Source organism: Pelecanus crispus, chromosome Z (assembly GCF_030463565.1).
Source record: "Pelecanus crispus isolate bPelCri1 chromosome Z, bPelCri1.pri, whole genome shotgun sequence".
Classification (NCBI taxonomy): Eukaryota; Metazoa; Chordata; class Aves; order Pelecaniformes; family Pelecanidae; genus Pelecanus; species Pelecanus crispus.
In genome coordinates this window covers 16,531,638-16,675,468 of record NC_134676.1, presented here as the reverse complement: position 1 = coordinate 16,675,468, position 143,831 = coordinate 16,531,638, and the positions used below count along the sequence as shown (strand labels likewise).

The window sequence follows — 143,831 nt, the reverse complement described above, 5'->3', positions numbered from 1 at the left end:
TACCCGTTTTTTGAACACTTCCAGGGATGGTGACTCCACCGCCTCTCTGGGCAGCCTGTTCCAATGCTTGACTACCCTTTCCGTGAAGAAATTTTTCCTAATACCCGATCTAAACCTCCCCTGACGCACCTTGAGCCCATTTCCTCTCGTCCTATCGCTTGTTCCTTGGAGGAAGAGACCAACACCCACCTCACTACAACCTCCTTTCAGGCAGCTGGAGAGAGCAACAAGGTGTCCCCCCAGCCTCCTCTTCTCCAGGCTAAACACAACCCCAGTTCCCTCAGCCGCTCCTCCTAAGACTTGTGCTCCACACCCTTCACCACCTTCCGTTGCCCTTCTCCGGACACGCTCCAGCAACTCAATGTCCTTCTTGTACTGAGGCGCCCAAAACTGGACACAGTTTTGACAAGGTGCGGCCTCACCAGTGCCAAGTACAGGGGGACAATCACCTCCCTGCTCCTGCTGGCCACACTGTTCCTCATACAAGCCAGGATGCTCTTGGCCGCCTTGGCCACCTGGGCACACTGCTGGCTCACGTTCAGCTGGCTGTCAAACAACACCCCCAGGTCCTTTTCGGCCAGGCAGCTTCCCAGCCACTCTTCCACAAGCCCGTAGCGTTGCACGGGGCTGTTGTGACCCAAGCGCAACACCCGGCGCCTGGCCTTGCTGAACCTCCTACAGCTGCCCTCAGCCCATCGATCCAGCCTGTCCAGATCCCCCTGCAGGGCCATCGTTGATAAAGCTATTAAACAAGACTGGCCCCAAAACAGAGCCCTGGGGAACATCGCTTGTGACTGGTTGCCACTGGATTTAACTCCATTCACCACAACTCTGTGGGCTTGGCCACCCAGCCAGTTTTTTATCCGGCGAAGAGCACGCCCGTCCAAGCCATGAGCCGCCAGCTCATGGCGCCAGGAGACGCCCTGAGTCCGCAGGGCGATGGGGGGACACAGAGCCAAACAGCCCCAGCACCTCTGCCTGCCACGAGCCATCAGAGCAGGCTTTGGGAAGAAGGTGGAGCTTTTTCCCTGTCAAACTTCAGCTTCGTCTGGCGGCTCATGGGCGGGAACCGCTGGCAGTGCCATTTCAGGACAGCAAAGAAGATGGCCGCCTTGCCCAGTTCCTCAGGCTGGGCCCACCAGCCCCCAGGCGTGCAGCCCCCAGGACGGCTGGCTGGCGCAGCCACGACGGCAGCCGTGCCAGCACCGTCCCGCCTCCCCACCCGCCGCCGCTGCACCTGGGGCCTGGCCAGGCCTTTCCCTGGGGGCTCTCGGGGATGGCACAAGCCCCCCGCCACGGCTGCCCCCGTTCGGCACGGCTCCAAGGCGGTCTCCCTGCCCGCGACCACCAGTGGCACCCAGAAATTTCGTGTGTCTTGAGTCCCTGCCATGCGCGGCCAGGACCCAGCCGGGGCAGTGCCCTGAGAGGGACTCGCCTGTTCCCCCCAGAGGCCGCATCCTGCTCTCTCCGGAGCAGCGTGGCCCAGCGGGACGTGGTGGGGGATGTGGCCATGCCATCCTCCTGAACACTTCTTTGGTGCACTTGGGGAGAGCACTTGATCAAATGCAGGGGCTCGGTGTCCCCATGGCCCGCGCCAGGTGCCACTCGAGCCTCAGGAGGCCATGGGCCTCCAGCGACAGACGGCATTGGCAGGCCCTTGGCGCTCGTCTCTTTTTTTTATCGCTAGCCCTTCTTGCCGCTCTCCGCTGCTCTGCCACAGCCAGTCTGGGATGGAGGTCTCTTCCTGGGAGAGCGGAGGAAAGCGCGCAGCCACGGATGGCCTGGCTCCGTTGTCTCTGTCCACTCCCACGCAGAAGCGACAGAGAGCCACAAGCTGCTGCCGCCCCAGAGACAAAGCCGGGTCCTTCTGACTCTCGTTGGGTGCTGTGTGCCCCAGGCGCCTCCAGGTCTTGAGGTCACCCATGGGAAGGAGCATCCCAAAGACACGGGCAGGACGTGACCTGCCTATGGCACCAGTGAATGCAGCTGGAGAGGCATTTACGTGGTGAGGACTGAGCTCTGGAGACTCTTGGAGGCCGGCAGCTGACCTGGCAGTGCTCTTTTTGGTGCCTGCCCCCCGCCCCGCCCCGCTCTCCAGTGCTCTGCCCACGGATGGAGATCTTTTCGTTCGGGGAGGGTGGGGGAAGGCAAACAGCCTTGGAGGACTGTGCTTGTCGCTCGGGGAGAAACCAAACCAAGGCCAAAGCCCTGAGCAAGCAGAAAGTCACATCACTGCAGGAGCTTCTGGGCCCGTGCTGCCTCCGCACAGCCTGCTTTCGTCTCCCCAGCTGTGCAGTCAGCGCCTTGTAGGCAAAGGAGGGGTTGATAGTCATCAGCCAGCACTGGGGCCCTTCTCTCCTGGAGCTGTGTGCGAGGCGGGCTGGAGAAGTGGATGCCGTCGTGCCTGGAGACGGTGCACTGCAAGCCCCGAGGAGCATGAACCACAACGTTCGCTCTCTGTGTGCTGCAAAGGGCATCCGTGCTGGGGCTCCACACAGACCTCCCTGAAGCACTTCTAACACCCTCCCGATCACACCGGGGTGGGGGTCTTTCCACAGAACAAGAGCGCTGCTTCAACCAGAGCACCTCTGAGGAAACGGCTGGTGCAAGGCATTGCCACCTTTCACCAGGGGAACTGAAGCAGAGAGGACCTGAGCCTCGTCCCATCTCCCGCCCCTGTTCTTCTGCCCCGCAGAGCAACAGGACCCACAGTGGGGGCACCCCGTCCCTCCAGTCCCACGGCCCAGCAACATGGCACTGCCGTTGCTAGTACCAGACCACAGGCTCTCTACCAAATTGCAAGGCTTCTGGGTGGAGGAGGTAGTAGAGCCCAGTGGACACGGTGGAAACAGAGGAAACGGTGCGCCTAGTACCAGGAAAAGGGGGAGAAAGCAGCACAGGTGGGGACAGCAATGCCACCGAGACTGTTAGTAATACTGAGACTTTGTCTGCAGTTTTCATGCCTTTATTTTATTTTATTTTGTTTTATTTTGTTTTGTTTTATTTTGTTTTGTTTTATTTTATTTCGTAATAATTAGATGTAGGGGTCCAGGATCTCTGGGGGACTGGTCTGAGCCCCAGCTGCTGGCCTGGCCGTGGTTTGGCCAGCCCCTGAGGCACCCTCCCACTGTCACCGACGGCGGGGTGGCTTCTTGCGGGGCTGGGAGTGGTCCCCAGGGCTGCTGGCCCTCCTCTTCGGGGCTTGCTGGGGCCGCCCAGCGGAGCGTTGGCTGCCTCGGTTGGGAGTGGAGGGCCCGGGCACAGCCTCCTCTCGGTCCCCCTGCAGCTCTTCTTGTTCCCCGGGGGTACGAACAGGGGCGCTGGGGGGGCCGCTGGGACCCCCGCGAAGGGCTGGGCCGGGGGCAGGAGACCTCCCTCGGGAGGCAGCAGGGCTGGGAGCAGCCTCGGGGCTGCCATCCTGCCCTCCAGCAGCACGGGCATCCTCGAGGCCCAGCCGATGTCGGACCTCCCTGCTGCACCGACGCACGACGGTGTCAACAAGCCGCCGGACAAAGCTCCTCGTGTGCCTGCCCAGGGAGGCCTGCAGCAGCTGGATCAGAGCCTCCTCATCCAGGCCAAAGTAGTGCAGGCTGGATACAACGAGTCTCTGAGCTGCTGCTGCTTCTTGGGCACCCTCGAAGAGCTGCCCCAGCTCCTGATGCAGCCAGGGCAGCAGGGGATGGAGGACAGTGGGGTAGACGCGGAAGATGGATGCCCAGACGTGGGCATAGAAGCCGCCCACTGGAGCCATGGGCAGCGGCCCCGCGGCTGGAGGCCGGGGTGCTGCAGCCTGATGGGGGCTGTGGGCAGCTGGGTGTCCAGGAGCTCCTCCTGTCAGGCGGATGACTGATGGTGCTGCAGGTGGTGGGATGACATGCTCCTCAAAGTCGTCATCCGCCCGCACCGAGTGCAAAATGGAGGTCACCCTCCTCTTGCAGAGGGGGCACTCGGGCTTGCTCTCAGCCCACCGCACGATGCACACGTAGCAGAATCGGTGGAGGCATGGCAGTATGTAGCTGGCTTCCTCCCAGCTGTCCAGGCATATTGGACAGTGGTTCTCCAGCTCCATGGCCATGCTCTCCACGCCCTGTGGCGGGCTGGGGGAAGCACAGGCACTGCAGCAGCGGGTGTCACGCTAGGAAATGAAGAGAGGCCATGGTCATTTGCTGGTCCACGCAGGGATGGAAGAAAGGCCCCTCAAGTCCAGGCCCCTCAAGAAGGAAACCCTCCCAGCTCCCCAGGGTGAGGTTTCCCTCCACGGCTCACCTGTGCTGCTGCAAGCATGCCTCCTGGGTGCCCTGGCTGCCTGAAACAGTCAGGGCCAGGGAACACCCTTCAATGGCTCTGCGGTCGGGCACTGAGAGTTGCAGTGAAGAACTCCCCGAGCACGACCTCAGCACTAGCAACAGCCTCGCTCCACACTCCGACCTCACGTACTCGCTCAGCTGGAGTGCGGGCACGAGCCAGCTGGGTGAGACTCAGCACCCCGATCTAAGCAGCAAGGGACGTGTGGTCACAATCCATTGCCTGGGGACATCATAGTCTGTCGCTTGGAGATGTCACCATCCGTCGCTCGGGGACATCACAACGGGCCGTCCTCACCCGCGGTGCTCGCCCTTGTGTCTGGTGGTACTGCAACGCCACTGTCCACTCCGTCCCCCCCATCGCTTGTCTTGCGCTCGGCATTGGTGTTTCACGCCGGTCACCGAGGCCTCGGGCATGTCTTCCCAGGGCCCCATCAAGTCACTCTGGCCGTGGCTGACGTCTCCAGGCACATGCGGCAAGGGAACACCTCGTGCCTCCCTTGGAGGCTGCAGGACAAAGTCCCACAGGCTCTCCCCACACACACCCCAGCACTGCTGGCCGGCCCTCAGGGCTCCCCCGCTTCCTCCCACAGGGAGTCACAGCCAGCACTTGGCTCGCTCTCAGGGACCTTGTCCCACCCAGACGGGAATAAAATCATATGGCCGCCTCCAGTCCCAAGCCCTGGGTGTCCATTTGACGAAGGTGGCTGCACCACACACACCCTGTGGAGACACCGCCAGGGCGCGGTCACTTTTCCAGGAGGGTTTCTGTGTTCAGTTCCTGGTGTCCCCTGGGCTCCGCTGGGGCTGGATGGGGCCCAGACTCCCCCGGTTGGAGTCACAGAATCATAGAATCATAGACTCGTTTAGGTTGGAAAAGACCTTTAAGATCATCCAGTCCAACCATTAACCTAACGCTACCAAGTCCACCACTAAACCAGTTAAGGGTAGAGCGGTAATTTCATGTTCCCTGGCTTGGTGGCTGGATTATTTATAGTGCAAGTAAAAGCTAGGAATCATTAAGGTTGGAAAGCTTCTCTAAGATCATCAGTGCAACCATCGACCCAGCACCACCACGCCCACTAAACCATGTCCCAAAAAGTGCCACGTCTACCCGTTTTTTGAACACTTCCAGGGATGGTGACTCCACCGCCTCTCTGGGCAGCCTGTTCCAATGCTTGACTACCCTTTCCGTGAAGAAATTTTTCCTAATACCCGATCTAAACCTCCCCTGACGCACCTTGAGCCCATTTCCTCTCGTCCTATCGCTTGTTCCTTGGAGGAAGAGACCAACACCCACCTCACTACAACCTCCTTTCAGGCAGCTGGAGAGAGCAACAAGGTGTCCCCCCAGCCTCCTCTTCTCCAGGCTAAACACAACCCCAGTTCCCTCAGCCGCTCCTCCTAAGACTTGTGCTCCACACCCTTCACCACCTTCCGTTGCCCTTCTCCGGACACGCTCCAGCAACTCAATGTCCTTCTTGTACTGAGGCGCCCAAAACTGGACACAGTTTTGACAAGGTGCGGCCTCACCAGTGCCAAGTACAGGGGGACAATCACCTCCCTGCTCCTGCTGGCCACACTGTTCCTCATACAAGCCAGGATGCTCTTGGCTGCCTTGGCCACCTGGGCACACTGCTGGCTCACGTTCAGCTGGCTGTCAAACAACACCCCCAGGTCCTTTTCGGCCAGGCAGCTTCCCAGCCACTCTTCCACAAGCCCGTAGCGTTGCACGGGGCTGTTGTGACCCAAGCGCAACACCCGGCGCCTGGCCTTGCTGAACCTCCTACAGCTGCCCTCAGCCCATCGATCCAGCCTGTCCAGATCCCCCTGCAGGGCCATCGTTGATAAAGCTATTAAACAAGACTGGCCCCAAAACAGAGCCCTGGGGAACATCGCTTGTGACTGGTTGCCACTGGATTTAACTCCATTCACCACAACTCTGTGGGCTTGGCCACCCAGCCAGTTTTTTATCCGGCAAAGAGCACGCCCGTCCAAGCCATGAGCCGCCAGCTCATGGCGCCAGGAGACGCCCTGAGTCCGCAGGGCGATGGGGGGACACAGAGCCAAACAGCCCCAGCACCTCTGCCTGCCACGAGCCATCAGAGCAGGCTTTGGGAAGAAGGTGGAGCTTTTTCCCTGTCAAACTTCAGCTTCGTCTGGCGGCTCATGGGCGGGAACCGCTGGCAGTGCCATTTCAGGACAGCAAAGAAGATGGCCGCCTTGCCCAGTTCCTCAGGCTGGGCCCACCAGCCCCCAGGCGTGCAGCCCCCAGGACGGCTGGCTGGCGCAGCCACGACGGCAGCCGTGCCAGCACCGTCCCGCCTCCCCACCCGCCGCCGCTGCACCTGGGGCCTGGCCAGGCCTTTCCCTGGGGGCTCTCGGGGATGGCACAAGCCCCCCGCCACGGCTGCCCCCGTTCGGCACGGCTCCAAGGCGGTCTCCCTGCCCGCGACCATCAGTGGCACCCAGAAATTTCGTGTGTCTTGAGTCCCTGCCATGCACGGCCAGGACCCAGCCGGGGCAGTGCCCTGAGAGGGACTCGCCTGTTCCCCCCAGAGGCCGCATCCTGCTCTCTCCGGAGCAGCGTGGCCCAGCGGGACGTGGTGGGGGATGTGGCCATGCCATCCTCCTGAACACTTCTTTGGTGCACTTGGGGAGAGCACTTGATCAAATGCCCGCGCCAGGTGCCACTCGAGCCTCAGGAGGCCATGGGCCTCCAGCGACAGACGGCATTGGCAGGCCCTTGGCGCTCGTCTCTTTTTTTTATCGCTAGCCCTTCTTGCCGCTCTCCGCTGCTCTGCCACAGCCAGTCTGGGATGGAGGTCTCTTCCTGGGAGAGCGGAGGAAAGCGCGCAGCCACGGATGGCCTGGCTCCGTTGTCTCTGTCCACTCCCACACAGAAGCGACAGAGAGCCACAAGCTGCTGCCGCCCCAGAGACAAAGCCGGGTCCTTCTGACTCTCGTTGGGTGCTGTGTGCCCCAGGCGCCTCCAGGTCTTGAGGTCACCCATGGGAAGGAGCATCCCAAAGACACGGGCAGGACGTGACCTGCCTATGGCACCAGTGAATGCAGCTGGAGAGGCATTTACGTGGTGAGGACTGAGCTCTGGAGACTCTTGGAGGCTGGCAGCTGACCTGGCAGTGCTCTTTTTGGTGCCTGCCCCCCGCCCCGCCCCGCTCTCCAGTGCTCTGCCCACGGATGGAGATCTTTTCATTCGGGGAGGGTGGGGGAAGGCAAACAGCCTTGGAGGACTGTGCTTGTCGCTCGGGGAGAAACCAAACCAAGGCCAAAGCCCTGAGCAAGCAGAAAGTCACATCACTGCAGGAGCTTCTGGGCCCGTGCTGCCTCCGCACAGCCTGCTTTCGTCTCCCCAGCTGTGCAGTCAGCGCCTTGTAGGCAAAGGAGGGGTTGATAGTCATCAGCCAGCACTGGGGCCCTTCTCTCCTGGAGCTGTGTGCGAGGCGGGCTGGAGAAGTGGATGCCGTCGTGCCTGGAGACGGTGCACTGCAAGCCCCGAGGAGCATGAACCACAACGTTCGCTCTCTGTGTGCTGCAAAGGGCATCCGTGCTGGGGCTCCACACAGACCTCCCTGAAGCACTTCTAACACCCTCCCGATCACACCGGGGTGGGGGTCTTTCCACAGAACAAGAGCGCTGCTTCAACCAGAGCACCTCTGAGGAAACGGCTGGTGCAAGGCATTGCCACCTTTCACCAGGGGAACTGAAGCAGAGAGGACCTGAGCCTCGTCCCATCTCCCGCCCCTGTTCTTCTGCCCCGCAGAGCAACAGGACCCACAGTGGGGGCACCCCGTCCCTCCAGTCCCACGGCCCAGCAACATGGCACTGCCGTTGCTAGTACCAGACCACAGGCTCTCTACCAAATTGCAAGGCTTCTGGGTGGAGGAGGTAGTAGAGCCCAGTGGACACGGTGGAAACAGAGGAAACGGTGCGCCTAGTACCAGGAAAAGGGGGAGAAAGCAGCACAGGTGGGGACAGCAATGCCACCGAGACTGTTAGTAATACTGAGACTTTGTCTGCAGTTTTCATGCCTTTATTTTATTTTATTTTGTTTTATTTTGTTTTGTTTTATTTTGTTTTGTTTTATTTTATTTCGTAATAATTAGATGTAGGGGTCCAGGATCTCTGGGGGACTGGTCTGAGCCCCAGCTGCTGGCCTGGCCGTGGTTTGGCCAGCCCCTGAGGCACCCTCCCACTGTCACCGACGGCGGGGTGGCTTCTTGCGGGGCTGGGAGTGGTCCCCAGGGCTGCTGGCCCTCCTCTTCGGGGCTTGCTGGGGCTGCCCAGCGGAGCGTTGGCTGCCTCGGTTGGGAGTGGAGGGCCCGGGCACAGCCTCCTCTCGGTCCCCCTGCAGCTCTTCTTGTTCCCCGGGGGTACGAACAGGGGCGCTGGGGGGGCCGCTGGGACCCCCGCGAAGGGCTGGGCCGGGGGCAGGAGACCTCCCTCGGGAGGCAGCAGGGCTGGGAGCAGCCTCGGGGCTGCCATCCTGCCCTCCAGCAGCACGGGCATCCTCGAGGCCCAGCCGATGTCGGACCTCCCTGCTGCACCGACGCACGACGGTGTCAACAAGCCGCCGGACAAAGCTCCTCGTGTGCCTGCCCAGGGAGGCCTGCAGCAGCCGGATCAGAGCCTCCTCATCCAGGCCAAAGTAGTGCAGGCTGGATACAACGAGTCTCTGAGCTGCTGCTGCTTCTTGGGCACCCTCGAAGAGCTGCCCCAGCTCCTGATGCAGCCAGGGCAGCAGGGGATGGAGGACAGTGGGGTAGACGCGGAAGATGGATGCCCAGACGTGGGCATAGAAGCCGCCCACTGGAGCCATGGGCAGCGGCCCCGCGGCTGGAGGCCGGGGTGCTGCAGCCTGATGGGGGCTGTGGGCAGCTGGGTGTCCAGGAGCTCCTCCTGTCAGGCGGATGACTGATGGTGCTGCAGGTGGTGGGATGACATGCTCCTCAAAGTCGTCATCCGCCCGCACCGAGTGCAAAATGGAGGTCACCCTCCTCTTGCAGAGGGGGCACTCGGGCTTGCTCTCAGCCCACCGCACGATGCACACGTAGCAGAATCGGTGGAGGCATGGCAGTATGTAGCTGGCTTCCTCCCAGCTGTCCAGGCATATTGGACAGTGGTTCTCCAGCTCCATGGCCATGCTCTCCACGCCCTGTGGCGGGCTGGGGGAAGCACAGGCACTGCAGCAGCGGGTGTCACGCTAGGAAATGAAGAGAGGCCATGGTCATTTGCTGGTCCACGCAGGGATGGAAGAAAGGCCCCTCAAGTCCAGGCCCCTCAAGAAGGAAACCCTCCCAGCTCCCCAGGGTGAGGTTTCCCTCCACGGCTCACCTGTGCTGCTGCAAGCATGCCTCCTGGGTGCCCTGGCTGCCTGAAACAGTCAGGGCCAGGGAACACCCTTCAATGGCTCTGCGGTCGGGCACTGAGAGTTGCAGTGAAGAACTCCCCGAGCACGACCTCAGCACTAGCAACAGCCTCGCTCCACACTCCGACCTCACGTACTCGCTCAGCTGGAGTGCGGGCACGAGCCAGCTGGGTGAGACTCAGCACCCCGATCTAAGCAGCAAGGGACGTGTGGTCACAATCCATTGCCTGGGGACATCATAGTCTGTCGCTTGGAGATGTCACCATCCGTCGCTCGGGGACATCACAACGGGCCGTCCTCACCCGCGGTGCTCGCCCTTGTGTCTGGTGGTACTGCAACGCCACTGTCCACTCCGTCCCCCCCATCGCTTGTCTTGCGCTCGGCATTGGTGTTTCACGCCGGTCACCGAGGCCTCGGGCATGTCTTCCCAGGGCCCCATCAAGTCACTCTGGCCGTGGCTGACGTCTCCAGGCACATGCGGCAAGGGAACACCTCGTGCCTCCCTTGGAGGCTGCAGGACAAAGTCCCACAGGCTCTCCCCACACACACCCCAGCACTGCTGGCCGGCCCTCAGGGCTCCCCCGCTTCCTCCCACAGGGAGTCACAGCCAGCACTTGGCTCGCTCTCAGGGACCTTGTCCCACCCAGACGGGAATAAAATCATATGGCCGCCTCCAGTCCCAAGCCCTGGGTGTCCATTTGACGAAGGTGGCTGCACCACACACACCCTGTGGAGACACCGCCAGGGCGCGGTCACTTTTCCAGGAGGGTTTCTGTGTTCAGTTCCTGGTGTCCCCTGGGCTCCGCTGGGGCTGGATGGGGCCCAGACTCCCCCGGTTGGAGTCACAGAATCATAGAATCATAGACTCGTTTAGGTTGGAAAAGACCTTTAAGATCATCCAGTCCAACCATTAACCTAACGCTACCAAGTCCACCACTAAACCAGTTAAGGGTAGAGCGGTAATTTCATGTTCCCTGGCTTGGTGGCTGGATTATTTATAGTGCAAGTAAAAGCTAGGAATCATTAAGGTTGGAAAGCTTCTCTAAGATCATCAGTGCAACCATCGACCCAGCACCACCACGCCCACTAAACCATGTCCCAAAAAGTGCCACGTCTACCCGTTTTTTGAACACTTCCAGGGATGGTGACTCCACCGCCTCTCTGGGCAGCCTGTTCCAATGCTTGACTACCCTTTCCGTGAAGAAATTTTTCCTAATACCCGATCTAAACCTCCCCTGACGCACCTTGAGCCCATTTCCTCTCGTCCTATCGCTTGTTCCTTGGAGGAAGAGACCAACACCCACCTCACTACAACCTCCTTTCAGGCAGCTGGAGAGAGCAACAAGGTGTCCCCCCAGCCTCCTCTTCTCCAGGCTAAACACAACCCCAGTTCCCTCAGCCGCTCCTCCTAAGACTTGTGCTCCACACCCTTCACCACCTTCCGTTGCCCTTCTCCGGACACGCTCCAGCAACTCAATGTCCTTCTTGTACTGAGGCGCCCAAAACTGGACACAGTTTTGACAAGGTGCGGCCTCACCAGTGCCAAGTACAGGGGGACAATCACCTCCCTGCTCCTGCTGGCCACACTGTTCCTCATACAAGCCAGGATGCTCTTGGCTGCCTTGGCCACCTGGGCACACTGCTGGCTCACGTTCAGCTGGCTGTCAAACAACACCCCCAGGTCCTTTTCGGCCAGGCAGCTTCCCAGCCACTCTTCCACAAGCCCGTAGCGTTGCACGGGGCTGTTGTGACCCAAGCGCAACACCCGGCGCCTGGCCTTGCTGAACCTCCTACAGCTGCCCTCAGCCCATCGATCCAGCCTGTCCAGATCCCCCTGCAGGGCCATCGTTGATAAAGCTATTAAACAAGACTGGCCCCAAAACAGAGCCCTGGGGAACATCGCTTGTGACTGGTTGCCACTGGATTTAACTCCATTCACCACAACTCTGTGGGCTTGGCCACCCAGCCAGTTTTTTATCCGGCAAAGAGCACGCCCGTCCAAGCCATGAGCCGCCAGCTCATGGCGCCAGGAGACGCCCTGAGTCCGCAGGGCGATGGGGGGACACAGAGCCAAACAGCCCCAGCACCTCTGCCTGCCACGAGCCATCAGAGCAGGCTTTGGGAAGAAGGTGGAGCTTTTTCCCTGTCAAACTTCAGCTTCGTCTGGCGGCTCATGGGCGGGAACCGCTGGCAGTGCCATTTCAGGACAGCAAAGAAGATGGCCGCCTTGCCCAGTTCCTCAGGCTGGGCCCACCAGCCCCCAGGCGTGCAGCCCCCAGGACGGCTGGCTGGCGCAGCCACGACGGCAGCCGTGCCAGCACCGTCCCGCCTCCCCACCCGCCGCCGCTGCACCTGGGGCCTGGCCAGGCCTTTCCCTGGGGGCTCTCGGGGATGGCACAAGCCCCCCGCCACGGCTGCCCCCGTTCGGCACGGCTCCAAGGCGGTCTCCCTGCCCGCGACCATCAGTGGCACCCAGAAATTTCGTGTGTCTTGAGTCCCTGCCATGCGCGGCCAGGACCCAGCCGGGGCAGTGCCCTGAGAGGGACTCGCCTGTTCCCCCCAGAGGCCACATCCTGCTCTCTCCGGAGCAGCGTGGCCCAGCGGGACGTGGTGGGGGATGTGGCCATGCCATCCTCCTGAACACTTCTTTGGTGCACTTGGGGAGAGCACTTGATCAAATGCCCGCGCCAGGTGCCACTCGAGCCTCAGGAGGCCATGGGCCTCCAGCGACAGACGGCATTGGCAGGCCCTTGGCGCTCGTCTCTTTTTTTTATCGCTAGCCCTTCTTGCCGCTCTCCGCTGCTCTGCCACAGCCAGTCTGGGATGGAGGTCTCTTCCTGGGAGAGCGGAGGAAAGCGCGCAGCCACGGATGGCCTGGCTCCGTTGTCTCTGTCCACTCCCACACAGAAGCGACAGAGAGCCACAAGCTGCTGCCGCCCCAGAGACAAAGCCGGGTCCTTCTGACTCTCGTTGGGTGCTGTGTGCCCCAGGCGCCTCCAGGTCTTGAGGTCACCCATGGGAAGGAGCATCCCAAAGACACGGGCAGGACGTGACCTGCCTATGGCACCAGTGAATGCAGCTGGAGAGGCATTTACGTGGTGAGGACTGAGCTCTGGAGACTCTTGGAGGCTGGCAGCTGACCTGGCAGTGCTCTTTTTGGTGCCTGCCCCCCGCCCCGCCCCGCTCTCCAGTGCTCTGCCCACGGATGGAGATCTTTTCATTCGGGGAGGGTGGGGGAAGGCAAACAGCCTTGGAGGACTGTGCTTGTCGCTCGGGGAGAAACCAAACCAAGGCCAAAGCCCTGAGCAAGCAGAAAGTCACATCACTGCAGGAGCTTCTGGGCCCGTGCTGCCTCCGCACAGCCTGCTTTCGTCTCCCCAGCTGTGCAGTCAGCGCCTTGTAGGCAAAGGAGGGGTTGATAGTCATCAGCCAGCACTGGGGCCCTTCTCTCCTGGAGCTGTGTGCGAGGCGGGCTGGAGAAGTGGATGCCGTCGTGCCTGGAGACGGTGCACTGCAAGCCCCGAGGAGCATGAACCACAACGTTCGCTCTCTGTGTGCTGCAAAGGGCATCCGTGCTGGGGCTCCACACAGACCTCCCTGAAGCACTTCTAACACCCTCCCGATCACACCGGGGTGGGGGTCTTTCCACAGAACAAGAGCGCTGCTTCAACCAGAGCACCTCTGAGGAAACGGCTGGTGCAAGGCATTGCCACCTTTCACCAGGGGAACTGAAGCAGAGAGGACCTGAGCCTCGTCCCATCTCCCGCCCCTGTTCTTCTGCCCCGCAGAGCAACAGGACCCACAGTGGGGGCACCCCGTCCCTCCAGTCCCACGGCCCAGCAACATGGCACTGCCGTTGCTAGTACCAGACCACAGGCTCTCTACCAAATTGCAAGGCTTCTGGGTGGAGGAGGTAGTAGAGCCCAGTGGACACGGTGGAAACAGAGGAAACGGTGCGCCTAGTACCAGGAAAAGGGGGAGAAAGCAGCACAGGTGGGGACAGCAATGCCACCGAGACTGTTAGTAATACTGAGACTTTGTCTGCAGTTTTCATGCCTTTATTTTATTTTATTTTGTTTTATTTTGTTTTGTTTTATTTTGTTTTGTTTTATTTTATTTCGTAATAATTAGATGTAGGGGTCCAGGATCTCTGGGGGACTGGTCTGAGCCCCAGCTGCTGGCCTGGCCGTGGTTTGGCCAGCCCCTGAGGCACCCTCCCACTGTCACCGACGGCGGGGTGGCTTCTTGCGGGGCTGGGAGTGGTCCCCAGGGCTGCTGGCCCTCCTCTTCGGGGCTTGCTGGGGCCGCCCAGCGGAGCGTTGGCTGCCTCGGTTGGGAGTGGAGGGCCCGGGCACAGCCTCCTCTCGGTCCCCCTGCAGCTCTTCTTGTTCCCCGGGGGTACGAACAGGGGCGCTGGGGGGGCCGCTGGGACCCCCGCGAAGGGCTGGGCCGGGGGCAGGAGACCTCCCTCGGGAGGCAGCAGGGCTGGGAGCAGCCTCGGGGCTGCCATCCTGCCCTCCAGCAGCACGGGCATCCTCGAGGCCCAGCCGATGTCGGACCTCCCTGCTGCACCGACGCACGACGGTGTCAACAAGCCGCCGGACAAAGCTCCTCGTGTGCCTGCCCAGGGAGGCCTGCAGCAGCCGGATCAGAGCCTCCTCATCCAGGCCAAAGTAGTGCAGGCTGGATACAACGAGTCTCTGAGCTGCTGCTGCTTCTTGGGCACCCTCGAAGAGCTGCCCCAGCTCCTGATGCAGCCAGGGCAGCAGGGGATGGAGGACAGTGGGGTAGACGCGGAAGATGGATGCCCAGACGTGGGCATAGAAGCCGCCCACTGGAGCCATGGGCAGCGGCCCCGCGGCTGGAGGCCGGGGTGCTGCAGCCTGATGGGGGCTGTGGGCAGCTGGGTGTCCAGGAGCTCCTCCTGTCAGGCGGATGACTGATGGTGCTGCAGGTGGTGGGATGACATGCTCCTCAAAGTCGTCATCCGCCCGCACCGAGTGCAAAATGGAGGTCACCCTCCTCTTGCAGAGGGGGCACTCGGGCTTGCTCTCAGCCCACCGCACGATGCACACGTAGCAGAATCGGTGGAGGCATGGCAGTATGTAGCTGGCTTCCTCCCAGCTGTCCAGGCATATTGGACAGCGGTTCTCCAGCTCCATGGCCATGCTCTCCACGCCCTGTGGCGGGCTGGGGGAAGCACAGGCACTGCAGCAGCGGGTGTCACGCTAGGAAATGAAGAGAGGCCATGGTCATTTGCTGGTCCACGCAGGGATGGAAGAAAGGCCCCTCAAGTCCAGGCCCCTCAAGAAGGAAACCCTCCCAGCTCCCCAGGGTGAGGTTTCCCTCCACGGCTCACCTGTGCTGCTGCAAGCATGCCTCCTGGGTGCCCTGGCTGCCTGAAACAGTCAGGGCCAGGGAACACCCTTCAATGGCTCTGCGGTCGGGCACTGAGAGTTGCAGTGAAGAACTCCCCGAGCACGACCTCAGCACTAGCAACAGCCTCGCTCCACACTCCGACCTCACGTACTCGCTCAGCTGGAGTGCGGGCACGAGCCAGCTGGGTGAGACTCAGCACCCCGATCTAAGCAGCAAGGGACGTGTGGTCACAATCCATTGCCTGGGGACATCATAGTCTGTCGCTTGGAGATGTCACCATCCGTCGCTCGGGGACATCACAACGGGCCGTCCTCACCCGCGGTGCTCGCCCTTGTGTCTGGTGGTACTGCAACGCCACTGTCCACTCCGTCCCCCCCATCGCTTGTCTTGCGCTCGGCATTGGTGTTTCACGCCGGTCACCGAGGCCTCGGGCATGTCTTCCCAGGGCCCCATCAAGTCACTCTGGCCGTGGCTGACGTCTCCAGGCACATGCGGCAAGGGAACACCTCGTGCCTCCCTTGGAGGCTGCAGGACAAAGTCCCACAGGCTCTCCCCACACACACCCCAGCACTGCTGGCCGGCCCTCAGGGCTCCCCCGCTTCCTCCCACAGGGAGTCACAGCCAGCACTTGGCTCGCTCTCAGGGACCTTGTCCCACCCAGACGGGAATAAAATCATATGGCCGCCTCCAGTCCCAAGCCCTGGGTGTCCATTTGACGAAGGTGGCTGCACCACACACACCCTGTGGAGACACCGCCAGGGCGCGGTCACTTTTCCAGGAGGGTTTCTGTGTTCAGTTCCTGGTGTCCCCTGGGCTCCGCTGGGGCTGGATGGGGCCCAGACTCCCCCGGTTGGAGTCACAGAATCATAGAATCATAGACTCGTTTAGGTTGGAAAAGACCTTTAAGATCATCCAGTCCAACCATTAACCTAACGCTACCAAGTCCACCACTAAACCAGTTAAGGGTAGAGCGGTAATTTCATGTTCCCTGGCTTGGTGGCTGGATTATTTATAGTGCAAGTAAAAGCTAGGAATCATTAAGGTTGGAAAGCTTCTCTAAGATCATCAGTGCAACCATCGACCCAGCACCACCACGCCCACTAAACCATGTCCCAAAAAGTGCCACGTCTACCCATTTTTTGAACACTTCCAGGGATGGTGACTCCACCGCCTCTCTGGGCAGCCTGTTCCAATGCTTGACTACCCTTTCCGTGAAGAAATTTTTCCTAATACCCGATCTAAACCTCCCCTGACGCACCTTGAGCCCATTTCCTCTCGTCCTATCGCTTGTTCCTTGGAGGAAGAGACCAACACCCACCTCACTACAACCTCCTTTCAGGCAGCTGGAGAGAGCAACAAGGTGTCCCCCCAGCCTCCTCTTCTCCAGGCTAAACACAACCCCAGTTCCCTCAGCCGCTCCTCCTAAGACTTGTGCTCCACACCCTTCACCACCTTCCGTTGCCCTTCTCCGGACACGCTCCAGCAACTCAATGTCCTTCTTGTACTGAGGCGCCCAAAACTGGACACAGTTTTGACAAGGTGCGGCCTCACCAGTGCCAAGTACAGGGGGACAATCACCTCCCTGCTCCTGCTGGCCACACTGTTCCTCATACAAGCCAGGATGCTCTTGGCTGCCTTGGCCACCTGGGCACACTGCTGGCTCACGTTCAGCTGGCTGTCAAACAACACCCCCAGGTCCTTTTCGGCCAGGCAGCTTCCCAGCCACTCTTCCACAAGCCCGTAGCGTTGCACGGGGCTGTTGTGACCCAAGCGCAACACCCGGCGCCTGGCCTTGCTGAACCTCCTACAGCTGCCCTCAGCCCATCGATCCAGCCTGTCCAGATCCCCCTGCAGGGCCATCGTTGATAAAGCTATTAAACAAGACTGGCCCCAAAACAGAGCCCTGGGGAACATCGCTTGTGACTGGTTGCCACTGGATTTAACTCCATTCACCACAACTCTGTGGGCTTGGCCACCCAGCCAGTTTTTTATCCGGCAAAGAGCACGCCCGTCCAAGCCATGAGCCGCCAGCTCATGGCGCCAGGAGACGCCCTGAGTCCGCAGGGCGATGGGGGGACACAGAGCCAAACAGCCCCAGCACCTCTGCCTGCCACGAGCCATCAGAGCAGGCTTTGGGAAGAAGGTGGAGCTTTTTCCCTGTCAAACTTCAGCTTCGTCTGGCGGCTCATGGGCGGGAACCGCTGGCAGTGCCATTTCAGGACAGCAAAGAAGATGGCCGCCTTGCCCAGTTCCTCAGGCTGGGCCCACCAGCCCCCAGGCGTGCAGCCCCCAGGACGGCTGGCTGGCGCAGCCACGACGGCAGCCGTGCCAGCACCGTCCCGCCTCCCCACCCGCCGCCGCTGCACCTGGGGCCTGGCCAGGCCTTTCCCTGGGGGCTCTCGGGGATGGCACAAGCCCCCCGCCACGGCTGCCCCCGTTCGGCACGGCTCCAAGGCGGTCTCCCTGCCCGCGACCATCAGTGGCACCCAGAAATTTCGTGTGTCTTGAGTCCCTGCCATGCACGGCCAGGACCCAGCCGGGGCAGTGCCCTGAGAGGGACTCGCCTGTTCCCCCCAGAGGCCGCATCCTGCTCTCTCCGGAGCAGCGTGGCCCAGCGGGACGTGGTGGGGGATGTGGCCATGCCATCCTCCTGAACACTTCTTTGGTGCACTTGGGGAGAGCACTTGATCAAATGCCCGCGCCAGGTGCCACTCGAGCCTCAGGAGGCCATGGGCCTCCAGCGACAGACGGCATTGGCAGGCCCTTGGCGCTCGTCTCTTTTTTTTATCGCTAGCCCTTCTTGCCGCTCTCCGCTGCTCTGCCACAGCCAGTCTGGGATGGAGGTCTCTTCCTGGGAGAGCGGAGGAAAGCGCGCAGCCACGGATGGCCTGGCTCCGTTGTCTCTGTCCACTCCCACGCAGAAGCGACAGAGAGCCACAAGCTGCTGCCGCCCCAGAGACAAAGCCGGGTCCTTCTGACTCTCGTTGGGTGCTGTGTGCCCCAGGCGCCTCCAGGTCTTGAGGTCACCCATGGGAAGGAGCATCCCAAAGACACGGGCAGGACGTGACCTGCCTATGGCACCAGTGAATGCAGCTGGAGAGGCATTTACGTGGTGAGGACTGAGCTCTGGAGACTCTTGGAGGCTGGCAGCTGACCTGGCAGTGCTCTTTTTGGTGCCTGCCCCCCGCCCCGCCCCGCTCTCCAGTGCTCTGCCCACGGATGGAGATCTTTTCGTTCGGGGAGGGTGGGGGAAGGCAAACAGCCTTGGAGGACTGTGCTTGTCGCTCGGGGAGAAACCAAACCAAGGCCAAAGCCCTGAGCAAGCAGAAAGTCACATCACTGCAGGAGCTTCTGGGCCCGTGCTGCCTCCGCACAGCCTGCTTTCGTCTCCCCAGCTGTGCAGTCAGCGCCTTGTAGGCAAAGGAGGGGTTGATAGTCATCAGCCAGCACTGGGGCCCTTCTCTCCTGGAGCTGTGTGCGAGGCGGGCTGGAGAAGTGGATGCCGTCGTGCCTGGAGACGGTGCACTGCAAGCCCCGAGGAGCATGAACCACAACGTTCGCTCTCTGTGTGCTGCAAAGGGCATCCGTGCTGGGGCTCCACACAGACCTCCCTGAAGCACTTCTAACACCCTCCCGATCACACCGGGGTGGGGGTCTTTCCACAGAACAAGAGCGCTGCTTCAACCAGAGCACCTCTGAGGAAACGGCTGGTGCAAGGCATTGCCACCTTTCACCAGGGGAACTGAAGCAGAGAGGACCTGAGCCTCGTCCCATCTCCCGCCCCTGTTCTTCTGCCCCGCAGAGCAACAGGACCCACAGTGGGGGCACCCCGTCCCTCCAGTCCCACGGCCCAGCAACATGGCACTGCCGTTGCTAGTACCAGACCACAGGCTCTCTACCAAATTGCAAGGCTTCTGGGTGGAGGAGGTAGTAGAGCCCAGTGGACACGGTGGAAACAGAGGAAACGGTGCGCCTAGTACCAGGAAAAGGGGGAGAAAGCAGCACAGGTGGGGACAGCAATGCCACCGAGACTGTTAGTAATACTGAGACTTTGTCTGCAGTTTTCATGCCTTTATTTTATTTTATTTTGTTTTATTTTGTTTTGTTTTATTTTGTTTTGTTTTATTTTATTTCGTAATAATTAGATGTAGGGGTCCAGGATCTCTGGGGGACTGGTCTGAGCCCCAGCTGCTGGCCTGGCCGTGGTTTGGCCAGCCCCTGAGGCACCCTCCCACTGTCACCGACGGCGGGGTGGCTTCTTGCGGGGCTGGGAGTGGTCCCCAGGGCTGCTGGCCCTCCTCTTCGGGGCTTGCTGGGGCCGCCCAGCGGAGCGTTGGCTGCCTCGGTTGGGAGTGGAGGGCCCGGGCACAGCCTCCTCTCGGTCCCCCTGCAGCTCTTCTTGTTCCCCGGGGGTACGAACAGGGGCGCTGGGGGGGCCGCTGGGACCCCCGCGAAGGGCTGGGCCGGGGGCAGGAGACCTCCCTCGGGAGGCAGCAGGGCTGGGAGCAGCCTCGGGGCTGCCATCCTGCCCTCCAGCAGCACGGGCATCCTCGAGGCCCAGCCGATGTCGGACCTCCCTGCTGCACCGACGCACGACGGTGTCAACAAGCCGCCGGACAAAGCTCCTCGTGTGCCTGCCCAGGGAGGCCTGCAGCAGCCGGATCAGAGCCTCCTCATCCAGGCCAAAGTAGTGCAGGCTGGATACAACGAGTCTCTGAGCTGCTGCTGCTTCTTGGGCACCCTCGAAGAGCTGCCCCAGCTCCTGATGCAGCCAGGGCAGCAGGGGATGGAGGACAGTGGGGTAGACGCGGAAGATGGATGCCCAGACGTGGGCATAGAAGCCGCCCACTGGAGCCATGGGCAGCGGCCCCGCGGCTGGAGGCCGGGGTGCTGCAGCCTGATGGGGGCTGTGGGCAGCTGGGTGTCCAGGAGCTCCTCCTGTCAGGCGGATGACTGATGGTGCTGCAGGTGGTGGGATGACATGCTCCTCAAAGTCGTCATCCGCCCGCACCGAGTGCAAAATGGAGGTCACCCTCCTCTTGCAGAGGGGGCACTCGGGCTTGCTCTCAGCCCACCGCACGATGCACACGTAGCAGAATCGGTGGAGGCATGGCAGTATGTAGCTGGCTTCCTCCCAGCTGTCCAGGCATATTGGACAGCGGTTCTCCAGCTCCATGGCCATGCTCTCCACGCCCTGTGGCGGGCTGGGGGAAGCACAGGCACTGCAGCAGCGGGTGTCACGCTAGGAAATGAAGAGAGGCCATGGTCATTTGCTGGTCCACGCAGGGATGGAAGAAAGGCCCCTCAAGTCCAGGCCCCTCAAGAAGGAAACCCTCCCAGCTCCCCAGGGTGAGGTTTCCCTCCACGGCTCACCTGTGCTGCTGCAAGCATGCCTCCTGGGTGCCCTGGCTGCCTGAAACAGTCAGGGCCAGGGAACACCCTTCAATGGCTCTGCGGTCGGGCACTGAGAGTTGCAGTGAAGAACTCCCCGAGCACGACCTCAGCACTAGCAACAGCCTCGCTCCACACTCCGACCTCACGTACTCGCTCAGCTGGAGTGCGGGCACGAGCCAGCTGGGTGAGACTCAGCACCCCGATCTAAGCAGCAAGGGACGTGTGGTCACAATCCATTGCCTGGGGACATCATAGTCTGTCGCTTGGAGATGTCACCATCCGTCGCTCGGGGACATCACAACGGGCCGTCCTCACCCGCGGTGCTCGCCCTTGTGTCTGGTGGTACTGCAACGCCACTGTCCACTCCGTCCCCCCCATCGCTTGTCTTGCGCTCGGCATTGGTGTTTCACGCCGGTCACCGAGGCCTCGGGCATGTCTTCCCAGGGCCCCATCAAGTCACTCTGGCCGTGGCTGACGTCTCCAGGCACATGCGGCAAGGGAACACCTCGTGCCTCCCTTGGAGGCTGCAGGACAAAGTCCCACAGGCTCTCCCCACACACACCCCAGCACTGCTGGCCGGCCCTCAGGGCTCCCCCGCTTCCTCCCACAGGGAGTCACAGCCAGCACTTGGCTCGCTCTCAGGGACCTTGTCCCACCCAGACGGGAATAAAATCATATGGCCGCCTCCAGTCCCAAGCCCTGGGTGTCCATTTGACGAAGGTGGCTGCACCACACACACCCTGTGGAGACACCGCCAGGGCGCGGTCACTTTTCCAGGAGGGTTTCTGTGTTCAGTTCCTGGTGTCCCCTGGGCTCCGCTGGGGCTGGATGGGGCCCAGACTCCCCCGGTTGGAGTCACAGAATCATAGAATCATAGACTCGTTTAGGTTGGAAAAGACCTTTAAGATCATCCAGTCCAACCATTAACCTAACGCTACCAAGTCCACCACTAAACCAGTTAAGGGTAGAGCGGTAATTTCATGTTCCCTGGCTTGGTGGCTGGATTATTTATAGTGCAAGTAAAAGCTAGGAATCATTAAGGTTGGAAAGCTTCTCTAAGATCATCAGTGCAACCATCGACCCAGCACCACCACGCCCACTAAACCATGTCCCAAAAAGTGCCACGTCTACCCGTTTTTTGAACACTTCCAGGGATGGTGACTCCACCGCCTCTCTGGGCAGCCTGTTCCAATGCTTGACTACCCTTTCCGTGAAGAAATTTTTCCTAATACCCGATCTAAACCTCCCCTGACGCACCTTGAGCCCATTTCCTCTCGTCCTATCGCTTGTTCCTTGGAGGAAGAGACCAACACCCACCTCACTACAACCTCCTTTCAGGCAGCTGGAGAGAGCAACAAGGTGTCCCCCCAGCCTCCTCTTCTCCAGGCTAAACACAACCCCAGTTCCCTCAGCCGCTCCTCCTAAGACTTGTGCTCCACACCCTTCACCACCTTCCGTTGCCCTTCTCCGGACACGCTCCAGCAACTCAATGTCCTTCTTGTACTGAGGCGCCCAAAACTGGACACAGTTTTGACAAGGTGCGGCCTCACCAGTGCCAAGTACAGGGGGACAATCACCTCCCTGCTCCTGCTGGCCACACTGTTCCTCATACAAGCCAGGATGCTCTTGGCCGCCTTGGCCACCTGGGCACACTGCTGGCTCACGTTCAGCTGGCTGTCAAACAACACCCCCAGGTCCTTTTCGGCCAGGCAGCTTCCCAGCCACTCTTCCACAAGCCCGTAGCGTTGCACGGGGCTGTTGTGACCCAAGCGCAACACCCGGCGCCTGGCCTTGCTGAACCTCCTACAGCTGCCCTCAGCCCATCGATCCAGCCTGTCCAGATCCCCCTGCAGGGCCATCGTTGATAAAGCTATTAAACAAGACTGGCCCCAAAACAGAGCCCTGGGGAACATCGCTTGTGACTGGTTGCCACTGGATTTAACTCCATTCACCACAACTCTGTGGGCTTGGCCACCCAGCCAGTTTTTTATCCGGCAAAGAGCACGCCCGTCCAAGCCATGAGCCGCCAGCTCATGGCGCCAGGAGACGCCCTGAGTCCGCAGGGCGATGGGGGGACACAGAGCCAAACAGCCCCAGCACCTCTGCCTGCCACGAGCCATCAGAGCAGGCTTTGGGAAGAAGGTGGAGCTTTTTCCCTGTCAAACTTCAGCTTCGTCTGGCGGCTCATGGGCGGGAACCGCTGGCAGTGCCATTTCAGGACAGCAAAGAAGATGGCCGCCTTGCCCAGTTCCTCAGGCTGGGCCCACCAGCCCCCAGGCGTGCAGCCCCCAGGACGGCTGGCTGGCGCAGCCACGACGGCAGCCGTGCCAGCACCGTCCCGCCTCCCCACCCGCCGCCGCTGCACCTGGGGCCTGGCCAGGCCTTTCCCTGGGGGCTCTCGGGGATGGCACAAGCCCCCCGCCACGGCTGCCCCCGTTCGGCACGGCTCCAAGGCGGTCTCCCTGCCCGCGACCATCAGTGGCACCCAGAAATTTCGTGTGTCTTGAGTCCCTGCCATGCGCGGCCAGGACCCAGCCGGGGCAGTGCCCTGAGAGGGACTCGCCTGTTCCCCCCAGAGGCCGCATCCTGCTCTCTCCGGAGCAGCGTGGCCCAGCGGGACGTGGTGGGGGATGTGGCCATGCCATCCTCCTGAACACTTCTTTGGTGCACTTGGGGAGAGCACTTGATCAAATGCCCGCGCCAGGTGCCACTCGAGCCTCAGGAGGCCATGGGCCTCCAGCGACAGACGGCATTGGCAGGCCCTTGGCGCTCGTCTCTTTTTTTTATCGCTAGCCCTTCTTGCCGCTCTCCGCTGCTCTGCCACAGCCAGTCTGGGATGGAGGTCTCTTCCTGGGAGAGCGGAGGAAAGCGCGCAGCCACGGATGGCCTGGCTCCGTTGTCTCTGTCCACTCCCACGCAGAAGCGACAGAGAGCCACAAGCTGCTGCCGCCCCAGAGACAAAGCCGGGTCCTTCTGACTCTCGTTGGGTGCTGTGTGCCCCAGGCGCCTCCAGGTCTTGAGGTCACCCATGGGAAGGAGCATCCCAAAGACACGGGCAGGACGTGACCTGCCTATGGCACCAGTGAATGCAGCTGGAGAGGCATTTACGTGGTGAGGACTGAGCTCTGGAGACTCTTGGAGGCTGGCAGCTGACCTGGCAGTGCTCTTTTTGGTGCCTGCCCCCCGCCCCGCCCCGCTCTCCAGTGCTCTGCCCACGGATGGAGATCTTTTCGTTCGGGGAGGGTGGGGGAAGGCAAACAGCCTTGGAGGACTGTGCTTGTCGCTCGGGGAGAAACCAAACCAAGGCCAAAGCCCTGAGCAAGCAGAAAGTCACATCACTGCAGGAGCTTCTGGGCCCGTGCTGCCTCCGCACAGCCTGCTTTCGTCTCCCCAGCTGTGCAGTCAGCGCCTTGTAGGCAAAGGAGGGGTTGATAGTCATCAGCCAGCACTGGGGCCCTTCTCTCCTGGAGCTGTGTGCGAGGCGGGCTGGAGAAGTGGATGCCGTCGTGCCTGGAGACGGTGCACTGCAAGCCCCGAGGAGCATGAACCACAACGTTCGCTCTCTGTGTGCTGCAAAGGGCATCCGTGCTGGGGCTCCACACAGACCTCCCTGAAGCACTTCTAACACCCTCCCGATCACACCGGGGTGGGGGTCTTTCCACAGAACAAGAGCGCTGCTTCAACCAGAGCACCTCTGAGGAAACGGCTGGTGCAAGGCATTGCCACCTTTCACCAGGGGAACTGAAGCAGAGAGGACCTGAGCCTCGTCCCATCTCCCGCCCCTGTTCTTCTGCCCCGCAGAGCAACAGGACCCACAGTGGGGGCACCCCGTCCCTCCAGTCCCACGGCCCAGCAACATGGCACTGCCGTTGCTAGTACCAGACCACAGGCTCTCTACCAAATTGCAAGGCTTCTGGGTGGAGGAGGTAGTAGAGCCCAGTGGACACGGTGGAAACAGAGGAAACGGTGCGCCTAGTACCAGGAAAAGGGGGAGAAAGCAGCACAGGTGGGGACAGCAATGCCACCGAGACTGTTAGTAATACTGAGACTTTGTCTGCAGTTTTCATGCCTTTATTTTATTTTATTTTGTTTTATTTTGTTTTGTTTTATTTTGTTTTGTTTTATTTTATTTCGTAATAATTAGATGTAGGGGTCCAGGATCTCTGGGGGACTGGTCTGAGCCCCAGCTGCTGGCCTGGCCGTGGTTTGGCCAGCCCCTGAGGCACCCTCCCACTGTCACCGACGGCGGGGTGGCTTCTTGCGGGGCTGGGAGTGGTCCCCAGGGCTGCTGGCCCTCCTCTTCGGGGCTTGCTGGGGCCGCCCAGCGGAGCGTTGGCTGCCTCGGTTGGGAGTGGAGGGCCCGGGCACAGCCTCCTCTCGGTCCCCCTGCAGCTCTTCTTGTTCCCCGGGGGTACGAACAGGGGCGCTGGGGGGGCCGCTGGGACCCCCGCGAAGGGCTGGGCCGGGGGCAGGAGACCTCCCTCGGGAGGCAGCAGGGCTGGGAGCAGCCTCGGGGCTGCCATCCTGCCCTCCAGCAGCACGGGCATCCTCGAGGCCCAGCCGATGTCGGACCTCCCTGCTGCACCGACGCACGACGGTGTCAACAAGCCGCCGGACAAAGCTCCTCGTGTGCCTGCCCAGGGAGGCCTGCAGCAGCCGGATCAGAGCCTCCTCATCCAGGCCAAAGTAGTGCAGGCTGGATACAACGAGTCTCTGAGCTGCTGCTGCTTCTTGGGCACCCTCGAAGAGCTGCCCCAGCTCCTGATGCAGCCAGGGCAGCAGGGGATGGAGGACAGTGGGGTAGACGCGGAAGATGGATGCCCAGACGTGGGCATAGAAGCCGCCCACTGGAGCCATGGGCAGCGGCCCCGCGGCTGGAGGCCGGGGTGCTGCAGCCTGATGGGGGCTGTGGGCAGCTGGGTGTCCAGGAGCTCCTCCTGTCAGGCGGATGACTGATGGTGCTGCAGGTGGTGGGATGACATGCTCCTCAAAGTCGTCATCCGCCCGCACCGAGTGCAAAATGGAGGTCACCCTCCTCTTGCAGAGGGGGCACTCGGGCTTGCTCTCAGCCCACCGCACGATGCACACGTAGCAGAATCGGTGGAGGCATGGCAGTATGTAGCTGGCTTCCTCCCAGCTGTCCAGGCATATTGGACAGCGGTTCTCCAGCTCCATGGCCATGCTCTCCACGCCCTGTGGCGGGCTGGGGGAAGCACAGGCACTGCAGCAGCGGGTGTCACGCTAGGAAATGAAGAGAGGCCATGGTCATTTGCTGGTCCACGCAGGGATGGAAGAAAGGCCCCTCAAGTCCAGGCCCCTCAAGAAGGAAACCCTCCCAGCTCCCCAGGGTGAGGTTTCCCTCCACGGCTCACCTGTGCTGCTGCAAGCATGCCTCCTGGGTGCCCTGGCTGCCTGAAACAGTCAGGGCCAGGGAACACCCTTCAATGGCTCTGCGGTCGGGCACTGAGAGTTGCAGTGAAGAACTCCCCGAGCACGACCTCAGCACTAGCAACAGCCTCGCTCCACACTCCGACCTCACGTACTCGCTCAGCTGGAGTGCGGGCACGAGCCAGCTGGGTGAGACTCAGCACCCCGATCTAAGCAGCAAGGGACGTGTGGTCACAATCCATTGCCTGGGGACATCATAGTCTGTCGCTTGGAGATGTCACCATCCGTCGCTCGGGGACATCACAACGGGCCGTCCTCACCCGCGGTGCTCGCCCTTGTGTCTGGTGGTACTGCAACGCCACTGTCCACTCCGTCCCCCCCATCGCTTGTCTTGCGCTCGGCATTGGTGTTTCACGCCGGTCACCGAGGCCTCGGGCATGTCTTCCCAGGGCCCCATCAAGTCACTCTGGCCGTGGCTGACGTCTCCAGGCACATGCGGCAAGGGAACACCTCGTGCCTCCCTTGGAGGCTGCAGGACAAAGTCCCACAGGCTCTCCCCACACACACCCCAGCACTGCTGGCCGGCCCTCAGGGCTCCCCCGCTTCCTCCCACAGGGAGTCACAGCCAGCACTTGGCTCGCTCTCAGGGACCTTGTCCCACCCAGACGGGAATAAAATCATATGGCCGCCTCCAGTCCCAAGCCCTGGGTGTCCATTTGACGAAGGTGGCTGCACCACACACACCCTGTGGAGACACCGCCAGGGCGCGGTCACTTTTCCAGGAGGGTTTCTGTGTTCAGTTCCTGGTGTCCCCTGGGCTCCGCTGGGGCTGGATGGGGCCCAGACTCCCCCGGTTGGAGTCACAGAATCATAGAATCATAGACTCGTTTAGGTTGGAAAAGACCTTTAAGATCATCCAGTCCAACCATTAACCTAACGCTACCAAGTCCACCACTAAACCAGTTAAGGGTAGAGCGGTAATTTCATGTTCCCTGGCTTGGTGGCTGGATTATTTATAGTGCAAGTAAAAGCTAGGAATCATTAAGGTTGGAAAGCTTCTCTAAGATCATCAGTGCAACCATCGACCCAGCACCACCACGCCCACTAAACCATGTCCCAAAAAGTGCCACGTCTACCCGTTTTTTGAACACTTCCAGGGATGGTGACTCCACCGCCTCTCTGGGCAGCCTGTTCCAATGCTTGACTACCCTTTCCGTGAAGAAATTTTTCCTAATACCCGATCTAAACCTCCCCTGATGCACCTTGAGCCCATTTCCTCTCGTCCTATCGCTTGTTCCTTGGAGGAAGAGACCAACACCCACCTCACTACAACCTCCTTTCAGGCAGCTGGAGAGAGCAACAAGGTGTCCCCCCAGCCTCCTCTTCTCCAGGCTAAACACAACCCCAGTTCCCTCAGCCGCTCCTCCTAAGACTTGTGCTCCACACCCTTCACCACCTTCCGTTGCCCTTCTCCGGACACGCTCCAGCAACTCAATGTCCTTCTTGTACTGAGGCGCCCAAAACTGGACACAGTTTTGACAAGGTGCGGCCTCACCAGTGCCAAGTACAGGGGGACAATCACCTCCCTGCTCCTGCTGGCCACACTGTTCCTCATACAAGCCAGGATGCTCTTGGCCGCCTTGGCCACCTGGGCACACTGCTGGCTCACGTTCAGCTGGCTGTCAAACAACACCCCCAGGTCCTTTTCGGCCAGGCAGCTTCCCAGCCACTCTTCCACAAGCCCGTAGCGTTGCACGGGGCTGTTGTGACCCAAGCGCAACACCCAGCACTAGGCCGAACCTCCTACAGCTGATAGTCTCAGCCCATCAATCCAGCCTGTCCAGATCCCCCTGCAGGGCCATCGTTGATAAAGCTATTAAACAAGACTGGCCCCAAAACAGAGCCCTGGGGAACATCGCTTGTGACTGGTTGCCACTGGATTTAACTCCTGTCTTGTTTTAGCCCCAGCCAGCAACTAAGCACCACGCAGCCCCTCACTCCATTCTCCTCCCCCTATGGGATGGGGGAGAGTATCAGAGGAGTAAGAGTGAGAAACCCTCCTGGGTTGAGATAAGAACAGTTTAATATTGAAATAAAGTAAAATAGTAATGATAATAATAACAATACAATAATGATAATAATAATAGTAATAATATACAAAGGAAGTGATGTACAATGCAATTGCTCACCACCTGCCGACGGATACCCACCTAGTTTCCGAGCAGCAATCACTGCTCCCCGGCCAACCCCCCCAGTTTATATACTGAGCATGATGTCATATGGTATCGAATAGCTCTTTGGTCAGTTTGGATCAACTATTCTGGCTGTGCCCCCTCCCAGCTTCTTGTGCACCTGGCAGAGCATGGGAAGCTGAAAAATCCTTGACTAGCATAAGCAGTACTTCGCAACAACTAAAACATCAGTGTGTTATCAGCATTCTTCTCATAGTAAATCCAAAACACAGCACTATGCCTGCTACTAGGAAGAAAATTAACTCTATCCCAGCCAAAACCAGGACAACTCCATTCACCACAGTTCTCTGGGTTTGGCCACCCAGACAGTTTTTATCCAGCGAAGAGTACATCCGTCCAAGCCATGAGCCACCAGCTCATGGTGTCATGAGATGCCATGAATCCACCATGTTTCTTGTAGTTCTTAGTCATGCTAATCCAAGAAAAAGGATATCGGTTGCAGGAACTGATCTGCATTAAGCTAAGTGAAGAACAGAGAAATGAGCAATAAAGTGTCACTCACACATGTACACCGTCTTATTACAGAAGTGTTGGGCAACTAGCATAACTGAGGTGTAATTGGACAGTGTTTTAGTAGTGTCTCTATCTTGGTCCCTTTTGCAGGCTGTCTTGATCCCACTCCTCAGGAAAAAAGGCTGCAAATGACTCTTTGGCAGGGTGTCGTCGGAAGCTGTGAAGAACACGGGACCCTTGCTTTCATGCCAGGTGAGCACTGAATGCACTGTGAGTTCTTATTTACTGTTTTACTTTAAAGGTGGTCTTTCTGAGCTGTTCTCTTATGTATTTTTAAGTGCCTGCATTGCTATTTGTGTAATGATTTGTGTGGCACTGCTATTAAATACCTCGCAGAGCTAATCAGTCATTAACTCAATGAATGAATGAGTGAATGAATTCACTAAATGGTAACTGTAGCTGACAGAGTGGATATTAGGTCTTCTGTATGAAAGTGTGTTTTCTGCAGAAAACTTGAGCAGCAAAGTCAGGTATAAAACTGTACATGTCAAAACAATTCTACAACACCTCAGTGGGACAAAATGATATGTTGGTCTAGTTACGTTGCTCTACAGGGTCAGTAAACTCTGTGGTAGAGCTCTTGATATGCAACCCTGCGTGAACATCTGCATCACTTTCGCATCACAGCTACAGCATGTCCACTTAACAGCTGCATCATAGATGCATCACCTGGCAGTGTGTATCATGAAGTATGGGGACCCCTATTCCTTGTAAAAGATGGGAAGATTGCATAAAAAGGGAGCTGTAGGCTAAGCATGGCAAATAGAGGCTGCTGGGGTACTCAGGGCATCAAATAATGCAATGCCCGCGCAAAAAGTAATCTCTTAAAATAAATAAAACACTGAGTAATTTTGCTCCTTGGGCTGAAAATGTTGTTCTCTGCTTCAGAGGACAATATATCACATTTTACAAGGAAGCTTTTGCTTCATGATTAGCATTCACACATATGCATCTAACATAAGAAATCTGTCTTTCTGAAGGGTTCAACTAGACTAAGGTGCAAACTGCTGGCAGTTCAACAGCCTGAAAGGTCTAGAGATCTCAGTCGAGTGCAGAGAAACTATATCGCAGTTTCACATCAGCTTTCTTTCAAAAGAGATTTGTTTCCAATATCTGCCTGAAGCCCAACAATGTTTCCTGAGGGAAGCAGTGAGCGAAAATGTACTTCCACATGCATTGCCAGTAGGCTGCGCTTCAGCTACACTGATGTGTCAGACCTTCCTGAAGGACCAGGGCTTAGCTGAGCATTAGAAAAGTAGACTTCTAGTCCTGCTAGACCATGTTTCTTGTTCTTTGCTCCTCTCTAGGGCCTCTCTGGTCTTTTATGAGTGACCAAGGTGTGACATCTTGGCAGAACTGATTTCTAGCACCTGCAGACTTGAATATTTTCAAAGCTGAAGCTATGAAAGAAGCTGGCATAACCTTAAATGCCAGCAGGATTGAGACTTACCTCCACCAATAGACTGAATGGCAGGTTCTTGTACACATTTTCTTTTAAATATTTATTACTTCTCCTTCAACCATTGGTTTTGTTCAGTTTAAATCCTAAACTCTGGATATGGACTCCCTATGCTGCTCAGGGCTGGAGACAGCTTGCACAGGACTGTCTTCACTGGAGCATCCAGGGACTTATTTCTATTTCCTCAGGCTCATGTGTGGAGACTGCAGTGGAGATATCTCAGTGGGGATCCACTACTGCCACAGCATGAGTCATAGAATCATAGAATCATAGAATGCTTTGGGTTGGAAGGGACCTTGAGAGATCATCTAGCCCAACCCCCCTGCAGTGAGCAGGGATTAAACCCGTGACCTTGGCATTATTAGCACCATGCTCTAACCAACTGAGGAGTCCTGCTCACAGGTCCAAAGCTTCTCCAGAGCCAGGGCAGATTCTTCTAACCTGGGCAGGGAGAGCGAAGAGGTGACTGCTGATCTCAATAATCAGATTCTAACACTGCAGAGAGGGAAGAATTAGAGAGGAGGTCTGATTTAACTAACAAAACTTCCTGCTTTTTCCTCTGCTATTGGCAAGTGGTGGCAGATGTGACACTCACTGTCTTCCGGGGCCATACAACAGTCAGAAACTGTAGCTTGAAAACAGCTCTTCTAACAAGAGTGCTTATCTATGGCAGGGACTCAAAACAGGGAAGAGAAGAGCAGAAGTGGTGAAGTCCATTATTAAATTTATCATGTTAATCCTATTCCTGCTGGTGACATATGTATGATCAGTTAGGTTAATTATTTTGCTGCTGCCAATTTGATGAACTCCATGTAGGAGAACAGACATGCAGCTGGATTGTTTGTTTGCTTTATTTTATTTTTCCTTTCATCTCTTCTTAATGACAACATGCATTGGATTTCCAAACCCTCAGCACTGGAGTAACTGCAATCTCTGACAGCTGCAGTCAAATTCCTATTTGTCTAACTGCTAACACTTCTACCAGTGAAATGCCAACTGACTGCAGCAGGAGCAGAACTGAAGTAGTTCAGGCTCCCCTAAAAATACCACTCTAAGAGATTACTGTAGGAAAATACCACGAGTCTTGGTCTGAAAGAGCCAATAAAGGTGACTTATTAGGGACAATATCAACAGATGAGGAACCTGAGGCAGGGAAGGAAACAACTTTTTTGGGTATGTGGCAACAACAGGGGAGGAACTAGGACCTAGTTTTCCTGAGCCCAAGCAGGTTGGTTGAACCTAAGCCTCATTGTTTAAAGTTATGCCAAATGCCATTCTTTTGATGTCTTTGATTTCTCACAAGACATTTCATCCTGATTCAAAGCCCTCAACTATTTGAGAACTATTCCAGGTAAGCTACAAGAACATCATCCCACTTCATATTGCTGCTTCTCAGAGAAGGCATCTGCAGAACTGTCCGCTTGTTATTTATGTGACAAAGCTAGGACCATTTTCTTTGATTCTTTTTCTTTCTTGAAAGAGACAGCTGCTTGGCTCCACTGACAGCAATGCAGTTCTACATTCCTGAGACTCCAATTAAAAACTAGACAGGTTTCCAAAACACTATTAAGGACACACACTGGGGGATATGTGTTTGAATTTATTGTCATGAATATAAAGCTTGTCTCCTTACGTGTGGCAGAATAGTGAGGAGAGCACATCCAACGGACAAGCCTTTCTGTCTTCAGGGTGAAAGAGTGTCCTCCCAAGAAAATGAAGACTGCAATTAGTGCTTTTCCGCTTGTGATATGTCTGGACTACTGGATCTGGCACTGATGAGACCTGCATACCATTAGAAGTGGTGATCTAATAAAACAGCTGGCAAACCCTCTGTGCTGACTCTGCCTTGTGTCCAGCTCACTTGTTTTCTGTGAGACGCTTAGGACTTGATGATGTTCCCAAGCTTGTGGCATCTGTCTCCATATCAGAGAGGCAAATCTGCAAAATTGCTTCTTCCTATTTTGTTTCAGTATTACCTGAGAAGTGGACCTGGTAGTACTTTTTGTCTTATGACTACTCATTAGTGGTATCTGCTCAGAAAAGGAGATGATGCAGTGAGCTGTAGCAATTTGTGAACATGCTCTGCCTCAGCTCTGCCTAAGCCTTCAGCATTGGCTCAACTCCTTTTCTCTTGATGGCGATTACAGCGGATTCCTGGTGAGCTCAGAATACTTAAGGTAAATCTTCAGTTCTCTGGCAGCGTACATCCTATCCCTCCCTTTTCTGAGTTGTGTGTGGGTAGACATGAACCCAGTCTTCACCAAGGGACTGGAAAACATCTGTCTCTATGGTTACCAGCAAAATGTCACGCTATAACTGCAGCTGACCACTGACTGCCAAGAGCAGATTCGTAGCAATTGTGCAGGTCAAAACTACTGAGATGTTTGCAGATCTCAGTGCAGAGCTGGGCTCAAAGAGAACAAAACATGATTTCAATGTTGAATTCAAAGGAAAGCACTTGCATAAAGACAGCAATAGGCCTCTGTGTGTGCTCAGCATGGTGCATAGTGCTCAAGGCAATCAGGGCCAGGCTCCAGCCGTAAGAAAATGTTGTTTCATTGAGTTATAATGACTTGCACAGGGTACTTTGAACCTGTTTAAAACCTAATCTTTAAGAACTTCCAGACACATTCAGGGATGAAAAGTCCAAGGAACATCAGGTAGAAAGACAACTTCTCTGGCTGAGGAGGTCTGAGCCCATGACACCCAGAAGCTAAGACTCAGTGGAAGAAAGACTGCCAACTGCTTGCTATCTTCATCTGGTGTTTTCTCATGTGCTGCTATCAGACAGGACACTGGTTTACATGGGGCTTTCGTCTTGGTAGTACAGCTGCCAGTTTTTCCTTCTCTTTGTGCAGGTGCTTCTCAGTGGTCCTGGGGCAACTGAGGCCTTAGGTACATTTACTCTCCTTAGTTCATGTAGCTTTGTACCAAAAGACAGGACAATCGATTTACTTTTCATCCTCACCTTGGAAGCAAAGGCAATGGAATGCACAGAAACAGAGTCACATTCCAAAATGCAAAGAACACAGGGGTTTCAACCCCAGCTACAAAATATTTTATCAGCTTCGGGCTTTCTCTATTTTCAACCCCAACCCAACCCCACCCATTTTATTAGATTCTTCCTTAAACCCAGAAGTGATGGCACTGAAAACACCAAGGAAGACCCTGGAGAGAAATGGAATGCCTAAGAGCAGATGGAGGAAAGCAGAATCCAGCATTTCTATAACGAAAACTGAGCAGACTAATGTGAGGAGACTCTTAAAGTCTTAATTTTGCTCCTTAACACAGATTTGGTGTTGATTTCCCAGAAGAAAGCAGCAATTAATACTTAATGGTGTAGAAAATCCTTCCCTTCCACTTGGTTCCTCAAGATCTGCAAGGCATTCAGACTCAAATCTCCCATTGCCCTTTTCATGGGACATGGCCCACTGCAAGATCTAGCAAGGTTCAAAAAACAAGAGTGATTCTTTTTTTTCATTGCAACAATCAAAGCTGTTTGAAGAAAATAAAAAAGAAAATTTAAAAGGAAATTCAACACCCCCAGTGCTCCTACCACTTGCTTATATTGTCAAGGCCAGAAAAACTGTGACTCAGCTGCAATAGGTAAATTATTTGTTCAAACTTGACTTAGAAGGAGAGGTTCTAAGCCACTGAAGGTCTACCTGTTATTTGCTTGGCAGGATTCTGGTACAAGCAAACCAAAAATAAAGAGAAGTCTCCAGAGGAAAACTGGAGCAAACAAAGTTGGAAGACATATTTTGACTCCTTTCAGGTGTATACTTGCAAGTGTTACTGCTGATTTCTTCCCATCTGAAATGTTGTACCAGGAATGGTGGTACCACCAATACCCAGAGCAGCCTTTCTAGTTGCTGTATATAAAATGGAATGAAACCATGGGAAGCGGGGAACAGGTGCTGCAATCACATGATGGACAGCTGCATTTTCAACTGGTTTTGCACTTCAGACCGAAGAACATAGAGACAAATCTGTTATGATACTCTGTGACTCTAAATTTACACTGGCCTTTAGGATATTTCAGATGGAGATGTTCATGAATATGTTCATGAGACAATTATAGTCCTGCATGCTCCTGAGGAAATGTCAGCCTGGCATCAGTGCACGTGCACCTTGATTCCCAACTACCTGAAAGGAGGTTGTAGCGAGGTGGGTGTTGGTCTCTTCTCCCAAGTAGCAAGCAATAGGACGAGAGGAAATTGCCTCAGGTTGCGCCAGGGGAGGTTTAGATTGGATATCAGGAAAAATTCTTCACAGAAGGGGTTGTCAAGCATTGGAACAGGCTGCCCAGGGAAGTGGTTGAGTCATCATCCCTGGAGGTATTTAAAAGATGTGTAGATGTGGAGCTTAGAGACATGGTTTAGTGGTAGACTTGGCAGTCTTAGATTTGCAGTTGGACTCAATGATCATAATGGTCTTTTCCAACTTAAATGATTCTGTGATTCTATGATTGTATCTGGATAGAGTAGAGAGATGGGGAATCACCAACTGTATCAAATTTAACAAGAGTAAGTGCAAGATTCTCCACCTGGGATGGTGTAATCCTGGTTATACATACAAATCAGGGGACAAGAGGCTGAAGAGCAGCCCTGCAGAAAGAGACCTGGGGGTTTGGGTTGATTGCAAGTTGAACATGAGTCAGCAGTGTGCCCTGGCAGCCAAAAGGGCCAGCCACGTCCTGGGGTGCACCAAGCACAGCATCGCTAGCCGGTCAAGGGAGGTGACTGTCCCACTTTACACGGTGCTGGTGCAGCCCCACCTCGAATACTGTGCCCAGTTTTGGGTGCCTCAGTGTAAGAAGGACATCAAACTGTGGGATTGTGTCCAGAGGAGGTGACCAAGATGGTGAAAGGCCTCGAGGGCAAGACTTACGAGGAGTGGTTGACATCACTGGGCTTGTTCAGCTTTGAGAAGAGAAGGCTGAGGGGTGATCTCATCGCTGAGGGGTGACCTCATCTCAGCCTACACCTTCCTCACAGTGGGCAGTGGAGGGGGGGTGCTGGTCTCCTCCCTCTGGCGACCAGCGACAGGACACAAGGGCATGGAACGAAGCTGTGTCGCGGGAGTTCAGGTTGGACATTTGGAAAAGGTTCTTCATAGAGAGGTGGTCGGTCCCTGGCACAGGCTCCCCAGGGAAGTGGTCACAGCACCAAGCCTGTCAGAGTTCAAGGAGTGTCTGCACGATGCTCTGAGCCATGCGGTTTAGTTTTAGGTTGTCCTGCAAGGATCAGGGAGTTGGACTTGATGATCCTTACAGGTCCTTTCCAACTCAAGGTATTCTGTGATTCTATGACCTGTTTTGTGCAAATCTGTACCACAAACACATTTTGAATGAAAGTCAGTGCTTCAGGCCACATTCAGTTTTTCTTTACATAACCAAACAGTTATTATTTATCAATTACACTGATTTTAAGTGGGCTTATGATAGGCGTAGGTGCTGAAACTCTGAAACTGTCCCATTAGTTTTAGTGCTGCTATTTGCGGACTGCACTTCAAGACAAGCAATGGCTGTCAGAATCTGAGCATCCAACCTCAAACTTTTCAGTGTAGGAAGTGGGAGAACACCTCAGGAGAAGCACTTCTAAGCTTCTATTGTAAAAGCCTATGTTCACTGAAATGAAAGGTCATTTTGCCACTGATTGCAGAGTGGTCATAGTTTGTTCCCGTGACTAGGGAAGTTCTGAAACACATGATGTAAAATGAAGATTTTTCCCTTGATGCCAGAAAAAGGGATGACAGATTGAAAAAAGATATTTGAACCAACAACTTTCCAGTGATTTTTGGTCAGAAGGTCAGGAATTTGCATCTATTTACATGTTTAATGTGTGCATGTGTAAACAAAACAAAGGGTTTTTTGTTTTCCCACTAGAAGGGTGGAGCACATGGACTGGAAAAAAAAAAAACCTGAGATTTGGCTGGGGGAGGGCCAGGAGAGGAGTGAGAATAAGAGAGTGAGAAGAGCAAAGCAACATGGTTCTGCCTTTCAAATAGTCAGGGACGCAGGTCAGTGTACTGTAGAAATCCTTTAGACCTTTGACTTCCAGGCAAAATGAATTCAGTTTTCACTGGATTCTCTTGTCTCTCACAGTATCTCTTTCCTTTTTGCATTGGTGAGTTGAAACATTATGTTATTAGGGGAAAAAGTAGTGTAATAAATCGTTCACAGTTTGCAGTCTGCAGCATTGCTAAATTACAGAATTGTGTGTATACTGCAAGAATATCTGTTTCTCAGTGGCTTCAGTTCACTCTCAGATACTCTTATTTCTTGGAGTTTGCAATGCAGAAACATGTAAACACTTTTTCAGATGAGTCTTGTGTAGAATGTAGTATAACAAAAAGTAATGTTTTGCCTCTTCTTGGGTTTTTGTTTGTTTGTTTGTTTGTTTGGTTGGTTGGTTGGTTGGTTGGTTGATTTGGTTTGGGTTTGGGTGTTGGGTATTTTTTCAGACGGTGAGCCAGTTAGACCAGGAGTAGCCATGACAGATCTTGCCACTGGGCTGTATACATAAGGAGTAATTATGGCTGGTTTACTTCAGTGGTGTAAGACAGGGAAAGGACTACACATTGGCATTAATCTCTTGTCATCTCAGGTAGGAGTTTTAAAAAAAATGCTTTTAGTTGTGTAGATGTTTGAACCTAAGAATACCATTTTGACATAAATTAATGTAAATTAGTCAGTACAACTAATAACAATAATAATTACAATAATGCAATTAGTGAGAGTTTCCTTATTCTGACACTCTGGCAGTGACCACTTTATATGACATGGTTATACTTACTACTGCATTACATTTGGCTTTCACTATTTACAAAGGACCTCCATGTTCTTTGACAACATGGGTTAATCAAGGTTTACAATATCCCTGAGACTGTAAGTAAGAGTTGTAGATAATTTGAGATAGACAAGCATAAAAGGTGAAACCACTGTTAGAAGAGAGGCCTTGGCACTGGTTATAATACTACCAGGGTGATTGAATGACTTGCGCAGAATCACCCAGAGTAATCAAATATCACCCAAGTATCTATGTAATCTAATCCAGGAGGTCTGCCTTTTGGCTCTAGGAATTAAAGAATAAAGTAAGCCTGAAGATACAGCATTTTCTCTAGGTGCATTCAAGAGAAATCTCATCAAAATTGTAAAGACAAAGATGTTTTGATGATGAAAGGTGTACTGTATGCCATGAATAATGAGAACTTTAAATTGCCTTTGGACATTTAAGCACCATTGGTGCAATGATTTGTACTTCACAAAAACAAAGTGATGTTGGTATGAGCTGCAGAAGATCAGATGATACGTTGTCTTGCTGATGTAGATACCTGCTGGTAGCAACAAGGGTACAGGAATTTTTGTGTATTTTGTGTTTTAAAATGTACATCAAAACTGTATGCAGTACTAATCAAAGCTATTACAGTGCTCTGTTCTTTTCATCTTTATTCAATGGTATGTTTGTTCACATTATACCCATCAGTACAGTTGACAGATGATACAGTGCCCATTGTGCAAAAAGTTGGCCCTGGTGTGCGCAGGAGGTTGGACCAGATGACCTCCAAAGGTTCATTCCCACCCATATCATTGTATGATTATAATGATTGAGACTAATGATTGAGGTTGCTCTTGTTTTAATATCTACTGAAATCAGATCTGGAAAGGAGGGGAAGCCCTTGATTAAATCAACGAAGAACTTTTCATTTGTTTCAGAAATGTTTGCAAGGACTGAACTCTTCATCATACTTACATTTATTTGTAAATGTTTTGTCTGTATTTGAAAAATGTAATAAGCAGTTTAGAAAAATACTTTAAATGTATGTTAAACTCTTATTAAATATTTTGTATGTATATATGAAGTATTTTTGTTAATGGTATCTCACAGTGTTTTACAGTATGGCAGCTTCTGCTTGATCTTTTTAATTTCTAGTTTTACTAAAGGACTTTCAGTAATTTCTAGTGATTTCCAGAGTCATTCTGTTATTTTCTGACTCCTTGTTCCATTGGGTTTTGTCTGGTTTTAATGGAGTCTTCTTGATTATTATTTGATATTTTATCAAATGCTGAAAGTAAGAAGAGTTAAAGTTACAGGCTGACCATGAGTAGGGAGGGCTTTGGAGGCTGTGGCTGGAGGAGATAGTCTGAGGAGTGCCAGGAGGAGATTTTTTTTAATACATTTTGCTGATTTTTCTATGCATCCTTTGAAAAATGAGGGTGGCCTTATATTCAAAGTCACCTCATATTTGGGGCAGTACAGTAGTTCTGGCTAAATCCATGAGAATGGCCAGACTCTGCAAGGATGAACCACAATGAAGTGGAGAGGAAAGCATTCAAAATCTGTTTTGGCAGAAATTTGTTAATTCAATCTGTTTCGCATTACACAAGACCTTAGCTTGGCCGATTTACTATCTTTCTTAAATATGTGGCTTCCCAGGAGTAAATCTGGATGAAATGTCTTAGTATTGTTTAACTCATTTTTTCATAGGGAAAACACAAAAACTGTGCAATTGCATATATTGGACTAAAGAAATATATATGTTTGCATTTTCCCATGAAACTCTCTTTTCCAGAAAGAAGAAAACCTGTGGACAGTGTTGTTGGTTTTAGGTCCTATATTGAGGGAAATGGCAGTATTTTCTTTATGTTACACCCCATCACTCCCACGACTGGAACACAGATTCAAACAGCAAAAGCTGAGTGTGATGTATTAATGATGGCGTTTTAAGAATATTGATACATCAAGAACAACAGCTTAAAAGACTCTGGGAGCAATTCCTCTGGTCTGTCTTGTTCCTATAGCTATGCCGAAAGGCCAATGAGCTATCCTTTATGTCAGCCATGGATTTTTGTGGTATAAAGGAAATTCTTGCGTTGTAAAATTTTCAATTTCCAGGTCTGTGGCAGTCACAGGTTTTCTTCCTCTGCACTGTTCATCTAATGGACAACTTTGGGCTGAGCACAGCATGTGAACACGCACATTACATTACTCTGAGTTGCACTAGGAGTCAAAAAGCTCACTCTTTGAATACGATTTGTACAAGCAAAAGATGAGGAAGGAAGCAGTGCTGCTGATTAGTATTGTAAAACTTCTATCATTACCTTTTAAAGTGAGATGTTCAAGTAGCTGTGTAGATTCATATGCATTGTACATACGCATTGAGTATCAACCCATTATCTTACTATAAGGCTGACCAAAGTCTGGGCCTAGGTTATGCTTGATTTCACTCAGCTTGGGAGACTTTACTTATTGTAAGTTTTATGCTTTTTTTTTTTTTTAATCAACTTAATGCTCAACGTTTACAAAGAACTTTGAATTACAACTGAATGCAATGATATAAGCATAGAAGTCCATATACAAATGAACAAACTATTCTGGTAATACTTGCTCTTGGCTGCAAATGTAAAGGTAATGAATGGCTCCCATAGTCTATTTCCCACCTGGTTTTAACAGTCTGTTCCTTTTCCATTTTTCAAAATGTTCTGGTATCTAAGAGCTGATTTAGCAAGTTTTTATTTTGGTAATTAATGAAACACTATCATTTTCTAGTATACATCTGTGGATCTTTTTGACTGTCATTGTGTTGCCATGCTTAGGACAACTGCCTGAGTTAAAGCCAAAGATAGCTTTGAATCATTTGGTATCAAGGTACTATTGAGCTCTGCAGATATTTCAAATACAATTTTTCCCTCTTCAGCCATGTGTGGCTTAATCCACTCTATTTTTCCCATAAGCAATATGATGTCCAATATCTAACTTTCTTCTCTTACTGCAAAAGAAGGTTTTCAAAAGGTTAAAGTCACGCTTTTTACAACAGAGAAGAGACTGCCGATTTCTCTTTTCCTGATGTTAGATTACTGTCCATTTCCACCCTGAAATTTGATGGCCTGACAATGAATGTTTTTTCCTCAAAATCTTAGATCATGAACTATACTAGTTTGTATATTCTGATTTGTGTGTGTGTGTTTCCTACCTTTAAAAACTGTTTATGAATGAAAGTAAAAAAGCTATTTCTGCAAGGTTTATACTCAAGGATCATTTTTTGAAATCCGAGCTGCAACAATGTGAACAAATTACATCAGATTCAAAGGAAAGAAATTAAGAATTTGATGTTGTGGTAAAAGCACTGAAGAAATTACAAATTAGTTTATCAGGAATTGATTCCTCTTGACTAATGTGCTAAGTGGAAGCATGTAGGACATTAAAAGGATCTTGTATAAATCTTCACAGTATTTGCTAATGCTTCTTAGAGAATGTGTACATGTTCTGCTATTGATTTGTTTGCAGCCACATGTAAGATTTCTAGATAGTAAAATCCTTGTGCACATATAATGGGAGTTCTGTGCTTTGCTCCAGCTCCAGGAGAAGGGTGCCAGCTTTTGCCTCAGTATTTCTGACTCGTTCTACAAAACACATTTACAACCCAATTGCCAGAAAACATCAGCTCTGCTATTTAAAGCAATTAGTAAGTCTCTTTGTATACATTCAGTATTTTTTTAAATATTAGTTCAGTGTGCCCTTTGTAGCCCATTCATTTTCTTTAGAAAACATTCTGGTTACGGGTTGGCTTCTCTAAGATGTCACTCAAACCCGTGCTATGGCTTTATTTGTCATAGTGTGGCAGTGCTATGCCATTCATCATGAGCATTCACTCCAAGGGTGATGAAATTTAGGATTCACATTTTCTGTTGGGGAACTCCTAGGTTTTGCTTCAGACCAAAGACATGAACCTCCACCTGTCATCTTAGTATAAACACGTAATTCCACAAAGCATGTGCATCTGCTAAAAATACAGTGTTGAAGGAAACAAGACAACAAATCCTGTGATATACAGTAAAGAGGATGGGTGTACCTTGGGTATTTCCCTAACCGTGTTTCCTTCGGTATTGTCATTTGAAGGGTTAAATGTAGCAGAGAAGTTTGGTTCAGTCCGTCCCTACCAGCTAAGCTGTCCATCCAAAATGACAAATGCTTTGTTAAAAGGATTGCATGTACAAGTCACTCTCTTCAGAGTACGGAAAATCTTCTTAAGTACCTCCATATGTCATGAAAAATAGTCGGTTTTTAATCAACTACCTGTCTTGAATAAAAGGAATTCCGACCCAAGGAAAAATTACCTCACATCATGATTATTTTGTGTTACAGACATCTCTCATATTTCTTCCATAGAGACAAGGTTCATGTGTTCAAATTCAGGGTGAGATTTTTTTCTGTAAGTCTGTGTTGTGGTTTAGCCCCAGCCTGCAACCAAGCACCACGCAGCCGCTCACTCACTCCCCCTACCCTGATGGGATGGGGGAGAGAATTGGAGGAGTAAGAGTGAGAAACACTCCTGGGTTGGGATAAGAACAGTTTAATAATTGAAATAAAGTAAAATAGTAATGATAATAATAACAATACAATAATAATAGTAATAATAATAATAATAATAATATACAAAGCAAGCAATGCACAATGCAATTGCTCACCACCCGCCGACCGATACCCAGCCAGTTCCCGAGCAGCGATCGCTGCTCCCCAGCCAACTCCTCCCAGTTTATATACTGAGCATGACATCACATGGTATGGAATAGCCCTTTGGTCAGTTTGGATCAACTATTCTGGCTGTGCCCCCTCCCAGTTTCTTGTGCACCTGGCAGAGCATGGGAAGCTGGAATGTCCTTGACTAGCATATGCAGTACTTCGCAACAACTAAAACATCAGTGTGTTATCAGCATTCTTCTCATAGTAAATCCAAACCACAGCACTATGTCAGCTACTAGGAAAAAAATTAACTCTATCCCAGCCGAAACCAGGACTTTCTGGTTCCTACTGTCAGTGGTAATTCCACTGATAAAAGAACAGCATAGCCTTTCTTTGGGTGAGGAAACATATTTGTGTTTTACTAGAAAGAAGCACAAGAAACGAAACCACAAAATCTAAAAAGAGAAGTTTAAATGCATTTTTTATAGGAGCAGATCTGTAACAAAAACAATGGAATCCAGTGCTTAAGCTTTATGGAAATAATTTAATGACCAGCTGCAACACCTTTCCATTTTGATTGGGTCTTAACTCCTCCATCCAGTGATTAATTGCTCCATGAAAGACAAACACATTATGTTATACTTTAAGTATAACATCCTGTTTTAAAGATTCCACTACTGCAGTTTAAACGGTTTTGAACCTGTTCAGACTTTAAAAGGGTATTTCATGGATCCTCCATTTATCCTGACTTCTTGCATATATTCAGGACCAAGGCAATAACTGGCCAGTACTTCCTTTCTCATATTCAGCTTTGGCCTTGCTTGCATTTATAGTCATTTTAAATAAACAGTAATATAATACTGTGGTATCACAACTTGCTTTCATTGGAAACACCATGGAAAGTACAGGATGAATATTATCTTTTATTTAAATTGTGGGAAATATTTTTTATTAAAAAGTTATTAAAACTTTATTAAAACTTTATTAAAAAGTTCTGTAACTGGTTCCTGTGCAGGATGGAGCATGCATTTATGTGTAATTTTTAAAGCCATACTCATTGCAGATAACAGAACAGCCATTAAGAAAGTGATTTAAAAAATATTTTAGGTATAAACTAGAACTTGATTTGGGAGATGAAATAGAAAAATATGGTAGCTTTTTATGGCGATCAGGACAGATTTTATTTCAAACTTTTGCTTCTCTATTTTCCAGGGTGATCAAAGCAATAAAGCCAATCTAAAACTGTGTATGAGCAATCCCAGCATATCATGAACTTTATCATCTGGATCCATGTAGTCAGAGGTCAGCAAGACATGCATGGGACAGCATGCATAGCAAGTGGCACTCCATGTGTTACTTCATTCTCACACGGCCTTAATTAGTGCTTGGCATTCTAGGTATGAAATAGTGTGTCTGTGCGCATTGTATACCATTCAGAAAACAATTAATGAGTTTTGGTAAACATATGTGTTACTACTTGCACAAATGACCCCACATACACTGCTTTTCCTACAATGTTACGTATTAGGCTTTCCACAAAGCCACTGATAGGATCTTACACAAAATGTAGGTGTTTAGACACTTCAGATAAGTGCTGAAATTCTTAAGGCATTAGACACTGGCTCTAACTTGGAGCCAGTACCCTTTGCTAAGTACTCTTACAGAGATACTTCAACGTTACCCTTCTGCTGTACTGGACTTAACCCAGCCAGTCTACAATAATCTGGAGGAAAGCAAGAGCAATCACTGACCAGTTGGTGGGGCATGTTACATGGGTACATGCAGGTTACAGGAAGATGAAGGCAGAAAAAAAGAAAAGGGAAAAAAAAAAAACCCCAAAAACTCAAAACTGGGTTCCCACCTGACTGCAATAATGCACTTTCCCAAAAGATCAATAACTGAAGAAAAAATTGTTAGCGGTCTCAGCTTGTACGTTGCTTTTGCTAATAATTAAGCGCTAACATGGAAAAAAGCCCATGCAGCCTTTTGCATGCCTTGTCACATTGCATGCCTTGTCACATTACAGACTAGGGCCTATGAAGGTCTGACCTCTCTTTAGAATTCAAAATGTAATTGATCACTGGAGTCCTGTCATCCACTCAGGTACACTTACAGGAACTGTTTTCAGCTATTCATTGAATAGGTGCATTCTTCTTATATATCCCCCCATATATCTTAGAAATCCTGGTAGACTATTTCAGGTTTTTTGCTGGCTCAAGTAATGGCAGATGGTCCCAGCTATCGCTTGGTTCAAACACATCCTACCGAGCAGTGTTAAATTCTTGGAACTAAAGTTTTGTTTTTATTTACATGCTTGGTTTTGTATTTCTGTGACTTCTGCCAACTGTTCTCTTGGTGCTCTCTTTTGTGGTTTCTTCTATGGCACCACTGAAGGCTTCTCAGATGTGAATCTACTAACTGACCTTCTACAGAAAACATTTTCAATAAAACAATGTCTGGCCCTGATGCTGACTATTTTTCTGCTGTGGGATACGGGAGGCAGAGCATTGGTGGATAAAATATGCCACAAAGTAAAAAGTTGGTGAGTTTATGTTAGTCAATGTCAAATAGCTTTTAATATTAGCATTTTTAAAACTAAGGCCTCATTTTATTTTAGAACTGAAATACAAGTCATTTAAAATCCATGTTTGTGGAAGCTAATAGCTCTGAACTTGTTCTGTTTTTCTTTAAAAATAGGGGATGCCATTTCCATTTAAGCAGAACTGTAGGGAATCACATGGATACAGATGGGTACAAAGCCTGATGCTCGCTCGTCTCCCCTCCATGCTCTTTCCATACACATGCCCGTGCTCTGTTAGGAACTGATGGGTCTGGCAGCAGAAGAGAGGAACGTCTGCTACAGAGAAACTGCCAGATTTCTGTACTCTCTATTCTTCTACTCCAATTACAAGAACAAAACAAAAAAAAAATTGCACGATAACATGATTTGCAAGCCTAATGATGCAGAGCATGAATTGTGATTCAAATTAGAATTTCTGTGGGAATGCTTCTCTTTAGATGATGTCCAGAAAGGGCATAATTAACAGAACTGAATTTAGAAATCAGGAAGTGAAAAATCTGGCACCTTACGCAGGCTTACTGAGGAACACTAGTACCGGCTTTTCCTACATCATATACTATCTTTTAATTAATTAGGCTTATATTAAAGCTTTATACTGGTCAATTAGTGCAGGCTGAAGGCTTCTCACATTTTCTGCTCAAAGATGATCTTAATGAAAATGTTTGAAATTAGAATTCTAAATTACTCAAATAAAAATTATGTATTGGTTTTATTTTCCTTGACTATTTTACCATTTAAAATGTTATTTTATTTCATGTCATGCAAACTTTAACAAGGTAAATCTTAGAAGTAGTCCTTACATTGTTTACCAGCCTATGTTTTGGCACTGGCTGAACAAATTACTTTGTTTTATCCAATTTTAAAAAGGATTCTTTACATTTCCTGTGAAATCTTTCAGAATTTTTCTTCCATAGTAATGAACAGATGAGTTTTAATTTTTTACCCCATTAGGATAGAGTGATGTTTTAAACTATAAAGGTTTTCCCTGGATCAGAATTTCTTTTTCCAACTGTTAAATTAACGACTGTAATGTAAGTAATACTGAATGCTCTCTGAATCACATTTAGGACCATTACTAGAAAAAAATTGCTTAACCTCCTGATGTCTGCACTTTTAAAACCCTTTATATTGCTTCTCTAATATGTTTATCTATTTGCAAACACATTCAGGGGCTGTGCTTAGGGTAGGCAAGAGAAAGCATTTCGGTTGATACCATTCACTTAGTCTGGAGAACTGGGGAAAGGAGGTGAAGGGATGGGAGTTTCCTATAACGTTCCGCTTCAGTCGATGATCTCTCCATGCAAAAATACTCATCCAGTTGTCACTCCTTCTCCAGGATCATCTGTTTCTTTGAAGGCAGGGTTGGAAAGTGATTAAAAAATAATCCAGCTATAGTCAACAATAAAAGAATATCATCTTTGGTATGTAGGAAATACACAATACGTGAATGAAAGGAAGGCTACCGGCCAAACTGCAACGTGAATGAGTAAGCTGGCAAGACAAACTGGAGGGCAGGTTATCTGGTCAAGGCAGTAGGAGTTACTTCTCTTCTTATTCCCATAATAGGGTCTGGATTTGGACCAGTGAAGAGGAAGGGAGAAGGGGAAGGAGAACTAACAAATTTAATTTACGAGGTTGGTTGGAAATACAGAGACTTCAGAGGTCTATTTTTAGAGGGTGGCTATGTTTTCTGTCATGTCAATACACATTCTTTTAGTAGAAGAGCTTACACTCCTCAATTTCTATACTGAAGGATAGGTGTTTGCTTACGTCAGAGCCAGGGTGGGAGGTGGACACATGGACACACCAGCTTGCTCCATCCTGAACCGCCACAGACCTTTATTCGCCGCTGAGCAGGGGTGGTTCGGAAACACGGTGTGCTCCCCGTGCCAGGACGCCACGACTGACGCGGGACGGCAAACCGGGCTTGCTGGCCACCAGCCCCCTCCGCGCGGCTGGCGGAGGCAGCAAACAACAACTGCATCTTGAAGGGGCCTTAAAACTGTGCTGCACCCCACACGGCACCGCTCCTGCCTGAAGCCCTGCCTGCCTGCGGCCTCCAGCTGCCGCCCCAGCGGAAGCCGCAGCGGGGGCTCGGCGGGGCCGGGCCTCCCAGCACGCCAGGCCAGCCGGCGGCTGCGGCAGCGCGGACAGCCCAGCCGGCTCGTTGCGATAGTGCGAGTTCTCCGTGAAACGCACGCGTCTGCTCCCCACCCCGCCTCACTCTGGCGCCAGAGCTCGCCTCGGCTCCCCGCTGCCCGCGGACACGGGCCCCGCCGCCACGGCGCTGCCAGCCGGCACACCGGGGAGCTCCAGCTCCAGCTCGCAGGCGCTGCCTCTCCAGACGCTGGGGCGCTGCCACACCGACACCAGCGGGGCCAGGCCCAGGCCCACCCCTCGCGCGGCGCCCGCGCTGAGGGCAGCCGCCGCCGCCGCCGCCGCGGACCTCCCTGTGCCCGCCTTCCCTCCACCCGCTCCCGAAACCCGGGTGAATCCCCGCTGCTCCTCGGGGGGTGTGTGTGTAAAAACGGGGCCCCCTTCCGACCCCTTCACTCCGCCCCGCAGCCTTCGGGCCCGGCTTCTCCCATCCCGCCGACAGGGCACGCCGCACCCCCCCGGGGCGCCGCTGGGCCGACCCGGCCTCCCCGCCCCCCCCCCCCCCCGACCGCAATGGTTTGTCCCCGGGGAGGGCGGGAAGGCGGTAAATGCTGCCTTCATTTCCGGGTTTCGGTGCGGGCGGGCGCTGTGTGGTTGCTCCTCCCCCGCCGGCGCTGCGGCCCGGCCCGGCGCGGGCGGGCACTATGCGCAGGCTCGGCCCTTGGCTCAAGATGGCGGCGGCGGATAAACAGAAGCACGAGCACGGGCGGGTGAAGATCGGGCACTACATCCTGGGCGACACGCTCGGCGTCGGCACCTTCGGCAAAGTCAAGGGTGAGCGGCGGGGAGCGGGGCCGCCCGGCCCAGGCGGGCTGCGGGGAGCCGGGGGCAGCGCGCCGGGCGGAGCGGCGTCGTCTCTCCTGCTCCTGCCGCCGCCGTCGGCGGTCACCTCACGGCGGCCGGTCCGCTGGGGCCGGGCGGCCGCCGAGGCTTGGCGAGGGTGGGCGTGCGGGGGCCCGGCGGGGCGTGCGGGGGCCCAGGCCGCCCCAGCTCGGGCTAGGCCCCGCTCCGCCCGCCGCCGGGAGTGCTGCGGCGGGCTGAGCTTCGCCGGGGGCGACGCCGGGAAACCTGAGCCGCCGGGCGCTGCCCGGGCGTTCCCGCTGGGCCGGGTGAGTCACCGGGCTGCGGCGGCGCTGGCAGCGCGGTCCGCCGGGGGAGGAGGCAGAGGGGCCGGGGGAGCGAGCGCAGGCCGGCCGGGGCAGCCGCCGGAAGGCCTTGGGCGGGCCGGTAGCGGGGCCCGGGGCCCGGCTGCGGGCTGGGGGCCGCCGGCCGAGCGCGGTGGTGCGGAGAGGGCGGCTGGCGCGCTGCGAAGGCCGCTCGGAGAGGGGGGTGTGCGCGCTGGCTTGCCGGAGGTGGGACTCGCCGTCCCGCGGGGAGAGGCAGTGGCTGGGGAGGGGAAAGAGCTTTCTCTTCTCTATTTACGGAAATAATTACTGGAAGCCAATGATGCTGCATTTATTCAAAATAGCACCGGAGAGGTAATGAGAGCAGGGAAGTCTTGGTTCTTGAGCTGTGTGTACGTTGCGTTTTGCTGCACAAGTACTAACGCTTGATGTCCTTATAAGGAAGGCAAAGTTTCTCCCTCTACAGGGGGAGAAATAAGCATAAAAAGATGAGTCTGGGACTATTGGATTAAGTGGCAACGCAGCTGACGCACGGATATGGAAAGACTTTATACTAAATCTATTTGACCAGCGCTTATCAAAGTTGTTTTCAGCTCAGACTTCAAAACTTTTCCCAGTAGGGGTGCAGATGCCATACTGCAAATTTGAAGCCTAATAGAAATAAAACAGAAGTTAAACTTTCCTTCGAGGCCATCCACCACAGATGGAAAAACTGTGCATTAGCTTACGCTGTTCCTGCTGTGGTGTTTGTGAGAATTGTTCAAATATTGGGGTATGCAAACTGAAAGCATCCTTTCACAAATGATTTAGAGTAGGCTTGGGCTGTATTCTTAATAAGTTTTTTTTTGTTGTTAACCTAATGGATTGCTCCTGATTATAACTGGTAAAAAACTGCAGCTTATCCTGTTGTATCTAATGTGCTAGCTGACTTTTAACATGATACCTTTTTTCGGTGTAGACGTTCCTATTGTATGTTCTCTGCACAAGCTCTTTCAACTATTGACATGTTCTGAAGGAGTTACTAACGTATAGAAAATAGCAGTATATTTCTCTCTAAGAATATCTAGGAAAGCAGCAGAAAATATTTTGATAGTGGAAGTCTTCAAGTCTTCCTTTTTCAGGGCAGGCTTGTAAAGTGACACCCCTAGCCACTGGGGAGCGGGCACCCCCAACTGGCAGCTGGAGTACCATTCCTTTCCTTGGGAGCTTAGCACCTCCTTAAATAGAGAGGAAATGAGATAAGGCAGAAGACAGGCATCAGATTCTCTTTCCTCATGGAGGGGCTACATGGTTGAGGGCAGAAGAGTCGTCAAAGATGCGGTGTGGTTTTTCTGTTTTGGTTCCTGCCGCCCCCCCCGCCCCAGTACACTGCACAAAGCTAAGGATGGCATACCCATAAATGTTCTAGTGTGCTCTTACATTTCAGAGAGCACTGTTGCACTACTGCTGCTGTTCTTATCTGTATTGGCAAAAACATGTCTGAAGGTGAAACCTTGAAAGATGGTCAATTTGTGGAGCTACTGTTATAATTTTAATACATTATTGAACATCACTCCTGTTAATATTTCATGAAAAACAGTTAGCTTGAAACACTTAATTGAAAAAAAAAAAAAAGAGTTGCCAGTTTTGTTATTGCTCTGTCTCCATAATACTGCTCTGTCTGCCTTATTTGATAGATGTTAGGTGTTCTTTTAAACTGCTTTGTAACTATTGATTATGTGAAGAGTACACGCATGTATGAATGTATTTTTTGTTAAGGATGGGGGATAAATCACCTTGTGCTGAAATGCAGCATCATTCTGCACACTGAGTATGTTCCTTAAGTGGCTTTGGAATTTATTTAGGATCTGGAAGCAAGTGTTAGCGTTCATGGTCTAGTACTCTGTTTCCATATACAAATTGTTCTAAGATTTTTTTTTTTCCTTGCCCCTAGGTGACATACTGTGTTAGTTTTTGTCTTGCTTTAGCTGTACTTAATAAAGGACATATTTTATCTATGATGCAGTGGTGTGCTCAAGAGGAGAACATTTACTTCATTTAATACCAGATCTGTGATTGTTTTCCTGTAATCCTTATTTTCCTTCTCTGGTGACTCTGATATGGTTTCATCAATTGACAGTAAAGTGAAAAACTGTAACAAATGTGTTCATTTTTTTAAATTTAATTAGGGTTTTCCTTGAGCTCATGTGGTATAGAGGGTCAGGCATACAGCTTCTTGAAAGTGGATCTTTAATTTTAACAGCAGTGGCAGCCAGAAAGATTGAACTGGAAAACGAGTGCTCCAGTAACTGTTAAAGGTCTCCTGCTGTCAAGGTAGCTGTAAGATGAATTCACCCTGCTGCTTACCCTTTTGCCCTCATAGATAACTGTTACTGATGTGATGTTTTTCCAGTTTAACTGTTCATTTGGCTGTACTAGCCTGAATTAACTACTGACTAACTCAATTCACTTGACTGAGCCTCAGATGGACAGTCATGGAGGAGACATCTGTTACTAGCCAGTACCTAGGCAAAGCTAAAATGCCACAGCAGTGAAAAGCTGTGCGGTAGAAGAGAGTACTGAGCCTAAATCAATTATGTGAGACGTGTTCTTTTTTTAAACTTTACCAGGATTCAGTGTAAAACATCTATCCCTGTTTTTGTCAATATTGTTTATTTTTTTTAAACAAAATAAACACTGCTGCTGATTCCTGCTGAAACCAAATGCAAACTTTTATTTCCAGATATTTTTGGAAAGAAAGTTAGCTTTCATAAGAGGGAGTGTAGTCAGGCTTCCAGTGATTTGTACTGAGAAAATGAGGGATACCACTTAAGGTTGTAAATATACAATAATTGTTCCAGTCTATAGAACTAGGTTAAAACCCCTGGTCTGCATAGGCTGCAAAACTGATGTAAATAGGTCTTCTTGGTCAAGGCAGTGATAAGAGACAGTGGACAGTGAAGATCAGTTTACTCTCTAATGTTGTGCAGCAGTATGCCTTTGCACAGCATTAACTCATGGGGTTTTTTATGGTAATGAAAACATTTGTTTAGCTTATACCTTTGAAGACTATTCTCTGAGCCTTGGGTTGGCTTTTTGGCCTGTTGCAGAAATGTTTCATTAAATACAACATATGCTTGTTCAGCTTTTTTTTTTTTCCCCTACAAACTTCATGACTGGTACCTGTGTTTCATGAGAATGTTGTATTTATTCTGGATGGTCTCACAGTCAGTTTTCTCTTCCAATTGAAGACCTGCTGAACTGAGTTAGAGACTTGCTCCTGCACTTCAACATGTGAAATAAGTCACTGCTGCTTTGAGACTGTCACTGTCTTGGAAATCTTGGTGCTGTGCGTAGCCATAGTGAAGCTTGAAGGCAATTTGTATTACCAGAGAATAAAGAAATATAGGGAAATACTAGGTCTGTGAAGTCAACTTCTTTTTGCAGTGATCCTTTTAAAGGACTTAGAGCTGGCTGAGGATTAGGGTGACTAACATAAATATATTTTGATTACTACTAACTTGTGAGCCTTCCCTTTTACAGGTAAAACATCTGTCAAGAGGTAATACAAAGTAGCTTTTGGATATATAATGCTGGCTGCTTACTTTTCTACATGATGTTATCATCTGAGGTCTTACTTTCAGTTCTGTCTTCATGTGGAATTCAGAAGTAGTCAGGAGTCTGTTACCAGTTAGTGTCTGCTGTTTTACTGATAACAGATACCTTGAACCATGTCCAAGAAAACAGTTTTATTTTGTGAAGTAGATGGTTATTGACAACTTGTATCTTAAAAAGCTAGGTTTGTTATAATCTTAAATTGAATTAAAAAAGGGAGGCAAAAATTACTAAAGAAAATAGCAATTCAATTTGAAATATCTTAAGCAAGTGAACAGGCTTTTTGGGGTCTTTTTTGCACCTGCACAAAACCACAGCATGTTTTCATTACAATAATTTATTCAAAGTTGGCAAACAGAGTTGAAGAAGCAGAAAATCTTGTTTTATCCCAGTCAATGAATAAAATGGATGCTTGAGGCACACAATCTTGAAGGCTGTGACAGCTAGAATTGGTTTCAGTCAACTGCAAATGTTACTGTTTAATTACTTTGAGAAATGTGTTTTGAAAAACTTATGTGCCTTGCATATTGAACATAAGACTGTTTTAGCTAATAAATTAGTTTCTGATGTTTTTCTGAGTTCTAATGAAATCCCAGTTTTCGTTTAAGGTAGACTGACAAATCAGAAATCAAACTAATTGGCTGATAAATGAGACTTCATAATGCAATGCATGTCAGAACTCTGTATGCTAAGCTGTAGAATTGCTCAAATGTATAGGCTACTTACTAAATTAAACACCTCCTTAAAAGTACTTTGTAAAGCAAAGGAAGATGCAAATTCATGTGCCTAACTGATTTTTGGTTAGTTTCTAAGAAGCTGTTTCTTACTAACCAAAACTAAGGTTAAATTTTAACTTACTGATTAAAGATTTTTTTTTCCCAAATACTTCTGGCTTGCTTCATGTTACTGATAGGCAAAGATTTTGTAATCCAAATGGAACAGTTGCTTTTCTAATGTTCTATGTTAATGATTCATTACTCCTTAGGGTTTGAACATAGGTGATGTAATTTGTTGGGTTCCTTTAAAACTTCGACCACATTTGAACTGAAGAAAACAAAGGGCATGTGATTGCTTTAATCTGGTTGAAAGCAAGTAATTCTCACAGGTGATGTGATTTTACAGTTCTAGGCACTCACCTGCCAGTGCTTTGTGATCTGCCCGGAACTTTGATGGATGTGGGCTTTGTCCTGCATCCCTCAGCAGTCTGAATGTGCCTGTCCAGTGTTTTGGTTATTGTGGCCATTTTTAGGTAATAGCTCCTCTGAATGTGGGGATGTGTTTTTTCACCTTGCAGTCAGAGCTGTTTTATGCTCCCAGGTACAAAAGACATCTCATTGCATTGTGATGGTTCAGGGTCTTGGGTAATCCACCACTTTGTCTAAACTCCTGTAGGGAAGTAACTAACTGCTTCATTGTGCACAGTGGATATCTTTTTGTCATACGAATAATCACTCAGATGCTTATCATTATCTTTGTGCTAAGAATTTCTTCTTGCTTGCATTGGTTTTTAGGTCAATATGGAGGCAAAAGGCAGCAGGAAAGTCTTGTGTTGGGAATGTGTCCTGGTTTAACTCTAGCCAGCAACTAAGCCCCACACAGCAGCTCGCTCACTCCCCCTGTCGGTGGGATGGGGCAGAGAATCAGAAGGGTAAAAGTGATGAAACTTCTGGGTTGAGATAGAGACAGTTTAATAGGTAAAGCAAAAGCCATGTGCACAAGCAAAGCAAAACAAGGAATTCATTCACTGCTTCCCACTGGCAGGCAGGTGTTCAGCCATCTCCAGGACAGCAGGGCTCCATCACACGTAATGGTTACTTGGGAAGACAAACACCATCACTCCAAATGTCCCCCCTTCTTCCCCCAGCTTTATATGCTGATCATGACACCATATGGCATGGAATGTCCCTTTGGTCAGCTGGGGTCAGCTGTCCTGGCTGTGTCCCCTCCCAGCTTCTTGTGCACCCCCAGCCTGCTGGCTGGTGGGGTGGGGTGAGGAGCAGAAAAGGCCTTGGCTCTGTGTAAGCACTGCTCAGCAGTAACCAAAACATCCCTGTGTTATCAATGCTGTTTCCGGCACAAATCCAAACCATAGCCCCATACGAGCTACTATGAGGAAAATGAATTCTACCCCAGCCAAAACCAGCAAATAATGAGATTTACAGATTGATGGGTGTTTGCTAATTCTATCCAAATTAGCTGTTGAATGGAGAAAGATTTTTTGTGGATCACTGCTGTTTATCACAGCTTCCTATGAATATATTTAAATAAAGCTTGAAGCCTGGGGCTTAGTTAAATCTTCAAGTGAGGAGAGGTACCCAGATGAGTGAGTAATGTGTTCAGCAGAGGTCTGTTAGCAATGTCCATTCAAGTGGACAAGGATGAACCATGTAGATATCCGTGGAATCTGGTTTATCTTCAGAAGGTAGGAATCAGGGTGGTGAATGAAAGTGATTGTAGTTACAATCACTGCATGCAGAAGCCAATGCAGATAGTGAAGCTTTCTAGTGGAAGAGATACTTACCTTCTGTTGTCTATCTGTGATCCAGTGTTGGGTTTAAGAAAAATATTCTTAGCAACTTTGTTGTGGCTACTTCCAATAGCACCTGCAAAATTAAGGACCTGAAGAGGGATAACTGTCTTGGAAATATTTTACACTTCGAGTTCCTCTGTTGAAAGAAAAACGCAGATCTCCTAGAAGTAGGAAGGAAACCGAGGAATGTGTGAGGTTGCAGGTTTGCCTTGCTTCTCATAGTTACTATTGGATTTTTTGTATCTCCTGTAGCTGTTGCCACTTATTTTATATAATAAAGCTCTGGTGTTTACTGCACAGACTGTGGACCCTTGGAGGGTCAGACTGCTTCAAGGACAGATAAGCAATTATTTTTCAAGTAAACTGATCAGATACTCTTAGTGGTAATTCAGAGTAATTGGTGAAATAGGCTTCTTGAGGGAACGGTAGCAGTGATTTCTTTAGTAGGAGTGATCCCTGCAGATAAGTAGAAGAGCTGCAGGAGAACGTCTGAGTGGGTTACCAAGTGAGCAAAAAGCTTGGAGTGGCTTACACAGGGAGAGAAAATGGTCTCCCTAATTAGCAAGGATAGTGGTGTTTTGGCATATGCTTTGTTTGCAATAGTGCAAAAATGTAGTCATGCTGCAAGACTGAGGGTTAGGCTTAAGGTTTTTCCTACACATCCCATTCATCTTCTAATGACAGAATTGTGGGAGAAATTGGAGTAGGGCAGAAGAAATGGTGTGCCATCTGGTTTTCAACCTCCCCAAAGATAATGGGGAATATGTGGGATGCTAACGTCTTAACTTCTATTTCTTGGCTACAGTTGAAATGGGAAATTAATACCTTTATGGAGCAATTAAGAGCCTGACTAAATACTTCCTTGTTCCTTGCAGTTGGCAAACATGAGTTAACTGGACATAAAGTTGCAGTGAAGATCCTGAACCGACAGAAGATTCGCAGCCTTGATGTTGTGGGAAAAATCCGCCGGGAGATTCAGAACCTCAAACTCTTCAGGCATCCTCACATAATCAAGCTGTAAGTTTTGCTTGCTATAATCAAACATATTCAAGCAGTAATCTCTTTTTGCTTTCACTGATCTGAAGCATCTTTAAAGGGCAATGCTAATAGCAATATCTTGTCAGGAAAGTAAACAGCTTCCAAGTATTCAGCCATTTTCAGTGTACTATGTAATGTGTTTTCACAAAACTGATCTTCTCTGCAGGCCAGAGAGTGTCCATTAGATCTTTGCTTACAAATTCTTTGGACAGGTATATAAAAGGTAATGGCATGATAGATACTTCTAGTAGCATCCATCTCTGTTTTTAGCTGCTACTTCAGTTTTCTTTTTCTCATTATATTTGATCTTTTTTCTGCTTGGAAAATGAGTTATAGAGAACAAGATTGTAAATGGCATTTCTGTAGTAAGTCTGTTGTGTTTTCTTACTCGAAAGATGTTTTTAGTGGTGTGCTGGGCAGTGATCTGTGGTTTTTGAATGTAGATGACACTGAGATTTTTCTGAATTAAGGATGTGCAGTTTTTTAAATGTGATTGATATTTCAGAATTCTTCAGTAGCTGCTACCACTTGTCTAAATGTGTGTCTATTTAAATCTGTTGATCAATAGTTCATCAGTGGAGTTCAGAGTACAATTAAATATGTCCCAGAGTAGACCCCTTGTGTGTGGCCTGAGGAGATAAATTATAAATGCCATGGATATTTTTTTACTTTCATCTCCTGTACACTTACCCTGCACCTCCAGAGTGTGGGTGACTTTTGCTGTCTTAATCATGGTGTTGGTGTTAGGTTTTTTTTGTTGGCAGAGTCTTGTCTTAAGACCCTGCTGCCACTGACAGTGCTGTCCCTATACGCTCGCTCCCTTTAATTTGGCAACAGCTCTTACGCTGAAGCTAAGTTGGATTGTGTAAGATCAACTTGCTAACTTCTTCAGTGGGTTAGTTTTCAGAAGACTGTTGAGCTGATTTGGCTGCAAAATTGCTAGTGCTGCCAGTTAGAGTTCACAAATGAGTCCAAAAGACATACCTGTAGTCAAAAAAAAAAAAGTGTCAGTGTACCAACTAAGATATGGGGGTGGAACAGGAATGTGTACTTGTGTTGCTAAACTGTTAAGTCAGCTTAACAGGTTTCAGATGACAGTTTCTTTCTCAGGGAATTATGGGGAGAATTTTTTCTCCGCTATATAGAGAGAAGGGACAAGATGTAGGAGATGATGGAAAAATTGACGGATCCCCAACTTTTCAGTTGGTCAGCCTGAATTTCTAAAGCAGAAGGCTTATTAGCCTATGTGTAAATAGCATTTGAGATATAATTGATACTGTTGTGTAGGTAGACTTGCTAGTAACTTAGGATCATGCTGCTTGTGCTATTAGGAACTGCATTGGGGAACTGCTAGATAGCAGATTCAGATATTTGGGATAAAGGTAAACAGATTTCTTCAGCTTCAATGTTACAAATTAGTGTCTAATTTGGAACATAGCTCTGCTTTATGAAAAACTCAATACACAGCTTTAGCAGTATATACAGTTGCAAGCCTGTTGCAATAAGATCATCTTTCTATATCATGCTTTAAATAAAAACCTTTGGATCATCTCCTCCTGTGGTTTTTCACCTGTAGCAATGGAATGCATCTTGTTATCCTTACATAGAATTGCCTGTTTTTGCGTTCTGGTCATCTACGCTGTGTGGTTTGGTAACCTTGTTTATATTATAGGTATGTAACTATTCCACAACCTCCTTTTCCATAACCAGAAAAATGAGCTGGCTATAGAGAAGCACAGCTCTAACCTTTGGATTAGAAGGATTAAAATACTATTTCTGTAGTAGTGTCTTAGCTGTGGCTTCAGAATGTTGTTGATATTTAAGTACATGAGGTACTTCCAACCAAGGTATTAGAGAGAAAATCAGTAAAGTTAAAGCATCTTGGACTATAAGATTTTAGGTAAGACTAACTTTGAAGGTGTCATGTTGATAGCTGCCTCAGAAGGGTATTGAGGTTATTGAAATGTTGCACTATAATACTAAGCTGTTAAAATAGATGCACATATATGTGCACACACACATTCACTTGGATAATTTAAAGTCATTGCTGTCTATGTAGTTCAAGAATAACTTGTCTCAATAAGCTGAAGCATGTCTGTTTTCCTCTTTGTCTTGGAATTGGCATTTTGAAGAGTGTTGTAGTTCTGTAGTGTATGTGTGAATTCAGTTATTTATTACAATTTCGATATTTGCATGCTTAAGTGTAGTACCTTGAAACACTCACTTTCATCGAAATGCTACCTCCTGTCTTCTCAATATATAATACCTGAATTTTGGCTGAAGTGTTATCAGTGTTCATTTTATTATTCCGTTAAAAATTGATTACTTTGGACTGCTGTAGGGGGAAAAAAATCAGACAACTTTTAGTTAAAGATATGTAGCACAAAATCAAAATCTCTTAAATGGGGAGTTTGGCCATAAACTAGTTATTTCAAAACTTCAGAGGTGGGTTTTTTTTTTTTGAAACTTCATTGAAGTAGAATGATAAAAATATAATAACCAGAGTGATACTCTTAAATATTAATGACAGATTTAGGTCTCTTTGTAAAAGATGGTATTCATGATTATAAAAGGCACTGTTCTAGTCTTGAAGTACACTTTTTATTTATGGCAAGTCAGGTTTTTTGCATGTTAAGGTTGAAAAGTATACATTTTTGACACACTAGCAAATTCCTTCTGAATTCCTTCTTCACTGCACCAAGCTGTCTGTGAGGCAGCACTGTAAATAGTTTCATAGAAATCATTTGGACTAAGCTTAGTCCTCTGAAAGTACAAAGGTTGGTATTCCTGGTGGGGAATGCAAATTCCCTGCTAGTCCTGGCAATGACAGCATCATATAGTGAAAGGAGAGGAAATAGCTTCTGAAAAATATTGTTGTTCCAGTAGCTGTAAATTGGCTGATAAATATTTTAAAGTATACTTTTATCTGACTCTTTGCACAGCTGTGTTTTTAACTAAATGTAACTAGCATCTTCGTGGAGTGTGTAACCTAACAGATACCTTCTTTTATCAGGTACCAGGTCATCAGTACACCAACTGACATTTTCATGGTGATGGAATATGTTTCGGGAGGAGAACTGTTTGACTATATCTGTAAAAATGGGAGGGTAAGAAGTAGTCCAACTCTACAAATCAATGCCTTGCATTCTGTTATTGCTTTTGCAATGTTCTGTGTCACCTGGCAGAATACAGAATTTATAATTCAACTTAACATGTCTAATTGATTTCTAATCACTTAGACAATCTGCAGATTGGGTCAAATCTTAATATGTGGTTTGCTGTATCAATATAACAAATCACAGTCTAGGTTTGAAAATCATTTGAAAGAGTACAAGTCAGTCCCCAGAGGAAGCAGAGGATGGTGGGGGTGTCCCTGGCCACTGGGGGGTCACGGGTCTCACTGTCTACCAGCGGTTCTGGTCCAGGTTCCCCACTTAGGACTTGTAACTCCTTGATTTTAAGGACAGTGCTCTGGGTGCTGTTACACTTCCCTGTTCTGTGAGGGGGTCATCACCACCACCTGGCTGGCCAGGTGCATGGGACCTTCAAGGCTGGTAAGGAAGCAGTTAATCAGCCTGGTGCCCAGGAATCTTAAGGCCCGTAGGGAGGGGAAGAAGAAATCTGTTTGGTTTGTCTATTTGGTTCACAGGACCTTCAGAGCCTGATAATGAGGGAAAGGGCACAACTACGTGACTGGCTCGGTCACAGAATGGCTGCCTGCCTCATAAAATGGCGTTAGTTATGCTAAACATGTTATCAGGGTTTGGGAGCAGGGGATACCTGCCACACCCTGGTAAATGAAGGTTTGTTTTTATGTATTCGGCATTAATTTTGCTGTTAGCAATTAATATACTTTATGACTACATCTTGTTCTGAAATTAAAAATGGTTACATGTTAACACGTTTCGGATCTTTATGTATGACTTTGTCTTAGCATTTTTCCTCTCTACTGATACTGGTATGTTAATTTACAATTACTGGGTACAGACTGGATGGATATGTATCTAGTTGGAGTAGCTGAAAACTATTTCTTCAGTCTAATCCATTATTGGAAAGCTACCACTGTGTTCTTACTACCCTCTTCTACTAGTAGAGCAGTTTCTGTGAAAGTTCTGAAGTCACCTTGGAAAAACCATCTAGATAGCCAGGATATTTTTAGTTGTTAGAACAAACTTGTGACATGGATTGGGCATGTTTGTACAAAATGCCCAGCTAAGTCTGCTGTTTGGGGTAGCTGCTAATAGCATAAATAGCATGTAAAATTTATCACTTCTGTGCTGCATGTCAGCAGCTTTTGTCAACTTAAGCTGTGCTTAAATGTCAAAGTACATTGATATTCCAGTGAGACAAAATTAATGTTTGGGTGCTAACATTTCCAGTTAATGAGTATCTGCCTAACCAATTTCAAAAGCATGATTGAGAAATTTCAGTGACTTTGAGTCAGTGGGTATGTTTTGTTTTAGTTATTTTAGAGCTGTGGTACAAGGAAAACAGTGTAAGCTATGAAGCCTTGTGCTACAAGTTCTGATAATCTGCTGTTTAAAGTATCAAAACTATAAATGATAACTTTAGGTCATGAGAAAATTTCCTTTAATTCATATAAATGAAAACCAAGTTATCTTCCACTGTCTCATAATTGTTTAAAACCTTTGTCTGTCTTAGCTTGATGAGAAGGAGAGCAGACGTCTGTTCCAGCAAATCCTTTCTGGCGTGGATTACTGTCACAGACATATGGTAGTACATAGAGATCTGAAGCCTGAAAATGTGCTGCTTGATGCACACATGAATGCCAAGATAGCTGACTTTGGTAAGCATTGCTGTTTTATATCTGATTGCATTTCTGGTGTTATTTAGATCCTGTTAATTACTATGGGAAATATTTAATAAAATGTGTATACTTGAATATCCTGGTGGTGGGACACAATACAAGAAGCTCAAGAGTATGCATGTAGAGCAAAATTATGTTCTTGCACATGTGTAGAACTTGTTTTCCTCTCAAGCTTTCTTTTCAGGTATTTTCTGTGGGTGGGTAAAATTGTGAACTTACTTGTTTGGTTTTGCTTAACAATGTTTTCTTTGAAATGCTAAATAGACTTAGTTCCTGACCCTTCCACTTCAAAACTTACTGCTGTTACCTGTTTCACCATCTGTAAAATGTAGACGCTTAGCTCTCTTGGAAGTACATTGCAAAGGCAGTTCATCATGTTTAAGAACCACATTGCTATAATAAAGTACACTAGTCCTCCTATTAAACTACTCTAAATTCACTTTAAAAACTCTATACAGATGTGATTGAAAAAATGTAATTAAAGCATAAAAGGTAAAATAAAAACAGTTAAAAGCTCCTGTGCTTTTTTGCTATATGCCTGCCTAACTAATCAGAAAGCTTAATTCTTTATACTAGCTGTTTGTGACACAGCTGCCGGGAAGACTGGCAGCTAGTTTGTGGAACTATCTGAATCAGGAGACCTCACCATATAAGCATATTAAGGTATCCATACTGCTATATCATCATGATCTATCTCTTGTAGACATAGTGGATAATACCTGCCCTTGTAAAGCACTTTGAGGTCTCTGATGAAAGGTGCGAGGTAACACTGGGTATTAAAAGTATATTTTAAAAGTATGGTGTTCAAGTATGTGGGCACTGGGAATCGTACTGATTTCTTGTGTGTAGAAAATGCTTTGGGTGAAATGGCTTACGTGGTGAAGAAATGAAATACAGTAACTTATAAAAATATCTTCCTGTAACTTAAGTACCAGTAAAGCTGTAGCACTAAATTAATTGTGACTAGTGTATTAAACAAGAGCTTAAAAGCTTTTGTGTATTAGAATATGAAAGCTAGCCAAGCTGTACTTCATGTCTATGCCTCCAGCCCCCTGTAAAAGGGCATAATTCCTTCTTGGAGGCTGAGTTCTCTGGCTTATGCTAGTCTTGATCATGCAGCCTCCACTGAAGAAACTAGAAGATACCTTCCACAGCTATTCTAGAAGTGGTAGTTATTTACTGATATTAGACTGAGGGCTGCTGAATGAAGATGGCCTAGTTCTAAAGTATACTTTAACTACTAACAGAATATCTGAAATCGAACTACTGAACTGCAGTGATTCAGGAGCCAGCTGAGCAGTGTAGGTGTCTAAATTGTAATGAAGTCTTGTGTACTCCTCAGTTCCCTTATTCTATATAAACTCTTGCAGAATTTTAGGCAATTCTGTGGTAGTATCATCCACTTTGGCATTTAGAAGCAAATGTGGTTTCTAAGACTCCAAAAGCCTGTCTTGCTATGCCACTCCATCTCCCTTAGAGCAGCTTTGTTCTCTATCATGCCTCTGTCATCCAAATTGTACCGGTTTTTGTCTTGGAATGAATATGTTCTCAAATGTTTCAAGGTTGGGTGCAATAATGGATTGATGTTACTTAGATTTCTGGTAAACTAAATGGAGGATTGTGTGGCATGCTCGTATAAAAACTTCAGTAATTTGAATCACTACTGAGATACACTTGTTAATTTTCTAATTTGAATTACTGGATGGTATATGCAGTGTGAAATCATTTGGCTCTCTGAATTTTTAGTAGTTACTCTTATATACTTTCAGGTCTATCAAACATGATGTCAGATGGAGAATTTTTAAGAACAAGCTGTGGTTCCCCTAACTATGCTGCACCAGAAGTAATTTCAGGAAGGTAGTTTCTTTTATATTGGATACATAGTGTGCATGTACTTCAGTCATTTTGCTGCTTGATTCTAAAGGCTACAAACCTAGTTCAACTGACAAGGTTGATGCTGAGAAGCTGTGGGCTGAACTTTTAATTGTCTTGGTAATTTTTCATGAGTATTTAAGGCTTCTGTGAACTAGTTTTGAATGGTTCCTGTAAGGTGGAGGTGATGTCTAATGCCTGAAATCCAGTGTGTACAGTGTGCCTGAACTGGTTTAAAAATACCACAGCTCAGATCTGGGAAGTAGAGGTATGGATAGAATTACAGGCAAAGTCTGCTGTGCAGTTGAGTAGCAGTGAAATATCTGCTGCAGAGTAGATATGCAGGCTGAAGGTAACTTCCCCTTTTTGGACTCTATGATTGTTGAATCTGCTGCTTTCAGCTACCTACCCTAATATTGCCTCTTGCTGATTGGAGGCCAAATGTCTCTTTTATTCAGACAGTAGCACAGAATGTATGACAAGTTCTGCTATATGGACTTGTCTTAAACTTTTCAGCGTCCCAGCTTTGGGGGATAGATGACTTTGCACAGATTCTGCTAAAACAGTGATAACAATGTGTAACATGGGCTTTCTTAGTAGTAGGTGCAAATTTCTTTCAGTTTGCCATTGTCTTAAATTGCATTTGTGGATTATTGTTATACAAGAGAGAGGAAAACTATTTGTGCCCTGTTTATATGGTTGAAGGAGAAGGACACTAAAGTACAAGGGAGGCATGACATAGAACTGAAATGGTATAGTACTTGCAGATTAGTCGTACCAAGTTCATACACTTTTAATTACTGTGATACAATGTAAGAAAGTAGAGGAAAAAAAAATCTGTTTAAATGTATTAAACACAAATCACTAATAGTTAACTTTTTCCCAGATTGTATGCAGGTCCAGAAGTAGATATTTGGAGCAGCGGGGTTATTCTCTATGCTTTGTTATGTGGAACGCTTCCATTTGATGATGATCACGTGCCAACCCTTTTCAAGAAGATATGTGATGGTATCTTTTATACCCCTCAGTACCTGAATCCATCTGTAATTAGTCTTTTGAAGCACATGCTGCAAGTGGATCCAATGAAGAGAGCAACAATCAGAGACATTAGGTAAAACACTAACTGATGTCTGATCACAGGATACTGGAATGATAATCTCAGTGCAAATACGCAGTACAAAGAAATCATTCATACAGCTTGTCCATGTTTTATCGAATGAGATGAAAAATTCAGCTTCTGGTGGTTTGGCTTTAGTTCTGATGGTTCTGATCTCCAGTGGCCAATGAAGTATCTATTGGAGGTCACAGTAAAACAAGTTATATGCATTATATATCAAAATTCTGAGAAACTCTAGGTTTAAGACTGCTATAGCAAAGCTGTTTACATGCAGAATGGTTTGCAAAAACTATACTGAGCTGACTTCTCTGGGCAAAAAAAGGTCTTTGTTAACAACCACTATTCTGTACTGTAAATGTTTGAGAGGAAGTTATGGCTCTTTAATCTGTTAACTACTGCCTTTATTCATATTTCTTCAGACTCTGAAGAGTCACTGTTAAGATTGTGAATATTCCACATGCAAGATAGCACTTTCTAGCTTCAAAACCCTGGCATGAATATATGTATGAGTGATAACTACCGAATCAAGTACTGATAAGTTAAAGCTTTGTAGGTACAGATAGCCATCCTGGGCTCCAGATTTCATGAGGCGATTCTGGAGAAGGTGACTGCTTTGACAAGTGTGCAGTGGTTGAATTAAAAAAAAAAAAAAAAAAAAATTGGTAGCTGATAGAGCTGTACTTCTTGCAGCAGCTTAGTTAGGTTTTCCTGTTTCCTTTCTAAGAAGCTCTAAGGAGAGAGCTCTGATACACCAGCTTAGCAAAAATGCTTCTTCTAGGATTGGAAGTTGGGCAATCAGCGATGTTCGTGGTCTTCAGTAGAACAAAAAATGTGGTGCGCTTATTATTGCTGCTTTATTACAATGGCAAGTATTTTCAGAAATCAAAGCACTGAGAGAACAAGGCATTGTAAAACTTGAGTGGGTAGGAATTTAGTTTATCTCAGTCATGTTAAATAAGTCTGGAAGAGAAGTGGTGTGAAAAAGATGTTGAAAAATGTTGGTTACAGAGCATGGATGGCTTTAGAATCCTGAACAGTTCTGTCCTATTAGCTATAAGACATGTCACCTCACAGTTTAAAGGACAATCTGAGTTTAGCTGAGTACCTTAGTTCTTTGGGGTGGGGGGGTGGTGGTGGTGCATGCAAGGGGGGAGGCCTACTGCAGTGAATAGTGACAAAATATTCCTCTGGGTTCAGTCATCCAGCTAAGGCTGTGCTTTATAGTGGCATAGGAAAAAGCTTTTTCTGCTTCCAAATTAACTGCTTGTGTCTGATGAAAGTGTATTTTGCTCAACACATTAGTGCTGAGGCATGTTCTGAGGATCACACTGACTAACGTTTTGTATTTGTACTGAAAATAGTGTTGATAACATGGGGATGTTTTAGTTACTACTTACAGAGCCAAGCTTTTCTGCTCCTCATGCTGCCCTGCTAGTAGACAGGTTGGAGGAGCACAAAAAATTGGGAGGGGACACAGCCAGGACAGCTGCCCCCAACTGACCAAAGGGATATTCCATACCATATGATGTCATGCTCAGCAATAAAACTGTGATGGAGGTTGGCTGGGGGGGGGCGCTGCTGCTTGGAGACAGGCTGGCCATTGGTCAGTTGGTGAGCAGTTGTTTTCATTTACATCACTTGTCTTTCTTGGGTACCCTTTATTTTCTGCTGTCTTTGTTTTGTTTTTTTCTCTTTCTAACAACTTTTTTAAAAATTTCTTTTTAATTATTAAACTGTGTTTATCTCAACCCACAAGTTTCTTTCTCATTTTTACTCTTCTGATTCTGCTCCCTATCCCACTGGGGGGAGTGAGTGAGTGGTTGTGTGGGGCTTTGTTGCCAGCTGGGATTAAACCATGACAGTCCTTTTTTGCATGGGGCTCGAAGGGTTTGAGATAATAACAGATTTGACCAGAGTGTATTAGATGGAATTTAGAATTACTATATCTGTTAATAGCTGCTGGTGACGATATTGATTTATCTGTTCTCAGTATTAGTCTGTCTGATCTGTGCCATGTTCCCGTTTTTGCTGTATGTGTTAAAGACTGGGTTTGGCTTTTGCAGTTTGCTGTGCTCTGTAGTGCCTAGTGATCTTTTGCCTGGGAGACTTATTATTAAAACACTGGCCTTGAGCTTAATCTGGTATTTGGGCTCTGTACTGAAGCTGTTCCTGTACTTTGAGTACCATCTCATGGAGACAATTAACAATTATACTTCTACATCAGAGAGTATTTTGTGGAGGAAATACAGAATGGCACCTTCACCACCTTCTGTGATGTTTTCTCCCTTGTTACAATAACTCTTCAGTTTCTTGAACATGCTTGGGTAATCAAAATACTTCTACTGGTATTTCTTAAGAATATTGGTTTGGCTTTTTCTAAGCTTAACAAGCTATTTAGGAATATCACTCAGGCCCCACAGTAGTGTGGTTATGGGTGGCAAGGCATGTGGGAGAATATGGGCAGGTATCTACAAAGTTCGTCACCTCTGATGGGCTGGGACTTCACTCCTGAACAAGTGCAGGATCCCGATGAAGTGATAGAATGTTTGAAAAAAAAAAAAAAAAAAAAAAAAGCCGTAGCTATTCCAGAGAGGCACAACTTACTGCACTGTGCTGGGGCCTGCCAAACACTGCTCAATACTATTCAGCACCCTCAAGTTGAAGAGAGGGTCTCTGGATCTGAAAACATACCAGCAGACACTGTGGCTAAGCCAGAGGCCTAGCCTTCAACTGTATCAGTTGCTCCTATAATTAAAAGGAAACAATGGAAGCAGAAGTCAGCTTGTTTAGTAAGGGATGAAGATGCTCCTCCTAAGAGGGAGCAGGAAGACAATCAGAAGCAGCAGCCTGTTCTGCAGCAGAGCAGTCACAAGAACAGGAGGAGGGAGTGAAATTATGAGACAGAAACCACCTGATACCTATCTGTAAGTAAGCTGTGAGATATGTGAAAATATTTCAGCTGTCAACCAGGTGAGCAAGTTCTCAGCTGGTTACTCTTGTGCTGGGATATTGGGGCCGATAGTCAGGAATTAGAGGGTGAGGAAGCCCAGCAGCTGGGACCCCTTGCTAGGGATAAAGGCTATTGACAAAGGGATTGTAAAAGTGCCAGGAGTCCTCAGTCTTTGGAGGGGACTCCTGTCAAGTGTGAAGGATGAGTATCCCTTCAAGGAAGATCTTGTGAATTCCCTGAGCAAATGGACCAACGTTGAGGGAGGTATCTAGTATCTGAGGGAATTAGCTGTGGTGGAGGTGATCTGTAGCAACCTGGATGACAACCAGATATCCAAAGACCTTGATGAAATCTGGTGCATGTGGTCTGTGTGGCAAAAGTTTGTACGAAGTGCACCAATATCAAATGCCACCACCCTGGTGATAATGAGCTGGACAGGATGTGGAGGCACCAACTATGGATGGATTGGCCAACCAACTCTGAGAATTTGAAGAGCATCTTTCTTCTTCCATATGGGCCTGTGTCTCGGCTGTGGAGGAACCCACAAGTTTCTTTCTCACTTTTACCCTTCCAATTCTCCCTGCGATCCCACCAGGGGCAAGTGAGCGAGTGGCTGTATGGTGCTTAGTTTCTGGTCAGGGTTAAACCACAACATCTATATCTGCTCTTAAATCTGTAGCAAGTCTTTATGCTGTAGGCTAGAATACTTTCAAAATTAGGGTCATGCCATACTGGTTGGCTAGTTAAGCAGCTTACTCTAGGCACACAAAACAATCTTTGTTTTTTCTGTATGATTGGGCAGTGTAGGTGTTTGATTCCTTCTGTATCTTTCCTTTTCCCTCTTATGAATACCAGCCCATGGGTACAGTAGTAAAGAGGTACAGATTGACCCTTCCATAGCTTTGCTTAACCCTTTTAAGTCTTGAAGAGACAGCTGGGGGTGTTCTGAATGGAAAAAATGATAGGTGGCTTGTTTGGGGTGGGGAGCATGTGACTTCAGTATTCAAAAATCCATGTACAAACACCTGCCAAAAATTAATCATCAACACTTCTTAATTTTGTTATGTATTGTTGTGTGTGTACTTGAGGGACAACTCAAGTGGGTAGCGTAAGAATTTCAGTTCAAAATATCTCAAAACTAACATAGTGGCACTAAAAAATATACCATTTATATAAAAAGCTGGTTCATGAGCTATACAAAGATATTTTTGGAGCTCGGGTAGTTTAAAAACTTAAGAGGATTTTTTTTCCAGTCTCCTGCAAAACGTCTAGCAAAATCTTGTGATGGGGTGATTATTTTCCTTTATGTACAGTTTTATTATTTCTGCTGCAATAGAAAGGGACTTGGGCTGACAACTGTGATTCTTTTTCTGCAAACTAAAAATAATTTTGTTTTTTAAAGAATTTAATATTAAAAAGGTTTGCTTTACATATACTCAGACTTTTTTACTTTTAAATCTAGGGAACATGAATGGTTTAAGCAGGACCTTCCAAAATATTTGTTTCCTGAAGACCCATCATATAGCTCTACCATGATTGATGATGAAGCCTTAAAAGAAGTGTGTGAGAAGTTCGAATGCACTGAAGAGGAAGTGCTAAGTTGTCTATACAGCCGAAATCATCAGGACCCTTTAGCAGTTGCTTATCACCTCATTATAGATAATAGAAGAATAATGAATGAGGCCAAAGACTTCTACTTGGCTACAAGCCCACCAGATTCTTTTCTTGATGATCACCATCTGTCTCGCCCTCATCCTGAAAGAGTGCCATTTTTAGTAGCTGAAGCACCGCGTCCTCGCCACACTCTTGATGAGCTGAATCCACAGAAGTCAAAACACCAAGGTGTAAGAAGAGCCAAGTGGCACTTGGGGATACGGAGTCAGAGTCGACCAAATGATATCATGGCTGAAGTTTGTCGAGCAATTAAACAACTAGATTATGAATGGAAGGTAAAAGAATAAAGGATCTTTACAGCAGACAACAGTAAATTTTTGAGCTGTGTCGTTACATAGCCTAGAAGCATGAAACTGTGTATCTTCTGTGCTGGAAAATAATCTCATGTGCCTGTGCTGACTGCTTGTGCTTGCTGTGCAGGAAGGGTTTTGGGGGAGGCTATTCATGCTGACAGGAAAAAAAAATCTTGCTGACATGTCTAACTTTTACATTGGGGCTGTAGGAATGTTTTTCTGTTGGCTAAAAATGCCCCACAAATCCAACAGGTAAGCCTGAATCACTTGATAATACCAGTGAGTTGAAATGGCAAAAACAGTATGCAGTGCTCTTCAAGCAGTTCTGGTAACTAACTCAAATCTCTTTTGTACTAGGTTGTAAATCCATACTATCTACGTGTTCGAAGGAAGAATCCAGTAACAAGTGCATATTCCAAAATGAGTCTGCAGTTGTATCAGGTGGACAGCAGGACATACTTACTGGACTTCCGTAGCATTGACGGTATGTGAAGACTTAATAAGTTAATGGAGTTGTATGGGAAATCATTCTAAATGCCAACATGTCTTAATTTAGTTGTTTGGAAGTGAAGGAAGTGTTGCCTTTACTAGTTTAAGCCAATATAGATCTGTATTAGTGTTTTCTTTATTCCTTCCTGGTCTAGTGTTCTGTGATCAGATGGTTAGCTGCTTCATCCCTCAAATAATAGTTTTTTAGCTATATCAACTCCTGAACTGCTCCGTTTTGTGTCTACACCAGCACTAATGCCACTAGTGCAAAAGGGGACAGGGCTGTGAGAGGTGAGATTTGGATCAACCTAATCTGCCTTTGGAGCCTCACCCCTGGATTTAAACATTAATTTAGATCTGAAGTAAGCATGTGACTAACATTTCCTAGTGAAGATAAAGCTTGGCATCTAGGCATTTAAATTTGACTTGGACTGTACACTGCTGTACTGGGTCTGGCTGAGATAGAGTTAATTTTCTTCATAGCAGCCTATATGGTGCTATGGTTTGGATCCGTGACTAAAAGTGTAATAACACACCAGTGTTCTGGATGTTGCTGAGCAGTTCTTGCGCAGTGTCTAGTTTTTTTTCCCCTGCTCTGTCACACCAGTGAGTAGGCCAGGGGTGAGCAAGAAGCTGGGAGAGGAGAGCTGAGCCAGATTGACCAAAGGGATGTTCCATGCCATATAATGTTATGCTTAGCAAGGAAGCTGAGGGGATGGGGGTTTAGGGAAGGTAGCTTTGAGACTGGCGAGTCTCTGGTGAGTGTTGCTTTTGCATCACTTTTTCCCTTTTTTCTTTCTTCCTCTTATTAAACTATATTTATTTCTACCCATAAGTTTTCTCACTTTTGCCCTTCCAATTTTCTTCCCCATTGGGGTGAGATATTAGTTGCCAGGCAGAGTCAACCCACCAATGCTAGTAGTGGACAGAATTTGAGATACGAGTTGTATGTATGCTTGCAGTAACTGAAGTCTTGGAAGCAGTTCGTGTAACCTGTAGAAAGATATATTTCGTAGAGTGACAGTAACGCAGCATACAAATCCTGCTTGGATACCTTCCTGGAAGTGAATGGAGGAGATAATAGAGGCTGCCCACAATGCTTGTTAATGGGCATAGCAGACTAAAGCAGAATTAACTACAGCCAGTGGTGTAGATGACATGCCTAGAAAGACATGTGGCATGGAAAAAGGACTTACTAGAGTGTGGCTGGATTACAGTATAGGGTGGCTAAGGCTGTGTCTTGTGACAAGTTTAATCTGATCTGACTTGGCAGCGCAGTTCTTGCCTCCTTCCTTCTGACAATACAGGTGCTTGCTTAGATCCAGGGGTACTTGATACAGGCAACTGATGGCTTTCCTGTACTGACCTACTGCAGTATAAGACAAATGCCATCCCTGTTGGAGGGGAGGTGACTGCTTAGAGCTGTGCAGCTGGGGGGGGCAGCCTGCTGCCCTGGCTTCAACTCTTGAGGAAATACAACCCAAGGGCATGGATTTGCCATCTCTCTTCCAACAGTGAAGCTAATTTGATTTTCCTTTCTCTTCACCACAGTTAATTGTTCTCTGTTCCTCTTACTAAACTGTCATTTAAAGTAGCTTTGATGTGAAAAGGCAGTTTCTTATGTTCACTAATTTCTCCTGGAAATAACTTTTCTGGTACCAGGTGAGAGTCAAACTAATGTTCAGTATTTAAAGTAAGAATAGAGATACTTCAGCAGAACATTACTTCTAAGATGAAAGTATATCCTCATACTGAAGGTAAACCTAACCTGCTGCAGCCCAAATGCAAGGGAAAAACTTCCCCTACATACATATTACAGGGGAAAACTTCCAAAAGTGAAGGATCAATTAGTGTAGCAATTAATAACTAGCAATTAATGTATCAGTGAATTATAAAAATACAAATAATAACAAAGTATAAATATCCAAATACCAAGAAAACAAAACCAGAATAAAAGTAAAGTAGATGTTGGCAAAAAGCATCTACAAAATGTTTGAACTGTTATTGGACTTAACCTTATGATGCTATCCTGTTTTTGTTTTAAGTAACCGAAATTGAACTATTAGCTGCTGAAATTAGTTAATGAAAAATATGGTGAGTGCTGTCTAAACTGGGTGTAAACAGTTGCGGACCACAGTTTAGAGTACAGGAGTAATTAGCAAGGACACTTGCTTCTGTGTTACTATATGTATAAGCTTTTATTTGTATCAAATATATACAGTCTGCAAAAGCTGTTTATGTATTAATCAAGATTTTAAAAAACAAGATTTAGAAGTGTGAGAAGGGGAAGATGTCTGCTGTTCCTGTAACTGATTTGTTACTGATACGTAATTTTGCTCCTCTCTCCCTTTGCCCCCCAGATGAAATTACTGAAGCAAAGTCTGGGACTGCAACTCCACAGAGATCAGGTTCTGTGAGCAACTATAGATCCTGTCAAAAAGATTCAGATGCTGATGTGCAAGGAAAATCTGCAGATACATCCCTTACCTCATCAGTGAGCTCCTCACTTGACTCTTCTACAGCTGACTTAACTCCAAGACCGGGGAGTCATACAATAGAATTTTTTGAGATGTGTGCAAATCTTATTAAAATACTTGCACAATAATTTTGAAGATGGGCTTATTTCTTTCATAGCAATAAGCATGCCTAAATTATAGTCAGATGCTTCCAATTATAATCAAGTTAAATTAACTAAGGCGCTGAAAAAGCTAGCCACAGAATGCAATTTGCATGGGGATCGAAATGATTATGGGCAGTTAACATACATTATTTTGAAGCTGGAGTGAATTCTGATTGTTCACTGTCCAACAGTGTAATACAGGTACAGGAAATCACATGCCCTTGGGGCAGTGTTCATAACTTTTTATGTTGAGTGCACATTAGGCTGCATACAACATTTAAGTTAGATGGACCTTCTTGTTTGTTTTTTTTTTACTGGTAATACATCTATCTGATGTACTGTAAGTAAATGTACACTTACTAGTTCAGTGACCTATGTATGACTTGTTGGTCACCGTCTACAGTTGTGCCTCAGTTGGTCAGAACTATCCACATCATCTAACAGTAATGCGTTAAAACTGCTGTGTTTCTTCCCCCTTATTTGACAGTAAATGACAAAAAATAGTTAATGCATTACCACATACTACTCTTAACAACTGATAAATTTGATTAAATGCATGCAAATCCAACCAGTTGGAAATGCATGTAGGTGCTCTGTAATGCACTGAGGGTGAAATTCTGTGGGCTGTGAGTGGAACAACTGAGTCCACAACAGTGGCGAGAGGCTTAATGCTGAGAAGACTTGGCACCCCGTGGGCTAAAACAGAATGTTGCTCTGTAAAGGCGAACTGTCAGCTTCCTGGTCTGTGCAGATTGGCTAGCTGATGCCTTAGTGTGGTAGCAGCACAGCAGCTCCCCACTGCTACTGCAGGCTGAGAACCCTTTCCCTTAGAAACATGCATGTAGTTAAGCACACAGCCTAAGGGCTGTTGCATGCTGTTGCAGAATCTGAAATTGACAGGTTTTTAAAAAAGATGTTAATACGTTGATACAGCTGTTTATCACATGTTAACTTAGCATATACTATATAGAATTCACTTTGCAGTTGAAACTATATATATAGGTTAGGTTTTCCCAGGCCACATTCATAGCAAACTTTGCTATTTAAATTAGTTGTGAAATTAAATAGTCCAGCTTCTCAGTTGAACATTGAAAACTGATCATGACAACTTGAGTGCTAATATTCAAAACTTTCAACAGTAGTTTGCAATTACCAATAACATAAATCCATCTGCATTTATGGTTTTTGCAGTGTTTCAGTAAGAAAATTGAACCGTATATGTTAAAATCACAGCTAATACTTGCATGAAAACAATTGGAAATACGTAGCCACATTTCCATTTTGTTCCAGCACTAGCAGACATAAACAGAAAACTAATTCTTGAATGCAAAACTAAACATTTTATGACATCTAATGTTCTTCATGACCTACTCAGTTTCAAAGGTTGCTCTCCCAAGTCTAGAAGTCAAGGCATTGCTATGAACAGTGAAACCTGGACTCTTAAAATGGATGGGGATTCTTGCCAATGACTGAGATTTCGTCCACAGAACACTGCTAGCTACAGATACAAGAACAGTTTAATTCAGGCCAACCAGCTTCAGTCCAGGAATTTATCTGTTATGGACATGCACAGAATCTGAAGAAACACAAAGCTGCTTTAAGCCCTGTCACTGCTGTAACTGTGTTCTGAACTGGGCAATTGTGTGGCCTGTCTAGTATGTAGGTACAAGTTACAACTTCAGTTCTTTATCCTCAAGTGTCGCACATGGTCCCTGTAATGCAAGGTTGTATTACTATATCTCAGAGTGGAAGATTTTCCTTAGATAAAGCTTTGGGTTTAAACTCCTGAGATTGAGATGTCAACATGAGGGACCAGCTGCAAATCCTACTTTTAAGTCCTGTTTTTAGTCTTGTCAGAATTGTTTCTGATGTACTGAATAAATCAGCACATTAATTTTTGTTACCCTTTTATTTTGAAATTGTTAAATATTGCACTTGTACAAATATAACAAACGCACATTTTTTTTAATTGTAGTAATTCCTCATCTGAAATTGGTTTGGGATCGCTCTTGCCTATGTTAAACTAAGTATTCCTAAATGGTATCTGCTCCTTGTAATGCTGACCACACATGCAAGGTGTCAAGGTGCAAATAGCTCCTAATTTTTATATACTTTCTTGGCCCTCCTGTGCATTAAGACAACCGTGGTTTTTCCTTTGTCTTGGTATCTGGAGGTTAAAGTAAGTTTCTGGCAGAAGTGTACTGTATGTGTAGTTTTAAATAAAGTAAATTTTACTGGTATGATAAATCAGTTTTGATGGCCAAAAGTTTTCTGATTGAACTGAGATTTTTATAGGGGATAGGGGAGGGAGAAAGGGGGACTGACACCCTAGTTGAACCCAGAACAGTTGTCTGTTGTGTGACTTTCCTATGCTTTGTAGATCTTGCTGTTGAAACTGCTTTCTTCACATTCCTATTGATCCTGCAGACCTTTTTTTAGCATCGCACTAGTATCTGCCAATAGGCTGTGAAACAAAACTTCACTAAGAAAGCTGCCGGGGTTGCAAGGAGGTAGCTTATGCAAATACACAAATTGGTCAAGTATGTTGCTCTATTCCCAAGCTTACTCCTGTTGGAGTACATCGAATTATCTTGCCTTTGTATTGTAATTTTTTTGAAAACATGGATGAACCTGATTGTCCATGTGCAATATAACTCACTAGGTAATGGATAAAAATTCATCTTGGTGGTGCAATATTTTAAAAAAAAAAAACCTTCATGTTTGTCTTGATATGAGTGTTTAATACAAACTTGGAAATAAATTTTATTTTACCAGTTGATTGCCATTGTAAGATATGAAGTCCTGTTCTTTAACAAAGATGTGCCTACTTCCTATGTTAATTTCTTTTGACAAAGCTGAATGGCAAAAATGCTTGTTTATAACTGTGTAACTTTTTAAACTTTGAAAACTTTAAGTAAACATGAAATACTGAACCCTCTTGTTTGAAACTGTGCATGCTGTCTTCTAGTGTTACATACGTTATAAACTAACGTTACGCTTTTTTTAAAAACAACAACAGTTACGATTTTGGAGTAAGTGGCAACATGACACCAACTCACTGCAGAATTCCCAGCTAGGCAGGCTGGGCCGCCAGCTGTGCGAGCCTGGCCCCCGCCTGGCCGTTTCCCCTAGATCCTGTAAGCCCTCTCGCTTCAAAAAGGAATTCGAGATGGAAGGAACACCGAATATTAAGTGGAAAAGCGCCCTTTTGCCCTGCCCGGCGGTGGCTCGCCTTATCTCCCATCTTCCGCTGCTCTTTCCGTGCACCGTGGATGGTTATGTCTCGGTATTTGCCCCTGTAACTAGCGAGCAATTTTAAACCCTCCAACCTGTCTTACGTTTTCCTTCCTTTTAGGGGGAAAGCCCCTCCTTTTCAGTCTCGGTCGTTCTTCCTTCTGGCGCTTCCCGCCGGGCTGGCTGGCGGCCGCCACAGCGCTGCGCCTTCTCACCCCTCCGCCCTCGCGCGAGCACTACTGCGCTTCGCGGCGTCATGCGCTTAGCCCTGACGTTACTAGAATCCTCAGCGCCGCACGGCCCGTCCCGCACCTCCCGCCGCGCAGCAGGGCAGCCGGGCTCGGCCCCCGGCCGCTCCCTGACCGAGCCGGAGCCGCCCGACGCCTCCCGGCCGCCTGACGAACTCCGGGCTTCAGCGGCACCTCCGCACGCCGCGCCGCGCCGCGGCCGCTGGGGCGGGAGCCCGTCCTGGGGGAACTACAGCTCCCGGCGCGCCCCGCGGGGCCGGCGGCCATGCTTGTCCCTGGCGCGGCCAGAGGCGATGGTCGCGGCCGGCGCCCGCCCTCCTCCCCCGCTGCCGCCCCGCCCTTCCGCTTCCTGCCGGTGGGGTCAAGGGTCGCGCGGGCCTTCCAGCCGGAAGAGAGGCGCCCGGGCAGAGCGGCAGGTAATGGTCCCCTGGCGCAGCCCCTGCCCGGGCCTGGAACCGCGGCGGGGCCCTCCCCTCCCCTCCTCTCCTCTCCTCTCCTCTCCTCTCCTCTCCTCTCCTCTCCTCTGCCCTCCTCGGGGCGGAGCCGACGCAGGACGCGGGCTCCCTCAGGCCTGCTCGCTGCTCGGCTCCGGCCGCCTCCCCGTCGGTTGTGCCGGGCCTCGCTCCCGGCCGGGGTGAGTGGCGGGGGCCGTGCCCCGCCGGAGGCGCCCGTCCCGGGGGCGCCTTGCTGGCCGGGGAGCGGCCGTGCCGGGAAGGTTCCCTGCAGGCGGCCGGGCCGAAGGCATGTAGGGCTGTGCAGCGGGAGGCCTGCGCGGCCGTGGTAGCTCGTAGCGGTCCGGGGCGGTGGGCGTGCCTGCGGTGCGTCGCTCACCTTGGACCGAGTCGCTTCCTTTCTCCTTTTGTCCGGTTTCTGGTGTGTTGCCTTCAACATTTTAAGGCTTTCTGGCGTGTCGGAGTTCTGGCTTCCCCCGCCCGCTAGGGAACATCTTCCAGCTGGGCTCAACATCTCTGGTGAAGCCGATGGGCAGAATTTGTGGGGGGGAGTGGCTGTCTGTTACACAGTATTGTTTTAGTATCGAGATGAGCAAGATGTAGTTTGGCTTTTTTAATGTACTTAAAAGCTAAATTACCTAACTACTGAAAACACATTTTTTTCTCTAGTTCTCCAAATGGCTTCTTTTGGGTGGAAGAGAAAGATTGGTGAGAAAGTTTCAAAAGCTACTTCTCAGCAATTTGAAGCAGAAGCTGCAGATGACAAGGACCTGGCTGATGATGATGATGCTAACTGGGTGCATGCAACTAAGAGAAGAAAGGAAATTCTCTTAGAAGACTGTGTAAAGAAAAGTAAGCAGCTGAAGGATGAAGGTGCAAGTTTGGCTGAAAATAGGAGGTATTAATGTTATCTTATTCTTCATTGACTGGATAAGTGCTAAATGGTGTTTTAATCTGTTCTCTAAACACTAGGTAATTTGCTAGCAGCTGCATTCACATTTTTCATATTTGAAAACCTGATAATTTCTTTCATTCTGGCTTTACTGCCTGGTACTAAGTTGTTTCCTTTGGTGGTGTTGGCAGCTGTGAAATGAAGTCTCATTTTTTTGTGTTCACATAACAAAAAAATGGTGGAAGGAGGGAGATGAGAAGCTGATAGGATCTGGAAGTTGAAAGGGTAAATGAGATACAGTGAGATAAGCCACGCTGTTAGTAATGCTTTAGTTATTGTGGTAGCTTTCTCCTCTCTTGCAAATGTATCTTTTGCCTTAATAAGAGTAAGCTTATTTGCATGTGTACCGTGCCTAGGCAAATATTACAAAGCAGCTATTGCACTGTCTAATGCTTTTGGAAAGTCAGGTTTATGTAGCTGCTCTGAACATCTGATAGCAGTACTGAGTCTTGAGACTTTGCCAATTTTGGAAGGATATTGCAAAGGTGGTTCCGTTGTCCTATTATACTTCAAGCAGAAAGCACCTTTGGAGTAGGGGGGGGTTAGAGGAGGGAAAGAGGGTCTATAAATTACATATTAACTACATAATTTGGTTAGATCTTCTCTGGAGGGGGACAAACAGTTCCAAGAATAGTCCCCTTAAAATCTTCAGAATGCTTGACATGTAAATCTGTATCCTGACTTTATTTGCATGAGCATTTCTGCTTTATTCATCATCTCAGACCGGTTATAACATTATTTTCCTGGTAGAAACTATTCCATAGCAAGTCAGCATATACTCCTGTGCTGTTAAACTTTTTGTGTTAAGAAATTTCACCGTAAAAAAGGGTTCCCTGGGCAATATGGAGGGGAGAACAACTTAGAAGTTTAAAGCAGGCAAGTTTATATAGGATAACAAACACACTGTGTGTGTGGTCTGGTCTGGTCTGATTTAAAAAATAATAAAAAAATTTAAAAAGGCTTCTGTTCAAATATTAAATACAGTTTCCTCTTTTTACTGTGCACTCAGATGGTGCCACTGTTCACGGGGGCAGTGATTCACTTTTGTACATCCTTTTGTGTTCCTGAGTTCTGTAATTCCTGAATAAAATTTTGAAGCCTTTTAAAGGTGACTTTAAATTTAAACCAAATTAAGCTAAATCAGTTTTAAGCATGCTGCCATTGTATCAATGCCTTTAATGCAGTAGCTGCATAAGTCGGTTACGTTACTATTAATAGCTGAAAACACAGAATATACAAATTAAGAGTCTGTTAACATCTTTGTTTTTAACACTGGAAATAAATCATACAGTGGTCTACAGAAAGGTAGGTCTATTCTGTCCTTTTCAGGATATAGAGATTGTGTTTTTAAGCTTGAGAAAACAAAGTATTTCTAAACGTTTTCATTCTACATGTGGTAATCACTAATATTTACTGTACTTGCATATATTAAACAGAGAATGATTTTTATTTCTGTCTTATCTTCTGTTCTACTTTTGCCTTCCTGGTATTTCCCTTTGGATGTTGTAGATATTTTCTCTGTGGATTTTGGTGTTCTTTTTTTACTTTTTTTGGTTTTGCGTATCATGTAAAGTGCAATAAGTTTCTTAAACAGCAGCAAATAATCTGTTGTATATGCAGTTTAGGGCAGGGAGATGCAGAGTGCTGTGTATTTCTTTTGAGCAGCAGGTACTTTTTTCTGCTTTTAATATCTTCAGTTGGTCTTTGAGTTTATCTGTCAGAAAACAATACAAAAACTTAGCCCGTCCATAGGTAGCAACAAAAAGGTTTTTTGTGAATTTAGTGAGAGCTGTATCTCATCAGAAGTGCTTATGAGAGCTATTGAGAAACACTGAATGGTTTATAACAAGTATATCTCATCAGAAGTGCTTATAAGAATTACTGAGAAACACTGAATGGCTTATAACAAGTATGAGAAACAAGTAACAAGAAATTAAAATGCAGCTTTTGGGAGGCTTATTGCACTCTTTTGTGTTACTGCTTATATCTGGGGCTTAACAGAAGTTCTAACTTGCAATTGTAGTTTCTGTCAATTACTCTAGCACACTCTGTACAGTTTGGACCATTATGGTAGTATGATGCTGTCAGGGTACATAACTTTCAGGCAGGTCTTTCTCTAAACAAAAAAGAAAAAAAAGAAAAGATTTCACATTGATTGGAGGCTAAACTCACAGTGGGAGGCTTTTATTACTTAAACAGCTGGGATAATTGATGTACCATTACAGGGAACTTGAGGAAGCAGACTAAAAGGAATGTTTATTCTCTCTGGTGGAAGGTGGTTGCTGTAATTGTGTTTCAGACTTACATGGTCTATTTCTTGACTGTACATTTGTACAAGATAAGCAGGCTCACATAAATGATGAAATACTTAATGTAGATTGTCTCCTGAAATATCAAAGCATAACAGTTAAAGAAAGATTTGAGTTGGATCATGTAGCATTTAGGTGAGAGGGTGGTATCTCGTCCACTGAAGAAACTCAGAAGAAAAGCAAAGACTGGGCACTAGAGGGTAACTAAAGTGGTATCTTAGTTGGTGTTACTTGTGGAGTGAAGACATGAAGGGGATCCTGAAGGAAAACAGACTTAGGAAGAAGCAAGAGGCTAAATAAAGGAAAGAATGGAAAGTAATAAATTCAACTTTACTTTTTATGGAAAAAAGAATCCAAGGTAATGTGCATAGCAAAATTAATGTAGAATCACAGAATTGTTTAGGTTGGAAAAGACCTTTAAGATCATCAAGCCCAACTGTTAACCTAGTCCACCACTAAACCAGAGGAGCAGGACAGAGTTCATCAGGAGACAAGGAAGAAATTTCACCCTCCAAGATCAACCTGCAGAAACTCCCCAGGGCTGAGGAGGTGAGTGTCATTGGACTCTTACCTGGGACCAACTAACAGGGATGCGAAGCTTGTGATGAAAGATGAATTTTATAAGCAGATCCACTATTGCTTAGCTAGAATAGTGATTACCACCTTTATGCTTGGCTAGTCCTTTAGCTTATTTTTCTGGTAAGGAAAGGCAGTGATAGTGTTACACCACCCACTATGATTTTGTTAGTCTCTGTGTATGCAGTAAGTCTGTTTCTGTAGGTGAGTGAGATCTGATTTACTTGTGCTTGTAAAGTGAGTATCAGTGCTTCTTGGGGGGAAGGAATAACGAATGGACCTTTTTGGGGTCAGAATTTGTCTGCTTTCTTTGCCCATTGGCAAACTCAGGAGTGGTATGGGTGAATTGTTTTGGAGGTGGCAGCCCTCTGGGTTTTCAGCTTTTGTGGCAGCTGCTTGCAGGGTATTTGTACCTGCAGTAATGTGTGTGCATGAACCTGTTAAGACGAGACTGAGACACACACAGAAGAAAACTGGTGCTGAAGGGAACAGTTTTGGATCCATACTGTAGCCTTTTTGTGGGATGGGAAGAAAGATGGGGAGACTACCAGAAACAGGTGTTGAACTAGGTTGATTATCCCAGTGGGTCTATTGCTGTGGAACACGTGGCTTAGGAAATTCTGACCTAGAAACTTGATCAATAGGCATTTATGAAGATGAATTGTGAATGAGTGATCTCACTGTCAGAACAGAAAGAAAAGGCACATATGTGGAAGAAGTGGCACATTTGTGTGCTCTTTTGATGTGTGGGAAGGAGCAATTAAAAAACTATGTATGAACATACACACAGTCTTTTGGGAAACAGAATATTGTCTGTTGGTGGAAAGAATGGAGAATATTCCAGGAGAGAAATTGTTTTTCCTTATATGAAACTTATAAAGCTGGCATTTTATCCAGCTGGAGACAGCAGTATGGATGTGCCCACATACACTGGAATAAAAAAACCCAACCAAACAAAAAAAAACCAAACCAGAAATCCGAAATCCCAAAATACCACCCCAAAAAACCAAAACAACCACCGTAATCCATGTTAGATTACTTTTGTGTTGATAGGCTTGCCAATGTGACGCCCATCTACAAGAAGGGCCGGAAGGACGACCCGGGGAACTACAGGCCTGTCAGCCTGACCTCGGTGCCAGGAAAGATTATGGAGCAGTTCATCTTGAGTGCGCTCAACAGGCATGTGCAGGTCAATCAGGGGATCGGGCCCAGCCACAATGGGTTCATGAAAGGCAGGTCCTGCTTGACCAACCTGATCTCCTTCTATGACATGGTGACCCGCCTGGTGGATGAAGGAAAGGCTGTGGATGTCATCTACCTGGACTTCAGCAAAGCCTTTGACACAGTCTCCCATAGCATTCTCCTTGGGAAGCTGGCAGCTCATGGCCTGTACGGGTGTACTCTTCACTGGGTTAAAAACTGGTTGGGTGGCCAAGCCCAGAGCGTAGTGGTGAATGGAGTTAAGTCAGGCTGGCGGCTGGTCCTGAGCAGTGTTCCCCAGGGTTCTGTTTTGGGGCCAGACTCATTTAATATCTTTATCAATGATCTGGATGAGGGGATCAAGTGTGCCGTCAGTAAGTTTGCAGATGACACCAAGTTGGGTGGGAGCGTCAATCTGCTCGAGGGTAGGATGGCCCTGCAGAGGGATCTGGACCAATGGGCCAAGGCCAACTGTATGAGGTTTAATGAGGCCAAGTGCCGGGTCCTGCACTTGGGTCACAACAACCCCATGCAACCCTACAGGCTTGTGGAAGAGTGACTGGGAAGCTGCCTGGCTGAAAAGGACCTGGGGGTGTTGTTTGACAGCTGGCTGAACATGAGCCAGCAGTGTGCCCAGGTGGCCAAGGCGGCCAAGAGCATCCTGGCTTGCATCAGGAATAGTGTGGCCAGCAGGAGCAGGGAAGTGATTGTCCCCCTGTACTTGGCACTGGTGAGGCCGCACCTTGTCAAAACTGTGTCCAGTTTTGGGCGCCTCAGTACAAGAAGGACATTGAGTTGCTGGAGCATGTCCAGAGACGGGCAACGAAGGTGGTGAAGGGTGTGGAGCACAGGTCTTATGAGGAGCGGCTGAGGGAACTGGGGTTGTTTAGTCTGGAGGAGGCTGGGGGGACACCTTGTTGCTCTCTCCAGCTGCCTGAAAGGAGGTTGTAGTGAGGTGGTTGTTGGTCTCTTCTCCCAAGTAGCTAGCGATAGGATGAGAGGAAATGGCCTTCCATCCCTGGAATTGTTCAAAAAATGGGTAGACATGGCACTTTGGGACATGGTTTAGTGGGCATGGTGGTGTTGGGTTGATGATTGGACTGATGATCTTAGAGAAGCTTTCCAATCTTAATGATTCCTAGTTTTTACTTTCATTAAAAAATAATCCAGCCACCAAGCCAGGAAACATGAAATTACTACTCTACCCTTTAACTGGTTTAGTGGTGGACTTGGTAGTGTTAGGTTAATGGTTGGACTGGATGATCTTAAAGGTCTTTTCCAACCTAAACAATTCTATGATTCTATGGTCCTATACTGTTTTAAATCCAGCACAGTCCAAAAGGATAAAAGTTCATGTGCTCAGCCTCAGTATTTTGAGCACAACAGTTTGCAGTTACAGTGTATTTTGACTGGTAGGTAGGTAGTCTTTGGCTGTGGACACAAGTTTAAGAACAGATTTAGGTGACAAACAATAAAGTATAATGTCCTTAAACATTTGGCAAGTGGAGAGCTAACAGCAAGGAGAAGAAAAACTTTTGTCAGACTAGTATCCTCACTATAATTGAGGTGCATATTCATATAGATGGCTTTTCAATTCCCCTGTGCTGTTTTCGAGTGACAACCATTTTTGTAGCTGGTCCAGTAGGTGGAGATAGAGTTCTTCTCAATGTACCTTGAAGATGTGCAAAAAATGCTCATCTAAATACTTCATTTTCTTTTGCAAATAGACACCGTTGGGTTTAAATTCTTACTGATTTGCATTTAATTTTTTAATTTTGCTAAATAAAAGTTAATACTGCTCTCTATTCTGATGCTTTTTATTTGTTATTCCATATTACACGAAAAAATCTTCATCTCTAAAGCTGGTACTGGTTTGGGAAGATCATGTTTTCAACTGGAACACCCGTATGTTTCGGCTGAGCTTATAGAGAGCCACCTATGTTAAAATAGTTATGTCACTTTGTCACTTGATGTCACTTTGTCACTTGATGTGTAAATTAGAGTGATTAATAACGTTTTACTCTTTCTTTCCTTTAGCTTTTGCAGCAGCAAATTAAGTAAGGACATGTCAAAGTGCTATGAGCAGACCAGATAATAGGTCAATTTTCATGAAACTGTTTACTTTTCTAGAGGAATTAATCTTTGAGAATTGCTTAACTTAATTTTCTAATCTATTTTGAAAAAGAAATTGAGCTTCTGTGAAGTGCTACTTATTCCACATTTTAGCAGTTGAGACTTTTTTCCCCTGATGCTAATACGCAAGTATTACTTCAACACATATAGTTTGTGATTCCTTAGCTATATAAGCTGTAATTGAATTTGTCTTTCTCACTAGATGTTGTAAGGTGTCAGCATCAGATGATGAGGCACACTCCTTTAAAAAGTGTGTTTAGTGTAGTGGTAAGTGAAGTGTTATCAAAAATATAATATATTTGGCAGATAGAGCAGAAGAGTAATACCTGTTGAAATAAAGTTGAATATCCTTCCTGTCATGTTCTTATAACATTTGTGTTTGTTCAATTTAGCTGTGTCTTTCAGGTTTAGATTATGATAACCACTTGATTACTAATGAGTTACGAAAGCACTAAAGTAATAAAATTGCTTTTAGATTATCTTGATAATTCATTTTGATGCAACTAACATGGCAGAGGGCAAAGATCATCGTGTCGAAATTGCCTTTTGATTTTCCGTCAATAAAACTGATGTTACTCACGTAATATAGTGTTAATAAAGAGGTTGCCCAGAAGATCCAACACTGTCTTTGGCAGAAGCATTTCAGCAGTTTAATAGGCTGAGTTACATTATGGAGCAGCATAGGAGAAGTGGGGTATGTTAGAGAGAAGAGAGGTCCAGGAGAGCTGGTTGCATTTTTTTAAAGTTATCTCCTCTGAGCTCAAGAATGGTTCATCCTGATGAGGAGGAAATCAAGAAAAGGTGCTAAGAGTCCTGTGTGGATGTACAAGGAGCTCCTGATAAAATCCAAATGTAAAATGGAAATGTACAACAGGTGGGATCAGTGCCATGTGACCCAGGAAGACCATAGAGACCTTGTCTGAGTATGCAGGGGTGGGTTTAGGAAAGCCAAAGCCCACCTGAAGTGGAATCTGGTGAGGGATGTGAAGGGCAACAAGAAGAGTTTCTACAGGTGTGTTGGTAGCAAAAGGAAGACTGGGAAAAATGTGGGTCCTCTGCTGAATGAGGTAGAGAATCTGGTGACAAAGGATACAGAACAGGCTGAGGTACTCAATGTCATCTTTGCTTCGGTCTTTATTGATAAGACTTGCCTTCAGGAGCCCCAGGCCCATGAGACCAGAGGGAAAGTGTGGAGCGAGGAAGACAGCGCTTGGTGGAGGATGATCAGACTATGAAATGTTTAGACAAACCTGACGTATACAAGTGTGTGGCACCTAATGGGGTGCATCCATGAGTGCTGAGGGAGTTGATGTCATCGCAAAGACCTTCAACTACATCTGAAGGTCATGACAATTGGGTGTGGTTCCTGAGGGCTACTAGAAAGCAAATGTCACTTCTTATCTTCATGAAGGGTAAGAATGAGGATTTAGGGACTTACAGGCCCATCAACCTCAAATCTCTTCCTGGAAAGGTGATAGAGCAAATAATTCTGGAAACTGTTTTGAAACACAGGAAGTGCAAGAAGGTTATTGGGAGTAGCTGGCATTGATTAGCAAAGGGGAAATCATGCTTGCCAACCTGATAGATGACAGATGGACTAGGGAATGGTGTGGACTTTCCATCCTTGTTGATACTTGGAACCCAACTAGACAATAACCTGAGCAACCTCCTTTAGCTGACCCTGCTTTGAGCAGCAGGTTTGGACTGGATGATCTCCAGAGGTTCATTCCAATCTCGGCCATTCTGTAATTATATCCCATTAAAACTACAGATGCATTTACAATACAAGTTCCTCAGACTTGAATTTGTCTTTACAGGTTGTTGGTAAGGAACCTGTCTCAGTGGGTGGGAAACTTCTTTCTTCATTTTGTCTGACTAGTCCATATATCTGGTGGAATGTTTTGGGTACAGAGAGGTATGCAAAAAATGGGCAGACTTTGCTCTGCCTTCTTACCATCTCAGTCTGCTAACTGACCTGATGTAAAACAGAGATGTATTTTAAAAGTTAGAAAATTAAAAGGATTGATTCAGTAGGTAAACTGGGAGCCTACAAATTTAACGTTTATTTCAGGGTCCTAGAATAAAGTCTAAAATTCTGTTAGGCTGCTGATACATTGCATCGGGAATGTTGACTCCTCCGTAAGAGTGATCTGAAAGCCTTACACAGTTGGATTTTTGTAATTAAGTGTAGGGGAAATCACTAGAAAATGCTTATGATGGAACTAGGAGAATGTAGTAAGTACTCACTCCTACTATTCCTTGTAGGCTGAAAATAACTATTTGTATCACTCTTGAATGTAAACTGCATGCCAGGTAAAATTAGCTGTGCCATGTAGTGCTTACCTCTTTCAGGGTGAATGACCAATACCAGTGTTCTCCAAATAAATTGAAAATTTTTAATCTCAGTAATTATTAGCTTTGATTAGGTTGAGTGTTTTCTAAGGTCAGTCATGCAAAAATGCAGAGAAAATAGGTAGGCTTATCACTTTAAGTAAAATCATATAGTATGAATAGGGGCTTGATTAACATGGTCATGACTTGTAGTCAAAATACCTGATCACTTCTTAATATTTTTCAGTGTTTAGCATTACTGTTTATTGTGTGTGTGTATATATGTAACTTCCTTGCTGTTAGCTGTCTTAAGAATGCCTTACACATTATATGCTTACTAAAATGAGAGTAAGGGCGTGTAAACTGTAACTCTTGAGTGCAGAACACAGGAGCTGAAACAGAAGAGACTGAACAAGTACAGACTTCTTACCTCCATTTTTTTGGGAAAAGCACATGTTGTGGCTTCTCTCTTATTAGTCAGAACATACGGTTTGTTTTGCAGGCCCCATAACCTTTCTACAGAACTAGAAAAAAAAAAAAGGTGCAGAGAGTGTTTTACAGTGTTTAACACCCTCCTGTAAACTGTCATGTGAAGTATCGTTAATTTTTTTGTCTTTAAGCTAAATTTTATTGCTAGCTTTATTGTTTTTCCTTACTTCCTGATAGAGTTATTGCTTCCTGGTGATGCATCCAGTTGTCTTCTCTCATTGAGGAGGAAGTTATTGCAGAATGTTTGTTTTGAGCAGTTCCTTTTGTTTAAATTGCAATTTATCTTTAATTTACCTATTTTCCTTCTGTTCTGGCGAACATTTTTCCAACAACTGGTTATTACTTGGCAAAGCAGTAGTTCAGTTTTGAAATTGTTATTAGTTTAGTGCAGATTTTTCTGAGTGTGTGTGCAAGAAGAATTGTAGATTATTTAAACTGTACATAGAGTTTGAATAATTTTGAGAGTATCTTTTTGTTAGAATTATTACTCGAGGATACTGAATTGTGACATTGTAGTATCCATCTGTATTTGGATGTGTGCCTACTTGGGTAGGTATGTATTTGTAAATGGAAGTAGAAAGGTATAGTCACAGAACAACGGTAGACTGTGGAAGCATATATTTTTTTTTTTTTTCCTTAAGTAGAAAACATAATTTAATTGATGCCTGTATATCATCCTGTATAACTTCAGGCACTTAGTGGAGTCAGCCAAGATACGAATCTGTATTTGTTAGAGGTCTCGTCACAATGTAAGGACAAAGAGGTATCCATATAATTCAGCTCACTGAAGATCTTAAATGCCAGTTTGGAGGTGTCTGTTGCTCCCTGTTAACCCTGTAGGTACCAGGTCCATGTACCAGGACTGTTTTGTTATGCTTTTGCCTTCCTGAACAGGGTGACTGTGGACAACTTGTCTGGGAGAGTGCTGGCTGGCCACAGCCATGCCGAGGATCATTCTGTAAAACGGAGAGTAACGCTGCTGAGGTGCCAGTGACTGGGAATGTTCCCCGGCACTGTGGGTGCGCTGGTACAGATAGAGCCTGTGAGGCTACAGGGTGACTGAAGTCTTTGTGTAAATGCTTGAGGTCAGGTACCTAAACTTAGGTGGAATGAATCAGGCCTAACTGCTAATACCTGTTTGGAGATAAAGGATAATTTGCATGTTATCTGTCTTTGGATTTAAGTTTAGAGGGTCTGTGTTTTCTATGCATGAAATAGAATTTGCAGAACTGTAAGTGAAAAGCTGTTGTACTCACTGGACATGTGCTGTGTGGTGTTTCTTTAAATGAACTCTTTGAAAATGTGTCTTGTTTACTTAAAAAACCCTTATATTTAAATATGTAGAATATGTTACTGGAATTGAAGAAGCATGAAAAAAAATTGGTTCTTAAGTAAAAGTTTCATCAGTATGTATTAATTTTTATGTATATTAATATCTCTATATAGAGGAGTCATGCCTGACAATTACTTTCTTCTGTCCTTCTACATTCTTCTACCTGTCCCTGGCAGTTTATAACAGTAATATGCAGCAAGAAAAAAGGAATGAAGACTGTTTCAGAGATCAACTCTGAAAACAAACAAGCCAACTGGGAGAGAAGTTACTGGAAAATAATGAATACTTGCCCCTGTTTTTGACACTTCATTAAAAAAAAAAATTGGATTTTCTTCTTAGTAATCAATAGGTCAGGAATTGATAGTTTCTGAATGTTTGCATTGGTAGCTACTCCTGTTGCTTCTGTTTAATTTCTAGCACTTTTTCCAGACAACTTTTGTTTGTGACCAAATAGAATATTGGTATCTAATCCCAGAATAACTCTGTAGTACTACTTAAGGACCTATAAGGAACTGCTAATGTAATGGACAGTAAATAAATAATATAAAATATAAATATTGTTATTTTATTATCTTTAGTTTTGTTACTTATGACTATTTTACAATTAATTTTTATCATTCATTATCATAGCTGTGCTTTAAAAAGTAATTAAAATATGTGAAAGCAGGTGTGCTGGCATATTTCTAGCCTTGTAAAGTATACACAAGTAGAGTTAATTACTCTTTACCTTTTTCTGCTTTATTCTTTTGACAGTCTGTAATTCCTGTGAATCTGGTGTGTATGTATGCCATGCAGGCTTTGATGAGCTATTTTTCCTCAGCAACACACACAACCTTTTGCTGCATATTAGGGATAATAAGTGTGTACAGCAGAGTGCACCTGGTGCATTTTCATTTCCTCCAAGTGTTGTGATGAAGTGTGCTACTGTGAGTTTCTCTCCCAGTTGGCGTGTTTGTTTTCAGAGTTGATGTTTGAAAAGGTCTTAATTCCTTTTTTGCTTGCTGCATATTACTCTTATAAACTGCCTGGGACAGGGACCATCTTTTAAAATAGTAGACAATGGTGGCATGGCAGCAAAACTGGCACTATTGCCATCCTGCGGATAGGTCTGTACTGGTAGATGGCAGCTAGAGATTCATGTAAATACTTTAATGCAAAAAGTTAAACTATCTAGCAAGTTAAAGAACATGTTTCTGACATGAGTGAAGAGATTTTGCCCAAAACTCGAGTCAGACATTCTAATAATGCAGCTTTTAAATATAGATAATGGTATTTTATATATACATAGTATAATACACCTTAGCTAAATCTAGTAATTTACATTAATAATCTAAGCAGTTTGTACAGAGAAATACAACCTGGCCTTTTCCACATCCTTTGCTTGACAGACACTGTCAAGAGTTGCTCTGCTGAAGTACTGCTGTCACAGTGTCCAGGATTCCCTATATTAATGACTTTATGACTTGGATACTGTAAAATATGATCGTATTTAATTTTTTTTAAATTACAGTTTTGTGGGTTTGTTTATTGTCCAGATCTACTGTTAAATACACCTAGTTGCTTTTACTTACTTTTACTTACTTACTTTTACTTAAGTTGCTACTTACTTTACTTACTTTTACTTGAATAATAAAACCTTTGTATTTAGAAATAATTTTTTCATAATATTATTTCTCTTCATAGGGGAAGCTGCAGGGAAAAAAACAAAGTGGTTTTCTAATTTAATACCTTTGTCCAGTTGCACTTAACCAAAGCCTAGTTATTGTTGCTGACAAAGATAACATTCTCCTCCACCCCCTTTGTTTTAACTGTCTTTGTGGTTCATGGAATTTAATTTTGAAACAGTAATTCAGTATCCCTTGCATGATTCTCATTGAACATGATGTGTACCTGTTGTCCATATCTTCTAAGATTAAAATGTACTGAATTTAAGGTATCATAATAGCCCATCAGCATTTGTTTCAGTTTTCTAAAGAAATAGGCTATAGCAATATGTTTTGTTACAAAGGTCTTGGTTTCTATATGTACATAAACTTGTTTTCTAGTTCCCTAAATGGCATCCTCTACATCTTATGGCATATCATGAAAGTATCCTTAAATGGGAAAGGGTGCTTGGCAGTAAAGGCTCAGAATAAAAGCTCTTTAGGAGCAACGTCTTGTCCAATCAGGTCTTTTGAAGGGTTAGGTCAAATAGCAGGTGGGGAAAATCAAGAGCAGTATCTTCTCTTTTTTTCTTTGTGGAAATACTTGATGTTACAGGACTGCTAATTGTTTAAGGATGATTTCACAACATAATGTACTACCACAAGCAAAATTACTTGTAGGGTCTTGTACACTAACGTGGTCATCAAATTAATAAAAATTTAATTTATTGTGGATCTTGACTTTCTCTACTGCTTTTTGTCCTGTAATTTATTTACATGGGAGTTAACTATCTAGTAATTTTGTAGACAATTGTTAAATTATATCAGGGCTGAGTTAATTGAAAGCAAGGGCTGGTATACATGCTACCTAGCTTTGGTTGTTTACAAGTCAAGTATCTAGTCAAAGGTTGCAGTTCCATTATTGGTTAAGCTGATTTCAGTCAGGGTCAATGGGACCCAGCTCTCCAGCCCTCTCATTTCCACCCCTTTGCAGGGGTCCCATTTTTCTGTTTTACCCTGGGGGGAGCCAACTCGGAGTACCAGTTTGTCACTGGGCTGAAGAAGCAGCCTAGCTGAAAAATAGCCTCTTTCTGACTGCTGGCTCTGAGCTGGTTCACAAATGCTTTTGCCAAAATAGGCAGGAAAATGGGTATTAGAATAAGTGGCCAAAAAACAAGGGAAGTAGAGACAAGTTCTTTCATTTATGTGGTATTGTTGTCTAGCATTGCCTGTGTGTTATTGTTACTGTATTTCACTTATAATTTGAAATGGATGTTTGTGAATTTCAGTTTTTATGCTTTTTAAATGTTCATCTCCTTCAGAATGAGTCTAATTCTTCTCTTGCTTTATCATTGGACCTTGAACAAATTAAATTACTCTTACTTAGCTCATAAGGGACTGTGCTAATGTGTTATATGCAGAGCAGTTATTTTCTCTAATTTTAGTAGTACATAACTGCGGTACACTTTTTTAATGGGGGGTAGGTGTAGAGAGAGTCATAACAAAACAAAATTGTTAACATATATTGCCAAGTACTTTTGGTAAACCATGTGACATATGTGAAATAGGTGATAGACATTGTACTTTTTTCTTACTACAGTCATTTGGGTGACCAGTTCATCCATCCCAATCTCAAGAGGAGAATCATGGTATTTATAATGTCATGCTCAATTTTCTAATATGGTGTTTAAATACCATAGTCAAAGGTTTTAGGTAAAGGACCATACCTTTCTACCTCTGGATGGTGCCCAGTACACTAATGTAGTGGCAGAGATAATGCATCCCTCTTTCTTTCTGAAAAACAATCATAGAAATTTTGTTTTTGTGAAGAACTGAAGTTTGCTATTTTGCAGCCAGTTCAAACTGATAATTTTTACAGGCTGCCATTCTTAGTTTGTATTGGATATGTTTTGATGCCGGTCTCTGGAGTTTTACTGGATCCAGCAACTAAATGGCAAATCTTAAAAAACATTGTTTGTTTTGTCTTTGACCTGCCAGCTGGTAATAGAAGTCTAATGTAGTAGACTGTGACTTAAGCTTTTTGTCTCCTGCAATAATTAAGAAATGACAGTTAAGACAAAATGCAGTTCATAGCTGTAGATGGTTTGTTTTTTTAAACTAGGTTCTTGGGATAAGAGATGTTGGTGATGAATAATGGCTTGTTTTCAGCTGGCTCCACAATCCTATTTTACTGTTAAAAATGGAAGACACCTGTTAAATATGTTAAATAGCATAAACTTACTGGAAGGAGTTCTGCAGCCTAGACTTCTCTGTAGGAAGTTGTATTTGTCTGGAAGCTGTAACACAAGCTTTTCTCTTCCTGGCAATTGGCTCTTCTGGCAATAATAAATTCACCCTCAGTGGATTTGGATGTTGACATAGATGCTTTTAATTGTCTTTAATCTAGTCTGTCAGTGAAACTCTGTCAGAAGGTTAACTTTCCCTGGTATTGCTTACACATAATTTACTTTCGCGGGCTTATGTTTTGAAGTATTGCATATTCTAAAATAGAATTGTAATTCAGTGAAGTATTTCAACTTTCAGTCTTCAGAAGGCATTACTGATCTGAATTTGATTAGTATTTATTGAGACTTCAAAAAGTACTTAAATAGGGGCTTACTAAAGAACAGGTTTGTATAAAACATTCTGGGGGGGGGTAGGTTGAGATGGAAATAAAAATTTTACAATCTAGAAAATATATTTTGTTTTAGCCAGCCCTTGCTAGACCATCTTTCTCTCACTGCCAAATTGAAGAATCTGTTTGTAGAGCTCTCAGTATGAAGGTGGTAGGAAGCTATTTGCTAAAGATGCCATTTTTTTTATAATGCATTCAGTTTCATGACTATCACAACATTTGTCTTGTTTAGTAAAGTAAGGACTGTGAACTTCTCCAACATCCAAACATATACTTGAGATGTTAAAGTTAAGCTATCATGTGAAACCATTACAATATGATGGTGTCATTGCTGCCTAAATAAAGCTCTCTTCATTCATGTAGCCAAATGGAGAATTTCACTGGGGAGCTGCTTGGTGTTTTAAAACAAACTAATGTTTGGACAGGTCATAACCTGGATTAGACTGTTGACTTGGTTTAAGAAGCAAAAAAAATACTGGTGCAAAGCAGGGGCAAGAAAGTAGAATGAGATGAGGAGAGTGCAGAGTGACTTTTGAAAACTTAACTTAGAATGACTCTACAACTTTATATTAAGACATTTGTATTTGCCTTTCAAAAATGTGGCGGAATTCCAATACTTCTTTATTGTGGGTGGAATTGAATGAACAAGGTTTCAGAAATTAGTTATTTTAGTAGCTGATTTATTTTGTGGGATTCCAAGTGAGAAAGGAATTCCAAGCAATACTGGAAAAAATTTTGGAAGTGTGGTTGACATACAGAATGAAAGCAATGGATAGTAAAATTAGAATAATAAATATTAAAGTGTCCTAATTAATTTACAGAATAAATTGTTGTCATAAACCCTAAGGAATTTTAATGTAAATTACTAGTATAAACAACTATTACATGGAGCATTGTGTAAGTATGGGAGAAATCTTTAACCTGGCTTTTTTTTCTGGGTAATTTATAGTTTTTGAATATATTTTAACTGATTGTGAGGGTGCCCAACTTAATTTTGGTCATCACATTCTGATAATAAATTGAGATTGAGAGAGAAATCTTAAATATTGAGCAAAACTAGGAAAAAAACACCTAGGTGAGTATATTTGTCAGTCTAAAGGAAATTCATTGATGCTCTTAGAGTTTGTGGATGGTAGCTTTTGTTAAATGCAGGAAAAGGATTTGTAGAGAGATAATAAGGCTTTTGCAAGTCAGACTTAATTATGTTTATTTAATCAATGGGATCAACCTAATCTTTAAAGAGAGAAGGCTTTGAGGAATATATGTTAAAGGGCATATTTTTATAATTAATTGGGACACTGATCTTTTCTCCAGATGCAACACTGAGGCTATCAAGCTTTGATTGCTTCCTTTTTTTTTTTTCCCCTCCAGAAGAAGGGACCTTCCAGTTCACAGATGCATTACAGCTGTGTGCATTATTGCAACAAACTAGTGTCTGTTGTCCTTTTCTGAAAGTGCATTGTAAATCTATGGGCAGTTTTAATAGAAAGGGAGTCCCTCCGGAACTCAAAATATTATTTGTAGGTGTTCCCTGCTAGGTAGAGCATAGGATTTAAGTCATAAAATAAGAGGAGGAGGAAGAATTAATTTTAGAAGTTAGGATTCAGAAGTGTAGGATACAGTGGACCAAATGGCTTAAGTGTTCCTGCCCAGTAATTAATGTAGATTAAACCATCTGAAATATTAATATTCTGTTGAATCTTTAATGTTTTATTTTGCATCTCATACTGTGCTGTGGGAAAAATTGAAGGAAACAGTTCAAACAGTTCTTGCTGTTACTCTTTTTCACTATTATGTATATGCAAAATCACACTGCCAACAAAAATCATCAGTCTGAATCTATTGGTTCTTGTAAGGTTGCTTATCAGTAGAAACGTAACAGCGTTGTAAGTGACTAACTAGCTCTGTCATGGAAACTGGAACACAAACTTAGCTTGCCTCATCTGTCCCTTTACAGAACATTTTTGCCTAGTGACACTGAGGCTCACCACTCCTTCTCTCTGCAGTGCTGGTAGTGAGAGTTCCCACTCTTCTTGCCACTCTTAAGTGTATGATTTGCATGTTAGTCAGCTTTGGGTTTACAAGTGTCTGCATTCCTTTAGTTCTGGATGGTAACATCCAGTCTCTATACAATCTGTATATGTGTAATTATGTCCTGGTAGGTAGATCATACTGTTGTTTACACATCTGTATTGCACTTATTTCAGGAGACTTGTGTTTTTTGCTGACTGGTATTTGTATTGGTACTTTACAGTCATTTTACATCAGTACTTTCTGATTGTTTCAGCTATGTGGGGAGGTTTATTGGGTACCTGCCTACTCTACTTACTGGTACGTTACGAAAAATGAATTTAAATTGCCTATTAAGTCCCAAAATGCCACAGAGAATACATGTTTCCTCTGTCTTTATCTCCTTCTGGTTTTGTGTGTAACTTCTGTTATTGTTCTTCTGTGATGTCGACATCAGCAAACATTCTAAAGAGGCCAGAAGTAATAGAGGGAAAGCAAATTAAGGGGAAGTACATTATTTAGTAAGATAACAAGAGCATGTCAACTAGATGAAATGGAACTGCTCAGAATAGAATGTGAGCAGACTATTGCTTTTTGTGTATCTTCTCTCCCAAAATGTTTTGCCCTGTTAATACCCTACCCTTGAGCATCATATTTTGGCAATAAGTCATTTTGAGAAAGAGAGAGAAATACTGGTACCTAAATCCAAGAAATTTTTTTGGTGCTTTTTTGTGGTGCTGTTGACAACTTTTGACCTCTTGCCCAGTTTCTATGACTGATTTCTGAGAACCAGTAGGATGGTAGCATGAGGTAGGAGAGACAGAGCTGTCAGCTGTCTGTGGACAAATAATTAAAAGGTTAAAAGTATTAAATGCCTAATCAACTAGGAAGAAAACAGATGGTATCCATCATTCGAGCTCTACTACTATGTTTCCAAAGGCTATCTGAACAAGTAATTCTCAAGACCCAAATATGACCTAAAAATTGCTTCAAATGCAGCATAACAGTTTTTCTTCTACATTTTTCTTCCTGCTGCTTTCAGAGGAACTACTGTTGAAACTATTTTGAGGAACTGAAATTTTGTATTTAAAACTTCATTTCAGCAATAAAAATACATCACATCTCTGTGGATACTTTATTATAACTATTGCAATATCTGATACTTGATTTGTATTAATTTGCAGCTTTTGTTTAGGATACTACAACAGTGAATTGATTTTACTGAAACTATACAATTGCTTCTCTTTTGAAGCTTGTGAGGTTACTATGGTCTGTTCTTACTGTTTAAATAAGGAAATTACAGGTTCAGGAGTAATAAAACTTGTATTCATGTTCTTGGTTTGAATTTCCATATGTAAACCTCAGTTCTGCTTCTGTTTGTCACTGTTTGTTCTGGCTTCATACAGAGCTCTTGCCCATAAAATGACAGTCAATACCTGATTTTAATTATATTATGTTAAATTACAAGGCTGAGATTTAACAACGTACTCCACGTTTTTACAGATGATTGCAAAGCAGCTTCTAGACCCTGTAGAGGATTGCTTAGGTATTTTCTTTTTTACCAGTTCTCGTCTTACCTGACGCTAATGTTGAACATGAAAGCATTTGAAAATGCGTTTTTTTTTTAGTTATATGCATCTAATTCATATTTGTTCTTTCTAATGCTCTTAAATGAACAACATTTGTAGTAGTTATACAACATACTAAATGTTCTCTTGTGTGAGAGTATTCTCAGTGGCGTGGAAGGTTGTGACAATTTGTGTTCTTAAGCACTCTAATACAATTTACAGTATATGTGAATATAACCATTATTTCCTCTCTATCAACAACTCTGTTACCACTGCCTTCTTAAATAGAAAAACTATTATTCTGCTATGTGTTTAAGACAAACAGGTATGTTATATAACTTGCAACTATAGGTACTGGAGAAATAGGGGTAAAAGGTTTTCCTGTCTGTAAAGAAGTTCTCAAATATTGTACACTGTCTGGTGAATTAAGATCTTTCATGGTGTGTTTTTACATACCTCTTTATGTTCTGTTTTGTAATTACTTGACAATTTCATGTTAATACAATACAGGTAGAAATAGCTTATTTCTTTTCACTCCTCCTTAAGGTCAAACATTTATCCATACCATAGTTTTTAACTTTTACATGGTAATAATCTAAATATTTCTCACTTCAGTCTATCTGTTAGTATTTCTATAGTTAATCAGGTATGCTGTCAGAGACAGTAGGGTCTTGCGGTTTTTGTGACAAAACTAAACCAGCAAAACCACCACTTAATTGAAGGAAGAGTAATAAATTCTTCCAGTTCTGTTCCTCCACTCTGCATAATACCTTGGTGTCTAAGTTAACAGCTTGTAGAGAGAACCTGTGCTATTAACCGTTCTTACTTAAAAATTACACTACAGAGTTCTCAATTCTAGCACAAATAATTAAAATTAGCCTGAACGTGTCAAATAAAGTTACAGTTATTTTGACTCTTGAGCATTTTTGTAGGATCATTTGCACAGATAAGGAAGTCTTTGCAATTAGCAGTGTATTTCCTTGAGCCTCTGACAGTCTTCATGATGTAATCTTATTGCAGGTAAGTAAATTCCTCTGTGTTATGTAAGTTTTATATCAAATCCTTGTTTTCAGGGGAAAAAAAACAAAGAAGTAGCAGTACCAGGTCCAGGGAGATTCTGCATCCAGCTCAGAAACAAAACTGTAGAACACTCAGTTTCCAGAATTTTGTGTGCGATTGGCATGTTTAACTAAGGTTTTGTTTAGTAGTATGCATCTTGTTTGGGTTTTTCCTGAATATAAAGATTTTTTTTTTTAAAAGAAAAATATGTGCTTTGGTCTTGCTTTAGCCAGTGCTTGTTAATCAGCTGTATTACTCAGAGCTGAAGTAATTATTTCGAGTTTGAAGAATAAACACAAGCATATGCACATGCACACTTTCCAAAGCCCTCTTTGAGGACAGAGCCCTGAAATCAAGCACACTGATAGTGCTGGTGTCCAAGGCACAGGAACAAAAGTGGTCATTCAGTTAGCAGCAAAGGAGAATTGATTAGCAGCCGGAGGTGTTGCATTTCTGTTGCACTTTTTCTTGTCTCATTACAGATAAGTGCAGCATCTGAGTGGCGTGGACCATGAGTCAGTGATTCACCAGACTGTAAAGAAAGGTATAAAATAAGTCAAAGGCAGCAGGGCCCTCAGCTCACCATTCAATATAAAATGTATTTGTGAAAGACATCTTATGTCAGACTGTCAAGTGTAGGCACTATTCGCTCCCCATCGTTATCTAGTACTCTGTTGCATTAACCCCTCTGTCATTAAAATTATTTACTGCACTATATTCCATTCCTGCATCTCAGTAAAATAATTATGAAGTAGGAATGAGTGATTTTTTTTTTATGGCATTACTCTCTTGTATTTTATGTGAAGAAATTAAATGTTATTGCCATGTGAGAGGAGATGTCACTGTTGGAGACAGTACCAGAATCCTGATTTTGTGGCTTTTGCTTCTGAATGTTAGTTATGAGATCATCTTTCTCCAGTGTTGGACTTCATACCTGTTCTTTGACAAAGGTAGTTTCAAAACTGTATTTGCCTAATAGATGTAATGATAAAAAGTGTCCATACTTACATATGTGGTTGAAATAAAAATTAGGAAAATGGCAAGTGGAACTTAGGTTAAAAACTTAATGTTGTAGTTTAGCATGATGATAGGTGGTAATTGCTTTTGGCATGTGATGAAATGGTATTTCCCATCTGTTCCTCTGTGGAAGTTCTTAAGTGAGATAGGTCTCTCTGAAATATTTGTGTAGCTATTTAATTTTGTGGTGTATTCAACTGATTTACTTGTAACAGAACTTTATTGCTGTGTAGGAAAAGATTCTGCTGTATAAATCTGACTTACTTTCACTATATGCACTACTAGTGTCCAGGTGTCAACGACCTGATACTGAGGGGTCTAATGTGTGCAAGAATAGTAACTCTGATGAATACTTAGCTTTGAAATTATGTACATTATCTACGTGTATGCTGTTTTACCCCATGGTAAATCAGTATAGTTTACCTACTTGAAGGGCAGTTACAGCAAGTTTGTTTGTGTTTCTCTCCTTTACTGTGGGGCAAGAGTATGTATGTGATCAGGTGCCATTGAAGAATTGTGATGCACCTCTTTACCTGTGGTCATTAGTGTGGCCATACCTAAATCACTCTGGTAAATTAAAATGTTTTATTGGAAATTTTAGTAGACAGTAAAGTAGTTGGTTTTAACTTTCTCCCTCCATAACTGGAAGTAACAAATGACACTTTATTTACCATAAAATAGGTATGCCTTTGAGCTGCAGTAATGATGATTAATCAATAGTGTCAGAATTGTCTGCAATAAAAAAAAAGAGAAATTGTACAGTTGCTAAGACTTCAAAAGAACATTTACTATTGTACTTTGTGTGTTTAAAGACCAGCCAAGCTTGTGAAGGTTACTATTGAGGTTAAACGTTCTGTATGGCACTGGCTACGGACAAGTGTGTGCACTTAAGCAAACAATTTCCTTTCACCTGTTCCACACAGTGTTCTTCTCTAGATGCTTCTATAAAGTGCCATGCACCTCCCTCCCCACTCTCAGCAGAGGAAGTATTTTATTGTAAAATCCTAGCTGGGTTGCAGGTCTCTGAAGTTTTTAAACACAAAAAGGCCATGTTACATTCATTCTACTTTATTCTTTTTAGTTTCCTTCTTCACCTGTTCTTTGAATCTTTTCTCCCACAGTCCAGCGCTGCATCATCTGCCAGCTTAAAAAGGGAAGTCTATTCCTGTAATCAACTTCTGCTTTGCTTTTCATTCCTCTTTCCTTTTTATGTACTCGTTGTATAATTACTGATAATTATTCTCTAGCTTCCACCAAAGTCTGAATTTGACCCTGCACTAGATTAAAATTGTTCTAGATGGTGTTTCTGGTGGCCAGAGACCCTTCACGTTCATCCTCTGTGAAATGATATGAGTATTTGACAATTAGCCATATTCTTTTTAAAGTATTGTTTTCCTCTTCCCTTCCTTTGCTCTGTCTAACTGTGTTTTTCCTCATCCTCTTGTAACATCAGACTGTAGGAGTGTCCCTCCAGGTCCCTAAGAACTCCTAGGAGTTAAGTTGCCTCATCCCTTCTCCTGACACTGTACTCCTGTGGTCTGCCTCTCTCCTGCAGGCATGTCTCTTTTTGTCTGAATTTGATCCCATCTCACCTCTTCAGTATACAGATATTTTCAGTGTGACTCTGAGCATGCCCTGCTTCAGTTGGTTTCTGAAACATCAACTGTGGCAAGCCTGTCAGAGTAAAGCTCCAGGACTCTAGATCCTGCACAATCTGCAGTGATGGTTTTTAGCATTTTTTTAGTATATATATTTCTATATCTGTGTATGATTCAAACACTGATCTCTGTGTAACTTGAAGTTTTTTTTTATACCCAGAAGCCTCCAATTAAATTTTTTTCATAGAAATATGAATTTCTTTTTAATGATTTTGTTTAAGAGTTCAAGAGATCCTGTTTTCCCAGAAGTGGTGTTGAAAAAGTGAAGTGTAAGCATGAGATGTTTGTTCCAAAGTTTAGCAAGCTGTAGTAAAATGTGCCAAGTCTGTATAGCTCCCAGATGGTCAGTAGCACATCTGAAGAGAACAGTTTATAGGACTTTAGGGGAGCTATGGGATTTCATATGCCGTTAAATAAAAATTGGCAAGATCCATCAAATCTTTGACACTGAACCATCCCAGATGTATCCAGTTCTCAATAATTTATTCCTTTTTATGGCATTGCAATAAGGAAGAAAAAATGATGATTAAGTTCTGGTTATAATTGCATAATTTTTTTGTAGTGAGTTGTATAATTTTACTGAAATCACAGCGGGGAGATAAAATGAAGTATACTGTACCTCTATACTCACATAAATAGTAAGTCAGTACTTCAAAGTGTGATAGTATTTTCATCATAGAATAGAATCATCATAGAAATATTTATGTTGGAAAAGACCTTTAAGATCATCCAGTCCAACCATTAACCTAATGCTACCAAGTACACCGCTAAACCAGTTAAGGGTAGAGTAGCAATTTCATGTTTCCTGGCTTAGTGGCTGGATTATTTTTAATGAAAATAAAAGCTAGGAATCATTAAGATTGGAAAGGACCTCTAAGATCATCAGTCCAATCATCAACCCAACACCACCATGCCTACTAAACCATGTCCCAGAGTGCCACGTCTACCCGTTTTTTGAACACTTCCAGGGATGGTGACTCCACCGCCTCTCTGGGCAGCCTGTTCCAATGCTTGACTACCCTTTCCGTGAAGAAATTTTTCCTAATACCTGATCTAAACCTCCCCCCACGCACCTTGAGCCCATTTCCTCTTGTCCTGTCGCTTCTTCTTTGGGAGAAGAGACCAACACCCACCTCACTACAACCTCCTTTCAGGTAGTTGTAGAGAGCAACAAGGTGTCCCCCCAGCCTCCTCTTCCCCAGACTAAACAACCCCAGTTCCCTCAGCCGCTCCTCATAAGGCCTGTGCTCCAGACCCTTCACCACCTTCGTTGCCCTTCTCTGGACACGCTCCAGCACCTCAAGGCCTTGGCCACCTGGGCACACTGCTGGCTCACGTTCAGCCTGCTGTCAAACAACACCCCCCTAGGTCCTCTTCCGCCAGGCAGCTTTGCAGCCGCTCTTCCCCAAGCCTGTAGCATTGCATGGGGTTGTTGTGACCGAAGTGCAGGACCTGTTACTTGGCCTTGTTAAACCTCATACAGTTGGCCTCGGCCCATCGGTCCAGCCTGCCCAGGTCCGTCTGCAGGGCCATCCTACCCTCGAGCAGATTGACACTCCCACCCAACTTGGTGTCATCTGCAAACTTACTGAGGGTGCACTCGATCCCCATGATAAAGATATTAAATGAGACTGGCCCCAAAACTGAGCCCTGGGGAACACTGCTCAGGACCAGCTGCTAGCTGGACTTAAGTCCATTCACCACTACTCTCTGGGCTCAGCTACCCAACCAGTTTTTAACCCAGTGAAGAGTACACCTGTCCAGGCCATGAGCTGCCAGCTTCCCAAGGAGAATGCTATGGGAGACTGTGTCAAAGGCTTTGCTGAAGTCCAGGTAGATGACATCCACAGCCTTTCCTTCATCCACCAGGTGGGTCACCAGGTCATAGAAGGAGATCAGGTTGGTCAAGCAGGACCTGCCTTTCATGAACCCATAGTGGCTGGGCCTGATCCCCTGATTGACCTGCACATGCCTGTTGAGCGCACTCAAGATGAACCGCTCCATAATCTTTCCTGGCACCGAGGTCAGGCTGACAGGCCTGTAGTTCCCTGGGTCGTCCTTCCAGCCCTTCTTGTAGATGGGCATCACATTGGCAAGCCTGCAGTCATCAGGGACCTCCCCTGTTAACCAGGACTGCTGACAGATGATGGAAAGTGGCTTGACAAGCTCCTCTGCCAGCTCCCTCAGTACTCTCGGGTGGATCCCATCTGGCCCCATAGCCTTGTGAGCATCCAGGTTGTGTAGCAGGTCATTAACTCCTTCCTCCTGGACTATGAGGACTCCATTCTTCTCCCCATCCCTGTCTTCCAGCTGAGGGGGCTGAGTACCCTGGGGATGACTCGTGTAGCTATTAAAGACTGAGGCAAAGAAGGCATTAAGTACCTCAGCCTTTTCGTTGTCCTTAGTGACAATGTTCCCCCCCCACATCCAGCAAAGGATGGAGATTCTCCTTGGGTCTCCTTTTATTGTTGATGTACTTACAAAAACATTTTTTATTACCTTTTACAACAGTGGCCAGATTGAGTTCTAGCTGGGCTTTTGCTTTTCTAATTTCCTCCCTGCATGACCTAACAAGATCCCTGTACTCCTCCTGAGTTGCCTGCCTGTCGTGGTTTAGCCCCAGCTAGCAACGAAGCACCACACAGCCGCTCGCTCACTCCCCCTGCCCCAGTGGGATGGGGGAGAGAATCAGAGGAGTAAGAGTGAGAAACGCTCCTGGGTTGGGATAAGAACAGTTTAATAATTGAAGTAAAATAGTAATGATAATGGTAACAGTATAACAGTAATAATAGTAATATACAAAGCAAGCGATGCACAATGCAATTGCTCACCACCCGCCAACCTATACCCAGCCAGTTCCTGAGCAATGATTGCTGCTCCCCAGCCAACCCCACCCCCCCCAGTTTCTATACTGAGCATGATGTCACATGGTATGGAATAGCCCTTTGGTCAGTTTGGATCAAGTATTGTGGCTGTGCCCCCTCCCAGTTTCTTGTGCACCTGGCAGAGCATGGAAAGCTGAAAAGTCCTCAAAAAAGTTCTCAAAAGCTCACCTCGTGAGCCTGTCAATCACTGCATGCACATTAAAGTTCCACATTTCCCACTTGCACCAACATGAAACAAAAATATCTCAGCTGAGCTGAATGGTGTTGAAACTGTTTTATAGCAGTACAGTTACAGCTGAGTTCATTAGCACCAGGCCAGGGCTGCCTTATGTTCTCCTGCGCCTTTCCCTAAATGCAGGTTCAGCAGTGCTGGAGCCTGGACAAACAGCACTGTCCTGCTGCAGCTGATGTCTCGGAGCACTGCCTGCCTCCAGGGCCAGTTCCTGCTGCTGCTGCTGCTGGGACAGGGGACACAGGGTGGCCTAGGCAAGCCAAAAGCTTTGGCAGGGAGGGCTGAGCCCATCTCCCTGCTTCCCATGGGGATGGTGGCGGGAAAGGGGAGTCCATGTCCTTGGAAAGATGCAGTAGGATTCATCCAACACTTCCTTTGGAGAAGGCTGGCTGTTAGCAGATGCCAATAGCTGATGGTCAGCTTCACTGCAAGCAGGTGTTTTGGTGCATACACGGATATTTCAGGACATGTCATGGTTTAGCCCCAGCCAGCAACTAAGCACCACACAGCCGCTCACTCACTCCCCCTACCCCGATGGGATGGGGGAGAGAATCGGAGGAGTAAGAGTGAGAAACACTTCTAGGTTGAGAAAAGAACAGTTTAATAATTGAAATAAAGTAAAATAGTAATGATAATAATAACAATATAATAATGATTATAATAATATACAAAGCAAGTGATGCACAATGCAGTTGCTCACAACCTGCCAACCGATACCCAGACAGTTCCTGAGCAGTGATCACTGCTTCCCAGCCAGTTTATATACTGAGCATATGGTATGGAATAGCCCTTTGATCAGTTTGGATCAACTCTTCTGGCTGTGCCCCCTCCCAGCTTCTTGTGCACCTGGCAGAGCATGGGAAGCTGAAAAGTCCTTGACTAGCATAAGCAGTACTTAGCAACAACTAAACCATCAGTGTGTTACGAACATTCTTCTCATACTAAATCCAAACCACAGCACTATGCCTGCTACTAGGGAGAAAATTAACTCTATCCCAGCCAAAACTAGGACACTGCCCCTTCTTCCAAAGGTGGTAAACTCTCCTTTTTTCCCTGAGTCCCAGCAAAAGCTCCCTGTTCAGCCAGGCCAGTCGTCTTCCCCACCGGTTGGTCTTATGGCACATGGGGCCCGTCCCTGCACCCTTAAGACTTCCTTCTTGAGGAACGCCCAGCCTTCCTGGACTCTTTTGCCCTTCAGGACTGCCTCCCAAGGGACTTTCTCAACCAGCGTCCTGAACAGGCCAAAGTCTGCCCTCTGGAAGTCCGTGGTAACAGTTTTGCTGCCCCTCCTCTTTACATCGCCAAGAATCAAGAACTCTGTCATATCATGGTCGCTTAGCTGAAGACGGCCTCCGACCACGACATCTCCCACAAGCCCTTCTCTGTTTCTAAACAGCAGGTCAAGTGAGGCACCTCCTCTGGTAGGCTCACTTACCAGCTGCATCAGGAAGTTATCCTCCACACACTCTAGGAACTTCCTAGACTGTTGCCTCTCTGCTGTGTTGTATTTCTAGCAGATGTCCGGCAAGCTGAAGTCCCCCACGAGAACAAGGAGTAGCAATTGCGAGACTTCTGCCAGCTGCTTGTCGAATGCTTCATCTATCCCTACATCCTGGTTCAGTGGTCTGTAGCAGACTCCCAACAGGATATCTGCCTTGTTGGCCTTCCCCCTCATCCTTACCCATAAGCACTTGACCTTGTCATCACCACTGTCGAGCTCTATACAGTCAAAACACTCCCTAACATACAGTGCCACCCCACTCCCTAACATACAGTGCCACCCCACCACCTCTCCTTCCTTGCCTGTCCCCTCTGAAGAGCTTATAGCCATCCAGTGCAGCACTCCAGTCATGAGAGTCATCCCACCCTGTTTCTGTGATGGCAGCTATGTCATAGCTATCCTGCTGCACAAGGGCTTCCAGCTCCTCCTGTTTGTTGCCCATGCTATGTGCATTGGTGTACATGCACTTGAGATGGGCTATCGATTTCACCCCCAAAGTTGCCATGCCACCCCTGGGCTCCTCACTAGTGAGCCTGTTTATATCCCCTTCCCCCTTTGAACGTAGTTTAAAGCCATCTCAATGAGTCCCGCCAACTCATGGGCGAGGATCCTTTTCCCCTTTGGAGACAGCCGATCTCCATCAGCCGCCAGCAGGCCTGGTGCCGTGTAAACCTCCCCATGATCGAAAAAACTAAAATTCCACCAATGGCACCAGCCTCTTGAGCCACCTGTTAATCAGGTGAGTTTTCCTGCTCCTTTCAGCATTTTTCCTGCCATTGGCGGCATTGAGGAAAACACTACGTGTGCTCCCGATCCTGCAACCAATCGCCCCAGTGCCCTGAAGTCCCTTTTGATTGCTTTAGGACTTCTCTCTGTAATCTCATCACTGCCAACCTGTACAACCAGCAACGGATAATAATCGGAGGGCCTTACGAGATCAGGGAGTTTCACAGTAACATCCCTAACCCGGGCCCCAGGGAGGCAGCAGACTTCCCTGTGGGATGAGTCCGGACGGCAGATCAGGCCCTCAGTTCCCCGCAGGAGGGAATCGCCTACGACAATTACCCTCCTTTTTTTTCTTAACAGAGGCAGTCGTAATCTGTGGGACTGACTGACTTGCCCTCGGCAACCCCCTGGCTGGACCTTCACCTTCACCTCTCTCCCCGCTTGCCTGGCCCTCAACATCCAGAGCCCCATATCTGTTGTGTAGGGGCAGCTGGGAAGGTAAGGGAGGCCGGGAGGGGATTCGCCTGCCGCCCCGGGCAGGGACCTGTTTCCATTCCCCCCCATCTCTTGGATCCCCTCCTTCTGCTTGCTGGCAAGAGGGTAGGGGATCATCTGCTCCTTGTGGAGCCTCCACCTGCTGCCTTAATTTTCTTAAAAATGCTTTATATTTCTGCAGTTTAGATGCATAGTTACAATGTATATACAGATTACAATGTATATACAGATGCTTAGTTACAATTTATATACAGATTAGGGTTGTTATTTTGCTGGAAATATTAACTTGATGTTCTATAAAATCAAGATATGCCCATTATCAATATTCTGTGACTTCTTTACTGCTACACTAGGTAAGTTTTTATAGTAATCCCAGACATCTAAAAATTAATGGGTCTATTTGTAAGATTGTTTTGCTTAAAATATGTTTTCATTTAGCCAAGAGATAATCATATTTCATCTTAAATCATGTATCACTGAGGTTGCTGATGTCTTAGTATCATATAATCCTAAGGCACCCTAGGATATTTTCTACTCCAGCTCCTGCTGAGCAGGTTGCTCAGGACATTGTCCAGTTGGGTTTTGGAGATCTCCTGTGATGGAGATATGTTTAAACAGAATTTCCTGTGCATCAATTTTGTGCCTATTGCTTCTTGTCCTGACACTGGGCAAGAGTCTGTTTCCATCCTATTTACCCCCTGCCCCGCTTCCAAACTGGGTATTTTTACACTTTGATAAGATTGCCCTTGATCCTTCCCTTCTCCAGGCTGCCTAGTCCCATCTCTCTCAGCCTCTCCTTATGTGACAGATGCTCCAAGCCCTTAATCTTTGTTGTGGCTCATTGCTGGACTCAGTCCAGTATGTCTATGTCTCTGTCATACTGGGCAGCCCAGGACTGGACCCAGCACTCCCAGATGTGGACTCACCAAAGCTGAGGTAGATCATGTCTCTGTCTCCTGGTGATGCTAAGGCAGCCCAGGATACTGTGGGGCTTCGTTGCCTCAAGGGCACCATACCTCAAGGTATTGCTGGCTCATACTCAACTCCTTGTCCCTCAGGACCCCCAGATCTTTCACCTGCAAAGCTGTTTTCCAGTCACTAGGCCCCCAGCCCATTGGCTTGGGTTTAATCTCCACTGTCAGAGGTTTCTGAAGAAGGTTTATAGCATCACCAGTGGATGGATCTCCAATTTTTGAGTCTCATTCTTGTTTCTGAGGTGTTATTTTTGATACAAGTTATTTTAATTTTTGAAGTGCTAGGCTTCATGACCCTTTTTCTGAAGGGGTATAAGATTCAAATGTGTGTTACTATGCATCAACTGTGCCATATCATGTGTTCTGAACATGTGTGCTCTATTTCCATATTGGGCATATGGGAAGAAGTTCAGGTAGACCTCAGTGGAACAGCATCAAGCTAAAATTTGTTACTTCACTTTTGCCAGCTATATCTTGATAGTTTTTTCAGCTCAGCTGTTGCCTATATGCTTGTTATCGGCTAGTCACCCAACTGTGTGTGAGCTTACTTGTTAAGAAATGGGAATAGCAAATGGAATGCTCATTAAATTTGTGTTAATTAAACCCAAAGCAGATACCGTATTTATATTGAAGATTTCCACTTCTTCCTCCTTATAATGATAAATGTCCTGTACAGTTCAGCTCAAAAAGATACTGAGAGACAGTAAAATGATCTATGTTTTAATTATTTATTTTACAGCACTACCCGTGTTAGCTTGCTTCTTATTTTAGCCAAGGTTTATGGTTTTCATAAAACATTTACTGGAACACTGACTTTACAACTGTATCTTATATCCCCAGGCTACTTTTTCAGTAGGATGTTGGGTATTTAATACAGTATATAATCTTTTCCTTCAAAAGAATGAGGAAGAAAATTCTTTGATTAAAAGACTGTCTTTATAGAAAGGAATTTTTTCCCAAGTTTGCGTTATTAGAGCAAGCAACATGGCTCAGTTTCTTTTATTAAGAACAGTGTCCTTAGTTTTTCCTGGAACAACAATGGAAACATCTTTTTTTCCTGAGAATTTGTAAAATAATAGAATAGTCGTGTTTCATCAGACTTTCTTCTAAAGGAAATACACGCACTGCAAAGATCAATGTTTCGCAGCAATGTGGATGCGTCCACACTGTAAACCTGGTTGTGAGCAATCAGTCCTCTGAGCAGGTGGTCCAGCATGTACCTGCAGACAAATCTTCCTTCTCCAGCCCTATTCTGTTGTGTTCTCAGTCCTGGGAAGCGATTCCAGCATTCTGTTGTTCCTTCTCTTGGATCGTGCTTTCTGAGGTTCAGAGGTGGAGTCGAGGAATTTAACTGTTCATACACAGAACATATATAGCATAGCATTTCTGCAAATGGACAACCTCTTTTCCCTTGCCCATCTTTATTCTGTTGGCAGACTGTTGACAAATTGGTAGCAAAACCCAACAGGATTTGGGGGAACATTTGCCTATATTTGGTGCTCCCTTCAGAGGTAAGCATGTTCTTGCTATGAGCTTTTATCTCATTCAGATTGACACTTGGGGCAGTGATGTCCACTCCACAGAAGTAAAAATGGAGATTCTTGACATGCAACTTTTATCTTGCATCTTTCTATTTCTAGAATGGCAGTGTTGTTCCTTCCTTTCTGGTTACTGATGTTGTTACTGTGCTTGCTCTGTTTTCCAAAATAGTCTGTTTCTAAACTTTTTTGCTACACTCACAATACTGCACCTTGCTGCATGGCCAGGACTCCACCTAACTGAGCTGAGGACTTACCTTTTTTTTTTAAGGTTTTTGTTGTGCTAGGTCTTGAATAAAACTATAATCTTCTACTCAAAAAGTAGCTCTTGCTACCTAAATGACAGCTTAAGGCTTCTACTAACATACATAGAAAATGTGCTGACATTTCCTTTAGTGTAAACACCTTTCCATGGGGAATGAACTGACATGACAAATGCACAGCTGGTGGCTAAACTTTGAGGAAATGTGAAAATTTATAGAAACATCCTTTGATGTTTAATCTCAGTGTTAAACATACTTATCAGTGTCATTTACAACCTAATAATACCTGAGTCATAATGAGAGTTGGACTTCAGTTGCATTGCTTTTCCAATCTATTCTTCTATTCCCAGTCAGTTCAGACTTTCTGAAGTCTTTGTCTGACTGCTCTGGAAAACCTGGAGGACTGAAAAATGGGGAAGGGAAAGAGAAAGAAGAACAGAGAGTAGGGGAAGATAAAAACTGTTTCCATATGAAGTGCATGTGAAAATTACTTGTATCTATACTATGTTAAAATTGCAGTGTATCTATCAAGAGTAGCTGTTTTCATACCTTTGCAGTGAAATTAATATAGATACAGGAGTTCCTACACAGTTCCATAACAAAGGTGGATTTTGACACAGATTCAGAGAATTTGTGGCACCCTACAGACTCATTAACCTGAGGCCACCTTTAGGGCTGAAAGACTGCACCCTTGTAACTGCGTCTTACACTGTTACAGTTCTTCAGTATGGTTCAAAACCCTCGTATGTATTTGTCCAAGTTTTACCTCTTTGTTCAAGACAAAGACCTGGTTTTTATTGGTTTTGGTCAACTCTTATTTTCTTCAGTTTTCTAGGGAAGGGCAACATATTACGAAGCTACTGTATACCTTCCCAAAGATGAGTGATTTCAGTATAGCTGTTTACTTTCAACTTCCTTCTTATATTTATATACCAAAGTTACTCAGACATCTTATAGTACAGAAATGCAGGAGGGCAACTCCTATGTTCCAGCCTTTTTAGGCTGAAAAGAAATTTTAAATGATGACTGTAGTAAGGCATGTTGGGTTCAGATTATATTTCTCTATGTCTGACTAAGGATGTTTATGACAATGAGGGGAACTGGACTTAGTTCAAGATTTCTAATTTTAAGTCATTGCTTTGCTATAGGTTTCCCACATTGACTTGTAAATTCATTTGAGCCCAGTTGTACAGTAGTACTTAGCATGCTTTTGGTCAGAACAAATACCTAGTTCCTGGAAACAGTTCAGCATGTCTTATAGGGAAGCAGTTAGAAAAATTAATACTAATGAGATGCCATGGCACTTTATTTAGGACAATGTCAGGATAGACATAGAAATATGTAATATCTTTAAAGATAGTGAGACTCTAATGTTGTTTTAACTACAGGTACCGAGAGGCTATTCACAAGTGGGATGAAGCACTTCAGTTAACTCCAGAGGATGCTACGCTTTATGAGATGAAATCACAGGTAAAGCATGACAATTCTTTATCAGTTTAGAAATTAAAAAATAAAACATTGTGATTGTGAACAGATACGGTGCAACATCGGGTAGTTGTTGTGTGCATAAACTACAGCACAACTTAGTTTTTTCATTTTTCCCAGCACAACAGGGTGTCTTTTAACAGGAATTAAAATAATGCTGTTATCCCAGCCACTCACAATAAACAACATCTTTGTTAGGACATGAATTAGGATGCTACAATGTGGAAAAAGCAACTGAAATACTTAAAAATTGTATTGGGAGGAGCAGGGAGAGACTTACTGTGATAGATTAGCAAATTTGACGATTAAAAATCTGCCTGCTCTTTCTAAAGAGTTCTTAATACTATCAATATTAAACAGGGATACTGTATGCAAAAGATATGCTCCAGTCTGTTTTCGTATTAAGTATTACATAGATAAATTAGTCTTAGAAAAGAGCATTAAATAGAGTACACTTATGATGTCAATTCATCTAAGCCTTTATTTTAAAGCTGTTTTGAGGAAAAAGGCTTGCAGCCATTAATGCCTAGTGGAGTAATTGCTGGAGGTGATTTAGAGGTTAAACTTAGATTCACAATTTTAGGAAAGGCACAGCACTGAAGAAGCCTCCAGGGTGGAGTGCAGCTGGCATGCAAGGAATACATTTCATGGAAGTTCCTTGGGCCTGCAGCCTTAGACGTCAGCAACACCAGGGGAACTTGGTATGTTGGCCCTAAAGAGGAACTGCCCGGAGGGTGGAGTGGTGTGGAGACACCATGGCCAGGCTCTGCGTGGCACCCCAGGTGGGACTGCTGTGAAGCATCCTGCCCAGCCGGGGCAGCTCCTGTGCCCTTGGATTCCCCAGTACACTCCCGCAAACCCGGAGACTTGGTCTATCTACGGACATGAAAAGATGAAGTATTTGTTGCCTTATTGCTGCTGCTTTTAGTCCCTGTATAGTCCTGACTGTGCCAGAACACGGCAAACAACTTATTGTAGATGTACTTGCCAAAGGAACAGAGTGCAGTATAATGGAACACTGCGAGAGCTTGGGCAAACAATGGATGAATGAAGAAGGACAATAGGAAAGGGTATAATATGAGACCCTGGGCCAACAACCTGTCATGTTTTTGACAAAATGCTGTCCTTTGGTAAACTTTGCTCATTATAATATCATTATAATACCAAAACACACCTCCATGCCAAAACCTACCCGCCTCTTAAGGTGCGACCACTCCTCACTGAGCTTGCGCTTTGAATTTTTCCTAGCCTATACCTTTAAAGCAAAGCGAGAAAGTTTTACACCAATCATCATAAAAGCATGTATGACTAGAGTCACTCAAGCTCCACCTGAAAGCTAAAAAACAGTATAAGTTAGCCTAAGAGAGAGGGGATGTTAGGGAGGATACCATTGCGTACCACTCTGACTTCTGCGATCAGTCGACAGGCTGAGCCTCTCTTCCCCCCTCATCGGGACACCTTTGGGTAAGTTTTGAACACTTGGTTATACCAAGTGCCTCCCCGGGAAACTTAGAAACCTCTATAGAGTCACTTTATGCCTTTTGATGCATCTGTGTTATTCATGCTTTGGTGTTTGCATGTGCCTTGCAGTCAGTGAATTTATCGCCGGTAATCCAAAGAACCTGTGTGTCTGTTGCTTTAATAAATTGCTTTGATTCATTGGTCTAGCCGTGATAGTTCTCATTGAACGGGACCAGACGCTTTAAGTGTGTCTGTAGTAGTTCATGCAACGCGACTAGACAAAAGGTGCCTATGTTATTTGTGCATCCGTAATCGTGATATTTCAGTGCACTGAACGCGACCAGACTTAAAATGATAAATTGGGTACCTTCCAAAGCCCTCTTGACGCAAGACACCTCACTAAAGTTATGAGATCAGCTTGTAATTGCAGTGTCTTTGTGTGGCTTAGATGGCAAAAGTGACAGGATCCATTATTTTGTTGATATTGGGGAGCTTTTGCCTCCGTCTGTATGCAGAGGTACAAGGATACTTTTTTTTCCCCTGTATTAAATAAAAATGAACTTCTGCAAAAAGGATTTTAATTTGGATTAAGGATGAGAACAAGAGATGTATGGCCTCTTTCAACCAGCTGGACAGATTAGACTGGGAAAGATTATTTTTAGGAAGGTAGCTACTCAAAATATGGCTGAAAAATACATTGTTTAAAGTTCGGAGAAAGGAAAAGAGAAAGTAAAATCATGGCACTTCAGTGAATGTGTTATGTAACTTAGGAAGCTTGCTATATTGTTTAGTTTAAAAATCTTTGTTGTTATTGTAATTCTTTTCTTGTATAACTCCCCCCCCCAAAAAAACCCCAAAAACCAACCCCAAACAACAAAAACAACAAACCACAAAAAAGCCCAGCAAAACCCAAGCAGCAAAGCTGGCTGTTTTCCAAGGTGTGGTGACAGCTCTTTTTTTTCCCTGGATGCTGTCACATCTCTTCCTCAGTCCTGTTGTCTGTGAAGTGAAGGAAGTTTGATTCTGCAAAATAATTAATTGAATAAGCATAAAGTCATTTTAATACAGTAATGCTGAAGGAGGCTTTCATTTTATATAGCTGCAGAAGGTTTAGATCTTACTTGGTTTTGTATTTGGTTTGAGAAATACTTTATAGCTTTGAAGCCTTTCCTGAATTATTTTGAGAGAAGTGTATTGTTGGATTGCTTTGTCAACATATCATACACGTATAAGGGATCCAGATAGACTTTGTTAGGAAAAACTCTAGAATGGTTGTGTATGAAGGGTTGATTTCTGACTTGTTTTGTTAATTTGAATGATGTTGGTAATAATATGCAGTAATTGTTTTTACTTTAAATCGATGAATTTTTCTAGTGCAATTCTCTCATTCTATATCCTTCATGATGCTGAGAAGTGGGTATTTGTTCTCTCCACTTTCTCATCAGGCTAGATTTGTAGTCAATTATTTCTTTGTAGCTTCTAAAACAGGAGGCATCTATCTTTTTAGGAAAAAAAAAGAAAAAAAGCTTCATGGATGTTGTTCAAACCTTATGGAAATTCTGCACTGGTACTTTCTCTTAAGTTGGACATGCTTAGGATCAGATCTATATGTTATTTAGGTAGCATATTAGCATTACAGATCTCTTACATGATTTAGGTGTTTTATTCCTACATACTTCTAGAGTTCTATGATAACAAAGTATCTTAAACATGTAAGCCTCCATTGAATATCTACTTGTATTTGGATGCCTTTACTTCAGTGCTAGCTTAAATGAAAGATCTGTCTAGCCTAGTATCCTGACAGCATCCAACAGTGGATGGCTGGGAAAGAGTCATACAAATGGTACAAACATAGAATCATAGAATCATAGAATCATCTAGGTTGGAAAAGACCTTTAAGATCATCCAGTCCAACCATTAACCTACACTACCAAGCCCACTCTAGACTAATCAAGGGTAGACCAGACTAAACCATATCCCGAAGTGCCACATCTACCCGTTTTTTAAACGCCTCCAGGGATGGTGACTCCACCACCTCTCTGGGCAGCCTGTTCCAATGCCTGACCACCCTTTCCGTAAAGAAATTTTTCCTAATTTCCAGTCTAAACATGTAGCAGTACTTCCCCCACGATGCTTTTCCCAGCCTCCAGCAAGCTTTGGCCCTGGGACTTCTCTGTGTTTAGAAGTGCTTGAAAGATTTTTCTTCCACAAATTTGTCTCATTGCTTTCTGCTCTTGTGTAAACTTTTAGCATCTGCAGAGCTATGTGCCAAGGAGTTCCGAATCTTAATTATGCAGTGTTGGAAGACACAGACTAGTATAATTCTGCCTTAATTAGCAGCTTTCCAGGTTGCTGTAAAGGTTGTTAACTTACGTAGCAGTTCATTTGTGCATTTAATTTTTAACTCTATTAGTAAAGAAATTCTGTTAAGATGTGAAAATGGTATCAGTCCAATAATTTTTTTTTTTTACTATAGTTTAATTATTTAACTCTGTTTTGAATAAAACAGACCACCTAGTAGGATTTCTTCTAGGTTGGAAAGAAATAGTTCATGTGCTCTGATGCTGGCTCCTTGAAACAGGGTGTTTTTGAAGTAGCCTTTATTTTGAAATTAGAATTTCTTTCTTTGACTTAGTCAAGAGAAAACTGTTGAAAAGGACAGTTAGCTCAGTGGGACAAATCAGTGAATAGCTCTCTTGTAATAGTTCTTTATGGTCTTATGTGAATGCGTGAACTAAGCTAGCTCTCCAGAAGTACTCTGTTTAATTGAAATTATACTAAAATATTTTCACAGTGGAAATAACAGGAGAACAGGGAATTACGTTAGCTTACCAGGATCCAAACTATGATGCAGTGACTTAGGCAAACGGATGCTTACTATAATGTCCTTAAATTGTTACTCCAGCTGCAACAACTAATACTGAGGGATGGTTGCTTACTTGGCACCCCATCCCTGTATGTATATTTTAAATGGCAAAGGTGGGTTGGAGGAATAAGGCACACAGCTTTCCCGCTGACCAGGAGATGCTGAGAAAAGAGCTGTGTGACTCTGATTTTTCTTGTAAAATGTCTTTGCCTGTCTAATGAAACCATTGGAGAGTAATGAAAGCTGACAGGATAAAGGGTACCAGGCCTCTGCTTCCACCATGCCTTTGCTTCCTTTGCTGAAGAGGAGAGTAATGCTGGGCAGTTGCACTGTTTCTCTTCGGCTTCAGTGATACTGCATAATGCTTCTGTTATACTGTGAATGAGAAGACAAGAAAAGTTTATGTATAAAATACACATTTATAAATTATTTCTTGAATCTTTTTAACAAAATCTCTAATCTTTAAATTGGTAACATCTCTTTAGTACATGCAAATAATTATTACAGATGTTTTTGTGGTATGACTTAAATGCTTACTGGAAATTGATTAGTATAATGTGTAATTTGATACTTTTCTACTTTGAAAGGCACTAATGTGAGCTGGAAAAATAAATTTTTGCCAAAATAGGAATACATAATTTATTCCAAAAATATTGCAGTTAATATTTAAATGATACTGTCTTAGAGCTGACAATGTTATTCCAGTCTAGCATAGCAGCATAAATACTGCAGCTATTATTGTATAGCTAAATGAGAAAGTTTTGGTAGCTTCAGGTTTGGAAGAACTGTACACCAACTTTAGCAAGAGCTAGACCAGTGCTGGGCCTATGAAAAACTGCCTGTCTTGGTAATGTGAGTCTTATACTAGAGGAGGTGATTCATGTTAAGAATTACTTTGTGCGGTATGCAAAGATTCTAATTTTCTTTCAGTGAAGAGAAGTATCCTCATGAAGTAATGTCTTTTGAGAATTAACATAGGATGGCGTATTTTGCACAGGCTTGAATGTCTGTGTATGCTGTTACATTTATTAAGATAATCTTATGTTGGGTTATATAGCAGCTTCCCACTTCATTAGTATTTCCTTTCTCAGCAGCAAACTTAACATCTTAAATACTCTGTTGGTTAATATGCAGCTCAGATAAATATGCTAATGACACAGTAGGAATCTGTAAATATTTATAGTAAGTTCTTAAAGATCTGTATTTTAACAGATGTAGGACAAATGTCTTTCAGTATTTCTGAAGAGCAGAAGTAGAATTGAAAGTTCCCAGTTGTCAATGACACTTGCACTAAGTGTGTTTCCAGAAAAACATACGGGATTTGTGGAATTGCTCAATTGATTCAAAAACGCATAAAAGTTGATGAGATTATTTTTTTCCATTACTCTCAGCTACTCTTTGATCCATTTAAAAACAGATTATTGTGGTCTGTGGAGAGGTTAGGGGTGCACTTAAACTGTTCTTTGCGTGCAAGGTCTTTCAGTGTATATGCTTCATATTCTGTTAACAGCCTAAACTGCTCCCCTGTTGCAAGAACAATGAGTGGCAAATAAATGTTTGTGCAAGCAGTTAATTTCTATATTTTTGTTTTAAAAAAAAATCTTAAAAAAGAAACCAAAACAATACAGCCTAGTGTTGATTCTAGTATTAGACAAGTAGTATTGTAAGTGTATTCAACGGAGCGTATACATATATTAATGCAGTCACTAAGAATGCTTGAAATTCATTGTGGGCTAAGTCTCTTAAACATAGACTGGATTATTTGACTGCTGCTTTGAATTACAAAGGTGGAGGAACAGGTTTTGAGAAATTCTTTGAGTTTGGGTCTGAACATTTGTATGCTGGACCACATGGGACTCTTTATTGGGTGAAGAGAGATATCAAAGGACTTACTACATTTTGATATATATAACAAACTCTCTTCGGAATCAGACATTCTGCTATTCTACACCACTCCTGAGAATTTACCTGTGTCATGGTGCTCATCCAGTAATACTTCTACCTCGGATCTCAGAGAACATTGTCAAACACACTGTGCGACTGTGACAGGATTCCTAAAGTACACAATACAATTGTTTATAGATATTTATAGAAACAAGTAAATACAAATATAAACAGTCAGGTTTATCTCCATTTAAAAAGCTTTTTGGATGTTTGTCATCAGCTGTCTGAGGATCTAGTTTCTGTACAACCCTGCATCTTCAATTTGCTTCACTGAACACCACCACCAGGACTTCAGGTGTATGTGTGTCTCTTTTTTTAAACCTATCATACTCACATTCAAATCACTTAATTTCCCCTCTTCTAAAGATTTTTTTAATCTTGAACTCAGTGAAGAAATAATAGCAACTTCCACCTGTCCCTTTTCCTGCTTAAGAAATGATCATGTTCCTACGACATGAGCAGACTCACAATCCCAAGTTTAGGTTATAACAAATGAGCTAATAATTGATGATTTTTTTTTTTTTTTTTTTTTTTTAAACTGGGATGTAGTGAGAAGAGTTTACCATCAAAACATTGGTGTAAACTCCAGAAAGGTACATAGCAAAAAACATTGCTGTGTGGTGCAATGGTAAGTGCTTTACAGCCTGGATAAATGTAAACTGCTTATGAGTAGGAAGAATTTTATTCATCAGTGTTTTGAAATGGGTTTCTGGATGGAAGAAGGAATTGGGTCAGTTTCACTGGACTTGGAATGTATCTATATATAGTGATTCAGTTTGAAGACAGTGAGCTCATCGAAAACCAGGACTTACTCAGATTCATAACACTTCCGAAATACTGTGGGTAGGACAGGATGGGTCATTCTACTGCCTGGATTTTTAATACTTGGTCAGTATCCCGATGACAGTTGCTGTGTTTTTTGCCACAGAGTTCTTCTCATTCTTCTAATCTGTCTCATATATATATATATATTTTTTTAAAGCTAGATCTGTTAAACCAAGTCATTGTAGTGACATGGATGTTCTTTCTTTTAATGCATGTGATAATGGTAAGTCTATGTTGGAATAAAATAAGTTCTGAAAATCCACCTACTGAACATCTTTATAAGACATTTCCCTCTAGTCGTTTTTAATATATATGTGTAGTCATTTTTAATATATATGTGCATGAGAGTCTTGAGATGGTTTTTTCTGTTTTGTACGATTTTTTTTTTACTTGTTTGATTAGTTTAAAGAATGTTTTCTAATGAAGTGTTATCACTGTAACTGGAAAATAAATCAAATATGCAATGAGATTACTTAACTGTGAAACTTGAGTGCTATCCTGCTAATGAAGTTTGCAAAAGAAAATTCATCTGAGAAATTAATTTGAGAGCAACAGGAAAGGAATAGAATCTTAGTGTGTCAGGTCTTAAAAAGCTGTTCATAAGCAAACACACACATCCTCATCTTCAGCTTAAGTAAGTCTGGCAAAATAGCCATTTTCTGTCATAGCTTGCTTCAAAATAGATTAAAGACCTGTTTTGCTGGTAGGATTGTCTCTTTTATGAAGGTCTTCCCCAGCATAATTTTGATAAGTAAAAGCTTAATATCTTCATACTCTCAAAAGACAAGCTTATATTTGTGCGTTTTTCTGAATGCATGGCCATCTGAAGACTCTAAGTTGATGCTAAAACATTGAGGAAGAGGGATTTAAATGGAGTTTTCAGTGATACATAGTTCCTCTATGAAGCATTCATGCTATTTGTCTAGTCATTGAAAAATACCCCAATGCAACTGAATTAGTTTCTCTAAAAAGTAACCATCTGTTTAAAAAATAAATGTTATATCCGGGTACTCTATTATAATGGTTTGTGACCTTTTTAGAATAGTCCTTGCTTGTTCCTGTTTTTACTAGTAATCTGAATGTTTTGCAGGAAGTAACTAGCAGAGGGTGACAATTATCTCTGCTGTCAAAAAAGCCCCACCAAAACCACATTGAAATTGGTGTGAATGTAACTTGAATCAAAAGATTGCCCAAAGTTACTGATGAAGTAATGTAATTGTATGCAGGTCTGGATTGATGCTGATGATGGCTTGCATTTTAGAGTCAATGGTACTGAAGTAGTCTATAAAGGATTAAAAGAGAGTCAAGAGTTTGTTGTATTAAGTACAGTAGAGCTCCCAACAAGAAGCACTCCCCACACAGAGGACTTCACTTTACTCTTTTGAAAGGAATTCAACCAAATCAAAGAATATGCTTATTTTGGAGGGAGCCCTTCAGGATGTGTTCTATTTATTCTACTTTCTACAGAATAACTATTTCAAAACTGTTACTGAAGTTAAATGTCTAAGTGTAAACAAACTTATAAAGAAAATAAATGACTGTGACAATGAGAAAAAGTGGAGCAAAGGTGAGAGTAGCAGCAAGCATTCTGCTGAGATTGGGTGTAGGGACTGCTGCTGGCTTCCAGGTTCATGTTTCAGTCACACATCTGAATGAAAAGATAATAGTTTTCTGATCAGCTCGAGTATTTCAAGCATATGGGCTGAAATGAAAGAAGACCTGCGGGCATCTTTCTAAGAAGCAGAAAAATAGACCATTACGCTGGTGCATGTTGGAGCAAGTAAAATAAGATTAACTTATTCAAAAAGAGGTAAATAAAAGGAAACAAATAATATAGATTCTTAAAACGAAAGGAGAAAATCGAGTTGTATACAGTAGAAAGCGGGAGCAAGACTTTGAACCGGACATTCATTGAGCGGCTAATTTTTTAAGTCAAATGGACTTTGGTCCATTGTGGTGTGATATGTAGGGATCAAGGAAACCAACAATAAAGGAAGCATAATCAAGACAATTAAGAGTTTTGCAGATAGAAAAATAACCTTGCTGATATGCAAGGCATAAAAGTAGAATAAATCTATGTGAAGGAAGAGAACATGAAAAATGATACTGTCATGGTAATGACAGCACTACAGATAAAAGAAAGTAAGGTGGTTTGGGAAGGAGGCAAGGCGTTCAGTTTTAGGTATGTTTAAACTAGCGATGAGTTATGCAAGAAGATCTGAAACGCAATGAAAGTAGTATTTCAGAGTAGCTGCATCCTTGAAAATAAGCCTCACATCTTGTATTGTCATGCAGAACTCAAGATTATTATATTAGGCAAGTATGTGTAACTACTGAGGTATATGTTGTGCATGAAAGGCTGTCTATGGAATTAGAAATATGATTGTGTTTTTTTGTTAGAGTGATATGTTAAGCTAGTTCAGGATGAGAAATCTATGTTTCGATGAAGGTTACCAGTGTAATTCCCATGATCTACTACCTGGTTTCCCCCTTTTTGGACACACTGTCTAAGGGGCATATGTGTAAGGAGTAACAGTAACCCTTTAGGTACTTACCATATTAGTGAAATGGAGAGCAGACTAGACTGTGTGTTATTGGGGTATGATGTATATACACATAGATTTGGTGCTTGATGTGGCTGCACGTTGAGCATGTGACAGGCATATTGTATAACAGTGGGGCTACAGCACACGTGTTTCCTGTCTGGTTTTGTCTTGTGCATGTGGCCTGCCCCAGGAGAAGGACTGAGCTCCTCTTGTCAAATCTGTGCAGAAGAAAACTTTATGCTAGTGTTTTTTTTAAATTTCTTTTTCAGCATGACTTTCCAGATGTAGACTGAGTGTTTGCTGGTTCAGTTTTCAAGTAGCAGGGCTATCTAGCATGCAGAGCTATTTTATTAAAGTGATAATAATGTCACAGGTAGAGTAACCCAAGGCAAGGCTGCACAAATTCAGGTCTGTCATCATATGTTCATTTTGGTGATCCCTTCGCCTGAAAGCAGAAGTGTAGGAAAATAGTGTGCATTAGTAAGTTTATTCTTTTATAATGACTGACAAGTATAGCTGAGACATTTTATTAATAACTGAAAAAACCACCTGTGCTGGACAAAATGCATATACATTCAAATTTGTATTTGTTTGAATGTACTTTGAGAAACTGATGCCATAGTAGGAGCACAGTAATTACCGCCATGACCTGGAAGAGCATTTTTAAAGCAGCTATCTAAATTAGTGCGCACAACAGTCATCAATAGTTGCAAGTGGAATAATTGTCTTTTATTAGTGAGGTCACAATTCAGTAAACAAAGCAGTAAAATTCATAAAAAACTACAGAAGATTTCCTAAATCCTTATGTAGATGTTTTGGAGTTGTGTTGCAGTACAAAGTACTGGTAGGAAATACTGAATACTTGGTATGCATAAAAATGTTCAGGTGAGTGTATACTTGGATTTGTTTTCTCTTACGAGAACAAACACATTAACAGATTAATGTAAAAAATAGTTGATAGATGCAGAATCACTGAATCTTTGTAGGATGTACACCTATCCAATGGTAACAGTTTGATTCAATTCACATATCTGCTGCAGGTAAGAGAAACTTCACACCAAAATGCAGTTGAACTGAAAGTTTTGGAAAAATACATAGTACTCATTACAAACTTTGCTTACAAACTACAGTCATTGAGAACTGTTGAAGAAAGAAGGGTAAATGACATGACATACAGCTGTGGGTTGTTTTTTAAAGATTTTTGGGTACATCTGAATTCCAGCCTGTTAAATGGAATTAAAGAGAAGCCATAGGACTAGTCTTCAGAAAAACTTAGTCTTATTAAAACAGGAGGAATATGGATCAAAGGGTTTATTGGAAGCTATGCTTGCTGTGTTTCTTGGGTACAGGATTACTTGCTGTAGTAAAGCTTTTTTTTTTTACTGTACTCACCCCAGTGCTGTGCAAGTACTTTATATTAATTAAAGTAAATACTCAAGATTATTGCATTTGAATCCTTCTCTACTCCACACTCATATTTATCTATTTAATATATCATAGAACAGTAGGGTTAAATAAATGCTTTTTGTACTTCAGCAATAGTGCTAATATGTTCTAATATTATTCATCATGCTTGCGGGTCAGTTGGGATGAAAGTGGCTGCCCACACATGAGTCTTACTCTTGTGGTTGACATTCTCATCATACTGTAGGAATGCAGTTGTCATTTGTTTCTTATATTGGTATCTATCACCATAGCATGTGGGTGTCTGAAATCATGATCTCAGAGTGATGCAGGTCTTCAGGTAATACGCCAGTCTCATGGTGGTCTTGGAAAAATACGGCAAGCTTTGAGCCATGTTATGTATCGTTAACTTATGATTTATAGGCTTAGTTATGGAGATTCAATGCAAGGAGTAGAATAACTGTGGTAACAGGCTGACACGAACCTGTACTGCTGAGTAAAAGAGATTTCCACATTTGGAAACCACTACATTTTTTTTAATGTAGGTGACCTCATGTCTAAGTTAGGCTTTGTGATTGCAGAATGCTTCCTCTCCAAACACAACAGTCATTGTTAAGAGCTGTTTCCATGCTGAATTACAGAGATTGTTTCTGTAATTGTGTCAGGTGCACTGCAACTGTATTTGGTAGATTCCAGTCTGCTATTAAAAAGAAAAAATACAACACAGGAGTTTTTCAACAATACTTGCTTATTTATTGTGTTTTAATTCTCAATGTGTTTGCCCTTCAGTGTATTCTGATATGCTTTTACGGAGTGTGGGGTTTGTAGGGAGGAAGGCAGAGGGCAGGATGCCTTCAGAAGCAATTAATCTACTTATAATAGAGTTGCTTAAATAGTTCAGATGAATCAACCTCTAGCGTGCCTGTTTCCCTCTGTGGGCTGTGGAATGAGTCTGGGTGACTGAGATCAGACAACTAACTTTTAAATTAGAAAAAGCTAGATGAGATGAACCTGTCCTTAGTTATTGAAACAGTGGTTGTTGCCTGGGTAGTCCCAGAAAACTTAAATCTGTTTTCAATTTTGCTTATTCTTATTCCCTTATTTTTCTTTTTCTGTCATAGGTGCTGATGTCTTTACATGAAATGTTCCCAGCAGTGCACGCAGCAGAAATGGCTGTCCAGAGAAACCCACGTTCCTGGGACGCCTGGCAGACTTTGGGACGTGCCCAGCTTGGATTAGGAGAGATAGCACTGGTAGGAAAATGGACGACATTAATATGCTAAACTTGTAAACCACATCCTCTGAATTGTGTGTGAGAGAATGAAAGTACACAAATACCAAGATAGCTGAATATCCTTATGTAACCTGAAAGTAGGCAAGAAAAAGGTGGTTGTTATTTATCTCCAGTATTCCCTCTACTTTGTTGTTTTTAACAAATGCTTCCTGTGCGGTTTTGTTGCTGAGTTTGTGGAAGACCTGCCTAGCTCAAAGCGTTTTGTTATATACTATATTGACGTGTGGCTTTATGCAGTCTAATTATGTTGACATAACTGCACATACTACATTCTGGGTACTGTATTGCAACAGCGTAGCTCACCATAGTTTAAAGATGAAGGTACTGTGAATTTCCAGTTGATATTGAGGTTGAGTTTTATACATGCCTGCTAATAAACTTCTAGTATCTTGTTTTCCCTGTCTCCTTCTCTCCTGCATCAGGTGCAGCAAATCATGTGTGCTCATTCATGCTTTCCTCTGGCCCCTTGACCCCAAATGGTGGCTGAAGCTTTTTTTTTTTCTTAATAAGACAGCAAAAAGGCAGGGATGCTCTGCAGTAGCTGGAGTGTATCTTTAACTGCAGCTGTGTGCCATGGTGCTGTCTTCACTACGTGATATGATGCAAAGGAAGACTCTTCCCCCATGTTAGAGCACCCTCTGCCTATAGGCTATATACATGTAAATAATGTAACATATATAGTGTAATAGTTTTCTGCTAGTTAGTGTGGAAACAGAGTGAGTGAACTTTTTAATTCAGACATGTTCACAAAAGTCTGTTAGAAAATAATTCATAATGAGCCCTCAAATAAAAAAAGATACTGTTTTTTTTTTTTTATTTCTTATAGAAGTAGCTGTGTGCTGGTTTGATACAAATAATTTTGTCCTTAATTTAGAGTGTGTTTGCAAAGTTCTACAGTGTTGGGACAGAAAATTTTCCAGAATAAAGAAATAATTATGATATTTTTGAGGGAGGCTAACAGATCATGCAAAACCAGTTTCTTTTTAAAATGTAGTAAGGAGCAGTATTTAAAAAAAAAAAAAAAAGCCAAACAAAAACACCCACCCACCCACCCCCCCCAAAAAAAGAAACCCCCACCCAAAAAACCCAAATGATGAGAATAACATAAGACAAAAGCTGTGTGTTGCAGATGTGTAGTGTGCTACCTTATGTTGTTGCAGTATCGTAAAATGAAACATTTAATATAAATCCATGCATATCTGCATCCCATCACATAATTGGTGATATTTCATGGCTTTTGTGGTATAGAGGGTAAGAACAGATGGTCTGTCCTGTCTGGATCTACAGTCTATAAATCTTTTCTTCTAAGTGCCTGAAATTGTCACTGTAAATTATGTCTGAGATTTTTTTAAATGCATTATTCTCAGGAAATTCAAAGTTCTATTTCCTGCAAGAATCCTAGGTAAACTGATGCTGCTTATTCTATAAAAAATGCTACAGTTACTGTAATGTGAATTATAGGTATTGATATACCAATACTAGTTACACCACCAGGTCCGCTTACCAGATCCTATAAGCTTCATCTACATTGGCAAGTCGCGTCACACCAATAGGAGCGGATATCTTGAGTTAATAGTGCTGGGGACCCAATATCCACATTATATTAATTTTGTTTTACTTCAGAGTAGCTCTGTTGTTTGGAGGACTTCAGGTGCTCCCTTGGAGTCCATTGTCGAGCTTAATCAGAAAGGAACCTAGTTTACGTAGTCCGAGACTATTGCATGATGCAAACCAAAGCATTTTAAGTGGGAGCAATCAGAGATTTGCATCAAAGCACATTATTAATCTGAAACAAAACACTTCTATAAGTACTCCTGCAATTGTTACATTGACCTTACTGTCTGTGAAGAGAGAGGGAGGAGGAGTTACTGCCAGGTAGTTTGCCCTCTGAATATTTTTGTCTGTCTCTGAGTAGGGAGCCCAGAGGTGGTGGGTAAGCTCCTGTTGGTGTTTCTTTAGTACTAGGTGTCTCTACTTTTTTGCCTTTCTGTCTTTAAGGCATATTGAACCACCTTCTGACAAATATGTTCTCAGGTACAAAGACGAACTTGGGGAGTTATTTTAAAAGGCAGGTAATGTTCACTAGTTATTTTTGAACCAAGCAATTTTTAGGGAATCTTAAAAGGTTAAGACTGGAGGGGTCCTAAAAGGTTAAATGATTTCATAATTATTGAACCTGTGGAGGCTTCTTGACCAGGTGATCTAAGTCATAATTATCCTTTTCCCATTAGCCTTTCATTACCATGATCTTCTAATTTTTTACTGCATTAACTTTTTCTTTGTTAAAAAAAAAAAAAAGCATAAATGTCAGGGCTTTTTAGTACTGTTTGAGATTTCGGAATTAAAACCCTTCTCAAGAGCAGCTTCTTCTGTTTCTTTGTTTCATTTTGCCCCCACTGATGCTTCACTACCCACATCCTGCCAAATGGTCTCTTGTAAATATTTCTATTACTTCACAATGAATGATGCACTTTTTCTTAGGAAAAAACAATTGACTATATTTTAATTTCAAGTTTCCCAGGTCTAAAATACAGCTTCCAAACAAATCTAATTTATATTATGAGCTGCATAATATATTAATTTATTGCAAACAAAGAAAGATTTGTTTTGGTTTGCTTTTGTCAAACTTGTGAGAGAAAGAGTGAGATAAATTAGCCCTCTCTTATTTAGCTTTTACAAAAGCTGTTTGCTCTTTTTTCTGAATTACCTAATAGGGTAATTAAACAGTAATATTTAAATGTGAACAGGCAGAACTTTATTTCTGTAAAGGCAGAAATTCCTTGAATTCTACAATCAATTTGCAAGAGCACACCCACGTAAACTTTGCAATGTGAATGTGCAAACTGTGGAAATGTAGTCAGGCTTGCAATATTTCTCTTATTTAATTGTAAATCATTGTTTTTACAAATGATATATCCTGTATTGGTGATGACAACTTAAGCAGTAACAATTTCACACTGATATCTTCATTAGAACAGTTCTTCTCATGAGACAGAGCAAGCCCCACACTTTCATTATACAAGCAAACAAAAAACCAAAACAAAAGCAGCATTAAAGAAAAAAAAAGACAAGCTGAAAGTGACTGACTCTCCCACCTTGGACAAGTTCATAAGCTGTCTGGACATGGTCATGTTCCAGTACTGAAGATTACAAACTTAACGGGGCAGATGTGTAAATATGAACCAATTGTGCATGCTTTTTGTTTGATGTTTTGAAGGATGTGGTTTATGGTATTGTTTCTAAGTCATTTAGCAGTCTTAAGTGTGATACTACATTTTGTAAAAGGAGTCAAGGCTTGACAATATGAATCCTTAGATCAGCCATTTTATTTTTCTTGAAAGAAGTAGTTTTAGGTCTTTTGCATAATGAAGGGAGTTATGTGCTAGCAAAGAGAGGAATTACTGCATTTTATTGGAATCCAGCTAATTAATGTAACTAATTCTGAATTTGAGAGAACTTTTCAAAATGTTACTAATGCAAGTGTGTGAAAACATAAAGATTTTGGTAATCAAAAGGAAACTGATAGTTGGCTTCCTATTGAAAAGCAATCAAGTTTATGCTTCAGATTGTATTCCTATCAATTTGAGGGGATAAATGACTCATTTTATTTTTGTAGATTTATAGGAGATTAAAATATTTGGTATGTGGTAATCTTCCTCCTAAGCACAACAAAATGTGTGGATTATTTTATAGTGATGGAATATTTAACTTTTTCATTATATTAATATAGTTGATACATGTTCTTACGTGCATAAATGCACATAAGGCATTAGGCACAACAAGAGGCAGTGCAATTTTTAAAATTGTTATTTGTTTTATAATTTTGGCCTAGAATTTCTTGTTATTCCATTTACAGTTTTTGTGTCACACTTTAAATGGTACTGCTTTCCTTACCAGGATTTGATAAAAGACATTTCTTTTGAAAATAAAACGTGACAGGGCATATTTCTGTCCTGCCAACTCCATCTTGAACTACACTCTAGCCACAATCACATTCCAGCACATAGTATTTGAGAATTATTAAGTTAGAGAGAAAATAAATGCTTTGTCAGTTAAAGTGGGGTTCTGTTAAATTATTTTTAACAGCTTCAAACAGTCCTGCCCAGTTATAGGTAATACCAGGTAATAACCAGTAATACTAGCTTCCCCAGAGGTCCTGTGTTAGTCCTGCAGTCTCCAGCTACTATAGTGTAATCCTTTTTTAACCACTGTCGGAAATCAGCTGTATACTTTGATAACTCACCTAGTGATTTTTTTAAATGCATGAAAATATCTTCTATTCAGAGGTGACTTATTTTGAGTCAAGAAAGCAGAAAGGCAAGCAAGTGTCCAAAAGTTTAAATGCCCTTGCTGCTACATTTCTAGCAAGGGTACTCAGTTCTTGCAAGTGTTCCCCACAGACTTAGCTGGTGCCTCCTGTTAGTTACTCCTGTCAGATGCTCAGAACTTGTCAGACTTGAACCATGATGATGAAGTCCATCTTCGCAGCATTTAGACCTTGTAATTAAAAGTGTTAGCTAAAACAGATGTGGAATGTAGGACAAACTGGGATTGGGGAAAAGGTTTTTTTCCAATTATTTTAAAATTCCTTGTAATAATTTTAGCAGTATAATTTGGTAATAGGTAAATGTTTTCTGTCGTCCTGGATTTTCCTGTTTTACAGATTAAGAACACTCATATCACTTCAGGCTTTGTTTTGTTGGGCTAAATATGTCAATTTCTAGGATGGGACAGATTTTTCTTTTTGTTCCCTTGGTCATCCTGGATTATGTCCGTGCATGTAGTTGAGCATAGTGTACAGATCTCTATGGTAGAGCCAGCCTGAAGCAGTGACTTCTGCAAAGCATGCTGCAGTGTCTTGCAGGGATGCTCACTGAGGTGTAAAGGCAGACAGTAAGCATTGTGAGGAAAGAGGGCTGGGAAGAAGTGAGTTGGTGCAAAACGAGATCTGGGAAATGGAAATACAACACCAAAGCAAAAGAAACTACAAGAGGAGGACAGAAACGTCCTCAAAAGAAAAGGAAGAAGGAGGCTGTGGAAGTGAGGAAGAGGCACCTTGAAGAGAACCTTGGGACACAGTCGCTGACAGAAATTTTCTGAAACTCTGGTCTGTACAGAGATGTGTGCCTAGGGCCAGAGAATGAGGAGATCATTTTCTGTCAGTAGCTGCAAGCTGTTACGTTCCTATGCTCTTCTCATGCCTCCAGGCTCAGGCATATGTCCTCTGGCCTCTGGTGCCAGCCATCAGGCACTGCGCCCCAGGCAAGGCATGTGCCAAGTCACCCCTGGGGGCGATGAGTCTTCATCTGCACTGCATAAATTCTCTGCAGAAGCTAGCATCATCTCACAGACATCTACCAAATGGGAACAAAGACTTTTATGGGTTTATAACCTGACCGAATTCCAATAGGTGTAAGGCAAAAATAGTCTTTCACATCTGGAAAATTGCCTACTATATTTCAAGCTTTTTCTCCAAAACATGAGAGCACCAGAACCATTGAATAAAATGGTTTTGTAAATGTAAGAACCACAAAATATTAAGAGTTCACCTCATTTTTGAAGACAGAATAATTATTTTTGCTGAAATTTCCAGAGAGAAATTTTTTATTGAGAAGAAGAAATAATCTGAAAAGTTGCATAGAAAAGTTCAGCCTGACAGTTTAAACAGATAAGACATTTACCATTCAGATGATATCATATAAAATATTAAACTAGAGTGAAAATATATGAAATAATTGGATTTTTTTATTTTGTTTAAAGAAGAGAAATGTTGTAATGAGGACTCTTTAAGTATACTAAAATCTCATGAGTGTCTCTATGTAAAGGTTTCTGTAAAATCAGTTAGTTATGTTCATGGCGAGTAGTACAAGAAATAAGACTTAAATTCCAATAAAATGTTATCATAGACTCATAGAATGGTTTGGGTGGGAAGGGACCTTTAAAGGTCATCTAGCCCAACCCCCCTGCAATGAGCAGGGACATCTTCAACCAGATCAGGTTGCTCAGAGCCCCATCCAACCTGACCTTGAATGTTTCCAGGGACGGGGCATCTGCCACCTCTCTGGGCAACCTGTTCCAGTGTTTCACCACCCTCAGTGTAAAAAATTTCTTCCTTATATCTAGTCTGAACCTACCCTCTTTTAGTTTAAAACCATTACCCCTTGTGCTATCATTGCAGGCTCTGATAAAATGTCTGTACCCATCTTTCTTATAAGCCCCTTTAAGTACTGAAAGGCCGCAATAAGGTCTCCCTGCAGCCTTCTCTTCTCTAGGCTGAACAACCCCAACTCTCTCAGACTGTCCTTGTGGGAGAGGTGCTCCAGCCCTTGGATCATTTTTGTGGCCCTCCTCTGGACGCGCTCTAACAGGTCCATGTCATTCCGGTGCTGAGGGCCCCAGAGCTGGACGCAGTGCTCCAGGTGGGGTCTCACCAGAGCAGAGCAGAGGGGCAGAATCACCTCCCTCGACCTGCTGGCCACGCGTCTTTTGATGCAGCCCAGCATACAGTTGGCCTTCTGGGCTGCAGATGTGCATTGCAGGCTCATGTCCAGCTTTTCATCCACCAGTACCCCCAAGTACTATGTTGGATGCTGTAAAAACATCCATATTTAAGGATCGTTAAAAACAGAAAAAGATTACTTACAGATATATACGTCTCCCACAGCATTCTCCTTAGGAAGCTGGCGGCTCATGGCTTGGACGGGCATACACTTTGCTGGGTAAAAGAACTGGCTGGGTGGCCGAGCCCAGAGAGTAGTGGTGAATGGAGTTAAGTTCAGTTGATGACCGGTCACAAGCGGTGTTCCCCAGGGCTCAGTTTTGGGGCCAGTCTCATTTAATATCTTTATCAACGATCAGGATGAGGGGATTGAGTGCGCCCTCAGTAAGTTTGCAGATGACACCAAATTGGGTGGGAGTGTCGATCTGCTGGAGGGTAGGATGGTCCTGCAGAGGGACCTGGACAGGCTGGATCGATGGGCTGAGGACAGCTGTATGAGGTTCAACAAGGCCAAGTGCCGGGTCCTGCACTTTGGTCACAACAACCCCGTGCAACACTAACAGGCTTGGGGAAGAGTGGCTGGGAAGCTGCCTGGCCGAAAAGGACCTAGGGGGATGTTGTTTGACAGCCAGCTGAACGTGAGCCAGCAGTGTGCCCAGGTGGCCAAGGCGGCCAAGAGCATCCTGGCTTGTATGAGGAACAGTGTGGCCAGCAGGAGCAGGGAGGTGATTGTCCCCCTGTACTTGGCACTGGTGAGGCCGCACCTGGAATACTGTGTCCAGTTTTGGGCCCCTCAGTACAAGAAAGACATTGAGGTGCTGGAGTGTGTCCGGAGAAGGGCAACGGAAGGTGGTGAAGGGTGTGGAGCACAAGTCTTAGGAGGAGCGGCTGGGGGAACTGGGGTTGTTTAGTCTGGAGAGGCGGAGGCTGAGGGGAGACCTTATCAGGTATTAGGAAAAATTTCTTCACGGAAAGGGTAGTCAAGCATTGGAACAGGCTGCCCAGAGAGGCGGTGGAGTCACCATCCCTGGAAGTGTTCAAAAAACGGGTAGACGTTGCACTCTGGGACATGGTTTAGTGGGCATGGTGGTGTTGGGTTGATGATTGGACTGGTGATCTTAGAGGTCCTTTCCAATCTTAGTGATTCCTAGCTTTTACTTTCATTAAAAAATAACGCAGCCACCAAGCCAGGGAACATGAAATTACTGCTCTACCCTTAACTGGTTTAGTGGTGTACTTGGTAGCATTAGGTTAATGGTTGGACTGGATGATCTTAAAGGTCTTTTCCAACCTAAACGATTCTATGATTCTATATCTTCATGGATATCCGTTGAAATAGGTCAGGTGGTGTCTGTCAGTTGTAACATAGAGGCCTAATACAAGCCTTGGGAGCAGATGTGAACTGCATAACCTCTTTAAAATGCTCCCTTACTGTTTTTAGGAGGTTACTGTATAGTGGCAATTACTAGGTCCATGTGTTAATAAAAACATGTTACAAAAAGTGTAGTGTGATCAAAACTGCTTCTCACATTTAAACCACAAACCAGCAGCAGAGGTTCTGCTCATGGGAGAAATCAAAGATTGATTGCTACAGAACACCCTATAGTGAGATAAAATGTAAAATATTTTAAAAATACAAATTCTTCAAATACTGTAATCCAGCAAGCGCGAACATCTTGCAGTAGATTTTATAGTACTCTTCCCTACAGCAGCAAAAGCAGATATGTGAATGTGTACTGATTTAAAATCCAATTGTCTTTACATGGCAGGGTCTCTTAAGACCACAGCTGCCCTGAGGCCAGAAATACCAAGTTTATCTAGTGCCACCACACTTTCCTGTAATGCCAGACAGGCAGTTGGAGAGGCAGATTTACATCTCCATCACTGGGAGAATGAAAAGTAGTACTGTTAATTTTCTTTTCCTCTGTCTTAATAGAAATGAATGGTTGTGTAAGCAGTGTCAATGTAAAATTTTATGTGGATGTCAATTCTGTATTTTTCAGTATTATATTGCTGCTCTAAAATGAATTCCTCTTATCTTTTGCAGCACTTAAAATTTACTTTATTATTTTATTATTTATAAAAATGTCACAGACAAAATCTTTTTTATTATAGATTTACAAAGATGATTCTTTCATGTTATATTGTATGAATCACCAAGGCATCTTCTAAGCTTATTAAATGTTACCTCATATTTGATTACTGTGTTTAATGTTGTTTAATGTGCATGAACATAACTATATAGACAGGTTTTAATTAGGGGCCTCTTTCATGGAAAGCTTAAAAGCAGATGGTGTTTGTTTATATTTTGTTTTCAACAGAAATACAAAAAAAAGCATTTAGTGTTTACTTGTAGCTCATCTACCCCTGGAAATTAAAAGCTAGCAAAGTTGAATAAAATGACACTGTTTTGAAAGACTTAAGCTGCACTATTCCTTCTGTTTAAAGTTCAGCATGCTCCTACACTTCAGAGCTGGCTGTGGACCAGTAATAAAGTATTATTTTTCTTCCTGGAACTGAAAGGCTGCCTATTACAACAGCAGTAATAGTGATAGCATAATCAGCATTTCTTAAATCTCATTTCTATCTCTTGTCTGCCGAGTTCACGTCATATGGAGATTGTATATTAATCCATGCCAGCAGAACGATGAATTGGCAGTTTCTGTCAATGCGGACGAAAAGCTGTGATTTTTCAAATTAATTTGCATGCTTTAAGTATTTGTAAATTACAACAGAGTGTCGAATTTGATGGCTATTCATACATCTTTAAAGTCTTTATATGCAAGTGACTAGAAGTCTTCCCAAATACAATCCAAATCCGTCTCATCACTGTTTTCGCACCATACAGGAAGGCTTCTGTACATTGTCACATAAGAGTTCGGTCAACCAGGTGGCCATTTCTGTAACTGACCGTAAATGTGAAATACATACATGCCTGTGTGTACATGTATACATGTATGTCTGAGTAGATAAGGTCAGTCTCGACCTTTTGAGTGAATATAGGTGTAAGTCCCACACAGCTGTAATACTTGGTCTAGCCTTTTTCCAGTATTGTAGCGATCTCTTCTTATTGCCAAGTATCACATCTACTGGATTAGATGGTCACATGTTTTTTTATATTTAGCAACTTCTGTGTTGAGTATTTGTACTTGCGGAACTTCTCCCCGGTGAGCTGAAAGACAGGAGAAACAGTATCAACTATACTTAATTGTATTAATATTACATGGTTTATAAGATTATAGGAGTTCTTTCTTAGAGCAGCTCTCCAAGTTGGGAGTTTATTTGTCTAGTTTTGCCTGTTTAGGTAAGTGTGTTTGCAACCACAAACCTGTTACAGAAACTGCTTATCACAGCGCGAGGATTACTGTAGTATTAGGTCTGTATGTGAAATGACTACATGCTAATTTAAAAGAAGCAGTATTAGTGGTATCTCAAATCCCAGTCTTCCCTTGTCTGTATTTCTTTAAACCACATCTGTCTGCTTTTGCTTTCCTGTACGTCTGATGACAGGAGAAGAGTGGGATAGAAAACCACCAAAACAAAAATTACTTTTGGTTTTACCTTTTTAATTACAGTATTATTTTTGACATGTGAAGTTTTATTTCTGCCCTTGTAGCGAGGTACTTGATTTGTTGACGCTTTCTTGGTACTTACAGCCACTTATATGCACAGTTGTTTGGGGGTAATGCTGCTATTGAACTTAGAGCTGAGGGAGGATTGTTCCACTAAAGACAGACTGGAGTAAAATTACTTTTGTCTTTGCTTGAATGATGTACATAATTTTTTTTTTTGTTAATATCTATGATGAAATATGTAGGCTTTAAAGTTTCCAATCCTTGTTTCTTCCCCATTCTTTTATAGGCAATCCGAAGTTTCCAGGTATCCTTACACATGTTTCCAATGAACCCTGAAGTATGGAAAGAGGATCTTTCCTGGGCAAGAAAACTACTTGAACAGCAGAAGGGAACAAAGACTGAGGCAGTGCAAGCACTGGCAAAAGAAAAAGAGCTTGCACAAGAATCAATCCCAGACTATGACTTTGAAAGTGATGAAATTGTGGCAGTCTGTGCTGCCATCGCAGAGAAGGAGAAGGCTCTTTCGGCAGCTAAAACGGTAGTGATTGTGTCTGCTTCAGGCACAGTAGAGACTGTTACCGAGAAGGAGAATTGTCCTACAACTCCTGATGAAACCCTTTTCATCAGAGCCCGATAGGACAGCCTTATGGGTTGCCAGTACTGTTTTAAGAACTAGTGCTATTTATTTTATCGGGCTTGCTTTGTTTTTGGTTTTTAAGCAGTGGGAGAGCCTACAAAAGTTAAAGAACTGAAGTTATTTTTCTTTTGTAAATTGAAAAAGCAATGATCCGAGTTGTTGTTCCATCCATGTTTTTGGAGAAGAAAGCCAGGAATTGATTCTAAGGATCTTATGAACAAATGTAATGTTAAAATGCTTAACTACATTAACTGCTTTCATCTTTCTGTATTTCATAATTTTACAAGTTAATGTCTACATTTTCCCAGCAATTAATAAGCTTTATTTAAATTGTAAAAGAAAAAGGGATTTTTTAAAAATCTATTTCAGTCCTTATTCATTAATAATACTTATCTTCCAGTTAAAGTGTGAACTGTTCTCTGTTATCAGAAGTTTTTATTTTCATTAAGATTGCTTTTTCTATGAGGATGTTTCCTGTGAAGCAAAGATGTATTATTTTGCTTGTGTGTGTGTGATAGATCTGGCATCTGATTTGTAGTCAAATAAAATCAGTAGAAACCTTTATGTTGCTTTCATAGGTGAATGGGTTAAATGCTTTCTGATTAGATGAAAGGAAATGCTATACCAAACAAGCCCCTGAATGTTTAGTTATTACTGAACATTTCACCAGAAGAAAGAACATTCAGCTGAGACTGAAACTGGCCTTTCCTTATCTTGAGTGCTGTGCTACAAACATCACCAGAAGTAAAATGGTGGGAGTTGGAAATAAGTGTGTCTGAAGTGTATTATGTTTAGCCTTTTCTTTCCTAGTGAGGCTAAAATGATAAAGGGAGTCATTTTTTTTTTTCCTAATTCTTACGACCTGCCATTTAAAGTATGTTCTTAGTGAAACAGTTTTTCAGGACAAGCATTGCATGAGTCTCCCTTTTTATCACTTTTGGATTTTGGATGCTATGGTGGGTATTCACATTGTGTTAACTTAGAGGCATAATGCAGGAGATTTGTTTAATGTTCATCTTTCTTTAGGGGAAGGTGGCTGTTGATTCCTCACACAGGCAGTTCAGAGAAACAAAGTCAGGCTGTTTCTTTGATGTGCTCTGCTGGCTTTTCATTGTCTTGGAGAAATGGTAGAGATGGTCACCTCCTAACTGGACTGGAAAAAATGGTTAACTGAGGAATTCCTGGAGAATTCAGGATTGGGAACACATCATTTCTACTTGATTTTGGTAACATTTTGCATGATAATAAACATTTGAGTAATCATTTTGTAGACAAGTGAAACCTTTTGAAATCAGTCATCTTTGCATTTTTCATATCTGATTTCTGTTTTCAAAATAACACATTTGTAAAGGAAATAGTGTTGCTCGAGAAGCATAGTGGTTTTTGCAATAGAAAGTGTATTGTACAAAAATTATTTATCTCAGATCATACTTTCAGTTGAATATCTTTATTTAAGAGGACACTTGGAATCTTTGCAGAATTAATTATCCCTTTCAAAAACTTGATTGCCATGTTGTACTTACTAAGTTTTCATGAATTTTTTGTAAGTCTTCCTGAATATATTTTTGTATATATATGAATTTTTAGATCTGTGCTTGCACACGCACACACAAAAAATTTACACTTACCATCTCCTGAGTATTCAAAATAATTATAATTACAGTGACTAAAATATATTAAGACATGTAAAACATCACCATGCTACTTTTTAATTTGTTCATTCAGTTCAGAAATAGATCTTAAATGCTTACTGAACAGGCATTTGATTAAGATACAGTTTGATAGACAGTTTAAATTATCTCTGTTGAAGAATTTCTCAATCTTATTTTTCCTTGCAACTTAAATAATACAATCTGTTCAGCCATAGGAAGAGTTAGTATGACAAAGATTTGGACAGATTTCTTCAAAGAGGAGACATTCTCTGGCTAGAAAAGGAAATGTGCGGGAAGCTGTAAAGTATGTTTTCATTTTGAAGGAGCTCAGCTATAATCCAACACATCTTTTCTTTCTTTGCGCTTCATACTTGCGTCAGTGTTATGTATTTACTCTTACAGGAATGACTGCCTTCCTCCTTTCAGAGGTCCATGTTATCACAGAATCTGTTTCCACTGGAATGATTCACAAAATCCCTATTGACTTTAGCACTGCTGGGCCAAACTAGTGTGTGGGGGGTACATCTACACCATCAGGCAGAACGGCCATGCTGGGTTTGAGGGGTTGTATCCACCCCCTGTAGTAAATGTGTTTTCCTTCTGATTAGATTAGGTCTAGGTATTGTCAGGACCGTAGTGTCTTGTAAAGCACTGTAGAGCAGATAAGTTCTGACACTGTTGTTCTCAAACTAGGAAGAAGTTAAAAAATTGATGATTTCAACATTGTTTTTTGTACAACATGCCATGTTTTGCATGTATGGGATTTTTTGGATCTGTTTGAATAAACTACTGACTTCTCAGCTGGTTAGTGATGCCTGTTTATTCTTTTGGTTATAACCAGAATAAGGGCTACTATTGAGCATTTTAGAGTGTTACTCATTTAATCAGTTGGCTGCTTCTGTCTCTGATGAACATGTGAACGTGTTACAGAAAAAAAAAAAAAAGACATCTCAGGAAAAATGTTTATTAAAAGGTAGTGTTCAGTGCTTTTAAACCTCTTGGGTGTATCCAAATGAGAGGGACCCAAAGGAGAAGGCCCTGGAGAACATTATCAAAAACAGGATATCTGTGAAGCACACTCCCACTTTGCAGCAGGAATTTATTTTTATTGTTCTTCATCGTCACTAGTGGCAATGGCTGCAGTAGCTTCCGTGTGTTTGCCTTCCATATGAATCATATTAAAATGCTGAAGTGTTGCAACATCGTTAAAGAGGAAATCTCAGCAACAATAGTAGGTTAGGTGGATTAATTTTGCTTAATGTAAAATCTACAATTAAACATTTAAATATAATTTTTTTTCCTTTGAATCCCTTTATATCTGGTGGAAAGAAATACACAGCCTCAGAAGGCCATTCATGTGCCTTGTGTTAGATAAGTATCTTAGAGTGAGTTTAATCAGCCTCCCAAGGTGCCTAATTATTTCCATTGACTACAAAGGAAGCTGAAGGTGACTGACTGGCAGTTAACTTCAAATGCTGAAACAGGGCAGATGAATTCCACCCTTATAGATGGAGATAAGTAGCTTTAAAAAACTAAACATAGATTATACTGAGAGAGAATAAATCCTTTCTCACAATACTAGAGGGTAAAAAAAGGTATCACAACAGTGACTCTAATTTGATAATACCATAAGAGACTGGATTTTAAAAGTAGTTATGGAGGGAAAAAAAGCAAATGTAACAAGTTCTCTCTTCTACTTCCTGAACGTTGTCTTTGAATATCTGTTGGTATTGGGGATCAAGATGAGAGAGGTAGCATTGGAAACTTACTTGGCCATACAAGATAAGTGTCCCCCAAATCCTCAAACCATGAGGAGGGAGGTAAAAAGTAATACGGGGGGGCAGGTGCTATCTTAATTTATTTTGAGGTCATATAATAGCTATAAAACTATAATAAGTGTAGTTAAGACTGGGACACAGGCAAGCAGAAGCATGTGAGCTTCGTTTATTGGCAGGCTGCAGACACCATGTGTTTATTGTAGTTTGGTATCATGTTAACATCATGTTCTTGAATGCATTGGGATCTTTGGCCTGTGGTATCTCCAGAGAGGGCTAGTTTAGAAGCAGGAGGAGCTTATGAGCATGAATGATTCCCGGATCCTGCCAGCTGTGCTAATTTTGAGGGCTGATTTTCGAAGAGCTGCAACTCCAGGAGCTCTTAAGAGTTGTAGAGGGTAGGTGATCAAGGGGAAGGATTAGAGGTGGGGAATGAGCTGACTATTTGGGTTCAGAAAGTAGGTGATGTAGACTTCAGTTGGTTAACAGATCTGGTAAACCTGCCAGGTCTAGAAGAAGGCCTAGGAGTGGAAAGGTCTGGTGGTATTTAGTAGCTCTAATAGTAAATCTGCCTTAAGTAGAATAGATTTGCAGTTGTGTTTCAGAGCAGAACTAAAAACTTTGTAGAAAGCTGCTTGGTTAGATGATGGCTGGTGCCATTTGAAGATAGTGGATTACACTGGTTTTGTTAGTGCTTTGGCATTGCACCTATAGCACCAGTTTGGGTTAGGCAGCACTAGTGTTGCAGACAGCAGAGATGTATAAGCTTGATTTAAAACAGGATCCTACAGCTCACCCTTATAGTCCCAGCCTTCTGTCAGTATATCCTACACCCTAAACCTGGGTCCCATTGTAATGCTAACTTATGTTATTGATCAGAGATTCAAATTAATCTACAAATTTTATAGAAACCACTGTCCGCTACAGATGCTGGCTGTCATCCTGTCTGTGGTGGGTAGATTCTCTAAGCTGTACCACAGGACAGGAGCTTAAATTGAGTTAGGGCTGGGGTTTGGGGTGTGGTAATGGGGTGGGAGGTCTAGCAGCACCTCTGAGTGGAAAGAGTTCTGGGAAGCAGTGGTCTGGGATGTGTGGGCAGGGTAGACTGCTGGAAGTGAGGGAGCAGGACTGCCAGTCACAGGACTAGCAGGATGGAGTCAGGGAGGTACAACGTTGATATGAGAAATTTTTGAATGGCAAATTGGTGCATTTTCTGTCAACACAGAGGACTGTGGAAGATGGATGCAGATGTGGAAGACAGGCTGTTTCAGGGGTATGTGGATTTCTGGGGGCCGGGAGTGGAAGGGAGCTGTGCTGTGTGAGAAGGGAAGTCCTTTTGAACGTATGGAAACTACTCATAATACCTAGTAGGAAAATTACCTTTTAACTTCCATGTGGCAAATTAATCTCTACAAACGTGTAGCTTTATTTTATGAGACTTGTTATGCTAGGGGGGTTGAGAAAGATAATTCAGTAATGTGTTTGTGGGTCAGCATGGAGGAGGGTGCCAAAGCAGGACTGTCAGGCAGGTGAGAGAGATGTAATAGTCTGTCACCCTAAACAAAGGCACAGTTGCCCGGTTCTTTTAGCCAAGCTACTTCCGAACACCCATCTGTGTTTGCAACTAGGCAGTAGAGGTGCTCCCATTTTGTCTTTGTACACTGCCATCAAGCTGTGGCAGGCAGTTCAGTATTGCTCAGAAGACTTTGTAATCTGTGGGCTGGCTGGGAATTGTTGGGTTCATTACTGAGGGAGTTGGTGTTGATGATGATGTGTGCTGTGAGTCCAGACCACTGCTGACACACCAGCAATGCTGTGGGCAGGAGGAACACCTCAGGCTTATCGTACGTGTTTGCTAAGGGAAGCTAGAAGGTCAGCTACTTAAGATCGTCTGTTCTTGCTTAAAGCTCTTCCAGACCACATGTATTTCTCATCAGTAATGATGAGAAATAATAATAATATTAATAAAATAATAAAAACCCAATTAAAAATAATAAGCCCTTATTTAAATATTTATTATACACTGTAGATACTTAATTCTGTCATTGCGTACGGTACCAATAAGATTGGTGTGCTGCTTTGGGCCAGCTGCAAAGGTGTGGTCCAGATTGGAATAGGTGGTGTTATCTGCAGCTGGCAGTCCCACCTTCCCGCTCCGGCAGGTACTATTTCCTGTCTTGGGAAGTATGATGAGTGTATTCTATTTGACGGTCACTAGTAAGCAACCAACCATAGTTAAGTGGTTTAACTGCAAAGAATTCAGGCAGATCTTTATCTGTAGCTGCAGTAGGAACTTGAGTAATACTGTTCTCCAGCTTAACTGGTGGAAAAGTGGCTACTGCTGCAAATATTTGCATAAAGATTTAACTTCACTTTCTGCATGTATCAAGGCAAAGAAGCTCAACTGCTCCCCTTTTATTATTAAAGGAAAATAATGGAGCAGGCCTGAGGTTTAACTGAATTTTTTTTTTTTTTTTTTGTTTGAGGAATTTTCATGGCTCTATGTCAGTGCTCTTGGGGACATTTTTGAAGCTGGCTGCCTCTTGCTGATGGTGATCATTCTGTGGTATTTTGGAAACTTACAGAACAAAGTATGTTTTCACAGCAGCTGAGTGCAAAGTCTTACAAGATGGGAGGCTTGTTAAGGTGAGGAGCTGGCACTGAATGGCAGACTCATATAAACTTCTGAGATCAAGCAGAACATTTCCATTTAATTGTGAGCTCCAAAATTACTTTGGTCAGTACAACTGCTTAAACATATCAACATAAGGCTCAAGATTACAATAAAGCATTTCACATGAAAACACTTCAAGCAGCATAACATGCTTAGTATTTGACAAAACATCCTCCAAGTATCTGTACAGAATTATTTTCATAAACAGTGTTTCTGGAAGATCTAAACCTCACAACATAAAACATGTAACTCCTTTTTGTCAGTGGTTAACAGCTGGTTTTGGTGATGTGTTTGCCATTAAAACTCTAGGAACAAATTATTTCAAGGGCTGCAAGACCAGGATATGTTTCTATATAACCTATACTTTTAAATGAAGATTCTGCTTCCATGGTTTTGTACATTTATTTGATGGAGTATCAGATTACACAGTCATAAAATTCTATTTACTATTTAAAGTAAAATGATAAATGTTATGAAAAAATACCTTTATTACATCAGTGATGCTTTAACTAAAGTGAATAGTAAGACTATTAACCAGGGGTTGAAAGTTTTAGGCCCTGATATTGAAAGCACTTCTATATGTCCTTAACTTTACATGTAAGGAGTCTCCCTGGCAGCAGAGGGACTACTCCGATGGGCGATGTTAAATGGGTGCCTAAGTGTGTGCAGAATGTGGGCCAAAGTACTCGGAGAGGCGCGGATGTGTTATACAGAGAAACATTCTCAGCACATAAATAAAATCTGGCGTTTTAGTATGTACATATACTGAAAAAGAATATTCTTAACTGAAAGGATGTGTTTTCTTTTTCTCTCCTACTAGCGAACATATTCCCACTTCACTCAGAAAGTGCTTATGTATTCTCAGCTAGAGAATTACCTCATCAGCTGTGAATCTAGCATGGACAACAAATCTAAACCAAGAATGTCTTATCAGCAGGAAATACTGGGGGAAGAGAAGGCTGGCAATCGTTTCTGTATACCTTTATTAATAAAAAACCTTCTCATAGAGAAGAATACTTTTAAATATTTTCAATCCTGATATATATACAATGGTAAAAATTCACATTTTCATGCTTTAGTGAGACACTTTAAAATCCTGCCCCAGGCAGCTCTCAGAGTAGCTGTATCTAGTTCCTAGCAGCTGCCTCACATTCAGCTCTAGTACCAGAAGCTTAAACTCTTGATAGCTGAGCAACCATGGGGAGAGAAAACACAGTTCTACCAGATTTGGAAAGGGAAGGAAAGAAAGAAAAAAGGAAGTGATGGGTCTTTCTATTTCCAGAGGCCCAGTAGCTCTCCTGTGTCCCAGAACAAGTCAAGGCAGTTCATGTTTCCAGTCCCATTAGACCTGCCTTGTACCATTTCTGATGGCAGGGCCCAAGTGCAGTGTCTGTTCCACACAGTCCTCAGTAGTCTAAAAGAAACGTGCCCATCACATGGCAAGAGAAAAATAGCCCTTTGGAGCACAGCTGATCCCCTCTCTCCTTGAATAGGCAGAACACCTATCTATTGCACCAGTTTTTCCAATATATCAGGAAGTATCCCCAGGGTTGATGCCTTTCACGGCTATCTATATACACTTTTCTGATAAATTCAATGTCTCTGTGGGGAAGGTGACCTGGAGAGGGCTGCCCTTGGATGTAGAGCTGGCCCTGCCACCAGACCTGATTTCATTCACCAGGAAGACACTCTCGGAGTCCTGCCCCTGCGAAGAGTCCGAGGTCTCAGAGCTACGCAGTGTCCTTACTGAGGTGGTGTCAGACTGAGCCAAGCTGGCACTGGGGCCCGGAAGCAGCACGCGACCCCCGACGCTGCTTTCACTTAACTCCGGAGGGTAGAGCAGCGTTTGTGAGGTGCTGCTGATCTCCCTCAGCTCACGGGAGATGAAGGAGGGTGACTGACTTGACATGGCGGAGGAGGTCCTGCGGCCATCCACGCAGTTGAAATTGCCCCCCGAGTGCTGCCTCCGAGCCCCTCCAATGCGGCAGAAGAGGCATTTGATCTTCTCGATGGCTTTGCTGAGCACAGTCTTGCGGAGGAGGATGTAGACCCACGGGTCCAAAATGGGGTTCACCGAGGCAATGCGGATGGCTTGCAGGTCAGGGTTTTGCCTCACATCCCTCACTGATTCTGGCTGGTACAGCTGGTTCACAAAGACACGGACCTAGACAAGGAGATGGGGGAAGAGGAAGACACAATTATACAATTACATCAGGAAATCAAAGTTTACATTTCAAAGAAGAGATCTAGATTTGCTACTGCAAGCTACAACAAGAGAAGACTCTGGCAAAGCCAGGCATCTCAGATTGGCAGCCATGAGTTTATTTTTGGAAATAGCAATAAAATCAAAGAGATGAATCTGCCGTAAATTGGCCTGCTTTGTTACAGGTAGGAAAGGAATGGCTCTTTCTCTCTCCTTCCCCTCATACTTAATCCTGGACCCTCCAACTTTTGGCTTATGTTTTTAAAAATTTCTTTTTTCTGATAGAAGTCAGGAGCAAAGATGTAGACCTGTATCCTGCTTCCTTGGTATACCTCGAGTCTTATGCTACCTGCAAAGAGATATCTGTCTGAGAAGACCTGGACAATCAGTTCCTCTAGCAAAGGTCTAATAATTGTTTGTTTAGAAGCAAACTGAAACACAGATTATAATCCAAGTACACTAGACTCTGGAAACAAGTCCAGAGCTGTCGATTCCCAAGTTTAAAAATGCATTTTGCTGGCACCTGTTCTTACTGGAATTGTTTGTAAACCCTCAACTGTTTGCATGCTGCAGCATGGTTTGGAAAAAAGAAATGTGGAAAAAAAAAAAAAAAAGAAAAAAAAAAAGGAAAGGTCCCCCAGCTAGGAGCTTTTTAATAGGTCAGGATGATGAGATGATTGCAGCACTGGATTGGATTGCTCTCCTACACAAGCCAGCATTTTGGTTCTACTTAGAAAACCACAAAAATACTGATGAAGTGGTCAAGAATTTAAGATGTTGAAGCTGCTGCATGAAGTTACTACTTAATCAGCAATTTCAGTTTATCATGCACAAAATTTAAGACTAAAGGATCTTGTCTTCTACACAGAAATGTCTTCTTCAGCTTCTTCCTTTGAATCCATGAAAAAAACCAGTAACCTAGTCCCTCTCCTGGTTTAGAAGCCACTTTTGTAAACGCTACTGTAAGGCACAGTCCAATTCTTTGACATCAATTGTTATCTTTCCAGTGTCACTAAGGAGGACGTCATCACATGAGTTGGTTATGTTGATCAGTCTCAAACAGCTGTTCTCTACTTTAGCAAGACCTATGCAGTGTCCAATTATAGGAAGGCCTAGGAAAGCCACTGAAAAGAATTGATAATGGAAGATGCTGTTTTCTTCAGATTCCTTAAGGTAAGTCAGAATAAATCCTTTAATTATCTTCTTATCGGATACAGTAAAAATCTAGTAGCAAAATTATAAGTTTTTTAAAATCTCATACTTGACTCCTGAAATGAATGAAGTCTTGCCTAGCTAGAAGGTTACAGACAAGGAGGCAGACACGCATTTAAATAAATGAGCCAAACTAGAACAGCCCTCAAGTCATTTTTATTAGAAGTTCTGCATGTGAAGCTGTCCAAATCTGGTGAAAAAATTCACAATTCTGTTTGGAGAAATTTTTCTGCAGCAGGGCAATGTGGTGGCATTTGGCTTGTCAGAATTCAGAGACTGAGTGTGCTCCAATGCTCTCAATGAAGTGTGTTTAAAATAATGCAAAGTCCCTCTCTGGAAGTCCTATGCGTATAGTTTCTCTCAAACCACCTGTCAGATCTATGATTGCCTATATTGTCTTTCGTAGTACTTTTCCCTGCCCTTTCTCAGGGTAACAAAACCTGCCCACGTAAGTCAAAATATGTGAAAATCTTGAATTTATGCAGCAATATAATGATCCAAATTTTATTCTCGGTTACTTCCCTAATGACTTCTAACACTGCAGATGCCTTTTTGACAGCTAATTTATTGACCTTATTTTTCTGTTAAGCCAAAGATGCAATTTAGGTACTTCAAAGAGTATTTCTACGCATACGGAAGGAACTTACTTTTATGGTTTTTTCTTTTACTAAGCTTTACTTGCTCCGAGCGTTTTCACTGTTTTGTATTAGCCTCCAGTCCCACATCCATCACTACATGATTCCATCTGTCACTGGCTGAGAGAAGACCAGCCCCTTCCAGAGGCCAAGATTGTTAAATACCTGCAGTTTGGCGGGGATTCATTGATGATTCCTTAAAAATGCCCTTGATTAAAACCTCTTGCCATTTGCCGGTGGCGGGGGGGTGGCACAGGGAAGCCAGCCGCCCTCTGAGTCGGCGACCCTTCCGGAGCGCACCGCTAGGTGGCACGGATGTCCCACGGCCACGGCCACGGCCACGGTCATGGCCACGGCCAGTCACGCCGCCCGCCCCACGGCCACCGCTGGCCCCCGGCCCTGCGCTCAGGGGCGGCCCCTGCATCCCAGAGGAGGCTAGCGAATGGAAATGGGCAACCGCTGCCTAGCTTTGCAGGTGGGGAGAAGTTTCGCGACTCAATTTATCACCTTCTGCGTGAGGAAAGCTGCTGTCAGCGACGCCGGGTGCGGAACCTGAAACGCAGCGGTCAGGGTTCCTGAACCTGGAAGGCTGAAAAATAAGCTAACGCAATGCTGCCTGGCATGGGCTAAAATCTGTTCTTGAAATATCTACTTGACCCTTTGTGTGAGATTATTTTCCCCTCCAAAATGATAACAGGTCAAATGCATAAATATACAAAGGTCAAATTTCCCTAGGGGATTTAACCTGTGCGATAACAACATTTCTTTCCAAGAGCACCTTTGCTTTTTCCGTATGGAGATTTCCTTATGCAGAGAAATACACCCTGAAAGTGTGTAAATGCTGGTCTATTGCATTTGACCAGTTTATCGTTGGACAGGTACATGCCCTGAGAGCCAGGAGTTCAAAGGACAGCACTGAGGGAGTGGAGGCCTTCTAGCAGCTTATACAACTAAATGCAGTCATTACCGGGAAGATTAGAGGTGTGACAGGGAGGGGTATTTGCTGACAGATCCATCCAGATCACAGAACCAGAAGGCACATTTTGAAGACAGCTGAAGAAGTACACAGTCCAACTTTGGAGACCTGACTTTTTTTTTTTAAACTTGGAGCTACAGTTACACATCAGTGATTTAATAGTGGGATTGTTCTTTTGATAAGCAGCATATGAAAGTGAGGTACCTATTTCACCTTTCTCTGTCAGACTTTACCTGGCAGGCTTTATGGAAAGACAAAAATATCTTTAGGTGCTGACTCGGTGGCTGAAAAGGACAATCTCTAATTGCACAGCGGAGGTTACTTTATGTTGTCTCTGCCTTATTTCCTCTTGACAGAAATGCGGCATGTTTAGGTTAAAGATTCATAAAATGGACCTATTTAGTGAAAACTTTGGACTGCACAAAACTGTTTCTACTTCCCAGAAAGGTCCCATGTCCTTTATTAGAAGCCCCCAAGAATGTCAGATGCCTTTATCAATTCAGATCTATTGCTGGGATTACATCTTAATCACAATAAGGTAAAAATTAATCTGTGTTGGAATGTCAGTTTCATAGTTTCTTTACATACTGGTGAAACAGTATTTACTAATGTACCATCTACAAGAACAGCAAGAAACGTATCCTGTTTTGGCTACAAGTCATCTGCTGCAGGAGGTAGCATGATATTGCCTTGCATCTTCTAAGTAAGTGCTGAGTAAGTGGAATCTACTACTAAATTAGCTAATCTGATGCTTGAATTTGTGCAATTTGAAATCCTAATTAAAGAAAGAAGCAAACTAGAACAATTCAAATCTCAAAAGAATGAGTTTTGTATGTTAGCTTTGTAGCTGTGGAATTCAGGCAACATATCTTAAAAGTACTAGCAGTTTGTAACTGTGTTAAGAAGCACATAGCTCCAAGGTACATTGAGTTTATGCTCGAGTAATAGATACTGGTAGGATCAGAGTCCTGCGCGCTGTTTGCTGCTTTTCCTTTTTACTAACTACAGATGCGATCATGATTTCTAATCCTGTAAAGTACTGTAAAGTGACTTGTATAGTTACTCTCGCAGTGGTAATTGTCTTCATAGCTTCTACCTGCCCTCAAAATCTCCCCACAGAAGAGATAGGATAAATTTAAAAACCGTACAGTAGTAAGCAGGAGCAAGTTTTTCAGCTCTACAAGCCAATAATAACCTTTGCCCTTCAAGGGCTTGGTGTCTGCTTGGTATCTACTCCACTGCTAAAAAATCGTGTCTGCCACCTTGCTGTTGGCTGTGGACAGTCCCTGATATTTGAAGAGAAAAGTCAAAATCAACCAAGCCAAAAGAAAATCCAAACTTTCAGATCAATTAAACATTAAGTTAGAAACTCCTGATTATTTCATGTAATCAACCAGATGTACACCCTGAAACATTGTATTTTATTTTCCACTTCACCGTAATTTAATGACAATGTTCAGTGGTCAGGATCAGAAAAAGATTACCGCACTTAAAAATCTTAAGAGTATCTGACAGACTGCTGGAGTGAATGACAGACTTTAAGTAGTGTGTGCCTATTTACTCTTGAAAGTTTTTTTTAAAGGCCAGATAATAATTTCTACTCTATTCTTGGCAAAAGTCCTCCTAATATAACTTATGCCCTGCTTTTAATTCTATCCAATTCTATTTTCTAAAAACTCGCAGTATTTTAAAAAATGAGATAACCAGCGTGGAGTGCAGACAAGAGCCAGCACACAATTTATATGTTTTCCTTATTTCATTTTTAAACTACTGTCAGATTCTTCTTCACGTCTTTCACACCACTTTCTGCACACTGACAACACATCAGGTTATATCGAGTGTTTCCTTTCAGTTTTTCGTTCAACTTTTGCTTTCCTTGATAAATCCGATCAGCCTTCAGTTCTGTCAAGTTTGTTCAGTGTTTTGCACAATCCCCCATAATTTTGTTATAGCACTTGTTGTCACTGTAAAATTTTGCTGATTTTATGAATAAATCATTAAGACATTAAACAACCCTACTTGTAAACTGAGCGCCGGAGCATCTCATTATTAAAAACTGCTGTTCTCTGTGACTCAGCTTGCTGTTCTTTAACCACTTTTTAAATCAAGACAAGCCTTTGCTTATTATTTCAGGGCTATTTAATATTTTAAGACTTGAAATTTTTTTGTCAAACCCTAATAAATGTAGCCTGTTGGACTGCCTCTGTCTGCTATTTTATTATGTTGTGAAAGTGTTTGTTCTGAAATGTTAGAGGTTTATATCCCTCTCTCAGAAGTTGCTTTGCTTTGACTTAAGT

The 143,831-nt window shown here is 44.2% G+C and overlaps 3 protein-coding genes across 5 annotated transcripts in view; 2 read left to right on the top strand and 1 right to left on the bottom strand.

Moving 5' to 3' along the window:
• The first annotated feature begins 46,910 nt into the window (after positions 1–46,910).
• On the top strand, positions 46,911–73,357 carry PRKAA1 (protein kinase AMP-activated catalytic subunit alpha 1). Of its 2 annotated transcripts, none has more exons than XM_075725811.1 (9): positions 46,911–47,055; positions 54,405–54,546; positions 57,581–57,674; positions 59,230–59,374; positions 61,165–61,252; positions 62,154–62,378; positions 66,797–67,283; positions 67,659–67,785; positions 70,151–73,357. In XM_075725811.1, the coding sequence occupies exons 1-9, from the start codon at positions 46,926–46,928 to the stop codon at positions 70,393–70,395; spliced, it is 1,683 nt and encodes a 560-aa protein (XP_075581926.1). In that variant the 5' UTR covers positions 46,911–46,925; the 3' UTR covers positions 70,396–73,357. The 2 variants fall into 2 exon arrangements, with proteins under 2 accessions (XP_075581926.1, XP_075581925.1); XM_075725810.1 differs by having other exon boundaries at positions 46,926–47,055; positions 57,581–57,716.
• A 906-nt stretch (positions 73,358–74,263) lies between these two features.
• Positions 74,264–132,859, top strand: TTC33 (tetratricopeptide repeat domain 33). 2 transcript variants are annotated; one of them, XM_075726812.1, is made up of 5 exons: positions 74,264–74,308; positions 75,014–75,242; positions 107,260–107,341; positions 119,524–119,655; positions 130,057–132,859. In XM_075726812.1, the coding sequence occupies exons 2-5, from the start codon at positions 75,022–75,024 to the stop codon at positions 130,405–130,407; spliced, it is 786 nt and encodes a 261-aa protein (XP_075582927.1). In that variant the 5' UTR covers positions 74,264–74,308; positions 75,014–75,021; the 3' UTR covers positions 130,408–132,859. The 2 variants fall into 2 exon arrangements, with proteins under 2 accessions (XP_075582927.1, XP_075582928.1); XM_075726813.1 differs by lacking the exon at positions 74,264–74,308 and adding an exon at positions 74,705–74,765.
• Positions 132,860–136,662: 3,803 nt separating this feature from the next.
• PTGER4 (prostaglandin E receptor 4) overlaps positions 136,663–143,831 on the bottom strand; it is a 10,667-nt gene continuing 3,498 nt past the window's right edge. Inside the window, exon 2 of the mRNA XM_075726519.1 lies at positions 136,663–138,672. Within this exon, the coding sequence (XP_075582634.1) occupies positions 138,079–138,672 (594 nt within the window). The 3' untranslated portion in view covers positions 136,663–138,078. The remainder of the gene's footprint in view (positions 138,673–143,831) is intronic.

Coding starts and splice junctions, on each gene's coding strand:
- PRKAA1 (XM_075725810.1), top strand. CDS start 46,926: ATGCGCAGGCTCGGCCCTTGGCTCAAGATGGCGGCGGCGGATAAACAG. Junction 59,375..61,164: donor TGCCAAGATAGCTGACTTTG/GTAAGCATTGCT, acceptor ATATACTTTCAG/GTCTATCAAACATGATGTCA. Junction 67,284..67,658: donor AACTAGATTATGAATGGAAG/GTAAAAGAATAA, acceptor CTTTTGTACTAG/GTTGTAAATCCATACTATCT.
- TTC33 (XM_075726812.1), top strand. CDS start 75,022: ATGGCTTCTTTTGGGTGGAAGAGAAAGATTGGTGAGAAAGTTTCAAAA. Junction 107,342..119,523: donor TTTATGAGATGAAATCACAG/GTAAAGCATGAC, acceptor TTTCTGTCATAG/GTGCTGATGTCTTTACATGA. Junction 119,656..130,056: donor GATTAGGAGAGATAGCACTG/GTAGGAAAATGG, acceptor ATTCTTTTATAG/GCAATCCGAAGTTTCCAGGT.